The following is a 144,179-nucleotide window of genomic DNA, read 5'->3' on the forward strand; positions in this document are numbered from 1 at the left end:
TTCCTTTTTTTCCAAAGAAGATAATCTAAACGACATTCTGTAGGAAAGTTCTCATGCACACTCTAATTTCTTTCAGTGAGATGATGAGGTAATCACAAACAAAAGTTTACACTATCTCCTAAGCAACATACCACACTAGGAGACTGGATGACAGTAAAAAGAATATTCCAGTGGAGTGAGGAGATCCTTGTTTTAACCTGAGGCTTGGCCATGTAGCTTTGCGTAAATCACTTTGCTTTTGGGCAAAGTGATTTCTCACTTATAGAATGGGTTCCATCATCCTTAAGGTCCCTCCCTGATAAAGTCCCTCATCTATAAAATGACTATAATAACAGTAGCCACCCCCAGGGTTGCAGTGAGGATTAGATGATATTCAGCACAGAGTTTGTTTTAAGCACATTAACAGAAGTTCAATAAATTAAATATTTCCATGCTAATTTTATTATTAATATTTATCCTAGTTATTTATTGTCAGGACTGTTATACTATTATGATATGAATATGCTACATTGGCCTATTTACTATACATAATATAAATATGTAAGCTCTTTACAGAATATTTAGATGTGTACAATAGTTGCAAAATATACTAGAAATGAAGGCCAAAATATTGGAGTTAAAATATCTTAGAAGTTTAGGTTTTGATTTTTGAAAAAACAAACTTATCATTACTGTTTTATGAATTCCAGAAAACAGCCAAACAAGTTTAACAGGTTTTGTCTGTTTCCTCTGATCTTGTTTTTCGTGTGTTTTAGTATCTGATTGGCAAGGACTTGGACCTGATGAACTGATACGGTCAGCATCACCAGGGAACTTCTCTTTATGCAGGGAGTTGATGGCCAAACCTTGGCCTCAAGCATGATTAATATGCCCAATATTCTCCTTCAACCTCCACAACTTATTCAGATCCTAAGGAAAGAGACACTTTGGGGAAACAGACTATTACTTTGTTTCCAGCTGTTTTCTTTTCCAAACTTGTTTCCAAACGTTTTGGACTGAAGTATTGCAGCATGATTCATAAAGACATTAACCTACATTAATGTTTGTAGATATGGATGTTAATCTGTGAATTCTTATTTACATGTGTAATTCATACGTTCTCCCGTGGAGCAGAAAATTCATTTCCTCATTTTTTTAATGCTAACTCATTCTCATCTCTGGTTTCAGCTAAGGAAGTACAAAAACACTCTCGCAAATTTCAGTTGATTGAATCTTTAATAGCAATTTAAAGTCTGAACTAAGGAAAAACTTGAAATGTTTACAAGGTAAGTGTTCAAAGATTAATACCACTTTCTTGCCTAGAAAGACTTTGTAACTTACTAAGACAAGACATATCATATACGACTACAAGGACATGAAGCTGATTAGCAAAACAATTAGATAATTATACTATTATATTAATAATCAGCCTTTATAATAATTATTATTATATCAAAATAGAAATTGCGTTCCAAAGTAGTTACCTCATCAGACTATATGCTTATTCTAACGACTCTGCCATAGCTCAAAGCATTTTGAGATCTCCTCCTCCCCTGTAATTGTATTCATTATCAATTTCAGTAAGAAATTTAAATAATATAGAGGTTTACCTGAAGAGTAAGTTTCCAGTCTTGATTATTCACGTTCATTATAGGAATACCTACTAATAAATTTGTGCTTTTTCCAAAAATCAAATGCATCCTCAAAAAGTAAATATTGGCCATTTTTTAAGGATTTTGGAATAACAAATAAAATGGAATCATAGGTCCTTTGTATAATATACAGTAATGAAACATTTTTTAATTACCAAAAAACATTACCAAAACTAATACAAAAACGATGCCAAACAAGAGGTTATGATTATACACATAGGGAGTCCAATGTGGGCAGAGGTAGGAAAGAAAGCTTCAGGAAGCAGGTGAAATTTAAGTGAGGTCTTGAGTGATAGATAGAGGTGGATAAGTATGTAACACTACAAAGTAATATGTCACAGATGATATGTTTTAGATCTAGAAGAAACTCCCTAATTTTATTGTTAAGGAAACAGAGAACCAAAGAGATGTGATGACTTTCTCATGGAAATCCAGCTAGTTAGAGAGCAGGAATTGGTTTTACTGAGGGTTGGCTTCGGGCTCTTCATGATAATAGGAATACCATCTCTGTGTTCAATCAAATCCATGAGTGGTTTGGAGTATGGAATAGGATTTTTTATTTACTGCATTAGAAAACCTAACAGATTGTTTTAATGTTAAATTCAAATCTAGCAGTGTATTCTGTTAACATTTTAAAATGTTGTTTTCAAGTTTAAAATATGTTACATGCCTTTCAAGCTAAAAGAGACCCTTTTATATTTTATTAATTTCTAGATAATTACGAGTATGCTCATGAAAATTGGTAGAATGACAAATGTAATATAAGATCTCCACGATGGGAAATGTTCAGCATGTATAGATAAGGCGTTGTCTGGAGATATAGCTTGATTACCTTTAAAAAGAGGGGAACAAAAAGGTTAGAGGAAGCTAAATTTCTCTATGTGGAAAATATTTTTCTTATAGCTATCAGCACACTTACAAAATTCACATCTTACTGCAAAGATAGAGTTGAAACTCTGAAAGCTGCTGTGATTACTATAAAGTAATCACAGTCCCGGTGTTGAACTAGAGGGAGCATTTCACAGGAAAAATGCTTTCCTCTGCCCGTGTTATGAAGGGGTTAATTATGAGACCTGAGATAAGGTGTTGGAACATCTAGGTACTTCATCAAGCCATGGAGTCAGGAAACAAGGGAGAACAGATGAAGGTGCTGGGGATAATAATGATGGCAAGTAATGATTTCCCTAGAGGTGAACTGATCTATGGCCACAAGCAAAGAAAAAAAGGCTAGAAAGTACCATAACATTACCTTGGAGTACTTAACAGACTCGAAAGCAGTAACCCTGTGTCAAAAAAGGCCCATCAGCCTGCTCATTTTAGGTAAAAGAGTTATGCCTAAGTACAAGAGGGGAATGCAAAATTCACATATGAAATTAAACAGCTGAAAGGTATGATTTAACAATGCTCAAAACTCAATAAGCCAAAGATAAACAGCAAATTAGATGACTCAATGTCAGGAGGAAAAAACATCTTCCATCGATCCCATCGTCAAAAATTAATCTGCCTGAGAATGCCCTCTGCTCCAATCCCCGAGCTGATGAAGAGTGGAGAAATGGAGTAAAACCTATGTACGAACGCTTCACCTTCAGGCTAGACCCTGATTACAATCTCCTGTGAGACGTTTCAGCATGAAGCGCCTCTCATGTTGGGACTACAAAATTAAATTGCGATCAATACTTTACAAAAATAATTGGGGAAAAATGTTCAGAAGTCAGAACTGCACTGTGTGGCCACAAACATATGAAAGTTATTCTTTTTTCTACCTTTCTGGGGGTTATTCTTCAGGATAGATCAGTTCAAAGGTGTCTCTTGACAATAGTGTTCTTGGAACGGTTTCGCTCACCTTGTTAGGGAATTTTAAAAGCAGAGGAGCATTTACAGCTTACCAAGAATGGGAGCTTATTGCTGTATTCTGCTTTCTTTCCTTTGGAGTGCTAATCTCAGCCTGTAAATTCTTCTTGTCCCTCTCCCATTGATGTTGATTTAAATTCCTTTGCAAATTAATTTTCGTCATTAAACAGAAATGACAAAAATTGTTATATTCCAACGAAATTAAAGAAACAAACAAAACCATAAAGATTTGGTAGATTTTGAAAACTTTGCTTAAGATTGGATTCTGCATCCCTCACTACATTTAAATGTTGACCTCTGTAGTTAAATTTACGGTAAAATGTATTGAATCAAACTCTTTCCTGCCTTGAATAATGCTTAGTATTCAGCTTTTCCTTCTTGTCTCCCTCTGAACGAGTTCTTATTTTTGGCAAAGATTTACTTTTTAATCCGTAAAAAGAGGGGAAAGTGGAAAATGTAAATGTCTATGTAAAATTCTTGCTTTTTCAATAAGTGCTTATTTGGGGTTTTGTTAGACAGTGAGTTCAAAACATTGTACTTTTATAATTGCTTTTTTGGAATCTACATAGGCTTTTCTGGGTTTTTATTTGTGGTGCGACCCTCTGAAAAGACAGGCTACTGATTTTCCTCGTGTGAATCACTTGTTATAACCTGAGTCACACAAACAGAGGGAAAAAAAGGAGCTGCATTAAGAATACACAGTACGAACCACACTAAAGTAGGTGGTATGTGGCTAGCTCAAGGCGAGTACCCGAAGAGTAGTCAATGGCTTGGTGTCATCCTGGACGAGAGGGAGGTATTGAGTAGTGTCTTATAGGGCTTTGGGACTGGGGGAAGGGATTGAAAGTGTGCTTATTAAGTATGAAAATGACTTCTTGGACTAGATTGCAAACACCTGAGAAGAGGTGAATACCATTTAAAGTGACCTTCACCGAAGAAATGACAGCACCCTCAAGAACAGTGGGCAAGGGCACATCTTATTGGGCACCCCCAAATGAAACAGACAACTTGTGTCTCATGAATTAACTGATAAATTTCAAAGCGGTTACCTTCCACTACTCTTCATGCTCTTGAACAACGGTTATTATTTTCACACTGTTATTCTGATCAGAAAGATTGAATGCAACATGATTTTAAGATTCACTGGAGGTGAACATAACAGAGATGAGGAAAAAACTATGCAGCAGGATCAGGAAGGAGAGGAAGGAGAGACATCAAACCTTCCCTTAGACAACCTATGGCCCAACCTACTGTGTCCTCCACACACTGCACTCCCACAAAATACACTTTCTGCTCACTCAGAAATATACCTTCTGCAACGTGCTTCACAATTGCAACTGTGTCACAATGACTCAACTCCTCAAGTCTCAGTTCAGACATCTGCTTTTCTAGAAAAATCTCCCTAAATCTCCCAACCCCATAATTAGGCATCTTGACCCTATGTATACATTTATTATGGCATTTCTCTTAATATATTAAAATTAATTTTTCTCCCTACTAGATGGTGATATTTCTATTAGACTGGTTTGTCTTTTATTCATCTTTGTACATTCAGACATTTTTCCAAAGTAAATAACCCAATTTCTTTTCAATGTTCTTTCACTGATTTAATTTTCCAACTTTTAACTTGCTGTGTGTCACATGGGACTTATCGACTTGAGGTTTGGATTCTTCATCTCTAAAGTGAAAGGGTTGGACTAAATAAAATGTCTCTAAGGTCCCTTCTGGGTCTAAAATTTCAGGCAATAAAAATGATTGAATATTTCTCTTAAAAGCTAATCACAATGCCTGCCCCAGCCATACCCAGTTCTACATGGAATGAAAGGACTCTTTAAAAAATTATTGTTCTTGTTTGTTTGTGTTCTACATGACACCACCTCACCCTTGGCTCTAGCAACGGTCCCTCACCAGAGACGTCACGTATTAAGTCATACGACATGAAACGGCTGCTACTTGCGTATTTTGGCATATGCACCTGTTAACTTTAGGTGGATCAAACTAACATCTGACTATTCAGAGAATGGTGGCATGGCTTCGTAATAAAGTTTGAGTAAGATCAATCTGAGTCCCTTCCCAGAACTGAAGAGTGAAACCAAGAACCAAGCAATTAGCAGGATGTGGAAGCTGCACATAAGACTGAAGAGGTAAGAAGCAGAGGACAGGTCAAAATGGGGAAGGCGGTGTCTGGAGATGCAGGGTCATGGTGACCTGAAATTGCAACGTCCATTTGTTAGCAGAAAGCATGAGGTGAGGAAAAGAGACACGCAATAGAAAGACGAAGTGGTGAAAGGAGAATGGAATAGCGAGCAACTGTGCCATGTAAATACTGGAGTTCCTTAGTATATACACATGAATGCCAGCTACCATAGTCCCACTGCCACCTTGGATCCACTGCCAGTTCAAATATTCCTCAACTGTGATGCAGTTTTTTACCTTTCTTCTCTCAATACCCATCTTCTTATGACCAACCATAACTTGACGTTCCTAGAAGCAACCACTATAACCTGAAGCCAGATAAATAAAACAAATATTAAAACACAATACCAGGCAAGGCTTTGAAGGCTTTATAACAATGGTGGCTACAGGCCAACATGTGTCTATCACGTGTCTGGCACTTTATGTATTATTTACATCCCTAAAGGCATCTCTGGGATGTAAACATTACTAATCTCACTTTACAGATGAGGAAACTGGAACTCAGGGAGAATGGAAGGATTTGTCCAAGGGCACACAGCAGATAGAGCTGAAGTCAAACCCAGCCCTATTGTTCCAGAGTCTGAACTCTTCCCACTATGGCACACTGCCTTCTCAACCCCTGAAATGCATAGTGATGTCAGAATTAGAAAAGTTTACTCCCAGTCTTTTTTGTATATCATATCCAAGTTATCCATCCAACTAAAAACATATGAAAGACTTCCCAGTTTAGCCTTGGTTCTGGCATTATCAGCAGAGCTATTTTGATTCATGTATTTCCTAATAAATCAAATGTGTGCAATGGCCTCAGGCCTCCAGGTAGGAAATACACCTTCTGTAGTGCTCAACGTCTACTGGCTGTGGATTAATGCTCTGGAGAGAAGCACAACCTAAACAAATTGATTTTGTCCTAAAAATCAGGACTATTTTTGAATCCCATGGGAATGTCACCATCTGACTGAGATAAACCAGTGAGTTTGAGATGGGATACTTATGCTAATTAGATAATGGCCAGAGTATACCTGTACAAGTATACTTCTGTTATCTTCATTAAAATTAGTGTTACATATGTATAGGATACAGTAACAAGCGTGACAGAAAAGATCCTGCTCTCGTGGAATATATATTTTATGAGGGAAATAGACTTTAAAAAAGGAAGAAGAAATAAATGTAATCATTCTGGATAGTATTAGCTTTCATAAATAAAATGTTTCATAAACAAATGAGCTGGAGTAGAGAGAAGGGGCTATATCAGATAGGGGTGTCACAGAAACCTTCTCATTATATTTGAGTTAAGGCCTGAATAATGAGCAGAAGCAAGCCACAAAAAGGTTAGAGAAAAAAATTCTAGGCAAAGAGAATAGTAAGTTTAAAGGCTCCCAGGCAGAGGCAACCTTGACGTGTTATCAGAACAGAAAGAAGAGCTGTGTGGCTTGAGTGATACAAGTGAAGGGAAGAGTCAGAGAAGACGAGATTGCAGGCAGATGAGGTAGAAATTCGTAGGGCACGTAAGGAGTTTGGATTTTACTCTAAGTAAAAATGTGGAAATGCTGAAAAATTTTAAGTATGAGAATGACCTGAGGGCACATAAATGCTAGATAATCACCATAGGAAGACTATCGGAATTTACTTACATTCTTCTATGTTGAAGACCTCAGTGTAGTATCCATCACTTTGGTCAATGTATCACCACCCAGTGTCTGGTCCTTAGGCTTCTAGGACAAAACTTGATTTTTTTTCTATCACATCAAATGAAAATATATCTCTTAGGGTTAAATGCACCCTAATTAAGGACTTAAGGATCTAGATACAAAGCCAGAATGGCCATATACCAATCTCTAATAAATTAGTGGAGAGTCCAAAAAACTCAAAGTCCTTTTGCTTCAACCCCCGGCATTTCTCTCCACTTTGCTAATGAATCTGGAATAGTGCGAGTCCACTGACTAAAACTCTCTCTCCTCAGCGTACTGCTCAGATGAGCACAAGAGCCAGAGTTGCCTATGACACTCACCCATGGCCATGTGCTCGTGATTAGCAACCTGCCTTCAAAGGGAAGTAGTCTTTCTTTGGATCTGATATATTCAGTCAGATGATCATGGAGTTTGCTGGCCTGGGAGCCATTCTGCCTCTTTCCCATGACTTTGCATGTCTATTCTCAGGTTACATATTGATCTTTCAGTGTCATTCCAATTTCATTCACATCTAGATTCTTGGGGGTTCATCCCACCATAGACACCAAAAAGTGGAACAAGGGGAATGTAAAGATAAATCAAATAATCAATTAAAGGAGTGTAGACATTCCTGACTCCCAAAGAGTAGGTATGCTCGCTAACAGAAGTTATGGCATCTTTGGAAGTGGTTGACAGCTTGACTTTCAGTCCCTTAGGAATCTGTTCCTTCAGACTTTGACTCTCTCAGCCCTGCCTCAACTATTTTATTGTGTTGATTACAGTCAACAGGCTTGGCCTCGACCCAACCCAGGCCTGCAAGCACACATCAGCTCAAGGAAGCCATTCATGATACGCCTTCTTCCTCACTGGGATCTCTTCACATGAAACCTCCTGGGAGGGCTACTGCCTTCATCATGTTGCATATTTATTCTGACCTCAAACCTCACGATGGGAACTCCTAGAATTTCAGGTTGGGGACCACCTTGTGAATTGTGTAGCCCTTCCCCCAGATTTGCAGATGCAGAACCAAGTCCTTGAAAGGTTAAACAACTTGCCCAACTGGAGATTCAGTTCATGGCAGAGACAGAACTAACACTCAGGTCTCCTGATACCTAGTTGAATACCTTTTCCATAAAATCTTAACAATGTTCCAATGTTACCTGTTTTCTCAGGGCCTTGCCAGGTGCCTGTATCATCGATTTATTTGAGTTGGGGGTTTATGGCTGATAATAACTTGATATGTTATTTCTCTTAGATAACACTTTTGCCTAATGGAAAGACTAATTCAGGGAACATGGTGGGTTAAAAGGACAATAGTTTGAGACAAGATGATCTAGATATTTCAGACTCTTTTATGTGAAATGCTCCAGCCCACAGCCCGGGCTGAAGAGCCAGTGCAATGCAGACCCCATAAGCCAGAACTGATTGAGTCAGTGCTGGCCATGTGGGTTAGGAACTAATGATAAGGACTGACATTTTAAAAAATGAGCAATTAAAATTCTTTTTTTTTTTTTTGACTTGTTGGTCTTTGTTGCTGCGCACGGGCTTTCTCTAGTTGCAGAGCATGGGCTCTAGGCAAGCAGGCTTCAGTAGTTGCAGCACGCGGGCTCAGTAGTTGTGGCTCACAGGCTTAGTTGCTCCACGGCATGTGGGATCTTCCTGGACCAGAGATCGAACCATTGTCCCCAGCATTGGCAGGCAGATTCTTAACCACTGTGCCACCAGGGAAGTCCCTAAAATTCTTCTTCTTTTTTTTTTTTTTTTTTTTGTGGTACGCAGGCCTTTCACTGTGTGGCCTCTCCCGTTGCAGAGCACAGGCTCCGGACATGCAGGCTCAGTGGCCATGGCTCATGGGCCCAGCTGCTCCACGGCATGTGGGATCCTCCCAGACCAGGGCACAAACCCATGTCCCCTGCATCGGCAGGCGGACTCTCAACCACTGCGCCACCAGGGAAGCCCTAAAATTCTTCTTTTTAGGATTTGTAATAGGAAGTACAGAGAGAACCAAACTGAGCAGTGAGGGCTAAAACTAAAAATAAGTAATGAGAGAGTTCCTAGAGTTCATGAAAAGCTGAAGTTATGAGGGAGATGAGTATGGTGAATAACTATGAGTAAGATGCAGAAGTAGATACTATCAGTAGGCAGAGGACTTAAGTACATATATTTATATATATATACACGAAAGAATGACCTATTTGATAATGACACAGAGAGAAGCAAATATGCAGACTCCTAATCATTGCTCCCTGGGAGGAAGAGTAGATGAGTCACAAACACTTGCTCTGGGGATGCTGGAGATGGTCATGGATACATCTGGTTACTAAACTCTGTTTCTCTCTGGGTCCTGGCTGTCAGGTCATATAACTGAATGGCTATGCCTGGATTCTCATGAAATTACTCTTTCCTTATTTCCAACTATATCATTTTAATGTGGCAATACATAAATAACTCAGATGAATTTCTATTCTTTCCATGAAAAGAGCCTAGCTAAAATGTAAGAGAGGGAGTCCATCTCCGTGCTGTATGCACATTGCCCTCACTGGAAATGGTTAGTTTATTTATGTAATAGATTAGCTTTTTGAGGAAGTCCAGTGGTGCTGGACATGGCTTCTGTCTACCTCTGTCCATATCAAAGGATCAGACTTGAGTGGACTTTGTGTTTTGCCTTGTGATGTCATACAAAGATTTCATATTTTCAGGCGTCAATGAAAATATATAAACAAGTATTTATTTTCAGAGATGAAAAGGAATCATTGTAAAAGATTGGAAAATAATTTGAAATAATCAACATTTTGCAGTTTAAAGGTGCTTTGACATTGTTTCACTGCTCAGAGGTATTACAGTGAATCAAATATTCAATGGAAAAAAAAAATTCAATGGGAAAAACACCATTAGTACTAAATGACAACATTGCTGTCTTTTCCAACTCAGCAGCACGTTGGGATCTAAAATGTTAAAAATTCAATTGATGGATATTTTTACTAAATAGACCTATTGTTCTCCAGAAATGATATTATCCTCTGAAAACAATGCTTATTGGAATTTCTTATTGCTACCAAGTACAGATTTATTGCAAACCCCCCCATCACCCACGTCCACATCCTTCACCATGTATGTTCTTGGTGTGCACGTCCATGCAAACTTTGCAGATGCAGAGGATCAAAGTAGTCAGAGAAAAAAGGAGAACTAGCAATTTATAGATACAGTCATTATTTTTTTAAATTATTATTATTTTTTTTTTAGATGTTGGGGGTAGGAGTTTATTAATTTATTTATTTATTTTTGCAGTGTTGGGTCTTAGTTTCTGTGCGAGGGCTTTCTCTAGTTGTGGCAAGCAGGGGCCACTCTTCATTGTGGTGCACGGGCCTCTCACTATCGCGGCCTCTCTTGTTGTGGAGCACAGGCTCCAGACACGCAGGCTCAGTGGTTGTGCAGTAGTTGTTCTGCAGCATGTGGGATCCTCCCAGACCAGGGCTCGAACCCGTGTCCCCTGCATTAGCAGGCAGATTCTCAACCACTGCGCCGCCAGGGAAGCCCCGCAGTCATTATTTTAACAGTATGCTGATAAAGTAGATTATTCTTTTACTAAAAATAAACTTTGACCTGAAACCAAGACAATTCTTGAAATCCAAGTAGCTTTAATTGTTTCTAAATAAAAATTCAGAATGACATAAATACTGAATGGCTCCTGGGCAATGTGTCACTACAGATTAAATATGTTTTGCCCCGGAGACTGCAGTTCATAGGGTGTAGATAACAAGAGGAATGAAATTGGTGATCCCAGCTAATCCAGAGTGGATATTAACATATATCACATAACTGTCTCCAAATGTGACCCTATTTTCACTATTAGTGTGTCAGTCCCCAGGAAACTGTTGCTAGTGAGAGAAAAGGAGGACAGAGGAGAAATGTGAGGGTTCTGTAGTGGTGGGAAGGGCACATTAACAAGACTGAAAAACTGGAAGCTTCTCCTGATCTATTCTTTTCATTCTCTCTTTTTTAAGAACAAGGAAGAAGAAATAGCATCTCATTTCTTAGCCTAAAGGGAGCATAAATAACCACATCCTCTAGGAATGCTAGGACATTTCCTTTTTTTCTCTCAAGTATTTCTGATGCTTTGTTACTAGAGAGGGGAAAAAATTGCCTATATGATTTTTTTAAAGTTTATCAAATCAGCACTTACCAATTACTGCCAAGTTTTGTTCCTTGAAAACTGAGAGAAAAGAAAAGAATCAGAATAGGTATCTAAAAGAAGACTAGATAGAGAATGCTCAAACCCTTTAGGAGCCAAACAAAATCTATGTTTCTGTACTATTAAGTATAGTACAAAAAGGCAAAGTCATGGGCATTAGCCCCATAGGGGCCAGTTAGCTGGACTCAAATTCAAGGCCACAGAATAATCTAACTTTGCTGCTGGCGGTTAATTGTATCAATGACCAACAGGAGGAATAGAAAAGTGTCTTCTCATTGCCTATTTTAACTTGCCACAACTAGAGAAAGCCCTCGCACAGAAATGAAGACCCAACACAGCCATAAATAAATAAATAAATAAAGCAAACTGTCAACAAGCAAAAATAAATAAACACTATTATATTAAAATAAAATTGGAAGTAATTCTAATATCATATCAATGTTAAATGTAGACATATTTATGAGCTGCTATACAGACATGACATTTGTAAAATACAACCAGGTGTCTCTTTTGTAGATGGGATTTTAGTATTTTATTTGTCCAAAGCTAAGACCAAATAGTCTCCTTTAGCCTCATAGTACATACTATGGTTTTTCTCATTGTAGCTTTCTCCAGCCCCCCAAAAAAGCTTATGAATATCATAGTAAACCATCATGAGAGTTTTAAAAAGTCCCAACAATTGTTTTTGCTTCTCCTTTCTAAATTATATCATGGGTAAATATACATACTTAACTTTTCTTGACTAAAGACTTCATTTTTAGAACCAGGAAGAAATACCTAAGTCTTAGTTTTATCTTCTGCTTTGGTATAATTTTCATAGGTTTCACATAATAAGATAGTAAATGATTTTACAGTGTTATGGAAAAACTAGAGTTTCAGGGTTAAGCAAAAGTATTATTAAAATATCGATATTATACGAAAAATTCTATGCTATATGTAGGGAAATGTTTAATATATGTTTTTAAAGTACATATTGGAAATGGAAAACTAAGCTTTGCATGTTGATAAGGTGATGGGCAGCAATACCAACCGTTGAACCAACTGAGTAAAGATAAACATGACACAATATTGCAATGTGTTAAATCATACTTTCTGTTTCATCTGTAACTATTTTTGCAAAAATCTAAAAACAGTTTGCTAATCACTATTTGGTGAAACTTTCTTGACAATAGCCTGTTAAAGGTTGTGAGGAAAAAGTATCTCCCTCCCTTCCTCCCTCCCTCCCTCCCTTCCTTCCTTCCTTCCTTCTTTCCTTCCTTCTTCCCTTCTTTCTTCCCTTCCTTCTTCTCTCTCCCGTTGGTTTTTTTTTTCTTTCTTTCCCTCCTTCCTCCCTTCAATATTTAAATATGATCAAATCCCTTGTCATACCTGCAGACTAAAGCAGAAAATTCTGGAAGACTGAGAGAAGCCCACTGCAAGTTGGCAGAGGGTGCTGACTGCTCTGGAAGTCTGCAAGAACCAGCAGTCCCCAAGTTTCCTTGAGGTTCATGTGAGAAAATAATAACTAACATTTATTGAGGACATATTATGTGCCCACACTCTTCTAAGCTCTTTACATAGAGTATCCCATTTAATCTTCATAGAACTTTACTTCCTACAATTGAAGAAATTGTCTCGAGAGAAGTATTTTAACTTGTTCAGAAGTTTAGACAGATAACAGGTATTATGGAGTCAAGATTCATTTCTTTATACTGTCTCCTTTGTGATCAGGTTAGAACACAAAGCTATGAATCATCCCTACCTAAGTGTTTCCAAGTTGAGAACTCTGGAGAGAAGATATACAACCTAGAGCAGTGACTTTCATCTTTGCTCCTGTAAAGTTTACTTCAGGCATGAGAGACACAGTCAACAAAATTGACTGGAGAAGATAAAGCGGTACTGAAAACAGATTGTGTAATGGGAGCACACTCGGGCATGGATGGATGTATATTTAAGAATCAGTACGTAAGGTCCACTGTCTGTCTGGTTTACTCGCTCTGGATGTACAGATCTTGACAATGGTTGTCAATTAGGGTCCAGCCAGTTTATACATCTAAATCAAACAATACCTAATGGGGTTCTCTAGCCAGTCAATTGTGAATGACTAAAGCTCCGCTATGAGACAAACTTTCTTGCGGCTGAATGTCTAAGACTATGCCCTGCTTTATTTTTAATGTTCAGAAGCATAAAATCCAAGATTGATGGTGACATGATAAGAATGGTCATAGGAGGAGGGATGTGTAAATGAGAGAAGAAAGAAAATAGAGCAAGGTAAAAATATATATATATGGTAACCACGTAAGAATTCCATTGCTTGTATATTCATAGCACTTCTTTATTCCCCATGGAAGTGAGAAGAAGGGCCATAATAATTAATCTATATGTCATTATTAACTCTGTCTTAAGGCAATTTAAAAAACTGGAAATATTGTGTTATTTTATACAATCATCCTAAAGGGTTAATTGACATTTCCTGTGAAAGGAGCAATGATGTTTAGCCAAATGGTTTTCAAAAAGCAGACAACAAAAAATAGCTTCAATAATTCATATTAATTCAAGTCCTATGGTTAATGGGGCAAATGGAGTGCTCTGAGAGGGGATAAAAGCACAGAGCAGCAGCAACAAGACTCTTCAAACCACTGCTGGCAAAAGATACTGTAAGTCCAAAATACCCCTAACCACCTACCGTTCATACTTCATACTCGGGAAAAACTTACTATCACTCTAATTTTGCGGATGCGAGCTAAGACGGTGCCTATACAATTATAACACAAACAAGCAACTGCTTTCATTCTTTGTTGTTACGGTTCTTAGCCTTCATGACGCCATCCAATTTGTCTGAAATGTACACTGTGTTAAACTCGTACTCATTTGATCAGGAACAGAAATAGTGGGGCTCTGATGAGCTCTATACAGCCCAACAGTTAGACTGTTGTCAGGCTAAAGATATATCAAAGTTGAAAGCCAAATCAGGGATCGGATTACCAAATAGAATGATGAATAGTCAGTCCGAATTGTTTAGAAAGATGATGGATTCATCAGAGATCAATCCTTTAAAGTCTACATACATGTTCATTTTATGAACATTAATTAGGCAATGGCTATGTAGTATGCGTTAGGCACTGTGTCAGGCACTAAGGATAGGAAAAAGCATAGAACTTCCCTTGTGAGTTCTAAAATTCTCCATCACTATTCCCTCGGATTTAATGTAATAATGCAACCTACTCTAGCAGTACTATACTCTGATGAAAGTAGCAAGAGATAAAGGGGAATTTAGCTTCATAAGGAGAAGTTCCTTTTTGAGCTGAGTTTTTATGAATGAGGAGGAAAGAAGGTAAAATTGCATCCATTCACTCATTCACCAAGTATGTACTGAGCAACCATTGAATACTAAGAACTTTGTGGTACTTTAAGAATATAATGATGATCAAGGTAAGATGTCTGCCTTTAGGTTGCTTATCGTCCTGTGGAGACTCCAAGTATGTAAGGAGCTCCCTCTCCCCCAAACACACAGACACACACACACACACACACAGACACACACACACACACACACACACGCACAAAAGCAAGTTGAAATCAAGGAAAGGTAAATAATTTGATGTGGCTGGAGCACAGGGTGCATGGGGAAATGTAAACATCTAATCCTGTCCCCTCTTCTCCTTTCCTACTGCTCACTCCTCCCCCTGCTGCTTTATTCTGGTGCTGGTTATTTTCTGTCTGAGCCAATGCCACAGTATCCTAACTGGACTTTCTACCTGCAATTTCACTAACCTCAAACAACGCCATATAATTCTACTTCAAAGGCTCTCATGGTTTCCGGAAAAGCTCCTCCACAAGGCAGTCAAAGCCTTTCACAGACTGGCCCCACTCACTTACCCAAACCCTTCCTCCCTAACCCCCGCTGCTTTTCCTTGCACCTGACATTTTCTCTCTACCAAGCACATCGGCCCAGTGGTATCGTCTTTTTCAAATCTCCAAGCTTTTGTACATTCTGCTTCCTGTATCTGGACTGCCCTTACTTCTTTCTGCATCTAGGGAAGCCTCCTTATCTTTGAGGACTCTCTCCTTTAGGAAGTTTCTCTGACTCTCCTGGCCCGTATCAGTGCCCCTCCTATGGACTCCCATAAATCCACGTGGTTACAGCTGCCATAGGGAAGTCCATGTTATATCATTTTCACTATGCTGTTGACTGTGTCCTTCATTAGGTCTGGAGTCTCTACAAAATAAGGGCCACGTTTTTGGTTTCAGGGGCATCAACATCTTATACCATGTCTGATAATAGTAACTCTACAAAATATATTTGTTTAGTGAATGAATGAATGAATTGTTGATTCAAGTGTTTGATTAAAGCAGTTTAGATCACATGCTAATATTTTATCCTCTATACTATTGGACAATAATAAAAAAGTAGTCTTTTTTCTTAAAGGGTCAGAGAGTAAATATTTCAAGATTGGTCTCTGTTACAACTGTTCAGCTTGGCCTTGATCGCACAAAAACAGCCATAGGCAACAAGTAAATGAATGGATACGGCTGTGTTCCAATACAATTTTATTTACAAAAATAAATGACCAGCCTGCAGGCTGTCATTTGATGACCTTGGCTCTATACCATAGGTCACAGACACAAATCCCACAGATCAGATCTGCTGCAAAAACACATCTTTGTTGTTGTTGTTGACAGATAATTCTTCATGGGTCTCTCACGTCTCTGCACATCACACAAGCAGAAGCACTGATGGCCTTTGTTGTTCCATACTATCTTTGCAAGGATGTTCGTATAGTGAACAGAGGTGGAAGCTAGAGGTAGTGTCCTCTTCTAGAGTAGAGGGCAGACAAGTGTACTGCCCATTATAAAATGCTCAGGTTCCAAAGCCCAGGGTTTCTCTCCTGTAACACAACCCACTACGTATGCAGGTTCTCATGACCCTCTTCATGTAACCTTTTGGGAACTGGACTTCAGGAACCAGGAGACATGCTGACACTGGCTGTTGCTATGACCTTAAGTAATAATGTCTTTTATGCCTCTTGTGTTCCACCAGCAGGCTAAAATGTAGGAGGATAAGGCATTAGACCCCTCATGGTGCTTGATGGTTTTTCCTAAATCACACTTTAAATACTTAGAGCCAATTATGTTCAAATGGCAAGAACTAAGTGGCATCTGTCTCCACAGGCACGATGCCTCTCAGCTATTTTCTGACCCGATTGCTTCACCGATTTATATTCCTTGTCTGACTCCTATGGGCCTTTGATTCTGTGACCCCTGCTCAAGACAATAAGGTGCCATCAAAAGCATGGAATTAGATCCGCGTTTTAGAAAGACGACTCTGCTGACAATGTGTAGATGAATTATGGTGAAGGAAATCTAGAACGAAATGTTGGAGGACAAGGTAATATTCCAGAATACGAAGGATGAAATGACAAATATAGTAGATACAAAGGAAATGTTTCCAAGGAATTATCAGGACTTGGTGCCTTATTGGTGTATCTTGGGAGGGAAAGAAGGACGTTGTGAATCCTGCTTGTGATCCATTGGATAGCAGTGATGCCCTTAATCGAAAGTGAAATTGGGAGGAACTTGATATAGCTTTGATGAAGAAAGGAGTCCAAGGAAACACTGATTACCTGAAGGACCAAACTTATGGAACCTAAAGAAGATGTAGCTATAGATGTTAATAAGCAGTTGAGTCTATCACTCCGGAGCAGATTGGCAGACTGTCTATGGGTGAATTTCAGGGAGTTTGTAAAGCCTGAGAAAACAAATATAAAATGTAATATACTTGTTGCCTAGTTGTCTTTTTTCTTCTTCTTCCTGGTGCTGATGTCTTTCATTAGACTCTAAGGGGCCTCTGGTAACTCTCTAGCAAAGGTTGGCTGGAGTTAAAGATTTGGAACTCATCCAGAAAATGGTTGAAATTTTACTCTGGAATGTGTGTATGGTAAGAAGAGAAGCGAAGAGGGCTAAGAAGAAGTAATTGGAGAAATAAACACAAAATATTTTGGGGAGACAGAAACAGGAAAGTTTCAGAAAAGAATGCTAAACCTTCAGAGGAGTCAAGTAGATTAAGGCCTGAAACAAGGCCATTAAATTTGGTGACTGGTAATCTAAGCAGGTCTGGAAGCTAGGCTTCAGTGGGATTTAAAAAAAAAAAAAAAAAAGGAAGATTAGAAAGTGAGGGCAGCATGAGTGAGCTATTTTTATAGGTTGTCTGAGTCTGAGGATTAGGGTGAAAGATTGGATTTTAAGGAAATTTGGGGGAATTATTCAGGATGATAAGAGACTTGAATATGTTGGAAATTGAAAAGGAGATACCAGAGGAATAAGGTAATTAAAGATGTTATAATAAGGGCAAAAGTTATGAATGTGTGAGTATTCAGAGCATCTTTAAATTCCTTACTTCTCCCGACCCCAGGCCCCATGCCCTCATCTCCACCCTAGCCTTATCAGCCACATTGCGGGAATTGTTGGAGAGGAGAACCAGATAAGAGATTGAAGGGTAGGGAAAAAGAAAGAGAAAGGATAGAAATTTACTGGAGAGAGCATAGGATAAATTTGAAGGAAAAAAAAAAGTAGAAAAAGAAAAAGGCTGTCACCATAGGCAATTTATGATGGGAATTGAAAGTCTGGAGGTAGAGAGAAAGAGGTACCAAAGCAGCAAGTGAGAAAGTGGTAGAACAAGAGGAACAGTGGAAAGTGGATTTAAAGAGTGGAACTGTGTATTTTATTTATTTATTTGGCCATGCCATGCATCATGCGGGATCTTAGTTCTCGGACCAGGGATGGAACCCGTGTCCCCTGCAATGGAAGCACGGAGTCTTAACCACTGGACCACCAGGGAAGTCCCTCGATTTTTAAACAAGACTTCCTTTCACGATGTTTGAGAACTGAAAGTAAAGATCTGGATTCCTTTTCACTCCCATCGTTTGCTAGAGTGTGTTTCTTTGAGTATCGTGCAATATTTAGACTGGACTTCTTGGGGCTGCAATATTTATTTGGGTTACACAAAAAGTGAGGAGGTTACTTAACAGTACAGCTCTGAGTAGGACCAGAATTTTCTCTTCCAGAAGGTACTTTGTACATTCAAGGCCCCAAATCCCAGCACAGTATAGCAGTAGTGTTTAGGCTGACAGGATGGACAATTATGAAGCCATTGGTAGAAAGGAGATACAAGTGTTGAAAAGAAATTTTACATGTTCTTTACTTCTCATTCTAAAAGCCAGGAGAGTTGAAGGAAAAGAAAGATGGCGGAATGATTGTCTTCTATGGATTACTACTTCAGACCCCTTCCACCCTAAGCTTGGGGAAAGAGAACAAAGATTGGAAATAGGGAGGTGGGCTGGGAGATGGGAACAGAACATCTATGAAGCAAAGCTAAGAATGAGGAGAAAAGTAGGAAAAATACCATTTGGCCAACTGTTCTTTCCTCTTTTCCTTCCCTGGAAACCAATCACATTGACATTCCTGTCCAACCCAAACTATTTTAGAGAGCGATAAGGAAAGAAGAAAAGAAAAGGGAAAAGAGAAGATAAAACCTAAAGGGTAAAAACACTTATTTAACTTCTCCTTCCATTTTCTTCTTCATTTTTACTTGGCACCATCCATGCCAACCTCAACCTGGAGCCTCCATCCACCAAGATTCTATTTGACTTGTGCCTATGTCTGCTCATTAATGCCGTACTGCTGTACTTCAAGATCCTAGAGCTAGCACCAGTGGCTTAAGAAATTCCATCTTCCTCTGGCTGTCCCATAGGAAGTGTTCTATAATCTAGGACTAAGATTGCAACAGGCAAGACATGCTCCTGATACCTGGAACTTAAAGTACAGAATTCCTGTTCCCTTATTCACATTGTTTCTGCCCTAGATTCTTTCTGATTCAGACAGTACCTAGTATAATATATGTGGGAGAGGGATAATCAAGAGAAGAGGGTGTTATTTATATTTCAAAGGCCTCAGTTAGTTTTCTAACCATTTAGTAAAACACTTTGTTTGACCTCATTGTTTTTTTATATTTACTTAAAATTCAGCATTAGCGAAGTACCACTGTGAATTGTTTTATTTTTCCCTTTGTAATTTATCAACGACTGTTTTTAGTTGTATGAGGCTTTAGGGGCTACATGCAAGTACCTATTTTTCATTACATTTTAATTTATACAAACACTACAGAAAATAGGAAGATATTATCTCAATAAATGGTAGCTATAAAAATTTGCGGGTTAAAACTCCACCATAGAAAAACATCTTTGAGGTTACTTTAAGCAAAAGGTATAATCCCACACAATTGTGCGTATTCACTAAGTTTTTGGACAGATAATTTCAAAATTTTCAACTGAATTAAAACTTGTAGATTCATAGTTTGGTCTCAAGTCACCCTAAATACCTGAAAAGCTTACTAGCTTAATGGAATGAGTCTACATAAAAAAAAAAGTAGATCATAATTTTTTTGTCCTGGCATAAAATCTTTTTATAACCTACCAGAAAAGTTAAAAAGCCATATTCATAAAATATTTGCTATCATTTGCCTGTGTGTTTCTAATTATTTCCATATCTTGGAAGCAGTTTGTCTCCTGCAATCACATAAAATAAACAGCAAAACATGGTTTTTATTTGTTCAGATTGGAGCTGTAGACATTGCTTCTCGGTAATATTAAATAAGTTATTTAATTCGTTTCTGTTTAAATATTGATAAAGTTTATTATTTGTACTCCAGATTCTTCCACAACCTAGAATAATTTAGATAATTAATAGAATTTTTGATACATTTTAGAATAATTTAAATTAATATTTAATTCAAAGTTCTGTTTGATATCATAAAAAGTAATGATAAATATGAGTATTTTGGCAACCCGTAATTCTTTAATAGCATTCTCTTATGGAGATAAAATGTTTAAATATTAATTAATTTAGTACTATCAGAACTGCATAGTTATTAGGCATTTCCAAATTTGGAAGAATTTTCATTACACAGGAACTGGGTAATGAAAAAAGAAAACTAAAAGTCCTCCTCTAGTCCTTATAGGGGACAGATCAAATGAAATTTTCTAATAATCTGGAGATGTTTCATAATTGAACACTTAGTAGTCATTTCCAAAATAACAAATATAAGGCTTCATTATGGCCTAGGATTTTCAAGTATATCCACGTCTGTCTCTATACCAAATATGTTTTCATTACTCAAGTAGCATATGGTAGTAAATGAACCAAAAAGGAACATGTTGCATTATTTTTCTGCATTAAGTGCCGACATTATCTTTTTCACACTGTGTGTGTGGTTTTATGTAATGAGAATCCTTTTAGAGACAGTTTGGAGGCACACACTCTACTCTAGCTGATACCTTTTTGAAGGAGCCCATTTTCAAAATAACATACAGTGTGTGAATTATGCCCAATCTAATTATCATGCAGTACTTTGGGAATTTACTCCTAAATGGCTGCTATTAACATAAACAAGTCAATTTACATGTCACAGTGAGGTTCAGGTTAAAAGAAAATATATAATGGATTTCTGTATATTTGTGATCTATTTTAACTATGCTTTTATTTAAAAGAAAAAAAAAGAAGATAAATAGATATGCTGATTTTTCTCCATATAAACTTTGTTCTTATAATAGCCATATGAATAGTTAGTGGTAGTTTTCACCGTCACATATACTTTTTGAGTGCCTACTATGTGTAAGCATTGTTCTGGACAAAGGCCTTCAAAGCAGATAGGTCTCTGCTCTGGCAACAACTACTCTGAACTAATTTTGCCTCAAATCTCTGCAATAACAACTTTAGAAATCTAGAGGAAAAAACACTACCGTCAAAGGGCAGGGATGACTGGCATACAAAGAGGGTGTTTTTCCGTTTTGAAATGAGACCTTGTAATATGGAAGAAACCTTAAGTGTAAGGCAAGTTAAATTTTTTTAATAAATTCAAATTTAAAACATTGAAATTGGTTGAAATGTGTCGTTAAACTGATGAAGTCAGCAAGAAGTTAGGCACTATGGAGTTAAAGGAGAAAAAATTTACAACATGGATATAGAATCATTAACCCAAATTTTCCTCAATCTTTTAAAATTAGGATGATTTACCAAGCTCAGGGAGGAAGGCCAGAAGGAGTTATAAGCATACTTTTCAGAGTGGTAAATAAGTATCATGAAAAAAAGTTAGATTAATCTTGATGAGTGAGTCAATTTGAGCATTAAAGATATATGGTTATTCAGCTGTAATGTCTTTTTCCTGGCATTGCACCAGAGCATAGGCTATATTTTCAGGGAATTTAAGTTCTATGGAAGGAGGACATTTGACAAAGAAACATTTCCAAATAAGACAGTCGCAGGATCTCCTTTTCTGGAGGTATGTAAGGAAAAGCATTTTGGTTTTGGCTGTTTCTACAAAGCAGCCACATAAACTGAAAAATAAAACCTCATTCAAGCAAAAATTAGGGGTTCCTCATCTAATTCCAAATAACTGCTGTGGCTATTCTCTCTAGTTTTATCATTATTACATAGACATGTCTCTTGTTCTATCAAAAAGCCCAAGAATGGTTTTGGTCGGTGGCTTTCAAAATCAGAGAACCTTTATATGCACAAAAGCTGAAGCTGATTATGACATCAACTTTTAATTATAATCTAAGGGAAAAAATAAAAGAGAATGTATATTGGTTGGAAGACCATGAGCTGTTATCAGGGGGTATGACATCTAATTGATTCATCCATTCAATCATTCATTCTTTCAACAAATACTCATCGTGCGTTTACTAAGGTAGGTGGGCAACAAACAAACTTCTTCAAGAAGTCTAACTTACATTCTAGGGCAACAAAATGGAGAGCAAAATAAAGATATTCTCTGCTTCAGGGACTCCGGGTTTGATCATTACAATAATAGCAAGAGGGGGAGAAAGAGGAAGATGAGGCAGAGAAGGAAAAAAGGAAGGAAAAATTAATCTTCGCATATACAGTAAGGCTGAGAACAGCGCTTGTTACCATGAAAAACCTCTTCTTTTCTAGTTTATTGTTGCCTCTGAGTCATCTCAACCAAATATTTTATATTTTCCAACTATAGTGGTTACGTTTTGCTTAATTTTCAGCACATTATTTTAATGGCACAACTTTGAATTTTGTTTTGAAACAAAAGCACTGCTACAGGATTAAGCTGCAAGTGTAGTTTTAAGACAGAAGGAGAGTGAACTCGATTTGGAAACAACTTTTCCAGCAACGGTATTTTTTTTAAATTATGAATTATTTAAGAATAAAGTCCAAACTCACTTCTGAAATTATCCCCTAGAATTCTAGCCTCCTTGAGATTTTCAGGATCTCCTTTGTAAAGATCCAAAATGACGATCAAACCCTTTTTACATCTATTCATACCTTTATTATTAAACAAAAAAAAAACTTTTAAACTTGACTGATTTATTTCAAACACTCGTACAACTGAACTAAGAGGGCGGGGAAGGGGGGGAGGGAGTGTTTCTCCAGTAGCCTTAAAAAGAATGTAGCGCTATTGTGTTCATAGTTTAATCTGCTGGGATTCCATAACCGAGGAAAGATGGGTGTCAGATCTCCACGCATAATCTTCAGTACATCCGGACCTGAGAAACGGAGGTGGAGAAAACGAAAACAAGATAAAACTGAAGCAAGCTTGCCTTTAACTTTGTAAGAATGTGAATCAAATAGTGTAGGGGGGAAAAAAAAAAGCCGTCATCAGTTTCAGGATTGGGGCTGAGACACCGACTCTAACGGGGTTCCCTGTTTCTGCTCTGTGCAGATACAGCTAATGCACCACTGAAATGGGAGGCAGGTGGACGGCAAAGCCAGAGAAACTTTTTTTTTTCTCCTGCATCAGATTGAAGTGAGAACAGGAGCCATACTTCGACAAAAAAAATAGAGAAACAAATGGGGACAGAACACCCACAAGTGCAATGGAAGCCCTTCACCCAGTCCTGGTAGAATGTTCTGGATCTGATTCCCTCATTGTTATCTCCAGAGCAAGATAAGTGTCGCCTTCAAGATTAAATATTCTTTTATAGGGAAAAGATATGGCAACCAATACCCCTCACTTCATCCTGCTTGATTAAATGGAGACTAAAGATTCAAAGTAAATCATTCTTAGGTATTTAGACGCCAAGTTAAATAAGTAAGTTTTTCATTAGCATAATAAAAACACATGAAAATGCTGTTGTTACTGTACCGAATTTGAAGAAAACACTTAAATGGGAGAGACAATATATCAAAAACTGAAAGTTCCAAAAAAATCCCATTAAGAAGTAACTGAATTACTTTTTGCAAAGTATCATACCCAAAGGCTCTCACTAACTATAAATTTTAAGAGAATATTTTAAAATATTTTTAGATGTATTTTCACTGCAACTCTGAACTTTTTTTCTGATGACCCTTTAGATCTTAATACAATCCACGTCCTTATTTTCATCACCTGAGTCTCCTTTTTAAGTCAAACATTGGTTTCAGATTCTAAAAGTGCTGCTTTAATGTTCATAAACAGTGTAACACACTATCTGAAATAGAGATGGGCAGTTCGGTTTCTAGACTGTAGAGATTTTGGCTTGTTTCTTTTTCTGTTTGTGTATGAGCTACCTGGCTTACCAGTTACTGGATAAAACTGGCTTTTCAATTACTTGTATTAATACATTTCAATTTATTTTAATCTCATTTCATGTTTTATTTCATCATCCAATCAAACATTTTCTAACTACTTTCTGAATTTGTTACCAACCTTTGATACCAAACATCATTTCCAAACTTTGCTTTTCCTTTTCACTTTACCATATATACAGTGTGAAGGTGCTGTGGTCTTAATTCCATCCTTCTCTCTTGATTTCAGACCATACCTTTAAAGTGTCCTTATTACTTGCTTTTTGTTTCTTTTCCACTTGTTGCTGTTGCTTTCCTGGGTTTGGTCTTAGTTTTTGTTTTTTGATGCTTGTTAACACTGCCTCACTTTGCTGGTTCAAAAAGAACTATTATTTGCTCTATGAGTTTTCTGTTTCTCTTGGTGACTATCAGCTTCTGTTTCCTATTTTGGGGCAGAAAGGAAAAAGCCTGTGAATGATGGGCTCTGATTTCAAGACTAGCCCTTTAGAGCAACTTTCTAAAGTGCCAACCATTTAATTCAGAATCACTCAGAAATCTTTCAAGGAATGCAGATTCCTTGGATCTCACCTTTTCCTTCCTGGCATAAGATGGATTTTTTTTTCTTCTAAGAAAACAAAGGTTATTCTTAGATAACAGCTCCCAGGTTAGTTCCTTTCTATAATCTATTTCTTTCTTTTTTAGCAGTCACTAAACTTTAGAAATCTCTGAGGATATTTATTGGGGGGGTTACATAAATGAATCCATTTATTACAGGCTAGCAGTGTTTCCCATGGTGGAGCTTCTGATCTTTCCATTCCTTCTGTCTTCTGATGATGGACTTTTCTGTGACTGCAGAAGTGGTATTGTAGGGTCAGTACCACCGGCTACCATTTTCATGCAGGAACCACAGTGCCAAACACCCACAGCTAGCTCTCCCTCTTGGTTTTGTGACAGAAGGAGCAAGCGTACTTGGTGTGCTGGCTCATTTCAATTTTCTTCACCATTTTCCTGAGGGAGACACCATAACAGGTCCTATATTTACGGACAATTGCAACCTTCTTGGTGCATTTAGCCTTGTAGCCATAAATTAGGTCCAAGATCAGAGATCTCTGAGGTTTTATCAGTGTTGTTGTTGATGTTGTTATTTTAACGAATAAAAACTATATGATCATCTCAATAGATACAGAAAAAGTGCTTTTGACAAAATTCAACATCATTTATGATAAAAACTCTCCAGAAAGTGGGCATAGAGGGAACATACCTCAACATAATAAAGGTCATATATGACAAACCCACAGCTAACATCATACTTAACAGTGAAAAGCTGAAAGCATTTCCTCTAAGATCGGGGACAAGACAAGGATGATGACTCTCACTACTTTTATTCAACATAGTTTTTGTTTTGTTTTGTTTTGTTTGCTGTACGCTGGCCTCTCACTGTTGGCGGCCTCTCCCGCTGTGGAGCACAGGCTCTGGACGTGCAGGCTCAGTGGCCATGGCTCATGGGCCCAGCTGCTCCGTGGCATGTGGGATCTTCCCGGACCGGGGCACGAACCTGTGTCCCCTCTGTCGGCAGGCGGACTCCCAACCACTGCGCCACCAGGGAAGCCCTTTTTGATGATAGCCATTCTGACAAATATGAAGTCACCTGGCAACCAACCAGACCAGGGGCCAATCAGCCTACCAGACTGCCCACATAGTTAGCCTGCCACAACAGAAGGACTCACGCAGCCCTCCTAGGGGAAATCTCTGGAATGTATAGCTTGGGTGATGAGAGGGAAGTGCACTGCAGGGACACAGAGGGCACTTCTCCAAGTTCGAGACATGTAACTAACCTACTACATACATAAAAATACCAGTAGCGAAGAATGAACTAATGCTATTTGCAGCAACATGGACGGACCTAGAGATTGTCATACTGAGTGAAGTAAGTCAGACAGAGAGACAAATATCACTTATACATGGACTCTAAAAAAATGGTACAAATGAACTTATTTACAAAACAGAAATAGAGTCACAGATGTAGAAAACAAACTTATGGTTACTGAGGGGGAAGGGAGGGACATAAATTGGGACATTGGGATTGACATATTCACACTTCTATAGATAACTAATAAGGACCTACTGTATAGTACAGGGAACTGTTCTCAATACTCTGTAATGACCTATATGGGAAAAGAATCTAAAAAAGAGTGGATATATGTATATGTATAACTGATTCACTTTGCTTTGCAGACGAAATTAACACAACATTGTAAATCAACAATATTCCAATAAAAATTAAAAAAAATAAAATCCATGTTGTAAAAACAAATAAATAAAACTTTTAAATTCTTCTTGTTTAAAAAAAAAATACCAGTAGCAACTTAGACAAAATGAGGCAGCAGAGGAATGTGTTCCAGATGAAGGAACAAGGTAAAACCCTAGAAGAAGAACTGAGCAAAGCAGAGATAAGCAATCTACCTGAGAAAGAGTGGTCATCATTTTTTACATTAAGGAAACAAAGCCTTAGAAAAGTATATTTCCCAACACCATACAGCTAGTAAGTATTTGGTACAACCAGAATTTTAACAAATGTTTGTTTTATCTCAAAGTTAATGCTTGTTTGTTGTTGTTTTGTTTCCCTGGTCAAAAAGGTCATATAAATATAGAAAAAGTAAGAATTGTTATGACTTGCCTATGGAACAAATGAATTCTATTTTAGTGAATTAGAAGCCAGTAAATAAGGACCAAAGGCAATCTGGCTTCTGTTTGACGATAATTTTCAACTACACTGTAAATTCCAGACACAGGTTTCTTTAAAATATTGACATGTGCCAATGGAATTTTAGAACATACTTGGATGTCTAGAAAAGGAGACTCTATGTAATATACTAGTAAATGCTTCTAACGGGAAACTGGCTTATATTAATAGCCATCAAAGCCACCTCCCCGTAAGGTCTCTGAGTGGTAGAGATGATAGATCCATAACCTGTAAAGGTGATATCATATAATATAACCTCTAATTACAATTAAACATTAATTAAATATTTTTGCAATTTTGTCCATTTCCTTGCAAAGAATGTTATAGATTAGCCTCTTTCTGTTTTCATAGTCCAGCTCTTAAAATTAGTAAGTAATTGCTGTTATCTTGTTTAAACTTGTTTAAATACAAAGTGCACAGTGAGATATTATTTTTGTAGATATTATGCTTCAAATCAGATATCCTCTCAAAAGAAGGTATCATGAAAATTGAATCTGCCAGACCATCAACATGCATTGTAGAGACATCTAATATTAAAAAATAACAATAAAGGAAATCCTGTGCTTTCCACATGACATATTCTGCATTCATAAGCATGTAAAGGACAAGCTTCTTTTTTGGTGAGTAATACAATATTTCTTAAAAGCATGCATTTTTATATTCTTTATTGTTAATCAGAGAGCATACTGCTATGATACCATTAACTCACAAGAGATTTCTGACTATATTTTTATATTGATGACACAGTATCCAGCACTAAGCCAGTTGAAAACAACAGGCACCCTCTTATGTTAAAGTGAATTGGAATGATTTGGATCAAAGGCAGAGATATTTAGATCGAGGAACTAAATCCCCCCTTGAGACAATCTATAAAGGTTCCCTTCTAAACCTAGATATTGAAGCTAAAATTAAGCAGTTCTTTTAGCTTAAATAGAATGTGCTCAAGCTGACATAAAGTTTCAGAGACGACTCCTGTCTGCATCCCCCAGAGTTTGAAAATTCTCATGATCTGAAGTTCGAGATGGAACAGATTCTTCAATGTTTGTCTTCAAATGGCCTGTGACTATTTGAGGCTAAGTGGGTACAAAGCTAACCTGAGACAAGAGGTTCTAGGAATTTCCTGACAATATCCCTATTCAAAACTTTGGTCTCTGCCATGGCCAAGTGAGAAGAGTTTTTAAACCAAAATTCTCCTAATCCGTTTCATAAAATTTCTTATTTGTCATTGCTATATCAGGACTTCACCAACTGAAGATGGCCAGAAGCTAAATTCAAAATAATTTAAACCAACACAATATTGTAAGTCAACTATGCTTCAATTTAAAAAAAAATGAAGTTAAAAACACATTTTAAACCAGTTTCCCAACCTTTACTCTATCAGAGTTACCTGGAGGGCCTGTTAACCTTTGGGCCTACCCCCCAATGTTCTGATTCAGAAATGAGCATTTCTAACAAGTTCTCAGATGAAGTTAATGCTGCTGCTCCAGGGATCACTGACTTGAACAAGTAAATAAAAAACAAAAAAAGCTCATGTGATTTTTAAGTCCAGTGGTCCAGGAGTCCTACTGCTGCTTCAGGTCTGGGTGGCCCAAAGGGAGGAACTTAAATACTGTAATGAGAGCTCTAACTCTCCAATTATTAGTCAGATTCACTCTGTGTAAGCATTGAGGGGTCTCTGGCACACCCATAATCATGGTATACAAGATGAGCAAATTCATCGCAAAGAGACAGTCTTACCCAATTCTCTGTAAGGAAAGTTCTGGGGAAGGCTCTGTTTGGTCTTACCTTATTCACAGGCCTATTTCTGGGGGGGAAAAATGACTGAGCCTAGGGTGAGTTGTGATTGTGCAGGTCTAGGCCATGTGCGTGGCCATGTGTCCAGAAGAAGTTCCTTCAATAGGCTTGGTCATTTCAATCCTATTTATTTATTTATTTATTTTTATTTATTTTTAACATCTTTATTGGATGCTTTACAATGGTGTGTTTACAATGGTGTGTTAGTTTCTGCTTTATAACAAAGTGAATCAGCTATACATATACATATATCCCTATATCTCTTCCCTCTTGCGTCTCCCTCCCTCCCACCCTCCCTATCCCACCCCTCTAGGTGGTGACAAACCACCTAGCTGATCTCCCTGTGCTATGCGGCTGCTTCCCACTAGCTATCTATTTTATGTTTGGTAGTGTATTTATGTCCGTGCCCCTCTCTCACTTTGTCACAGCTTACCCTTCCCCCTCCCCATATCCTCAAGTCCATTCTCTAGTAGGTCTGTGTCTTTATTCCCGTCTTAACCCTAGGTTCTTCATGACCTTTTTTTTTTTTTTCCCTTAGATTCCATATATATGTGTTAGCATACGGTACTTGTTTTTCTCTTTCTGACTTACTTCACTCTGTATGACAGACTCTAGGTCCGTCCACCTCACTACACAAATCACTCTAAAAGAAAGAGGATAGCATAGAATCCTCTTTCTTTTAGAGGGATTTGTGTCCATAAAATGCCTCAGCCCTTCGTGTGAGTATGCTTTGGCACGGCAGCTCCTTGGCAGGATGTCTGCAAACGTCCATATCTAGTTTGGAAAGACAGTCTTGACCCTAGCCCTGGGACCTACATGTAAATATAGAGTTTAAATTACCTTAATGGCAATTTTTTAATCTTTAGTAATGTTCTAATTATGACAGTAGCAAATTTTAAACAGTCTCTGACGGTGTTATTACCGGTCCAGAGAAGAAAGAATTCAAACAATATGAAAATTGGCGATGCAGATGGACACAGACTTGTAGCTCAACAGTTCGACTGATTTCTCTCCTAAGCATAAGGTAAATTCGTTCGCATTCAGAGGCTCTTTAAATGACATGATTTAATGTGACTAAAAGATGTACAGATGGCACTACACTGCCTCTACTGGGAGGAGAGGTCAGACAGCAATTGGCTCTAACACAACCCATACTAATGTATAGCTACAAGCTGCCACATCAGGGTCCACCCTTCCAAGAGCCTGTTAGGTGAAATAATCAAGCACTGTGACAGTACTCCCCAGATGCAGGAAAACATGGTGACATTAATGCTACCCTAAGTAATGTCAGACACTCACAGAATGACTACTCAGGAGCAAGTTTTTAAAAATTGATTACCTATTTATTTGCCTAATAAGAAACCAAATATTATAGAATATAAAAAAGAATATATATAGGTATATACATAAAACAGAATCACTTTGCTGTACAGCAGAAATTAACACATTGTAAATCAACTATACTTCAATTAAAAATAAATAATTTTTTAATTTAAAAAAGAAAGCAAATACTATAAATATTAGGTGAGAAATCTAATATGAATCCAGCATCCTACCGATCGTTGAATTTTTTCATAGGAGCACTGAAGGATGACATTTAAAATCACAGCAACATTGGTATTTATACTTTTAATACATATTATCAAATGTAATTTGTATACTACATACTTTAAATAATAAGAATGAGAGAATTAGACCAATCAAACAACACAAAATTCCATTGATATAGATAAAGGATAGGTGGTACTACCTTGATATTCTAAACTCAAACTTGGCCTCATAAACTAATGAGTGCCTTATGGAAAATGACTATTGAAACACTGTGGCTTTCAAAATATTAAAGACCAGAAAAAGGTCATTGTCAAGAAGAAAAAGTTACTGATCATTTATCTCATGAAAGAATCTGTACAAAATACAGGTGTGCAAGGACCAAAGGGACACATTCATTAGGCAGAATATGACTACATATAATTCCATCTACAAGAAATGTTTAATTTGGTGATATGATTTGTGATGGAAGTAGCCCAACCTACAGTTGCATCTGAAAAGCAAACTGTAAAATACTTAAATTTTCCAGTTTAGAAGCAATGCCTCTTCCAACTAACAGGAGATAAGGGGCATGTTCTCCTACCTCCTCATTACTGAAGAGAGAAAAATGGACAATGAAAGGCAAAACGAGACCTGGAAAGGACAAGTGACTACTGAGAATCGCCAAAGAAACTAGCAGTAGAATTAGAACAAGAATACAGGTCTTGTCTACCAGATCTGTTCTCATTCTACCATAACGTCCTTCTATGTCTCAGCCATCTGCTTGTGGGCTAACTTAAAACAATTAATTACAGTACTTAGGATTATTAAGTACTGTGATCATTTACTTCCAGCTCCCAGTCAACAAGCTGTGATGTATTTTCAGTTCCATTTTGCACATAAGGTAATTGGGATCAGGTGATATGTCAAATACTAAACATCTGGTTGGTTTTGAAAGAAAGACCGTAAGTCAGATCTCCTTTTTCTGCTGCAGTATGTTGTCTTTCAAAATAACTATGCCCCTAACTGGGCTTGAACCACCAACATAGCAATTAAAAGCAAAACATATAAATAATTGTAAAAAGATTTTGGTTAAAGCTCACATTACAGGAGATGTTCAACTTCATACTCTCTTAGAGCCACTCCCCTCATTCTTTTAAATTCTGTTGGTTACTGTGGTATTGTTAAATACATTGTTCGATTTCTCATTTCTTAATTCATTCATTAAATATATTTTCAACTTCCTGGTACTGAAGGTGGGAATGTAAGTCACATTCTTTCATTTCTCTTTAGCCCATTCTCCAGGCAATTTAAAAATTATTAGTTAAATGCTTCCATCATTCCCATTGTAACTGTAAATAATATATTTAAACCTCTAGTACTTGTTCCAGCAATTATAGATGGTATGACTCCAGTGGTGTCTCGGCTATATTAAGATGATGTTAATACACTTACTCTTTTCTTCCTGTCTCCTCTTTAGCCCCTTCATCATATCTATAATTACCCGTTGCATCTCTGTGCTTCAGCGAGATAGGCCATCATTGACTGTATTGTTTTTATCTAGTTTTGATATCAAAATATGCTAATCTGATAAAAGTTAATTGGAAAGTCTCTCCTCCTTTTCTCTGGAAGAGTATATGAAAGACTGAAATTATTTGTTCCTTGAATATTTGGTAGAATTCAACTATAAAATTATCTGGGTTTATTGCTTTTTTGTAAAAAAAAAAATCTGATTTCTTTTATTGAAAAACCTGTTCTGGTTTACATGCTCAACTGAAGGTGAATATCCAGACCTCACACACTGGTCTCCTGGAACAGCTTTTCCTGGGGAGACTTCACAGTAGCTAACCTGAGTTTCCACCATTGTTCTATGTAATCTGGAGCAGTATACAGGATCTTGCAAGGCTATACATCAAATTTCCATACGAGAAACCCCGGTCCCTAGGCTTCAAAGTTTTTAAGTTGCATGATTAGGGGAGAACCAGCCTCCTTGGTGAAAGCACAGAAGAGTCTATAACAGCAAAAAGATATGGTAGCTTCTTCAACATTCATGGTCTGGAAGAGATGTGATCAAGAGCTGGCATTCAAGCCCTGAAATTACAGCAGTGTGATCAAGCGGAACCTTTGTGCCCTGTACTTTATGACCACCTTAGCTTTTAAAGATTGGGGAGCACCAACTTTTTCCCTGGTCGGAATCCCAAAACTTGTGATTCAGCTACATGATATGATGAACCAGCATCCCGATCTACTCTGTCAGCATTCTTCCAGAACTGATTATATTAAGCACAAGGCTCTGACCAGTTTTCATGGAATTTTCCTTGGGACCAGACTCCTTTTCTGGGAAAGCCAGGCCGTAGGAAATGAGTCTTGAACAAGTTGACCCTTACCTCTTAGGTTTTCTGTTTTTTCTTAAATCACTTTTTCTAAATAGCTTTTTTTAAAGGAATTTATTTCATTGAGTTTACCAAATTTCTTAGGACAAAATTTTCATACTATTCACATTACTTTTTTTTTTTCTTTGGTACGCGGGCCTCTCAATGCTGTGGCCTCTCCCACTGCGGAGCACAGGCTCCAGACGCGCAGGCTCAGCGGCCATGGTCCACGGGCCCAGCCGCTCCGCGGCATGTGGGATCCTCCCGGACCGGGGCACGAACCCACGTCCCCTGCATCGGCAGGCGGACTCTCAACCACTGCGCCACCAGGGAGGCCCTCCACATTACTTTTTAAATTTCTTCTTTTAAGAAAATTAATTTGCCAATTATTTATTTTATGTTTTTCAAAGAAGCAGATTTTTAACTTTGTTTTTCTATTACTGTAGCTTGTTTTTACATTCACTGATTTCATTTACCTAACAAATGTTGACTGAGTTCCAACTATTGGCTAAGCATTCTTCTAGGTACTGGGAAAAAGTAGGTTAAAAATCCCTCATGTAGGGGCTTCCCTGGTGGCGCAGTGGTTGAGAATCTGCCTGCTAATGCAAGGGACACGGGTTCGAGCCCTGGTCTGGGAGGATCCCACATGCCGCGGAGCAACTAGGCCTGTGAGCCACAACTACTGAGCCTGCGCGTCTGGAGCCTGTGCTCGGCAACAAGAGAGGCCGCGACAGTGAGAGGCCTGCACACCGCGATGAAGAGTGGCCCCCACTCGCCACAACTAGAGAAAGCCCTCGCACAGAAGCGAAGACCCAGCACAGCCAAAAATAAATTAATTAATTAATAAACTCCTACCCCCAACATCTTCTTAAAAAAAAGACAAAGAAAAAAAAGCCCTCATGTGATCAAATATGCCATTCTAATGTAAATGACACAAACATGTAAGGTATATTCTGTGTTAAATGGGATATATTCAATGGAGAAAAATATATCAGAGTAGAGGAGTTAAGAAGAATGAGAATAGAGGTGTAATTTTGTAAAAGGGAGTCGAGAAAGGCCTCATAGAGAAGATCACATTGGGGAAAGACCTGAATAAGAGCAGGAAATGAACCATGTTTCTCTCAGAAAAGCATTGTATGTGGAAGTGTCAGCATGCTCCTGGTGTGAGAGCAACGTCTGGTGTTTTTGAGGTTCAGCAGAATCCTTGTGTGACTGGTGTGGAGGAAGCAAAAGAGAAAGAAGGGAATGAGAGGGAGATGTTTGCTCTTACTTCATTATTCCTTTTCTTCTACTTTCTTTGGATTTAGTTTGATGATACTTTTTCTAATTTCTTTTTTGGGCCTCTCACTGTTGTGGCCTCTCCCGTTGCGGAACACAAGCTCCGGACGCACAGGCTCAGCGGCCATGGCTCACGGGCTCAGCCACTCCGCGGCATGTGGGATCCTCCCGGACCGGGGCACGAACTTGCGTCCGCTGCATCGGCAGGCAGACTCTCAACCACTGCGCCACCAGGGAAGCCCTAGTTTTTCTAATTTCTTGAGTTGAAAACTTTGCACAATAATTTTAGGTTTTCGTCTTTACTAATATAAGTATTTGGGACTACACATTTTCCTCAAAATACATGACTTTTGCTACATTAGTTGCATTTTATATTTTATGCTTATTATTTTGTTACAATAATAGTCCAATGTCATTCTGACAGGTGTGAGGTGATATCTCATTGTGGTTTTGATTTGAATTTCTCTGATGATTAGCAATGTTGAGCATCTTTTCATGAGCCTGTTGGCCATCTATATGTCTTCTTTTGCAAGATTTTTATTCAGGTCTTCTGCCTGTTTTTAAATCAAATTGTTTGTTTTTTGAAACTGAGTTGTATGAGCTGTTTATGTATTTGGGGTATTAACCCCTTTTTGGACATACCATTTGCAAATATTTTCTCCCATTCAGAAGGCTGCCTTTTCATTTTGTCAATGGTCTCTTTTAATGTGCAAATGTTTTCAAGTTTAATTAGGGCCCATTTGATTATTTTTGCTTTTGTTTTCTTTGCCTGAGGAGACAGATCCAAAAAAATATTGCTAAGACTTAAGTCAGAGAGTGTTCTGGCTATGTTTTCTTTTGAGAGTTTTATAGTTTTTGGTCTTTGATTTAGGTCTTTAATCCATTTTTAGTCTCTTTTTATATATAAAGTGAGAAAATGTTCTAATTTCATTCTTTTACATATAGCTGTCCAGTTTTCCCAGCACTGCTTATTGAGGACACTGTCTTTTCCCCATTTTATATTTTGCCTCTTCTGTCATAGCTTAATGGACCATATGTGCATGGGTTTATTTCTGGGCTCTCTATTCTGTTCCATTGATCTCTGCATCTGTTTTTGTGCCAGTACCATACTGGTTTTCTTTTTTTAACTTTTTGTTTTATATTGGAGTATAGTTGATTAACAATGTTATATTAGTTTCAGTTGTACAGCAAAGTGATTCAGTTATACATATACCTGTAACTATTCTTTTTCAAATTCTTTCCCCATTTAGGTTGTTACATAATATTGAGCAGAGTTTCCTGTGCTGTACATTAGGTCCTTGTTAGTTAACCATTTTAAATATAGCAGTGTGTACATGTCAATCCCAAAGTACCATACTGTTTTGATTACTGTAGCTTTGTAGTATAGTCTGAAGTCAGGGCGGCTGATTGGCTCTTATTTTTGAAATTAAGCTTCCATGAATTTAAACTTGCTTCCATTACATGATTGCTATTTCAATCTCTATGGCTGACTGGGAGTTCATGGAGCCTAGAGCATCATCTTAATCACCTTGTTTCCAGAGTAAAATAAGATACCAAATGTATAGTAGATCCTCAAAATAGATATTTGTTGGATGAGTAGAGTTTATTATTGTCACCATTGTTCTATTTATTGATTTTCTAGATTGCATTCTCTTTTTTTCTCTTGGTTATTTGTTTTTCTATTGTTGGTTTATTATTTGCTTCCCTGTCAGGAAAAACAAAACAACCTTATAAAAAGGTTTTGTGACTACTTAGAAATCAGATTTTTAGGTGTTTCTTTGTAAGTTTCTTCTATTTGTAGTATCTAACTGGACTGGGAATTCAGTTCTGCTTTATAAAAATGAGAAGATTTGTTTTAATTTTTTTTAATTTTGCGGGTTTTTTTGTTTTTGTTTTTGTTTTTTGCATTACGTGGGCCTCTCACTGTTGTGGCCTCTCGCGCTGCGGAGCACAGGCTCTGGATGCGCAGGCTCAGCGGCCATGGCTCACGGGCCCAGCCGCTCCGCGGCATGTGGGATCTTCCCAGATCAGGGCACGAACCCATGTCCCCTGCATCGGCAGGCGGACTCTCAACCACTGCGCCACCAGGGAAGCCCTAATGTTGCGTTTTTAAGAGAATAAGAGGAGAAGTAAACCCCAAAAACACAGAAGGCTAAAGACTGATTTTCAGAAAACCCTTACAAATGAACATTTTTTAAAGAACTGGGATATTTAATATGAAATTTATATGTTTACAATGCTGCGTTGCTGATCCTGTCCATTTCCCCAAGTACCATTAAACTTGGCTAACACCAAAAAGTCTTTTGTGAGAAGTTTATCTATGACAGCAGGTAAGCAAAATGAGTTCCATCTCTAGGACAATATGATGGAAGAGGGGCAGCTTGAACAGGGTACCAAAATGACTCATAAGCTGACCTACTTTGAAAGAGGCAAAAATCTCAAATAGGACATTCCTTCTTGCACTGGACTTTCCACTAAACATTAAATAAAGATTGAATCCAATCTTCCTTAGATTTTAAGAGGCAGTTGACAGTTGAGCATTAGTTAGCTGTAGAAAAGAATGAAGAAGTGTCTATGATTGTTCAAATGCAGTTGAGTAGTAGAGAAGTAAGTTAGTAGGTTTGCAACAAAACAAAACAAGACAACTAAAATATATACTTGGAAGACACTTGTTTGTATTAACCTTTTGGAAAGCTGCTAAAATTAACATTAAGAATGATTCAGTTTATACTACACAGAAAGGAAAAAACAAATTTGGAACTAAAAATGGTTTCATGCATTTAACTTATCTTTAAATTTAAAAGTTTACATGTTATTTTTTAGGTTATATATGAATAAGACAGATGCTGCTTGTGAGCTCTGGGTGTTCAAAGAAAATAGCTGGTAATCTACTTAGCTGAGGACAATAAGTTTTACCTTATGCTCAGAAAAAAATCAGGAAGATATTTTTACTGATTTTACCAAAACAGCAGGATAAACTTCAAACTAATCTTTCTCTTTTAGCAAAACCACATATAGAAGTGAATGAATATAAAATCTTAATATAATTCCCTAGATTTGAAGAGCATCTTTCTTCCAAGAGCTTAAAGCAATTTGCTTTATGTTCTTATTCAGTCTAGAAACCCTTCTGTGACGAAGATATGCATTAGACAAATATATGCATAGACAAATATGTGTTTTTGCCCTCATTCTATGAATAGGAGAATTAATACTTGCTAGACTAAGACTGATTGGCTCAAGATTACAAAACTAAATCTAGATCTCCTGGTTTCAGCGGCCAGATCTCTTTCCAAAGACCTTATTTACACATTAAGCAATGCAGAAATCCCCTTTTCTCCCACTTGATTTCAGTGAATGACCTTGACTGCTTGTCAGGCAGATGCCATGCTGTCTTCTAAAAACTAGATTCTTTCTCCCTTCCATATTTCCATCCACGTGGAATGCCCTTTCTCCCTTTGATGTATTCAAATCCTTCCCTCAGGTCCCGCCTCATCTAAAACTTATCCTCTGACTAAAGAGGCTCAACTTCTGTTGGTTCAACCAAAAAAATGATTACATTCAACCAATGTGTTTAACCAACCATAACCATGATTCTGGTATGGTAACAATATCAGCATATTTCAGAAGAAAGTGCACCATTAGGTTGTCTTCTTTGAGGACAGGGACCATGTCTTAGTCATTTCTGTTTATTCAGTCCCTACATAGGGCCAGAAATACAGTAGACAATGAGTGTAAATGCTTGCTGAGAGAAGGTTGTTGTATAGACAGTGTTGATGTATTGTCCTTTCTGAATATCTATGGAATAGTTGAAATATAGAACAGCTATTATTATACACTTATGTTAATATGTTTAAATCACAGAGCACAATATCAATTCAGTTGATGGTAAATAAAGCTAGCAACTACCTCACAACCGCTGCTGGCTCCCTGCCCATCCTGCAATGTCTGTCAACTAGGTTGTGATGGTTAAAGACGTGAGGAGTCTTTTTAGTTGTGCCCTCACCACATCACACCACTACTTAGTCTCTAGCTCCATTCCCTGGGGTTATCCCCCTTTCCACTCTTTTGGTTATTCTCCACCAGCGGCTTGTATATTACCAAGTCCTCACTGGATTTGGAGCAGGGATACAAGAGTGGAGGCATGTGGTAGTAGATTGTAAGATGGCAGTTGAGGTATCTGCTTCGTCTTTCTGGCCATGATCATTTTTTCCTCCCTTTTCCAACATCTTCAACTCTTCTGAACTGTCAGACAGGAATTAGAGTTTTCCAGGTGGCTATGGGTTTTCTGTTTTACTGTACCATTTGATCTGTGGCTCTCTATGTACCTAAAAAGGAATCAGACACATAGTAGATGCTTGGTAAATACTAATTAATTCATCAGCCCCCAGGAAAGGGAGTTCAACAGAGGTACCTCTGAAATACCAGAAGGAAGAGCCAAGGTGACTGATGTTAATAAGAATTACTATTCATCCCCCAAATCAGCAATAGAATTGCTATTTCCAAAATCAATTCTTAACCAACATAAACCCAATCTAGCAAGCCATATTTCTATTTAGTTCAATTGCTGTCTATTCTACTCCTCTTAGAAGCATAAAAAATGCTTTTTAGTAGGAATCACAGAACCATAAACTTCCTACTTTTCCAGCTTCTTGGCTAACTGGAATAGGAAAACAGAAATGGTATTGCCATTAAAACTGAAGTTATGTAAGAGATACTGAGATCATCAAAAGCACTGGGATTCATTTATCTATGAATAATTAAGAATCAAGTTTAAAAAGTGTGTTTTAAAAGATGGCAGATCCCCAATAGCTTAGAAACTTCAGCACTTGCATTTTTAAAATTATGTTCATCAGCTTTAATACAAAAGGCAAAGCTTTCAAACTGAGAACTCACTGATTCTCTTACTCTTCCTTTTCACTGTTCATTTAAAAAAAAATAGGTGTGGGAGTCTCTCACCCATTTTTATGAACATTCTTTAACATTCATTGAACAATTCATGTATATGCTAAGCCTTGTTAGGGAGATAGCATTGGTTTTGCGTTTTCCACGGTCTTGCAAAGGCACCTTCTGAGACATTTGCTACTGTAATCCATAAATGGATCATGATTGTACCCTTTGTTTCACCTTAAGCCCAAAGCAGCTCAAGTTAAATGCCAAGCTTCCCTGAGTTACAAATTTAGAATCTCTCCCAGGTGCTTGCTCGCAGGGTGCATTAGCCCACTGCCCGGGTTGATTAGCACGCTCTCTCCAAGTGGTATATTGACTACCATGTGCACTTATCGTTTATCATACTTTGTTCATTTTATTCTTATCCCAATAACGACAGCTTTCATGTAAAATGAAAGGAGAAAATGCAATTAATATCTTCTCAGTACACCTTTCACATCACGCACAAGCACACGGGCTTCTGAATCAAACACGTGTCTTCTCTGAATTTGGATTTTAGTCTCATTATTATTATTGCTCTCATTCAAAAATAATCTGAAGATAACCATTTGTTGTGTCTTCAGAAATGGTCAAGCAATAAAGCTGGCAGTGGGGTAGGGACAGCAAGGAAAGGGGACAGAGGTTTCTGATTTGTCAGTGAGGGGAAAAGCAATGGCAATGGAAAATTAAGCCAGTCATCTGGCCTAAGACAATGCTTGTTTTCAAGCTTAATCATTGGAGAATATATCAGAGGTATGTATTCAGCTTTGGGGTCAAGTAATTTTGAAAGTCCATTTTGGTGTGGACAGCCAAGAGCCTTAACAAGTTTGAATGAAATCCAACAAGGGCAAACTCTTTTAAGTATGTATTCTATTGGTTCAGAAATAACAGGGTGGATGGCAGGTGGTAAAGCAACTCCCCTCTCAGGAAATCTAAAATTAGAAATCTTCCTTACAGTTCTTCACCTGGAGCTGCAAAGACACTTTTGCATGTCCTGTCAATTTAATGACATTTTTCCTTCTTGCTATTGGGCATACAACGGTTAAACAGAAAACAATTTTTGAGCAGCTGCTGCAAGTAGGGTGGGAAGGATGAGAAGATGTTTACTGGTGTTACTCAAGGAATGTCATGGTGTTTATAGTTAACAGTCCGCGAAGGATGCCTTTCCAACTGGAACTTGTTCAGGAGGGATCCTTTCTGTGGAAGGTTGTGGAACAAATCTCTCAGTCTGGTCCGGGATGGCACAGAATGCTCAGGTTAGACACAGAGCTGCTGAGCACCTTATTTCCCTATAGAAATAAGATGACAAAGATTGCTACTTAAAATTAACTTGAGGCCACTGCATTCTTCATGATTTGCAAATAGCAAATAGCAGCACAAACCATGAAGCAAGGACGTGACCAGTCAAAACACACAGAACACAGTCAAGAATGATGTAGGAGGAATGTCAGCGATGCCGGAAAACTGAGAAGCTAGCTAGAAATCCACAAAATGGCTCTCATCAGTTCTTAGAGAGGAATATGAAAAATTAGTACGAGAAGCCCAAAGTATTACTTTTATAATTGCATATATTTATGCTTAATTTAATTCACAGTATAGTGAATAGAATTCTCCTTCCAGAGTGTGTGGTCAGACATGCCAAAACTTTCTTTGGTTGTGTTCCTAATGCCCTCCATTTAGAGCAGGGTTTCTTAACCATAGCATGATGGATATTTTGGACCAGAAAATTCTTTTTGTGGGTGGAATGCCCTGTACGTTGTAGGACGTTTAGCAGCATCCTAGGCCTCTACCCACTTTATGTCAGCACTAACCCCATGGGAGCGACAATAAAAACATCTCTAGACATTGCCAAATGTCCTGGGGAGGGAGGGATGCAGAGACTAGATTGCTCCCTTTGAGAACCACTGATTTAGAGGGATATATAAGCCTTATCTTATACTAAAGTCAAGATTCTAGCCGACAGATTTGAAAATTGTCTAGTAGAAATATGGATGGAATCTTGGCAAGGTTTATTTCTGACTATACATGCTTCATGTAAAAGGCAGGGATTGATTTCAGCTAGAAGAAACATTTGTGCTAAGGAAGTTCTTTTTGCCTTCATGGAAAAACTAACATACAAAATGTAAGGAGTTAAGGAACTGACTCAAGGATTTCCAGATGTCATCGGAGCTTGGCTCAAAGTAAACATTCCATCACTTATTTTAGGAAGGGATGAGGTTTTTTTTAGTTTGTTTTTGGCTTTTTTTTTTTTTTTTTTTTTTTTTGGCCTCTCCATTTGCTGCCAGTTCAGTACAAAACCAATTGAAATAAACCATTTTCAACTGCTTACCTACTTAAAGAGCATTTTTAAAACTCATTAACCCTCTAAGCATCTCCATTTGGTTATTTTTAGTTATCCATGGCCATGTAGGATTTCACTATTCCCCAATAAGGATAAAAACAAATTTAAAAAAAAATATCTCCAAAGACCCTAGCCACTTCAGGAAGAGTTTATTAAATTAGCAGTTGAAGGGGTTCCCTGGTGGCGCAGTGGTTGAGAGTCCGCCTGCCGATGCAGGGGATACGGGTTCGTGCCCCGGTCCGGGAGGGTCCCACATGCCGCGGAGCGGCTGGGCCCGTGAGCCATGGCCACTGAGCCTGCGCGTCCGGAGCCTGTGCTCCGCAGCGGGAGAGGCCACAGCAATGAGAGGCCCGCGTACCGCAAAAAAAAAAAAAAAAAAAAAAAAAAATTAGCAGTTAACACATCAGCACCTTGGAGGGTGGAAATGTCATGTGATAGATACCATCTCCAGCCTCTAAGACTCACCGTTTTTCAGCTCAGGTAAGTAATCAGTTGTGCAGGTATTTGCCCAAATTATTTAAAACTCTTGATTTCTAAATATTGAGAAGATCTGGTTCAAAACAGGTGGTCACATTGTTAGTGGTATTCATAGTTTGGGCAGTATTGCTAATTAACAGGTTCACTTTGACCCTCAGTTTTTTTCTTGGTTGTCAAGGAGGTAAGAGAAAAGCTGTTTTATAAGTACCTTTTATGGGCCAGGTGAGAAGTTGGCTGACAGAGTATACAGATTTTATGCACTTAGAATTACTCGAGGGATTAAAGTAGTCTTAGAGAAGAATGTGCATCATTTATATAATCTCAGAGGAAAGTCTTATATTCACTTAGGGAGAGGCAAGGAACGGATGAACAGAGGTGATGGGCTTAGGGAACACCAGGAATTTGATATGACTGGAGCATTAGAGAGGTATGTGTGTGTGTGTGTGTGTGTGTGTGTGTGTGTGCATGTGTGTGTGTGAGTGTGTGTTCATTTGAGCTCTACACTTAGTAAGTATTCTGTTCATTGCATCTACCTATAACTTCAGAGATGTATCAAGGATGAATTTGTCTCTGTAATAGTTTTTCCACAACAATGGTGAGTTGTCAGGGAAGGTACAAATTTGTAAGCCTATATTCTGGTCCACCCATTAGTCACTCAGTACAGGATTACTCTGCTACCATCAATGGTAAATTTAGTATCAAATTAGATAGTGTTAGATTGTCTTCTGGACCTGTAAACTGAACTTTTGTAGTAAATACATTTTTATCTAGACTTTGAACTACAAGCCAAAATTAAAGGTTTGGATTTTTTTGTTTGGTTTGGTTTTCTGTTTTTTGCTGTACAGCCCAAATTTCTCCCTATTTTCCTCATATGTAAAAATCACAGCATTAAAAAACTGAGTGTTAGTTGCATAAGAAAATTTTGTATACAGAAATACCATAGATAATTATCATTCACTAAAATAATTTTAACAAAACTGATTAGCTTATTGATTGATAAAAATATTAATAAAATAAACAGGTAAGGGTGATTCAATTTTAATATCCCGTAGTGTAAGATTACCAACTGAGAAAATAATTCTTCCCCTAAATAATGGTTTGTGTTCATGTTGTATATTTCTGCTGTTCTCCAATGTCCTCAATATCGGTCACTGCCAGAGGCAAGTGTTAGACAAGACAGACAAATGGTCTGATCTAGAATGGCAAATTCTATGTTTCCTTAATACAGTCTCCTGGAATGACAGCAGTTATGTATTTTTAAGTCGGCTCTTCCATTATGGCGATAAATGGTTATTTAAATACAGTCAGGTTCAAATTACACTAGTGGAAAATGCAGCAGGAAAAAGTATCAAAGACAAAGAACTTTTAAATAAATCTCATTTCTCCTCCCGCCATATGAGGTAATTTCCATGCCAGATGGCAGATGTTTTTGCTGGTACTTAAAAGAAGTAAAAATTAAATGGATCTCAAAACTTAATTGTTTTTAGTTTAAAAATGCTCTCCAAAAAATGGGAAGTTTAGAATGATCTCAAAAACTCAGGATCTTAATATATAATTTTAATTTGGGAAAAAATAGTCAACTCGTAAGTCATTCAATTTTTCTAGAGTCCATTATTGAATTTTGATGTTATTTTTCAATTTAAAAGATGCCATTTTTTCTAGAAGGGATGGCCAAAAATCTTCAAAGGACTATATTTTAATGTGTAATGATTCAATCAGCTCTTTAAAACTGAGCAACAGATGAGGTGTTTAGACACTGTTAATCATTGTCTATATCAGTACAAATCAGAAAAGTTACCTATACAAGGCTGTTGTTGGTTTTTTTTGCGGTACGCGGGCCTCTCACTGCTGTGGCCTCTCCCGTTGCGGAGCACAGGCTCCGGACGCGCAGGCTTCAGCGGCCAAGGCTCACAGGCCCAGCCGCTCCGCGGCATGCGGGATCCTCCCTGACAGGGGCACGAACCCATGTCCCCTGCATCGGCAGGCGGACTCTCAACCACTGCGCCACCAGGGAAGCCCCAAGGCTGTTTTTTTATGATGAGGATCAACACAAGGCAAAAAACAGAGAATCTTCCCGAAACAAACAATTGCTACATGAGCAACTCCTGTTTACCCAGACGAAACCAATCAACTTACCAATGAGAAACCTCTTCTTGCCTTGAAAGCTTAGTATGATGGAGAAAAATTTTATTAATATAACATGTAAATTAATTGCTCAAAAAAGCAAACTTGATCTTGTTGTTATACAGAGACTTTTCTGTAAATACATTAACACTGATCAGAAATAAATCCTGTTTTCTTGATCTAAAATGCAGGATAAACATTTTAGCAAATATTTCTGGAAATCCCAGCTGAAGGACAGCTCTAAGCCCAAATAACTCTAGCAGTCCTTTAAAACTTTTGTATTTGGAAAAATCCCCCAAACATTTCTTTTTGCACTATAAACAGTATAGAACAATGCCCAATTATGGGAAAATAATATTTAGATTAGTAAATTATAGTGAAACATTCTAATTATTAGTCATAGGAACTAGAAAATCTGTAATATTCTTGAACTTCTGAATTCTGAACAATTAAGTCAACAAACTTCAACTGAGCCCCAGTGATGAGTTTCCTGTTTTACTATGTATAGAAATATAATTTCTGTGTAAGCAGAAACATGAAACAATCTCTATCCTCAATTTGTTTACAGTTTTTTTGGTGAAGACCTGGAGGCTTTTAGAAAAAGAAGATATTTTAATTAACCAAGGCTAGTTTCAGCTTCAGTTTTTGTTCTTTTACAAAGCCTAAAATACATTCCTGTTGAATTTATTTGAGGCAGAGTTACAAATTGCACAAGCAACAAAGGGTAGCTTACTCTGATTATCTGTGAGATGCTGACTTCTGAGGGCACAGCGCCACTCTACAAAGAAGACTTAAGCCTTGACAAGTTTTGCCCATAATTTACTCAAGAGCAGGCAACCTTAACACATCCTTGATGTTCTCCACTCTTCAGTAGGCCACAGACGCTCTCACAAGTCAAGCCAGGCTGCTTTCTTAGATTATCACAGTCCTAGTGGAGGATATAATAAGTGGGTCCATGGATTCTAGAATGGCAGCTATGGAAAAGAGCATTTTGCATTTTTGTGAGTTAGAGTGCTAGCGAAGCTGCAGTAACGAAGCGACCACAAAATACAATCACTCAAATAAAATAGGACTCTAGCTTTCTCACATTTAACAGTGCAGAGATGGGGGAACTTACACACAGCTTTCCCCATCTAGATTCCTTCTGCTTTGTTTTCTACCATTTCTAAGTGTTGCTCATCTCGCATGGGTGAAGCAGGCTCACCACTACCCATGAAAATGTGAGAGAAGTAAAAGACAAGCAGTTTGATTGTTAAAGAAATGACCTAGACATTGAACATATTATCTAGCTGCTAGCAAGATTGAGAAATGTAGTCCCTAGCTGGACAGCCATGTGCCCTGCTAAAACTGGAGTTGGGAGCTAGGGAGGATTCTGTTCTTACAAAAAAGAAGGGGTGAATAGACACTGGGAGGGGGCGGGGCAACTAGCAGTCTGTACCTTTAGCATTTAATAAATGGTTTATAAAATAATGCTTTTGATTAATCTAACTTCCAACAAATATTTCCTGAGTGCCTACTCTGTATACAGCACTGCACTAGGCTCCACAAAGAATTTTAACTATATACAGATTTTTACTCAAAAGAAACTCTTGATATTTGTAGAGACATAAGTTTTATACACTGAATACCACCAATAATATTATCGTATTATAACGATACATATAATAACGTAATATCGTAGGCGCTCAATCAGTGGTGCAGAAAATGTGTGATATTAGTATTCAGTATTCCTTTCCTGAAAGGAAAACTAAAGGAAAAGGCAGCAGCCAGCTCATGGATGTCCATTCTTCTTTTGCACTTTTCACCTAATAATAACAAGGACCCAATACAAATAAGGCCATTTCAGTCTTCAAATAGTAAAATTATCTTTAAAAAATTATATATATATGAAGTTGTATATTTATGTATATATAGGTATATAAACTGACCGAGGGCATGCTTATTTTTATTAATTTTGGCATAGAGATTACGCCTATACTACTCACCTTTTAGTTAAACAGCATCCATTCTTATTGTTAGTGAGGATGAATCAATCAACTGCATTCCTAATGATGGAAGCAGATGGAAATAGAATGAGCTTCTGAATCTTCCTCAAGGGCATTGTAGAGAATGCTGCACCCTTAGCTGAAAATTGCTCAATTTCGCAATGGGGTTGGCCGATGTAGACATAGTCTTATATTTTCACTAATTTTGAATTAATACTCTAGAAACCAGCAGCTGACAATGAGCCTGAACAGTTGGTTTAACACCTGAGGCCTCTTTTAAGAGACCATTCTCATCACAGTCAAACAACAGGAGGATATATTAGAGGGGAAATGAGTGCATTTTCTCTAAGACCACTTAAGTAAGAGTTTCTCTTGAACTAATTAAGATTCAATTCTATTTCAGAAACTAATGTCTGAAGCAGACATTCTGTTTGGGAATAATTAATAAACGAAAGCAGAAGGTTCCAGATCACTCGAAATGGTACTTTTTTGCCTGGTGGATGTTCAATAAAAATGCTTGTTGAAAACAATTAAATAGAGAATAATATTTTAGACATAATAGCAAACGTTCGAGGTGAATGATTATGGTATATAAAATTATTAATAAGATCTAAGAACTTTTTTAAAGTGGAATAACGGACACCCTTGACCATTAAAAACATCCCTGATCCCTTCAACGTTAAGATTTCAGCTCTTACAGTTCTTAGGTATCTGAGGGGAACAAAAGACTGCAAGCTGACTGGTTTTATTTTTTCAGAATAGATTGTGTATAATATGAATTATCATTCCATTTCGAAAGGAAAAATATTTAAATATAAAACTTACACTTTGGATGTGATGGTTCATGCACCCCAATTCAAAAAGATGAGCTGGTCTAAACCAGAAAAATGCTAATGCAGCATGGAGGGAGATATTTTTGCCTGGCAATTTCAATAAGCACTCAAAAGTTGTCTGAGTTGTACTTTGCAGTTCATATAATAAATTTCTACACATGTAAGCAGTAGGCCAGGAAGCACTGTCTTGCCTTTCACGTGATGCATCTTTCACAGAATCTTGAAGGGGGATGTTACATTTCTCTTCTAGTGATAATCGTACCACGTGAGATTAGTGACTGCCAAAAGCCCTTAGATTTGTATTTTATATCATATGACAGCCCCAAGTTTTTTTCAAATAAAGAACCCTCTCTGTGATGCTCCCTGTCATTTTATTTTAATAGCAGAAAGAGTCGTTCACCAAAGTCATCTGCCACCCACTATGACGTCTCAGTGTCACTCTGCCTTCTACAAGTTGCATAGAACTGGGATTATTGGGGGAGAAGTGGTAGTTATCAGTGCTACAAAATTGTGGGAAATGTGAAATCTTCAGGAAAGAAAGGGGAAACATCAAAATGTTCAATATTCAAGAGTTCAGGGTAAGCAGGTTTTTAATACCTGACACAAAAGAGAAGGTGTGTCAAGAGAAAGAAACAGAGTTAACTGTTTAACTCCTCCTTTATCTCTGTTACCAGTTTCCATCCAGAGGAAACATATACCTAATCGGGATTCTTACCGCTTTGGGCAGTGGTTCATTCTGTCCCACGCTGATGTAAACAATATCCTCTGCTTTAACTGTCCTAGGAGACTCACTCTTCTTCTGTTCAAGTAGCTCACGTCTAATGACCTCAAAATAGCAATCTTTTCTTCTTCAGTGTAGTATCAAAACCTATCTTAAATCAAGGTTTATGAATTTAAGGTTCGATGACAAAAGTAAGCTATATTAGTCAAGTTTTAATAACGACATTCTCAAAAGTGTCAAAGTCCAATTACAAGTCAAGTCATTATGCTGTATACTTCACCTTATACGTACTGTATGTCAATGATATCTCAATAAAACTGGGGAAAAAATTTTAAGTTCAATTACATACAGTCAAATCCTTCACTTTTCATCACACTCATTATGATTAGCTTAGATAGCTATTTAAAGATGTCGGGTTTCTGTGAGAGGGATTGGGGGCAAAGATCCTGTACCATTCATAAATCTCTTTTTTCTTTTTCCAGGGCACAAAATTACACTACAGTTGCCAGCCTCCTTTGAGGTTCAGTATGGCCTTGTAAATTCTGGTCAACACGTGTGAGCAGAAATCAGAAATGGTGCATGTCTTTTAAAAAATGTAATAACTAGGGCTTCCCTGCTGGCGCAGTGGTTGAGAGTCCGCCTGCTGATGCAGGGGACATGGGTTCGTGCCCCGGTCCGGGAAGATCCCACATGCCGCTGAGCCTGCGCGTCCGGAGCCTGTGCTCCGCAACGGGAGAGACCACAGCGGTGAGAGGCCCGCGTACCAAAAAAAAAAAAAAGTAATAACTAGTAATCAGTTTATTATAATCATTCTTTTTTCTTTTTCTTTTAAATTTTATTGAAGTATAGTTGATTTACAATATTGTGTTAGTTTCAAGTGTACAGCAAAGTGATTCATTTACACGCACATATGTATGTACTCTTTTTCAGATTCTTTTCTATTACACGTTATTACAAGATATTGAATATAGTTCCCTGTGCTATAAAGTAAAAGCCTTTTGTTTGTCTATTTTATATATAGTAGTGTGTATCTGTTAACCCCCTTTTCCTAACTTATCGTTCTTAAACATAGAAGCAATTGTCTTTAAGTATACACAAATATCTCCATTAAAATGAATTTTCAATTACCGGGGGGGAGGGGGGGAGGGATAAACTGGGAGATTGGGATGGACATATACACACTACTATGTATAAAATAGATAACTAATAAGAGCCTACTGTACAGCACAGGGAACTCTACTCAATACTCTGTAATGGCCTATATGGGAAAATAATCTAAGAAAGAGCGGATCTATCTATATGTATAACAGATTCACTTTGCTGTACAGCAGAAACTAACACAACATTGTAAATCAACTATAGTCCAATAAAACTTTTTTTAAAAATGAATTTTCATCCTTATATCCAGAGAGACCCAAATAGTTTAAAAACTGAGAACACTTACAAACCAAAAGATACGAAAGAGAAAGGCTGAAAGGACTAAGGTTGAAGGGGTGAGGAGATGTAAAATTGGGAGCAAAGCCCATCACACTTTATGGTGTAAGAGCTCCAATTCATTTCAATATTAACCAGTTAAATTTAGATCTTAAAATACAAGATGTGGATAGAGTTGAATCTGGTTGATCATGCTTTCCCATCAACTGCAGTTCCTTCAGAGTAAAATGAATAGAGAAACAGCTCCATATATTCACCTTGCCTCTTATAAATTTTGAGTTCAAAGGATTCCGCTTAAAAACAATCTCCTACTGGGTCAGTGGAGCTTTTCTTCCTTGTCTAAGCACACACCTTGTCACCACGCTCCACTTTGCCATTATCCAAATTAAAGTCCAATAAGGAAAGCTTCTAGTCGCGCATCTAGGATACATCTGGAGCCCAGGTTGGTCACACATACACTGCTCTGCTAAGAGGTAATGTTGATGCAGGAGTACAGTATTTCGAGTTTGTTTTTCCAAGTGTGTAGAACACACAGCACTGCTGTATCAGGTAAACATGTGCACGGGAGAAAACGAGGCATGGGCTCAGAGAAAGCAGTCCAAGGGAAATCAAAAGGACTTTTTGAGAATTCCCCTGTCTTCGTTTGTAAGGTATCCAATAATTTAATTACATCACATATATAGCAGAGGACTGCTAAGATCTGGGCCGTGGAGGGGCCCCAAGATGGAAGGATCCTTGGTGTCAGTGTCAGCACATAAAGCCTCATACCAGTCAGGAACGTTGAACTGTCATTTGAGCAGAAAACACGTAACGATCATGTTCAGAGGCTGAGATGTTGAGGTTATTTGTCACAGTAATACCAATGAGTACCTCTGTATAGGAATTCAGGGAAGCCGGCCTGGTTCTTGAAGGCCTGCCTTCCCGTACTCTACGATGGAATTACAACAATTGATAGCTTGCTGATTGGGCGTTACACTTGCCCTTTAGCAAAACACACACAGCCCTTGCTTAATTATTTCACAGGAATCTTAGAGTTACATTTTTAATCATATAATTTTCTGAAACCATATCACCATAAAGGTGAAAGAAATCACTCTTTCACCAGAAAAACTACCGATTTTTCCAAAGGAAGAAAAACAACAGAAAAACTTTTCTCTAGTTGCTACCAGCCTAGGAGAAGAAGGAAGATAAATCGTGGAAGCTTTTTCTATCTATGTCATTAGATATATTAAAGTGGGGAAAATAAAACCATAATAGGAGAAATGTTCATTTGTGTTTCGACTGCATTGTGTTCCATGATAGTTACTATTAAGCATTCACTATATGCCAGACAGTATAGGAAGTGCTTTTACATAGATTCTTTTTTTTTTTTTTTTTTTTTTTTTTTTTGCGGTACGCAGGCCTCTCACTGTTGTGGCCTCTCCCGTTGCGAAGCACAGGCTCCGGACGCGCAGGCTCAGCGGCCATGGCTCACGGGCCCAGCCGCTCCGCGGCATGTGGGATCTTCCCGGACCGGGGCATGAACCCGTGTCCCCTGCATCGGCAGGCGGACTCTCAACCACTGCGCCACCAGGGAAGCCCTATATAGATTCTTTTACATAAATCTCATGACCTATAAAGTTAGTAGTATTTTTATACCAACTTTACAGATGAAGCTTATAATAGTTAAGTAACTTGCTCACAATCCCAGTCAGTGATGAAACTGGCATTCGAACTTAAGCTAATTCATTGAAATAACTTATTATCCTCTTAGTTTCAGTTGTCCCCAAAGCAAACCCCACTTTATTTTGTTTTTTTCTCCCTATTACTTGATCACTTCTATTTTGTTTCACTATTGCTTAATTATTCAATAGCCACTTGACCCATTTATCCTACATCATCTTCCTCTGAATATTCTCTTAAATCTCTTCTACTGTGCAAGTAGGTCAAATAATCTCCAACGCCATATGATTGAAGAGACACCAAGAAAGCTTCTTGCTTTATACTATCTCCATTAACAGCCTGACATAGAGCCTCAAAGTTACCTTTTCAGAGTGGTTTATTACGGTTAAGGGACTGCATCTATTAAAACACAAATGCCCCCATGAGTGTTCATTCATTTAATTATCCACTCAATAAAGACTTGTTTTTTAAAAAGCCATTGCAATTTAATCTGAAATTAGATATGAGATTATTTACCAACGACGAAGCTCAGAGAATAGTGATTAGAATTGATTAAGCTGGAGGTGATTAACAACAAAAACCACAACACCCAGAACATGACGCACTGCTCCAAAAATCTGACCTGAATTAGACACCATCATGGGAAGCACTAAGCAGTCTCAAGCAGCCTGGGACTGACACACTCAAGATGAGATGAGAGTGCCTGGGAGGAAAAGAGATCACTGGAAGAGAGGACAGAGATCTTAAAAGGAAAGTAGGGGTATGTGAGAGAAAATGTTTAGCAACTTTCCTTTGGCTCTAGACCCATCTGTGTTCTGGGTACCCCCGCTCAGCTCGCCCTCCATGAACTCTGACCCTCCAACCAAACACATGGCCTCTGGAGTTCCCTCAATTTCTGATTTCTTCAGCAGAAAATTGCCACGCCAGACTTTTCACTCACCATTTCATTGAACGATAAGAATAGCTCAAGTGGACGTTCAGTTTTTCATCCAGACCACTGCAAGGGGACACTATAAGAAACTGAGGCTATCCCAGGCAACCCAGATATATGTTGTCCTACTAACAACTAACTTTTATTGAGAGCTCCTTCTGTACCAGGCACTATGTTAAATTCCTTACGTGGACTATTTCATTTAATCCCCACATCAACCTTACATATGAAGCGTCTTCCACTACTATCCTTATACCACTGAGGAAACTGAGATCTAGAGAGATTTAGTAACATTTCCAATCCATCTAGCCTTTTATTTCTATAACACAAGTGGTTAAAAACTGTAGCATTCAAATTCATAAACTATGCCTCTTCCATAGCCCCATGTGAATCATTATTCCTGTTTTAGATTGTTTAAGCAAAGCTCCCTTGTAGAATTTCCCCATAGAAAAGACATGACCCAAGGCCATATTCAAAGTAAAATTTCCTGCTGGGCTTTATGTATCTCATCAAGGTCCCTGAGGGCTAAAGGCGTAGTTGAGAAGCTGAGTTCCAGAACTCTTTGAGATATTCTAGCAAAAACCTGCACCCCATTCTAAATCAGGTAAGATTCTCCACCTTACTCCATGGCTCTTGATCTGACATTCTCTTCCCATTTCTCCACCATTTCAGAGCTCAGTCTAATTAGAGGTTACTCAGTAAGGAAAATCCAAAAATAAAACTTGGCTCTGTGTACTATGGTTAAATTAATGTTAAATAATAAAAATCAGAAAGCTTTTAATTCCACTTTCTTCCTCCCTCTACCGCATTGTGCCAAGTTAGAGGGTCCCGGGCAGCTGGTAATCCAAACACCCCAAGACTCACGGGATTAGCAGAAAGTTTCTTAGATGATGGTATTATTATCCTCACACTTCTTGAGGTGTAAAATTTCCAGGAGGTTGGGAATCCTCAAGAGTTTACTATTCATCATTTGATTAGGAAATGAATGGAAGAGACAAATAAGAACTGATTTCTTGAAGAATTGTCATAAAGTTTTAACAGATACACTTTTAAGCATTTTATAATTTGATAATAATAGGTAGGCCAGAGTTGTTACCACAACTCAGTAGTGCTCTGGGTATAAAATACTGTCCCAAATGGCTTGGAACTGTTTAGATTTCTGTTTGAATTCCCAACTTTCTCTCTCTGGCCCAGCAGGATGGGTCATATAGCTTCCTTTAACAAGCCACTACTTACTACTGAACGTGGAGACTTCAAGATGTACTTAACCTTGATGGAGGGAAACACTGTATCTAATAAAAAGGAGTCAAAATTCCGAATTACTGCAAAGCACTGCAGCAGGCAAGCTGCAATCCCAGTCATATGAAACCTCTGTTTACAGTAAAAAGATGATATGAATCACGACTCTCACAGAAGGACTCAACTGCCTACCTAGTCACATTCCATATATTTATAATATATAATTTCATTTCCATACCAGCTTATTACACATATTAAAGCAATACTTTTCCTTGTACAGCCAAGATTCATTGATAAAACAATGAAGTGAACTAACACCCTTCCTAAATAAAGTCTCACCAATAGCGCTGTATGTTAATGGACCTATTTCATTGTTAATGTGACTGACTGCTTATTGATTCTTGCAGGAATCCAGCAAGGGCTTCAGAGTACAATTTAGTTTGGAGAGCTCTGGGTCCAACATCTATGCTCAATTACAACTTTCAGAAGGGGAGATCAATAACATTTAAATTGCTTATGGTAATCACAACTTCAAATCATTGAGATCAGCATACGCAATCTGCTGACCCCAGCCAAGCTCCTAAATTGAAACTTGTAATGAGTGGTCATTTAGTTTGGGTCCATTCATATTATTTTGGAGGCAGGTGATGAACAATTAAGGATCAGCCAGCACCTTCTCTGCACAACCTTCCCCTCTTTATTCCCAGAGTATTAATATGCAGTAACCCTCGGGTTCATGTTTTGCACTTCTTTAATGGGTATTCTGTATGAATAAGCAATTATATTTTCTATTAAACAATTTCAGTGTAATTGAATTAGCAGTTATAATATTGCTAGGGCAAGCAAAAGCTTTCCTAGGGAAAAATTAAGTGATATTGGGTAGTGCAAATTAATTTACAGAACTGAAAAATGTAACCAATTAAATAGAATTGCCTTTGCTTCCCCCCCCTCCTCCAAAATACAATTAAGCAGCACATTGTTTCAAAGAATATGTTTCAGAGCAATTTGTTTTCAATCATAATAGCTGTTTTTCATTCATTATGAAAAGCTGTCTATTATAATGAAAATTTCATAGGCAGTTTTCCTTGACAAAGCAGGTTGCAAGTTTAAACAAAGATAACCTGCAGATTACTTCCTTGATAAGGAGTCACCTTAGAATTACATTTTAATAAATCATGGAAAATAAATCTTCTGCATTACAGCATGAAGGTTTAAAGAAAGAAAAAGCAAGTAGAGAGAAACTAGTCAATGGAAATCTCCTGCTGCCAATATAATAATAGATGGACCAATGATAATATATAAAGCGTATTACACTCACACACACAGCCAAAAAGAAAAATGTGAGATAAATATCACGGAAGTCACAACTGTCACAAATGAGACTTGAGTAATAATCCCATCTTTACCATTCATCATTCCTACTGAGCCTCCTCCAAACATTTTGCTGAATTATAAACTAGGGTATTTAGGCCACATTTTTTGCAACCTAATGAGATGGCCATCTTTAGATTACTACTAAGATTTAAAGCATCCTACCAAGTTTTTCCAAACGAAGTAAAATATAAATATATACATATATATGTAATGTGTATATATAGATAACACACATATAATATATGATAGGTATGTATATATTTAGAAAGGAAATTAAAACTATTGTTGGAACAATTGTAAATATTTAATAAATCTACATTAGTAAGAAAATTGTAGTAAAAATATTTAGTAATACCAATGTCATTTCTTTTATGAATGCCTGGATCTGAAAAGGCCATGGGTGTCTCCACGTGAATTCCATAAAAAGGATGGTTTAGATTCGTTAGCATTGGATAGCCCTTAAAAGGCTTTTATGCAGGCAATGACGAGTCAGGTTCTAACTTGGGTGCCTCGAGGACTGACTGGAAGGCCAGAATGGGCCGGAGCGAGGGAGGGTGGATAGTGACTCCTGCACTCGTCCAGGTAGGAGGTGGGCATTTGAATTAAGGAAGAAGTGGAGAAGGAAATGAAGTCATCAGTTTTCAGAAGCTGAATCGACAGAACTTCACCTTTGATTGGCTATGGAGAAGGAGAGGACTCGAGAATAGCTTGAAGGTTTCCGTTTTGGAAAAACTGGAAGGCTGATATCACTATTTATGAGTTAGAGAATGTAGATTAAGGAGTATGCAGGGGAGGTGACTAAGTTCATGTGTTCATTGAGAGTATTTCCAGAAGACTGGATTAGATTAATGTTACTCCTGGACCCTCTGCCTCTACTGAGACAGTAGTGATTGAAAAAGGCATTTACTACAGAAACAACTACTCATGTTCCTTTGGTAAGTTTATCTTCACAGAATCCCATCTACCTATTAAATCAGTGTGAGTTAGGTCCATTGTCTGAGAGGGTATGGCTTCTGTACTTGGACAAAATTTTTGGCAATCTACTAAAATAGCATCTTTGGATTGGTACTAAGGTTTAAAGGCATACTATTGATTTTCTCTAAAAAGATGGAGAATATATATTTCATTCAGCCTCTAAGTTTTAATGATAAACATAGTGAATAATGGTTTGAGCCTGTAAGAAATTTCATCTAACATTCAGAAAATATTTGGCAAAGATTTATATTCATTTAAAAGAAGTGGATATCAAAATTCTTCAATTGGGAGAAAATAGTGAAGCTAAGTGTTTCTAAGGTTTATAAAGTTTAACAAACTGTAACTAGAATGTTTTTTATTTTTTTTTAATTTTAAAAATAGGAAGACATCATGGAGCCTGGCACAATATCTGGCACATAATAGAAACTCAATAAATGTGAAATAAATGTGTTTATATTTGAAATGTAAAGTGAACAGCTGCCCATACATTTTAACTTGTCCATATATTAAGGCAGTTGTTTTTGTATTTTACTATCAAACAAATGAAAATGTTTTGGCATTTAATAATTCAATATAACTCTCCACACACACACTATAGTAATTCACCCATCACCTACTCTGTTTTAATAACTTACTGCTGACATTTTTATGGTTATACAATATTAACAATATAGTTCATATTTGAACTTTTGGAAATAGACAATTGTGAAATATATAAACTTCATGGATAAGAAAAATGTACATGAGTTTCGTGATCATTATAAACTTAACTTTCTTACACATATTCCTGGAATTTAAGATCTGATGAGACATAGCAATAGATGATGAAGGATTTCTCTTTTTACACAGTTACCTTATTTATCCATATGCTCATTCATAGACTATTTTTTCACTTGATGAGTCTACTTGATTCTGCTGTTTCTTTCCATTCTGTAACGTCATCTGCTTTATCCCCTGAGGACTCTCCTATGCTATTCAGCATTTCCACGCACCCAATCCGTAATAAAACTTAAAACTTCCGTTCACTTTATCCAACATTTATTAAATACCTACCATGTGCTGCAATAGGTGAAAAAAGAGCTAAATTAAATTCCTTCTTATATCATTTCTTCCCCCTTGATGATATCAGTGGCTATCATATGATCCAGCTATTCCACTTCTGGGTATTTATCTGAAGTTAATTTGAAAAGATTACATGCACCCCTGTGTTCACTGCATTATTCACAATAGCCAAGATATGAAAACAACCTAAGTGCCCATTTATGGATAAATGGATATAGAAGATGTGGTATATATGCAATGGAATACTACTCAGTCATGAAAAGGATGAAATTTTTGCCATTTGCAGCAACATAGATGGACCTTGAGGGTATTATGCTAAGTGAAATAAGTCAGGCATAGAATGACAAATAATGTATTTCATTCATATGTGGAATATAAAAGAATAATAATAATAAATGAACAAATACAATGAAAACAAACACATAGATACAGAGAATAGTGGAGTAGTGGAATGGGAGTGGGAGAGGGAAAAATGGGTCAAGTGTGTGGTGACCGATAGAAATGAAAGTTAATGGTAAGCACACTGTAGTGAACACAGAAGTCAAAATATGTTACAAACACGAAACTTATATAATACTACAAACCAACGTTACCTTGAAAAAAAGAAGAGTGACATTGCTCTGTATAATCCAGTGGACCCTTTACTGTATGACTTCTAAACCTCACTTTCCTCATTTATAAAATGGAGATCAAAAATAGTACACACTTGAAAAAGAATAGGTATATGTATATGTATTAACTGAATCACTTTGCTGTACACCTGAAACTAACACAACATTGTTAATCAATAACAATACTCCAATATAAAATAAAAATTAAAAAATAGCACACACATTATAAATTTGTTGAGGGAAAAAAATGCAATGTTGTCTATAAACTCTTTAAAACAGCCCCTGAAACATAGAAGGTGTTCAGTTAATGTTGGCTTTTATTCTCCTTTGCATGGATCCATTTTTCAAACCAGTACGATAGATTATTATGGGACTATGTATGTTTACTTACATCTAATTATAGTCCTCAAAATTCTATGAAAATTGCCTTCTTGTAGCCACTATCAAAGTTTTCATTCCATCATATTTATACCTACTTATTAATCATTTGCTGCAGATTAAGGACTGGTGGTACGAATACGAGTAATCTTTCTTTCCATATAGACTTTTAGTTCAATAAACTCTCTGCCTTCACATTTTCCTAATGTGAGACATCGACACCATCTTTTCCTGGTTCTCAAATCTCCCCACTCTTTCCTCTTTGTCTATTTAAATTCATTGACCATTTTTTTATATTAACTACAAGTTTTATCAATGAATCAACTTTGGTTCCCTGAATTTCTTCTTTACACACTCTTACCTAAGGTACCTTTTTATTCACATGGGGCCATTTTTTTCCAATAGGAAAATTACATGTAAAATGATTTATCCCTCATCTCTTCTTCGCTACATCTTTACAGGTTATTTTATGATATCAACAATCAAAACATGAGACAGCTTAGTCATAGTTGAAAAAGAAAGCACTTTAGGATCAAGTAGACCTGTCTGATTCCTAGCTGTGTAACTTATCTGCATGACTTCGGTCAACTTATTTGACTTCTTTCTCCTTTTCTCATCTTTACAATGAGAATAATTGCACCTAGCTTTTGGGGTTACAATGAAGATACATTGAGAGAGTGAAGTAGAGAGTTTTGTACAATGCCCTTGTTATCTAAGTGTCATTGGAAATAGATGAATTGGAGAGAGATTAAATTATTGCTATTTAATTATTTAATACATTGTTCTTTTAAGCTTCCAGAATTTTCTACTTAAAGTATGTGAACTATGGAGTCCCAACTTTAAAAATGTTATCTAGCAATGTAATTTGCCTATTAGAAAAAAGTCAGTTTCTAAATGAAATAATTTATACCAGTGCACTATTACCAGTAAGCTGCCGCCTGGGTGGGAGGGAGTGCATTGGCTCTGCCACTGGCTATGTGACTGGTGGGTGGAGAAATCACTTCATTTCTGAGCTCAGGTAATCTCATGTCGAAGATTAATACGGGTTTCTAAAGTTCCTTCCAATGCTAATATTTTATGATACTAAACATTCCTTTTTTTTTTTCAAAGTTAAACTTGTGGTCTGGGTTGAACAATGTCTCTTCCAAATGCCTGTGTTGAAATCTTAATTTCCAATTTCTCAGCGTGACCTTATCTGAAAACAGCATCATTGCAGATGTACTGTTATTGCAGGAGGCTGGGCCCCTCATCCATGTGACTGACGTCCCTATAAAAGTGGAAAATTTGGAGATAGGCACACAGGGAGAATGTCATGTGAAGATGAAAGCAGAGATTGAGCTGAGATACTTCTAAAAGCCAAGGAACATCAACGAGAGCTAGCAAACTACCAGAAGTGAGAAGAGAGGAACAAAAGAGATTTTTTTCTCACAGGACTCAGAAGGGACCAGTCTAGTTGACATCTTCTTTTTTTATTTTATTGAAGTATAGTTGATTTACAACGTTGTGTTAATTTCTTCTGTACAGCAAAGTGACTCAGTTATACATATATATTCTTTTTCATATGCGTTTCCTTTATGGTTTGTCACAGGATATTGAATACAGTTCCCTGCGCTATACAGTAGGACCTTGTTGTTTATCATTTCTATTCAATATATAAAATAGTTTGCATCTGCTAATCCCAAACTCCCATTCCTTCCATCAGACTTGTAGCCTTTATTCTGTGAGACTGTACATTTCTGTTGTTTAAGCCATCCATCTTGTACTTTGTTACGGCAGCCCTAGGAAACTGATTCTTCTTATTCCATAATTAACTAGAAAATGCTTAGCTTTAATTATAATACAAATACATTTATATGTATTTGTAGGTATGAAGAATATACACTACCAGAAAACTTATTTGATTGATTGATTGTTTGAAGTAGACTGTTGATTGAAATATTGAGCAATTAACCATGGAATTCAATGACTGAACATTAGCGTCTCCAATTGAGAAGAGTAAGGAAAACAAAGCTTCAAAATTATAATGGCTTTTTAACATCAGAAAGGTCCCTAAATATATTTCCTTCTGTTTGAAGTCTAAGAGGATGTTGCTATCTCTAGATTGCCCCTCTCAGTTTTGAACTCCCTAAATGTGTTTCCTTAGCCCATGAGAAGTGCAGAAGAAACTTTCCCCATCAGCATTCTTGGTTCATATCACACTGGCTAGTTGCCTCTGTGGAATTTTGATTTTCTTATGAGACTGCTTTTCCCATTTGCCTTGCATTTCGTTTCCCTTTCTGTGAACACTGTGAGGGTAAGGTTTAGAACAGTTTTGTTAAATTTAAGAAATATCTAGTTGACCAATGCCTACAAAATAGCGTAGTATGTATACTTTTGTCCTACAGAAAGACCATGATTGATCATTTAGGCACATCTTATCATAAATCCTTCCCCCCTAAAACTACTAGGGGACCATTTCTGGCTGAAAAGATCTAAGTTCAGGACCAGAACATTTTAATGCCCCGTCATTCACTGGAATGTAGTCGTAGCTGCTTCTGTTAGGAAAATATCTTAGGGATATTTTCTAAAAGATTTTTTAGTTTATATAAATATGCCATAGTGATGAAGAACACCAGCTACAGAGTTAAACTAGACAGGGTTCAAATCCCAATTCCACGGCTTTAATAGCTGGTGGTTCTGGGATTATTATGTAACCTCCATAAACAGAATCCTCATCTCTTCTAATAAAAATACAACCTTGCAAGGTTGTGGGGAGGATTAATGAGATAAGGTGTGTAAAGTACTTACCACAGCATCTGGAGGATAGTGTTGAGTATGAAGTGCTCAATAAAGGCATACTGTATTCTTCTTAGCAAGGTAGTAATAGTAATAGCATTTCCAGCTTTCAGAGTCATTATCAACAATGGAAAACTTCAGCTTGGCAGATTGAGTGCCTCCTAAGTGATCACAAGGCAACTAAACAGGCTTAATGTTATTTGGCCACCTCGTATCGACACAATCTAAGTTGGGCCTCTGAATATTAGGACGTGGAATTTGAGATCATTCACTAGTGTATGATGTGGCACTCTTGCTATCCATATAAACATAGGGTTCACTCAGGGAAAGCCCAACGTATGACACAGAGCTATAATACAAAATAAAGATATAAACTGTAAATAACTACTTCTAATTGAGTAGTTCATCGTAAGACAAAGTAAAAACTTTTTGACTCTCTACAGTTTTCAGGATTTTGTACACTGCCCACGTTTAGTTCCTCTGTCAGACCTGCCATTTTATGTGTAATATAATACTGCTTAAGGTTATCAATCTTTAAAAAAGTGTACCATTGCTTATAGCCACTCTTGCTTTGCAATACAAATGACATAATTACTTGTTCTGGCCGGAGGGGGTCCAGCTCCTCTAGTTCATTTTTTAAATGCAAATCTTATTAAGTATTTTATCCTAAAATGGCTAATGCAAAAAGGGCAGTGCTAGACTAAGATGGACAACACGCCTAAAAAATAAATACTAGGCAAATAATGAAAGCTGAATCAAATCAGCACACTGGAAACCAAATTGATTACTTATTGAAATATGTTAACGTGGTGTAATGGGTAAGAGCCAAAGTCAGATATAGAATAATATTACATGAATCATTGTCAGATAATCACAAAGGATTATAAGAGCAATAAGAAATTTTAAAACCTTTGCCACCAAAATCTAGATGCTCATAAAAATATTATAGGTAGTAATCTGTATATTATATAGTTCAGGGTAAGGACTCTTTTCTTTTTTACAGGTCCTCTTTTTTGTATTTCTCCAAAATTCATAGGTCTGTTGTCAAACAGAATAATGGGCAATTCTTCTACAAAATCTTGTAAGAAACTTTTATGGATGCTAAATGCATCATCTCTGCTCAATTCACTTTAAGATTTCAGCTATGGAACAAAGTCTCTTTGAAAATTCCTTTTTATTTGGAAATGTATAATACATATAAAAAGTGTATTTTGTATACCTTTACGTGTGTGCAATTTAAAGAATAGAAAAATAAACACCCCTGTACTGTACACATCACTGTCCTAGCCTAAAAGACTGTCATTTCTGTCTTCGGAGCTACCTGGGCGGAACAATGCCTTTTAAGAGACTGCTTTAATCTTGAAACTATACTGAAAATAATTAATTGTTCGGTTGCTTTAAATATATCCACTGGTTTCTAGAATGTATCCATTACCACTTAAAGTCAAAAAATAAATAAAAAAACAATTGTTTCGAAGTCCAGTTCAAATAATTTGCAATGTAATTTTGAAAACTGAAATGTTAATACCTCATATGTTTGTTCAGTGTTTAACAGTTACAGAGCTCTTCACAGCTATTGTTCCTTTCCAAATTATTTGTAAACTTAAAAGATAGAATTCCTGAACAGCATTTATTTATTTCACAGCAGTTAAATAGCAGTAGGGAAAAGCTGGGACAGCACATCAATGCAAACTCTAATAATTAGACTACTTTGAACTTTAGACTGGTCCTTTATGGCTCAGTTTCCCCATAGATATATTTGAAAAACATACTAACCACCCCTCGGGATTGACAAGATATTTGAGTATTTTGTAAGCCTGATCAAAGAGAGCTCAACAAAGAGGGAAAAGACCATTGACTCCTGCTGGGAAGAAAGTGACTTCATTAGCACATCCTAGGGGTGCCCTTTTGAAAGTGTGTTAAATTGTGTTAACAGTTTGGTTAAGAGGTGGGAGTGTGACTATTTTAAACTTGTCTTATTAAAATACTAGTGTGATTCGGAGTTGTGTTTTGCAAGACCGTTACAGTATTTTCTCACTCCTCTCCCTATAATTCCTTACACTTTCTACCTCTCAGCGGCTGACTGTTATCAAGGCTCCGTTCTTGAGTGATTTCTAGCCCTAGGACTCTTTCTTTGTTTCAGTCATCAAGAACTATTAGCAGCTCATTTTCCCAAGGAAGGGCCATTTCAATGTATTATTCTGTTGTTTCAGCAGCCCTTTGTCTTCCCCTTGAAGAAGAAATGAACCACCCTGCTTTGCAGAAAGGCCAGCACTGAGGGAAGCATATTGCTTTTTGTGATGAGAGACGTAGAAGGAGGCCCAAGTGACTGGACACACACACCCTAAGGGTTATCCATGCAACCAGTAATTAAGTTTTTCGAGGCTGATTACTTTCTGTTGCTTAGATGCAAAGCAAACAGAAGTGTCGTACACAGGATAAAAGCCAAAGAGCTGAGTATGGGTAAACCTCTTCTGGAAGATTTATTACATGTCACAACGTGGCTATAACTTATTCTCATCTGTCCCTCTTGGCACTTACCAACAGTGATGAAAATGGAGAGTCTTTACTCAGGGAACTCTTGACTGCATTACTATTAAATTATTTGCATATTGGTAGCACAGAGGGATCCTAGGATGGCATTTTTCCAAGTTTCATTACCCTACCCCTCACCACTCAGTAAGAGTTCCCACAATTCCAATGAGGTGGAGAGAAAACCGTAGAGCTATTTGCCTTCCTAGTATTTTCACTGTTAACTAATGAAGAATGCAGGTGAATGACACTAAATGAAAGAACGGAAGGACAGAAGAAGAGATGGATGGATAGAAGAACTCAGTTGTTAATTAACAGAGAAAACTGTATGGGTCATGGGGACAGGGGAATTTAAATGAATGAGTGTAGTTCTATTGCAATACCAACAGAGCCCCCTATTGGTAATACAATATAGTTTCTCTTGCTTATTGCCATTCTATTTTGATGAACACTTCCATCATTGGAGCACTTGTTATACCATAGACAGACAGATGGCCATGGGTCTTTCTCTGTCCAACTATGTGCCTTTCACTACCTACAAAGTGTATCCACCTGGATATGCACTACAATATACTCACCTTAACAATCAGACTTAACACATTAATGCATTTTATTAGCAGAATCAGGATAGCTTGGGATGAAGTTGGAGAGAACTAATGGTCTTCCAAATCCTTAGTAGCCTCCCAAAGTCATCTCAAGTTAAATAATTACTTAAATAATAAGAGAATCAGCAAATGTGTGTTTGAAATTTTCAACTTAATATTATGTTCACTGATCTACGTTATAGACTTAAAATGCAACCTCAAGGCAAGTCCCCTGAATCTGTTTTCAGCTACAGATTTGTCCCAAATCTCTATCAACACAAAATTTCGGGAGCCATTGCTCCTTTTCTTCCACCCTGATATTTTTCAGGTTGATTTCCTCGTGTGCATCCCAGCAGCAAAGCCTTAATCCTGCTCAGCTGATGGTTGAATTAACCCTATTCTCCACATCTATCCCATTTCATAATGATTTAATCCAATTAGTCTTCAACTCAAAACTCTTACTCTTCTTAGAAATTCTTCCTCATTGAACCCTAATCCTTGATTCACCCACAAATCCATGCAATCCTTCTTTTGTTAGTCATACAAATTATTTTTAAAAATTCAATAAGTACTTAATTAATTTAAAGTGCAACAGAGTGTCTAAATAAATATTTATGTTTCTGTCCCACTTTCAGCCTTTTCTGGATTCTCTTAATCTGGTATCCTTTAAATATTGTTGTTCCTTGATTTTGTTTTTAAAATTTTTTCTTTCTTTGGCCCTTGTATAATCTTCCTTGAAAATATCAACACCCTTATAGCTTCTTTTAACTACTACCAATATACAGATGACTCCCAATGCCTATTCAACATTTTTATCAGGATATACCAGAATTCCTTCCAACTCAACAAATCTATTTATTCAACAATCATTTACTAAGAGACTTCCAGTTCAGGCCATGATAGAGTACCTAGTCTTTTAATTAAATTCCTACCATAAACAAATAGAAAACCTAGAAAAAAATTTATAAGGGAAAATAATGTATACGGGAACTGCTTGTAAGTATTCGACAGTAACGGAGGCAAGGCTACAACCCATGAAAGAGAGGCCTGTGAGTGAGCACCACAATCACCTATCAGGACCTTGGATAACTCCTGGACCAACCATGCACTGAGGGAGCTTCCAGGATGCCTAGCTGAGAGCAACTGCTGGAAAGGAGTGTAGAGTGCTCAACTAAGTCAGTTCTGTTATGCCAATATTAGGACACTTGCTGGGGATGCCTGAGACCCTTAAACCAAAAATTTGATAGTCATGGAGTTGTTCCTCTCTGATCTCCCTTCAAGGAGGACTTGCCATTCAGTTGTGTTGAGTATAGTTAGCTGACAGCTTTAAGGACGCTTTAAGGAAGCAACTCAGCTTTTGAGCCAAGGCCATGTTCTTTCCAGGCAGCACCAAACAAATGACTAAGCAAAGGAAAAAGGCACTTCAAAAAGGCACTTCAATGGAAAAAAAGAATGTCTTTCCAACATATGGTGCTGTAACAGCTGGATGTTCACATGCAAAAAGAAAAAAAAAGACAGGAAGAAAGAAAGAAAGAGAGAATCTAGATACAGATCTTATACCCTTCATAAAAATTAACTCAAAATGAATCATAGACTTAAGTGTAAAAATCCTGAAATATAACATAAGAGAAAATCTAAATGACCTTGGGTATGGTCATTTCAATAAGATTCTAAGAACTGACAAAACCAAATTTATCTAATTAATATATATAGAATATTATATGCAACAACCACAAAATGCATATTCTTTTCTAGTGCATATAACACATTTACCAAAATAGACCATAATCTGTCCTTAAAATAAGCCTTGAAAAATTCCTAAGGATTTAAATCATAGTCTAATCATTTAAGTATTAAATTAGAACTGAATAACAGATAGATGACTAGAAAACCCTAAATATTTAGAAATTAAGCAACACACTTCTACATAAGCCTTGATTCAAAGAATAAATCACGAGATAAATTAGAAAATATTTTGAGCTAAATGATAATAAAAATACAACATGTCAAAATTTATGGGATACAGCTAAAGCAGGCTTACCAAGAATTATATGCATGTATCAGAAAAGAATTGTCTAAAATCAATAATTTAAGCTTCTACCTCAAAAATTTAGAAAAAGAACAGTAAACTAAATTGTAGTAGAAAGTAGAAGGAAGAAAATAATTAACAGCAGACAATAGAGGCATACAATGGAGACAATCAACAAAGCCAAAAGTTGGTACTCCGAAAAGATTAATGCAATTCATTAACTACTAGTAAGATGGACAAAAAAAGGGAGTGAGAGTAAAAAACATAAATTATCACTGTCTAAAGTGAAAAAAGGAAGAAACTATACATTGCAAAGACATTAAAATGGGATAAAGTAACTTTTAAAGAAACTTCCATTCATGATTTTTTTTTTAAGTCAATGAAATGGAAACAAACCCTTGAAAAACACAAATTATCAAAACTGACACAAGAAGAAATAGAAAATCTAAATAGTTCTATATATTCTCAAGTATTTTTATCCAAATTAAAATCTATTGATTCAATATTATTCCAATGAAACTTAGAACTTTGTTGGGGAGGTGGGAATTGAAAACTTGATTCTAAAATTTACATGAAAAACTAGGGACCTAGAATATTCAAGATAATCTTAATAAAGTTCAAAGTTAGAAGACTTGCTCTACCAGATTTTAAAATACAGTAATTAAGACAAACTTACTGATGGTTTGGAATAGACAATCCAAAAGTAAACCAACACATATATGGTTGCCCAATTTACTACAAAGTTACCAATACAAGCTAGTGGGAGTAAAGATGATCTTTTCAATAAACGGTTCTGCAGCAATTGCATATCTCTATGGGATATAAACAAACCTTGAACCTTTCCACACACCTTACAGAAAAATTAATTTGAGGTGGATATTAGACCTCAATTTGAAAATTAAACAATCAAGTTTCTGTAAGAAGACAAAACAATATCTTCATGAACTTGGATGAGATAGAGTTTTCTTAAAAGACATGAAAAGGACCAATAGATAAAGGAAAAATAATAAATTTGATTCAGTTAAGAACTTCTGTTCATCAAAAGAAAGGCAAACAGGGCTTCTCTGGTGGTGCAGTGGTTGAGAGTCCGCCTGCCGATGCAGGGGATACGGGTTCGTGCCCTGGTCTGGGAAGATCCCACATGCTGCAGACCGGCTGGGCCCGTGAGCCATGGCCGCTGAGCCTGCGCATCCGGGGCCTGTGCTCCACAACAGGAGAGGCCACAGTGGTGAGAGGCCCGCATACCGCAAAAAAAAAAAAAAAAAAGAAAGGCAAACCACATCTGAGAAAATATATTTGCCATACTTCTGATAAAGGAATTGCATCCAGATATACAGAGAACTCTAAAAAATCAATAGAAAAAAGACAAACAGCCCAACTAAAAATGTGCAAAAGAATTGAAGAGGCAGTTTACAAAAGATGATATTCAAATGGCCAATAAGTATATAAAAACTTGCTCATCATCATTGGTCATTAAGGACATAAATGTAAACTCTATCTACAAGGAGACACCACTATATTACCACCAGAATGGCTAAAATCAATGACTAACAATATTAACTGTTGGATATGGAGCAACTGGGACTCTTATATTTAACTTTGGAGTGTATAAATTGACCCAGCCACTTTTAGGAAGTAATAATATATTATAAAGCTAATCCTGTACCTATCAAATGACCCACCAATCTAATGCCTAGGTATATACTAAAAAAAAAAGTGTAAATTTCCACATGAAATAATAGGTACAAAAATATTAATAGTAACTTTGTTCATAAGAATGAAAAACTATAAATAGTTCATATGTTCATGAAGAAGAGAGTGAAAAAATTCATGACATATTTATGCAATGGAATTCTACACCACAATACAAAACAATGAACATGTAACAGCATGGTTGAGTCTCAAGAACATGTCTAATGAAAGAAGTCAGACTCCAAAAAAGTAAACACTAAGTGATTCAATTTATAGAGTCCATATGTAGCTGTAGATCAGCAAAATTAATTTACTGCATAAGTTAGAATAGAACTGGTTGTGCAGAGAAGGTGTTGACTAGGAAGGGGCAGGAGGGAATCTTTTGGGACGTTGGAAATGTTCTGTGCCTTCATCTGAGTAGTACTTACATGGAGGTATATAATATAAAAATTATTGACCTCTGCACTTAAGCTTTGTATATGTTACCATATCTATATACACAGATAAATAATTTATCAATAAATAAATGAAAAGTACACACATGTACAAGTAATCATTTATTCATCACCTGTAATGTAGCTGCCACTGTATTTAAAGTTAGGGCTTAAAAGATGAATAAATATCCTGGCCCACAATCTGGTGGTAGAGTTGGGAAGACAGCTATTTTAACAGACACATTAGAATAGAATAATTCATTTTAAGAGTCATTATCATGTTGCTGTGGAAATATCTAGGACAGGAACAACTAAGTCTTTGGGGGACCGATGGAGAAGTCTTCACTCAAGGACCAATTTCGAGCTTGGAATTTCAAAGGAAACAGAAATGTGCTGGGGAGAGAGAAAATAGGGTAGGAGTTTGATATTCCCAAGAGAGAATATATATATAAGGTGAGATTCTAAAAATATGGAGTTCATAATTGCTGATGTAATTAATGAAATGCATTATAGCCAGATTACAAAGGGTTCAATAATTTAACACTAATGACTCCTAGGCATGAGTTAGAAAATTGTGGGCATGTCAAAACCATCTTGGAAGTTTCTTTATAATGCACAGTTTACTCCAGAGATTCCCATGCACCTCCTGCACTTTCCACCCCTCTACCTGAGAAACACTCTCATAGGAGGCCACCGTAACCAGCAACAGTATATTAGGTACCATCAGTATTTGAGAAAGAAAGATTGAGAATCTGCTTTAGGGCAAGGCTGTGGTGAGCCAAGAAAGGAAAGATGAGGGTCTCATCAAAGGCAAAGGCAGAATTTCAAGCTATTTCTGAATTAAACATAATTGGACTTATAGTCTGATTGGAGGGGCAAGATAAATTCACTCTTCCAATTGTGGAGAATATTATCCTTGGATATTTCTGGGTTTCTACCTTGCCACGACATTGGAATAGTTCTTACTAAACATACCTAGTTCTTGCTAAAACAATATTACATTAATTATAAATGTAATGAGAATCTTTCTCAAAGTGTATATTTTTAATGTTCACCATGTCCCTCTTTGCACCAGACAAATGCAACTCTGAAATAGCCCTCTGGTTTTGTGGCAGGATTTCATGCAGTCATAAGGGAATATAGATAGTTTTCTATCTGGCTTTTTTATGTCTTACTTTTTTCCACACAATTTATGTTACACTGAGAAGGTGGAGATTCCTCACCTTTCATCTATAAAAATATTCTGTGTTGTCAGACTCTCTGAGCAGTACATTTGACAAGCTTTCATGTTCCATCTTTCCCATTAAAAATCTGCACCATGAATAAACACTGCCCCCAGTACTTAGTTAAAATAGTTTCCCACCACCTTTCACCCCTTTTGCTCACAGAGTAATCTAAACCTAGCACATTAAGGGAGAGATCAAAGTGATGTTGCTGTTTTATGTACAGTAGGTGCAGCTGGCTCATTTGTGAGTTACCACTCTCTAAGGCAGAGATAAGGCATGCAAACCGTTAGTTGTGGCCTTTCACCCGCAAAATTGAGTTCATAGTGAAATATATGTGATGCACAAAAGAGATAAATAGGAGGGGATGTAGAAATCAACATTAAGAGGGAAGGGAGGCAGAAACTAGACACAATTTGAACATTTCCTCCATACTGAAATGTCACAGAATTTAGAATGAATAATTATGACAGAATTTAAATTTCTTTGTATGTGCTACTATGGGGAACAGGCCTTATTATCTCTGTCCAACAAACACAGGACAGACAGACCAGGAACCATGTAACCTCCATTCATATGTTAACCCCTAAAAGTACCCTGCTAAGCAATTTCTGAAAATTCTTTTCTAAATTTGAAACTGATTTATCTCCCAAGTTACAAGCTTCATCACCAGTCTAGTTCAAATATCAAACATTGTTCTTTGAAGGAAGAAAGTTACTCCCCCATCGTCAATGTAATTTTATGCCAGGGGCTAAGGATCCACATTTTGCTTTTTCTTTTGTCCTCCTCTCCTTTTATAGAAAAATCACTTTAATCCCAGCCAGTATGTGGAAGGCTGATGTCCAGCCACTTCAGGAAAATTCCGTAAGGAAAATGGCAGTTTTGACTAACGCAGACAATGTACGTCTCTTGCCGTATTTCTTCTGAGGATGTCTTAAAGTTTGTGCTATGTAGCAGATTTTATGAGCTGAGAAGCATTGTACTATATTTAGCATAGTATTGTCTTCCAAGAGCAGGCAAAAGCTTTTTTTAAAAAAAATTTTACTGTACCACATAAGTAAGCCCAGGCATGCCAAATAGTTTTAAAACAATGTGAATGCTGGGAAGGCAACTGGGTCCTTCCGGAAAGGCAATCAGGGATACTTTAAGATATTTAATCTGGGTTTTTCACTTTCTCTGTGATAAACTACCAACAAGTAACCCTCTGATAAAACTCATGAATAAATACATCTGTGAGGGGCTAATGTCTATTCTTTTTTTTTCTAATTTAATTTTATTTATTTTTTTAAAAAGCAGGTTCTTACTAGTCATCCATTTTATACACATCAGTGTATACATGTCAATACCAATCGCCCGTTCATCCCACCACCACCACCACCACACCGCCGCTTCCCCCCCTTAGTGTCCATATGTTTGTTCTCTACACCTGTGTCTCAATTTCTGCCCTGCAAACCAGTTCATCTGTACTATTTTCTAGGTTCCACATAGATGCGTTAATATACGATATTAGTTTTTCTCTTTCTGACTTACTTCACTCCGTATGACAGTCTCTAGATCCATCCATGTCTCAACAAATGACCCAATTTCGATCCTTTTTATGGCTCAGTAATATTCCGCTGTATATATGTACTACATCTTCTTCATCCATTCGTCTGTTGATGGGCATTTAGGTTGCTTCCATGACCTGGCTATTGTAAATAGTGCTGCAATGAACACTGGGGTGCAGGTGTCTTTTTGAATTGTGGTTTTCTCAGGGTATATGCCCAGGAGTGGGATTGCTGGGTCATATGGTAATTCTATTTTTAGTTCTTTAAGGAACCTCCATACTGTTCTCCATAGTGGCTGTATCAATTTACATTCCCACCAACAGTGCAAGAGGGTTCCCTTTTCTCCACACCCTCTCCAGCATTTGTTGCTTATAGATTTTCTGATGATGCCCACTCTAACTGGTGTGAGGTGATATCTCATTGTAGTTTTGATTTGCATTTCTCTAATAATTAGTGATGTTGAGCAGCTTTTCATGTGCTTCTTGGCCATCTGTATGTCTTCTTTGGAGAAATGTCTATTTAGGTCTTCTGCCCATTTTTGGATTGGACATTTAGCTATGAATTGAAGAAAATCAAATTTAGAATACAATAAAATTCAGGGTGGAAGTTACTCTTAATTTGTACATTTAATTGGGACAAAGAAATAAAATCAGAACGAAATTAATGAATAACAAGACTATGCTGTGAAAATTTGTGATGTCAGCTGTATCCCCTGGTCCTAGAATAGTGCCTGGCACATTGGCATATGCTAGGTGCTCAATAAATATGAGCTGAACTTTTAAAAAAGTGAACTTCTTAGTTAAGAGATGGACAGCCTTCTGTTAGATTTATTTAAAAGAGGATCTCAGATGAATTTAAAAATAAACAATACAAGAGTTATATAAATCTGCAGGGTTAAGCTAACTAAAAATATCACTTATATTCTAACTTTCATTGCTTATGTTCTGTCAATTTCATAAAAAAATTGTTTTCTAAACAAACTAATATCAAATGTGATCTTTGCTGTTGAGGAAACCACATAGTGAAGCTACCAAAGTGGGGTTAAATTTACCTTCTGTCAAATCGTTTTACTATAAGAGTTCGTGGAAGTCAAGCATACTGGCTAATTCCCCAAGGAGAACTGAATGCTCCAAAAATAATTCAGAACTCCCACTCTTACCTACTAAAAGAAAAAAGAAGAATAGATGGAAAATATAGGAGGTGGGAGAAAAAAGAAAAAGTAAAAAAGAAGAATGGCTGTTCAATTAAGGTGACAATGAATCTTTGTATTACCTAGGGACTGAACAAGCCATGGAATAATTCTCTAAGAGTCTTTCCTAGTATCCAGCATATAGACACAAGCCAAATTTAGTTGAAGCATGTTAAAAATTGAACAGAAACACACACACACACACACACACACACACACGGACTGAAATAAAATAAATGGGACTAACTTGGAACTATAATAAGACATAACAAGTGATCACAAGAACCAGCGATTTCCATTGTCTAATCCTGTGTTTTAAAACTAGAAAGTATTTTATAATTCTTCACAGCTCAACTATATGACTTTCTACCACCATTCATAATATGCATTTCTTTCTCATTTGCATAACGTTTCATGATTTTTACATTAAAGATTTGTACTTGATGATAATTTCATTCATCCATTCATTATCCATTCATTTATCTGTTCATTCAATGAACATTTTGGGTGTGCCTATATGAGAAATATTCTTATTGGTCTAGATAGAGTAGAAATAAATACATGCTTATATATATATATATATATGCATGCATACATACAAAGTACAGCTCCCTAATGGGTTGGTGAAATGGACAATATAATGGTAACTGGGGAAAGAGATGGAAACAGTAGAAGTTAGTTTTGAAAAAGAGAAGCAATTTTCTCTGATAAAGGGAAAAAAGTACTGGTGATAATATAAATAATTTAGGAATTGTGAATAGGAGATTCCTGACAATATGGAAAATTAGCATGCGCTACTGGCTTCCTCTACCAAAGTTATCCCTGCAGATTTCAGAAAAGAAAGAAGAATAGACATAAGAAATCAATATAAAAACTAACAGAAAGCCTTGGGGACATTGAAGCCTGCCTTAAATTGGGCGGGGGAGGTGTTTGATGGTTAATTTTGTGTGTCAGCTTGACTGAGTCACAGGGTGCACAGTTACTTGGTCAAACTTTATTCTGGATGTTTCTGTGAAGGTTTGTTTTCCTTTTTTTTTTTTTTTTTGCGGTACGCAGACCTCTCACTGTTGCAGGCTCTCCCGTTGTGGAGCACAGGCTCCGGACGCACAGGTTCAGTGGCCACGGCTCACCAGCCCAGCCGCTCCGCGGCATGTGGGATCTTCCCGGACCGGGGCATGAACCCGTGTCCCCTGAATCGGCAGGTGGACTCTCAACCACTGCACCACCAGGGAAGCTCTGTGAAGGTATTTTTTAAAATAAGATTAACATTTAAATCTGTCCCAAGGACACAAGGATTCTTCAATATACACAAATCAATCAGTGTGATACACCATATTAACAAATTGAAGAATAAAAACCATATGACCATCTCAATAGATGCAGAAAAGGCTTTTGACAAAATTCCACACCAATTTATGATAAAAACTCTTCAGAAAGTGAGCATAGAAGGAAGCTACCTCAATATAATAAAGGCCATATACAACAAACCCACAGCAGACATCATTCTCGATGGTGAAAAACTGAAAACATTTCCTCAAAGATCAGGAACAAGACAAGGATGCCCATTCTCGCCATTATTATTCAACATAGTTATGGAAGTCCTAGCCATGGCAATCAGAGAAGAAAAAGAAATAAAAGGAATACAAATTGGAAAAGAAGAATTAAAACTGTCACTGTTTGCAGGTGACATGATACTAAACATAGAGAATCCTAAAGATGCCACCAGAAAACTACTAGAGCTAATCAATGAACTTGAAAACGTTTCAGGATACAAAATTAGTGCACAGAAATCTCTTGCATTCCTACACACTAACAACAAAAGATCAGAAAGAGAAATTAAAGAAACAATCCCATTCACCATTGCAACAAAAAGAATAAAATACCTAGGAATAAACCTACCTAAGGAGGCAAAAGATCTGTACTCAGAAAAAGTATAAGACACTGATGAAAGAAATCAAAGATGACACAAACAAATGGAGAGATATACCATGTTCTTGGGTTGGAAGAATCAATATTGTGAAAATGACTATATTATCCAAAGCAATCTACAGATCCAATGCAATCCCTATCAAATTACCAGTGGCAGGGCTTCCCTGGTGGCGCAGTGGTTGAGAGTCCACCTGCCGATGCAGGGGACACGGGTTCGTGCCCTGGTCCGGGAAGATCCCACATGCCGCAGAGCGGCTGGGCCTGTGAGCCATGGCTGCTGAGCCTGCGCATCAGGAGAGGCCATAGCAGTGAGAGGCCAGTGTACCGCAAAAAGAAAAAAAAAAGGGCAGAAGACCTAAATAGACATTTCTCCAAAGAAGACATACAGATGGCCAAGAGGCACGTGAAAAGCTGCTCAACATCACTAATTATTAGAGAAATGCAAATCAAAACTACAATGAGGTATCATCTCACACCAGTTAGAGTGGGCATCATCAGAAAATCTACAAGCAACAAATGCTGGAGAGGATGTGGAGAAAAGGGAACCCTTTTGCACTGTTGGTAGGAATGTAAATTGATACAGCCCCTATGGAGAACAGTATGGAAGTTCCTTAAAAAACTAAAAATACAATTACCATATGACACAGCAATCCCACTACTGGGCATATACCCAGAGAAAACAATAATTCAAAAAGACACCTGCACCCCAATGTTCATTGCAGCACTATTTACAATAGCCAGGACATGGAAGCAACCTAAATGTCCATCAACAGATGAATGAATAAAGAAGTTGGAGTACATATACACAGTGGAATATTACTCAGCCATAAAGGGGAACGAAACTGAGTTCTTTGTAGAGATGTGGATGGACCTAGAGACTGTCATATAGAGTGAAGTAAGTCAGAAAGAGAAAAACAAATATCGTATATTAACGCATATATGTGGAATCTAGAAAAATGGTACAGATGAACTGGTTTGTAAGGCAGAAATAGAGACACAGATGTAGAGAGCAAACATATAGACACCAAGTGGGGAGAATGGGGGGGAGTGGCAGTGGTGGTGGTGGTTGGATGAATTGGGAGTTTGGGATTGACATATATATACTAATATGTATAAAATAGATAACTAATGAGAACCAGCTGTATAAAAAAATAAAATGAAATTCAAAAAAAAATCTGTAGACTAATTAAAGAAGATTTCCCTGCCTAATGTGGGTGGGCTTCATCCAATCATTTAAAGGACTGAATAGAACAGAAAGACTGATCCTTCCCTGTGTGAGAGAGAATTCATCCTACCTGACTGCCTTCAGACTCAGACATCAGCTTTTTCCTTCCTTTGGGCTCGAACTGAAACATCAGCTTTTCCTGGATTTCAGGACTGCTGGTTCTCAAACTAGGGCTAGACCAACCATTCTCTTGGTTCTCAGATTAAGGCTGGAACTACACCATCAACTCTTCTGGGTCTTCAGCTCACCAATTCTCCCTTCAGACCTTGGGTCTAGTCAGCCTCCATAATCATGAGAGCCAATTCCTTATTCCTCTGTCTCTCTCTCTCATTCTGTTTCTCTGGAGAACCCTGATTATTATAGTGTGTGTGTGTGTGTGTGTGTGTGTGTGTGTGTGTGTGTGTGTGAGAGAGAGAGAAATTTAGGGGTGAAGTTATAGTATAGGGGTGACAATATAAAGTGTGGGGCAACAAAAGCAAAAGTGGAAGTTAAGATGCTGAATCATTTTTAGGCTCTATTTTTGGTTTTCCCCCTTTTGTCCTTGAGAGAATCATTATTTGCTCCATCACAACCAGGAAGCAGAAATCAATAGGAAAAAACTCAACCACGTCATGTTGACTAGGTATTATGCAGGCTATCCTAGGCATTTACTCATTGACTACCACTACTCCACGTCCTAACTGAGCTAAGGGACGTGGGGGAGGGAAGAAGAGTGCCATTTAAGAATGTTATAGGAAGAAAAAGATTTGTAACTACATGTGGTGATGGATGTTAACTAAATTTATTGTGGTGATCATTTCATGATATTTACAAATATTGAATCATTATGTTGTACACCTGAAACTAATATATCTCGATTTTTAAAAAAGAATATCAAAAGAAAAATTATAAGAACAAAACCAACTAAAAAGCAATGAGTTTCAAACTTTCAACTGCAACACTAGAGTAATTATAAGAGAAATAGAAAATAGCTAAAAAAAATCCAATATACATGTCTCTGAAGAAGAACAAAACAATAAGTTAAAAACAATAAGTTTTGTAAATGTGAAATTAAAATACCAGTTGAAACTAGATATACAAAGAGCATAAAATGCTTAGGTAGGAAAAAATGAACTCTGAAGAGCCAATACCAAGCCATATTCTTTGAAACACTACTCTTCTAATTTGGTTCTTCTGATTTCCTCTGGGCTAGGAAATCAAATCACAGAGATTATTAGAAGTTGTAAATTGAGTCAATATGGCCTGAGTGCAGGACTGGGTTTTCTTGCCTCTACTTCTACGTCTCTGCAAAATTCTCTGATTTTATATTTGTTGCTATTGTTAAGCTCACCTTCAATGTTTCTTCTTCTCCAGGTTCTTGGACATTTTCTCATTTAATTATATACCAGTGATTTTTAACTTTTGACACATTTGAGAACCTGATTTCTTAAACTGTGCTAAATACACCCCCCAAATATAAATACACACAACACTTTTCCTAGAATTTCAGGAAGTTCCTAAATCCTTGAACTCTTAGAAGAGTTCATAGAATTTGATATATGAACTATATATAAGATATATGGACTCTTAGGTTAAGAAATATATAAACTGTTAGGGTAAGGAATATACAGAGCAAGGTCACAGCTCTGGTGTGAGACTAAAAACCGCTATTTAAACCTTTAGTTTAAAATCTTCAATATTTGGGGATGGGGATACTTGTGTTGAAGGAACCTAAGGCTCATATTTGTGATGAAGAAAGTTATATCTTGCAGGTGATTTGCACTTCTTTGAAGAAAGATATTCCAACCCGCTGAATGCAATCTTCTTTTTCAACACAGCTGGAAAAAGCATTCTCCCTAGCATAGAGAAGAATGGAATAGTCTAAAGGGCCATTTTCCATATTCATTTCCTTTTAACCTAGGAACTATAGTATCATGAAAACTCCTTACATTTGTGTTTTACTTCATTTTACCAGTAGGTAGTATAGGATTTGTTATTCAAACGAAGAGTGGTTGGGTAAATTGCTCAAAACCATGCAATAAGACAGTGGTACCACCACTCCAAGACCTTCTAATTCTCTATCTAATAGTCTTTCAGTTATACCATATGACTGCCTGTATTCATTAATTCATTTCCTCACTCATCTAAGGAACATTTACTGATCAGTCTATATATGACTTCTTGACAATAAATCCAATTGCATTACATGACATGCATTTGTCAAATGCTAAATCTATCAAATGCATAAAGCTTGGTCCTGTTGTAGTTATAAAAGTGAACAAAACAGAGTTAGTTTCATTCACTGAAAATATATTTATTGAATTATTTTTATATGCCAAACATTAGGCTGATTACAGGGAATACTGCAGTGAAGTAGGTAACTTACAGTCTGACAATGAAGACTTTAAACAATTAATCATGCATTGTATGCTATTAAGGAAAAGTTCATGTTACCATAAATGTTTTTTGGAAGATCAACATTTTCTAGGGACTCAGGGGAGACTCTGAATTATGGAGAGATACTTATACTGAGACCCAGGAGATGAGCAGGAGTTATCTAGTTAAACAGGGGATTAAGGGCTGAGGGAGAGATAAAATAACCTGTATCTGGCCTGGCAAAGTTTATATGAATATAATAGAAGAAACATCGATAGGCATTTACATAATTATTAAACTTATTTGATGTAAGAGGGGGAAAAACAGTGAAAAGAACATAGAAGGAAGAATTGTCTAAGTTCACCTGGGAGAATTTTTAAAAGAATGGTCATTGGAATTTTTCCAAGAAGAATAAATAGAATTTTTGACACAAAAGAGTAGAATGAATGAACACTCCAATCAAAATGAACAAGTGATACAAAGCCATGGAGACAGGGAATCATGGTGCATATTTAGGAAAGAACTCGTATAGCCAAAGCATAAAGTTAGCAGTACCTATAGGGAGTAGTAAGAGATAAAGGGGATATCAAGCAAATATATTATAGAATCTTGATAGCAGAAGGAAAATAATATTAAATGCTGTTCAACACTTATTTGATGATGGTTTTCAGATCAGAGCAAAGAACATCACGCTATTAAATTTAAATTGTGTCATAATGGCAATGAGGCATCAAGGTTTTTGGGATCAGAGAAGAAAGTGAACAGATATCCCTTTAAAAATACAAGTCTCTTGGCAACATGGAGGGTTACTGGTCAAGAGAAGAGACTGGAATCAAGGAGTCCATGAGGAGTCTACTGAAATCATCAAGGCAAGAGATATGAAATCAGAATGTATTAGTGGCAGTAACAATGGAATGGAGGGAAAAATGAATGAAAGTATGTTTTTCAGAAATAAAATGGATGTAAATTAACTTACTGGGTTGAAAGAAAAGGATTTGAAAATAAGTGCACATTTTCACACTTGAGTGACTAGAAAATAGGGAATCAAGACTGGGTTTATGGAAAATGAGGACTTAAGTATATACAGAAGGAACTGCCCAGTGAGCAGTTAGACACAAGGGCTTGAAGCACAGGGAGATTCTGAAGGATTGCAGTGCATTCTTGAGTGACTGACTTTCCTCTAGACAGTGCTTTATAGCTAGTTGTCATCAGGTAACTAGAAACATCTTTACTGGTATGATGTCCTGTAGTTTAAGAATTACTGATGACTTTTAAAAAATTTTTATTTTATATTGGAGTATAGTTGATTAACAATGTTGTGATAGTCTCAGGTGTACAGCAAAGTGATTCAGTTATACATATACATGTATCTATTCTTTTTCAAATTCTTTTCCCATTTAGGTTGTTACATAATATTGAGCAGAATTCCCTGTGTTATACAGTAGGTCCTTAGATCAAAAGAATATTCCACTTAATAATCAAGAGTTCTGATAGAAAAATAAATGTTTATAAAAAATGAAACCAAAAAGTTAACTCATGTATATATATAAAGTAATAAACCACGCAGTGTGAAACAAACAAACAAAATGAAGATACAATGAGGTATCACCTCACACTGGTCAGAATGGCCATATCAAAAAATCTACAAACAATAAATGCTGGAGAGGGTATGGAAAAAGGGAACTCTCCTATACTGTTGGTGGGAATGTAAATTGGTACAACCACTATGGAGAACAGTATGGAGATTCCTTAAAAAACTAGATATAGAACTACCGTATGATCCAGCAATACCACTCCTGGGCATATATCTGGAGAAAACCATAATTTGAAAAGAACATGCACCGCAATATTCATTGCAGCACTATTTACAATAGCCAAGACATGGAAGCAACCTAAATGTCCATTGACAGAGGAATGGATGAAGAAGATGTGGTACATATATACAATGGAATATTACTCAGCCATAAAAAGAACAAGATAATGTCATTTGCAGCAACATGAATAGACCTAGAGATTATCATAAGTGAAATAAATCAGACAGAGAAAGACAAATATCATACAATATCACTTATAAAATTTTTTTAAATGAAGAAAAAAGAAATCTAGGTTTCAAAAATATATTGTGTCCCTTCTTAGTACTTTTTTTTACCTGTAGGATCTTGTGACTATCTTATTACCTTTAGAAGAATCCAACCATCTTTTTATGCTTAAGTGGATAAAATACAAAACAAATCGAAACTAAACTAAACTAGTCCATAATGGCCATAGATAAAAAAAAAAAAAAATTCATTCTGATCCTGTGTCCTTCCTACCTGAATCAAATCAATTCAGGGTTACAGCTAGAGATGTTAGGTTCCCAGAAATACCAATGAGAGATGGCTGTGTGAATCAGATTTTATTCCTTCCTGTAGATTAACTCTACTGATTAGTTCCAAACATGTCTGATTTTGTTTCTTTTGTCAGCATATATATAGGTGAAGAGAGTTAAAGGAAAATACGCGGGCCTCTCACTGTTGTGGCCTCTCCCATTGCGGAGCACAGGTTCCGGACGCGCAGGTGCAGCAGCCACGGCTCACGGGCCCAGCCGCTCCGCGGCACGTGCGATCTTCCTGGACCGGGGCACGAACCCGCGTCCCCTGCATTGGCAGGCGGACTCTCAACCACTGCGCCACCAGGGAAGTCCAAGAAAAAATTTACTTTGGGGAACTATGACTCGTAGACTTGATCTGTGAGAGTAGAGTAATAAAATAGAGGATATATCCCACTTTCTAAGTCTGGGGGCTGATGGTATTTTTAATGATGATGGGAAAAATGACAAGGTGACAGTTTAAAAGGTGAAAAGTACAATTTGTGCCAGATTTAGCTGGGATGGGTGGCAGTATACGTATATGCCCATGTCACTCAGGCAAGAGTAGGTGTAAAACTGGAGCAGAGCTGAGAAATTACGTGCTGAGATAAAGATTTGGAAAACATCTTCATACATATGGTGGGGATAAGTAAAGAAATAAGTAACAGAGCACAGTTTTCAATCCTGGACCTCAGAGGAAGAAACAGTTAACTGGAAGAAAATATAAAAATAGCAGATCAATGCCCAGGCATGAAAAGGTGTCCATGAGAAAGGAGAGTTAGATATTATTCATGGCAATTTATAGATTTGGGAGGTCATAGACTAGATTTTGCAAAAATGGCTCGAGATTTTTGCAGTTGTACGCAAAGGACTTTACTCCATTCCTGTATACTTTCGGATAGGAAATGCACGTTTCCTATCCAAAAGTTCTCTCAGCAAGATAGGTCAAGGTGAGGTTGATTCTATGACTTCTGTTGGACTTAAAGACTGTGACATATTCATGTATGTAAATAATATATCCTTCACAAGTAAGATGCTAAAAACATTTGATAATTGATTAAATTTAATGCACCATTTGTTTAGCATCTGCATCTCTTCTTGGTCCTCTAGAAGACAAGAAGATGAATAAATCATGGGTCTTGCTCTCCACTGTCTTACAATCTAGTTGCAGAGAGAAATGTACATAACCATAATACAAAGCTGGATAGGTCATTTATTGAATGTAAATAGAACTGTCCTCTGGATATGTTATGGAAAAGGAAATAAGTTGGATGGATTGGGGAGACTCTCAGAATTGATGGAAGACTGGAGAACCGAACTAAAGCACTGAGAGCCACCAAGACCAGACGGGAGGCTAAGATGCAGGACCACCGTAGAGGAATGATAGCAGGAAGGATCTGGTGAGGCTGTCCCTGCCCAGGTGGAATGACCATTTTCTGAGAACAGAATGGGAGCACGGGATTGGCCGCCCATGAATCAGGTGACCTTGGATAGAGGAATGAAATGGAGAAGCTATCATCCCAATAATAAAATTCAGAGGACTTTTAGGAAGGGACAATTGATATTGGGCAGCAAAATAACAAGTACCCGGGTAATTAGAGTCCAAATAAATGTACAAATGAAATACTTTCAGAGGGCACATGACGAGTAACCTAATTCTAGGGATAAATAATAAACATACATACAACATGGATTTTCTGTGCATAGGCTATAGACATAACGGACAAACAAAATATCTCAGAACTGGTTTTTTGTTTCACATTGAAATCAAAATGTTTGCTGTGACATATCCTTATGCCCAATCGCATATACTGGGAAAAGGGAATACCCAGATGATTACAGGATTATTGAATACCAGGTCTGAGCTGGCCTTAATACACAAGGACACAGGCCAGATTTATGCTTCCACATGAAACAACTAAATAAATGGAAGAAATACAGGAAACAATAGTTTTCAACATACTAGACATTAGGCAGTGGAAGACAGGGATCCCTGAGGGGATGGAAAAGCGAGCTGAACTCTGTGATTGCTCCAGGTTACTGTCCCGAGAGCTTACAAGCTCAAAGAGGGGAAACTGAAGCAGAGCTCAGCAGACTTGTTTAGTTGAGGAAACAAGAGAGTCTGGGGAAAACAAGGCAGCTAGAGTTTGCAGGGCAGAGTACTATAGATCAGAGAGTGGGTACCGAGAGGATGCAGAGGCTCCCTTAGACCATTCAGCTGAGTACTGATCAGCACGTGATGTGAGAAAAATCACCCAAGACTCAGGAAAGAATCACCCAAAAGGACTAGAGGAAACAATATCTGGGGCTCAGACATAGGAAAGGGGCCTTGTTCCCTGCAGCCAGACTGGAAAACCTTGTAATTCACGAGGCATGGAGTAGGGTACTCAGAAGAGTTTTGTCTCAGTAATTAGCTCTAGGTTGAACTCTTTTCCTGCACTCACTAACAAATCTTTAAAGCAAGAACCAAAAGGATAAGGCCATTTCTAAGTAACTTAACAAGAATATCAAGTGATTGTGTGCCCAGAAATCTAAGGGAAGTGGTACATTTGGGATCAGACACATGCAAGTTCAGAGGCGATAGCACAAGACCATTACAGGCAGGTAGCCCATGTCAGCTACCACTGTTGCACCTCGGCTCACTCCTATGGTTTCATCTGGGTTCCCTTATGATGTGAGAATGCTGAAGGAAAAAACTGGTCTTGGTATATATGGCTCAGGCTGAAAATGGGTCATCTTGGTGTGTGTGGAACCAGCTGAAACTGAGTCCTTACTTAGAAGTGGCCCTGAAAGACAGCTGTGAGAGGAAATCCTCACATAGAGCAGAGATGTGGTTGGGATACCCGATGATCCACATTGTGTAAAAAGAGAGGTGTTTCAAGATATATATATATATATATATATATATAAATCTATATACAGTTAGTGGAAAATGGATTGGCCAGTTGGTCAGAGGCTTGGAAGACAGCACTTGTCCCCCAGAAGAAGAACTCAATAAATATTAAGACAGAATGACTCAATCAGTTGAGGTTAGCCAGTTTTGGCCAATGGCCGTTCCACTGTCAACACAATGGGTGCAATAGTGGAGTAGTTAAGATGGTGAAATGAAGACTATGCATGGGCTTAGCATGGACACTCACTCATCAAGGTTGATCTAGTCACTGCTCCTGCTGCCAAATGTTCAACCAGCCAACCACAGAGATTTAAAGTGATGGTAAGAGACGAATGCTGGGTCCAGATATGGTATCATTTCTCAGGGAGATCAAAACAGCCACTTAGTGTCAACTTAAATACATTTAACCCTTCTGCTCTGGAAGGGGCAGTTATCCATCTTGACCATAATGGGCACAGATTTCAAGCATGAGTTTGCCTTACTTCCTATGCTAAGGCTTAGAGAGCGTCTGACCCATCGGCATAAAATTCCATCTAACATTACTCCAGACTAAGAAACTCACTTTACAGAAAAGGAGGGATGGCAGTGGGTATATGACCATAGACCTACCACGTACGCACATACCATACCATCCAGAAACAATTGGTTTGATGGAGTGAAGGAAGAGGTTTTTGAAGGCACAAGTGAGACAAAAATTAGAAGATGATTCCATACGTGAATAGGACAATATCCTTTACAAGCAGCATATATCCTAGGAAAGCAACCTTCAAATTGAGCTGTGCCCTCAATAAATAGAATACATGGATCTAGAAATAATGAACTACAGTAGAAGTGGGCCACTTGGGGAATTCATGCTACTCACTCTTGAAACTCTGGACTTCATAAGTTTAGTGGTCTAGTTCCCAGAAGGGAAATATTTTCACCAGGAAACCAAACAAGACTCTCATGAGACCTCACATCAGACTCCTTATTCCAAGAAACCAGTAGAGAAGGAAAAGAGTAGCCATATTGCTAGAAGCAACGCACCCTGATCAATCGGAAGTGATAAGCCTACCCTTAAACAATGAAGGCATAATGTGTAGTACTCAGGTGATCCACTGGAATGTCTTGTGTTTTTCCCTTGCCAATTTTATTGATAAATGGTTATGTGCAATAGCCATGGATATAGTGACCAGGGATTTAGACTACTCAGGATTGAAGTCTGGATTACCAGGTCAAGTAATCTAAACCAAGAGAGATGGTAGCCAAGAGTGGGAGAAATGGGTAGCAAAGGATAGTAGAGGAAGGAAAGAAGAGTATCTATTGCAGCCTTGAGATCAATTGCAGAGATGGGATGGTAATTCATCCCACTAACCTTTCTCAGGCAAGTGTTCCCCCAAAAAGGGACCAATCAGAATTCCAGAGAAATTGTTCCCAGAATTTATCCTGCGAAACAAATGGATCTCGGCGTTGGTTGAAAATCACCTGCGGCTTTGGCCGTGGCCGCAGGTGAGACTCGGCGCCCAGAGCCACCGGGGTCTCAGCTCACCGCCTGCTCCTCCGTGTGGGGAGGTGAAACCCAGGCCCCGACACGTGCCGCCGCTCCGGGCCCGGTTGCAGCCGCTCTCATGTTCCGGACTCTGGTACCTGATCCCTGATCTCGTCTTCTACCCTTAGGATGTCTGGATGCTCAGAGCCTGAGGCCGATACCGCCATGACCGGGGGGGGGGGGGGGGGGGGGGGGGGGCGGGAAGGGGGGGGGCTCTGCTTTCGTTTTTCAATAAAGCTGTTGATCTGAAAAACAAAAAAGGATCTGAAAAACTCAGCGGGTAGACTGTAATGGATGCTAGGAGCCTCAGCTAATGTTTGAAGGTCCTCAGTTGAGTCCTTCACTGGCATTCGCCCACACCAGGAGAGGAGTCTCACTCAAGGTCACCTCCCCTTCTCATGGGCAGCCCAAATCCACTCATTGTTTGATGAAGAAGAATAAAGGTCCAACTCTGAAGATTAATCCCAGTTTCAGAACTCCCTTTAGGATCCAATGAGGCTTTGTTGTGATTGCATCACAATTCAACCCTTCCCTCTGCCATTCTCCACCTTTCTCTCCATCACAGGTGTTGATCCCAAGAGCACTCCTCAGTTAACATCCTGCATGGAAACTTCTGGCTCAAATTTTATTTCCCAGGAAACCCAACTTAAGATAGTTTTCTAGTTACTTTTAAAAACATGTAAAAAAAAAGATATATTCTGGAAAAGTTCATTATGAGAGTAAGTTCAGTGTCTTCACATAACAAGTGATAGAGATTTTCCTTAGATTAGGAATGTGCTCAAGTTTGTAGAATCAAGATGCAATTGGTTTCCCGAACCAAAAGACATGAATCTGCAGTTAGGACATTTTCCTCCCAGATCGTGGTGGGCATCCTGATGAGGGGGTCTGAGATATCCAAATGTTCCTGAGTGTGATTATTTTAACGAATTAATATTTTTAAACCACTGATGAAAGAGATGAGAAAAATCATTATCTTGCATGATTCTTAAAGCTAATACATAAAGACAAACTTGAAAGAAAATTAAAATAGAAATGAATCGTTAGCATAAACATTTCCTTCTAAATCACCCTTAATCCTTACACTGGAATCAAACTGCTTTCAGCATTAATATACTTTGGGTTTTCACCAAAATCCCTCTAGAAAGCCTTCATCAGCTGCCAATATGTCTTCATCACAGACCCAAGTAGTCTGTTCATTCTGATTAGACTGTTGGAGCTAATTTAAAGTATGGCCTTTGTTGTGTCTACAGAAACCCAATCAGCTAGGGAGATTCTCTGTCACCCTGGCATCCAATCCATCTCCACTTCCTGAAGCAGGAAGATAAGGATTATGGCCATCAAAGTATATTTTCAGGCAGAGATGTGACTCTCCAAACTAGTGCTTAGTTAAAATTGTCATGTTTTAAAATCACTTCAAGGATATTCAGATTTTTGATAGAAGGAAGGTCAGAAGTGTCTCAGTTGTTTTATCTTGACTAGGTCTCACTTCCTAACTACAGGGTAAGTTCCTTGCATTTCCTACAGTATCTTACAGATACACTGGTTTTATATATATAAAATGGTGTATGTATATATATATATATATATATATATATATATATGTGTGTATATATATGTATTTAACAAGGTAATTTATTGAGAAAGTTTCTTGTTACTTTGAGCTTTTTTCTGATGCCATCTCACCGGAAAATAATAAAGTTTCTCCTCTTCCGTCAGTAAGGATAAACCAGAATTGTGTTTCTAAAGTTCTGGGTTCTGCCTTACCACTACCTCCTGGTGAAGAAAGAAAGCCTTTCCTCCAGAGCCAGAGAAGAGAATATGCCAGGCAAGTTTTGGCTCTTTGAAGGTGATAACTACAGAGGCTTGTGTGTTAAGGAGATGTAGGCTCAGGTATCTGAGAAGAGGTAGGAACAGAAGATATTGAAGAGGGAATGACTCAGACCCAAAATGCCTGGTTAGACCCCAAAGACTGGGAAAGAAGACCTTTGGATTTGGGTTTATGGGATTGGTGGTGATCTGGCCACAATCAAATGAGTGATAGAACCTTGGATAGAAATGACAACAAGTGCTTGGTGAAGAGGCCTGATTTGGGTAGTAGAGCCACCATCTCTGAATAGGGCACATAAGCCTGGACATCAACAATGATCTTCCTCCAATGAGACTCATAAACTCTAAACAGATATGCTCCGAAGGGTAGGAGTGAGATCTCCAAATTAATCAGGGGACTTTTTACTAATCCTTGAAATGGACCAAACTTTGTTTACAATATAAAGAGATGTGTCATTTCTTGCCTCTTGAGTATAGAGAAGCAATTTATACCTATCATGCTTGTTTTGTTTTAAAATAGTAATAGGAAAATCAACATTTTTTGAACACTCACTTTGGACTAGACACCATATTAGATTCGCTTTACGTATCATCTTATTTACTCCCCATGAGTTTAGGAGTGAGGCTTTATTATTATTATCCCCATTGAGACAACTCAAACACAAGAAAGTTAAAAAATCTGTCTACGTATATCTAGTTGGTGGCAAATGTGGTATTTAAACACAGGTTCTCTGCCTCCAGAGCACAGGATTTTATCTTTCTACTTCTTGATGAAGGCAGAATCTTTCAGAAATTCTCAATGAGTATGAAAGTTTGCTCCTGGGTACAGGACAAGTAAGGGAGGGACCTGAGCTTGGTTTCTGGCACCACCTGTTGAAAAGTGATGTTTGATTAGAGAATAACAAACATTATAAGCCCAGCCCTTCTGCTGGTATATCTGTTAATCCAAAAAATATCTAAATGTTAGCCCTTCCTTATTTATAATCTTCCCTACTTCATCTTCAGGGTTTTTTTTCTCTCCTTTAAATTTTGTTCTTATCCCTGAAGGTGGCATGGTATGCTGCAAAGAACATGAACCTTGGAACTAAACCAGCTTAGTTTCATTTCTTTTTACCTTTTTTTTTTCGGCCATGCCACACAGCATGCAGGATCTTAGTTCCCTGACCAGGGCTCCTGCCCCCTGCAATGGAAGCAGCAGAGTCTTAACCACTGGACTGCCGGGGAAGTCCCATCATTTCTGAGTCTACCATTTACAAACTGTGTCCTTGGGCATAGTATTTAAAATATTTGAATTTAGGAAATTCCCTGGCGGTCCAATGGTTAGGACTGCACTTTCACTGCTGAGAGCCCGGGTTCAATCCCTGGTTGGGGAACTAAGATCCTACAAACCATGCAGCATGCAGCACGGTCAAAAAAAAAAAATTGAATTCAGTTTTCAGTAAAATGAAGACAAAAATCCCTACCACATAAGACTGTTTTGTTGATTAAATGACACAACACACATAAAACTCAGGGCATCTCAATGACACTCAAAAATTGTGAGTCCCCTTTGCCCTGCTTTGAGTGCTTTATTTTCCTGATGAAGAGGTACAAGTGCAATCAGCCACCAAGTCTTAAAAGTCTCTCTCTACAGCAAGGAGTAAGGAAGAGCTGCTCAAGCTGGAAATTGAAGATATCCCATCTCCCACGTGTATAATCGCTTTAACTGAGTCATTAAGAAAGGACCTCAATTACGTTTAAATACTTGTCTTGATACTTTAAATACTTGCTTTCGTGCTTTTATATTTTAAAACCAATACCTTTGATGTTTTAGTACTTGTCTTTGGGGATGTTTCTTAGGTTTAGAATTTGATCCCTATTGTAGGGACTTTAGGGCCCCTCACCTCAGATTCCATAGGTTACTTTTAATAGTTCGAGAATACCGAGGCCCTTAGTAACCTACCGTAAATTAGAGGTACTGATTTGTTTACATCACTGTGAAGCATTTTCTGCTTTTGGTATTGGTCAGACTTTTAAACTTCAGAAACAATGTGGCCTTATAGCAAAAGCACTAAGCCAGAAATCATGACACCTGGATTCTCACCTTGACTCTGCTACTCTCTATCAGTAAGACCTGGAATAAAAAGCTCTCTGAGCTCCTCCAGGAGGGCAAAATTTCTCCTTCTTTCTTATACTCAGAGTCCAGAAGAGCACCTAGAACAAAGTAAAAACTACAAATAAATGTTTGTTGAATCAAGAAATACTTTAGTCAATTAGACAATCCATCAATACAGGAATTGTAGACTAAAGAACTTGGTGCATTGTCAGCTGGTTACCCTGTGGTCATGCTTTGGGTCTGGATAGACTATGACAGGTGAGATGAGGAATGAAAATGTAAAAAGCAGATTTTGTAAGGCTATAGCTGCCATAGGTAGTGATTCCGCTGATGGATCTGGGTAAAGTAAATTGAAAACCTTTTGGAAAGGATTCCCTATTCTAGATGCCATTAAGAACATTCATGATTCATGGGGAAAGGTCAAAATATCAACATTTACAGGAGTTTGGAAGAAGTCACGGATGACTTTGAGGGGTTCAAGACTTCAGTGGAAGAAGTAATGGCAGATGTGATAGAAATAGCCAGAGAACTAGAATTAGAAGTGGAGCCTGATGTGGTCAATTAATCTTTGACAAGGGTCCCAAGAGTACACAACGGGGAAAGGATAGTCTCTTCAATAAATGGCATTGGGAAAACTGGACCACTATCTCATATCATACACAAAAACTAACACAAAATGAATTAAAGTCTTAAATGTAAGACCTGAAACCATGCAACTCCTAGAAAAAAACATAGAGAAAAATTTCTTGACATTGGGTTTGGCAATAAATTTTCCAATATGACACCCAAAGCACAGGCAACAAAAGCAAAATAAACAAGCAAGACTACATCAAACTGAAAAGCTTCTACACAGCAAAAGAAACAATTAGTAGAGTGAAGAGGCAACCTATGGAATGGGAGAAAATATTTACAAATCAGATATCTGGTAAGGGCTTAATTTCCAAAATATATAAGGAACTCATACAACTTAATTACAAAAACAAAAAAACCCCAAATAATCCAACGTAAAAATGGTCAAAGGACTTGAATAGACATTTTTCCAAAGACATATAAATGGACAACAGGTACACAAAAAGGTGTTCAACATCACTAATCATCAGGGAAATGCAAATCAAAACCACAGTGACATATCATTTCACATCTGTTAGGATGGCTATGATAATAATTTAAAAAAGATTAAAAAGGTAGGCAAAGATGAGGAGAAAAAGGGACCACTGTTTGGTGGGAATTTAAATTGGTGCTGCCACTGTGGAAAGCATTATGGTGTTTCTTTAAAAAATTAAAAACAGGGCTTCCCTGGTGGTGCAGTGGTTGAGAGTCCACCTGCTGATGCAGGGGACACGGGTTCGTGCCCCGGTCCAGGAAGATCCCACATGCCGCGGAGCGGCTGGGCCCGTGAGCCATGGCCGCTGAGCCTGCGCATCCGGAGCCTGTGCTCCGCAACGGGAGAGGCCACAACAGTGAGAGGTCCGCGTACCGCAAAAAATAAATAAATAAATAAATAAAAATAAAAACAGAACTGCCATATTATCCAGAAGTCTCATGTCTGGGTATATGTCTGAAGGAAACAAAATCAGTATCCTGAGGAGATATCTTCACCCCATGTTCATTGTAGCATTATTCACAACAGCCATGACATGGTAACAATCTAATTGTCCACTGATGAACGAACAGGTAAAGAAAATGTGATATCTATATCTATGTCTGTATATCTATGTCCATATCTTTTGCTTTGATATGGCATACAATAAACACATGTCACTTTAAAGCTTATTTTTTTCTGTCTTTCAAATGAAAATGTAAGGGTTATATTCCATTTGATTATTTGTACTGTCTCCTGCTCTGCCTGGTCCTTACTTTCTAACCCTGCAATGTTAAATAAAAAGAGATTCTTGTCTCAGAAAAAAAAAAAAAAAAAAAAAAAAGTAGAGCCGGAAGATGGACTGGATCGCTGCAATCTCATGATGAAACTTGAACTGATGAGGGATTGCTTCTTATGGATGAACAAAGAAGGTGGTTTATTGAGATGGAATCTACTCTTGGTGAAGATGTTGTGAAGATTGTTAAATGCAACAAAGGATCTAGAATATGACATAAACTTAGTTGATAAAGCAGAAGCAGGGTTTGAGAGATTGACTCTACTTATGAAAGAAGTTCTAGTGTGGGTAAAATGCTATCAAACAGCATTGCATGCCACCAAGAAACTGTTCATGAAAGGAAGAGTCAATCGATGCAGCAAACTTCACTGATGTCTTATTTTAAGAAGTTGCCACAGGGCTTCCCTGGTGGCGCAGTGGTTGAGAGTCCGCCTGCCGATGCGGGGGACACGGGTTCGTGCCCCGGTCCGGGAGGATCCCACATGCCGCGGAGCAGCTGGGCCCGTGAGCCATGGCCGCTGAGCCTGCGCGTCCGGAGTCTGTGCTCCGCAACGGGAGAGGCCACAACAGTGAGAGGCCTGCATACCACACACACACACACACAAAAAAGAAAAAGAAGTTGCCACAATTGTCCTACCCTTCAGTAACTGCCACCCTGATCAGTCAGCAGCTGCCAACATGGAGGCAAGACCCTCCACCAGCAAAATGATTACGACTGACTGAAAGCTCAGGTAATGGTTAACATTTTTTAGCAATAAAGTATTTTTGAATTAAGGGATGGACATTTTTAGACGTAATGCTATGGCACACTTAATAGACTACGGTACAGCGTAGATGTAATTTCTGTATGCACTGGGAAACCAAAATCCATTTGACTCACTTTATGGCAATATACTCTTTATTGCAGTGGTCTGGAACCAAACCCACAGTATCTCTGAGGTATGCCTGTATTTGCTAGCTTTTTAAAATGAATATTTAAAAAATTTATTTTCTTATGTAAATAAATATTTATATTCATACCTAATTTTACATTTTTAAGTTTGCTTTTTGTTCCTAAAGTATCCACAAATTGCATAAGCTTCAGGCTCCATGAAACTTGGATCTGTCCCACCTCTATTACATTTCCCACAGTAGACACTAAAGATGCAGAGTCATCTTTCCAGAAGGACATATTTAGGGCCTCTCCTTCAAGGCTTCTGCCCCATAAATGTGAACATATGAAAATGAGCCTTCAACTGTGGAATTTCAAACCCCAGCTGACAGAGCCACATATATTGCCCTTCAACTCTTGTCATGTGAGTATGTCTTTCTTCTTCCTTTTTCATTCATGCGGCTTCATCCCAGTCTTCCACTGGGTGACTCTTGATCCAGTACTTCTAGCTCTCACCCCATGATTTTTCCTTCTCTAAGAGATCCCATGCCTCACTCCCAGCCACCCCTGGAAGCTTTTACCACAAAGGTCCCTGCTCATCAAACACTGCTCATCAAACATGGTTTTATACTCCAAAGCTTAAAGACACAGCTAATGGAACCCTTCCTCGGGAATCCTGCTTCCTTGCTGGTTACCGCTGCAAGGGACCAGAGTCATCTTGTTGTCCTTTCCAGAACAAGGAAGTCCAGACAAATCCTGTTTCTCCATGAGGCACCCTGAGAAAGAGAGGGGAAACCCCTTCTATCAAAGTTTGGAACTTGGATCTCAAGAGCTTATAACAGAGAAAGCAATGTTCTTGCCTGCTTGACTTGACCTGACCCATGGAATCATAAAAAAGAGAAAAATAGTGTTTAAGTCAGTTACTGCCTGGCTTAAATGGTTTTCTGTGAGTAAACAGGAAAATTAACCACCATTCTCAACATTGTTTTGAAGGCAAACTGTGCTCTTACATTACAAATGACTGTCTTAATAAATGATTGTTGGGGACACAAACTGTTGGTACATTGAGTAAACTGTTTCTTTTCAGTTTGTGAAGCTGAAACTCTTTCCCGCTCTTCCTGTAATTGGAGCTGGTTGTGCCATAAGACATCACACGATTGATCACCCAGGTGTCACTATGGCTAATTATTAAGACGAATACAAGTACAAGGTATTTACCATCCTTCACCACCTTTATTTCTCTTCTAAAGTACAGAGTGGACCTTGACAAGGTCCACTTAAGTTCTGCAAGAAGGTTCGTAATGGGGAAGAAACTTTGCATTCTATTACAAGTTAATCACTAAAGGGATGTCACCTATAAGCTCAAATTATACACAGTGGCCCACCTCTGGGAGCCCTGCCTCCCAGGTAATGATCATTAAGCTAAAATACCTTTTGCTCACAGGAAACATCCTGACCAGGCCCACGTGTGAATGACTGCAGGAAGGAGGAAATTAGCACATCCCCTCAGAGGCTGACTGGAACCAGGAAATGTTGGACTTTATTCCCTCCCTTTTAATTATAAAAGAAGGCTGAATTCTAACTCAGGCAAGATGCTTCTTTGGGACATGAGTCCACTGTCTTCTCGGTTTGCTGGCTTTCTGAATAAAGTCGCTATTCCTTACCCTAACAACTGGTCTCTCGATTTATTGGCCTGTCATACGGCAAGCAGTACGAGCTTGGACTCGGTAACAGGTTCCAAAGCTGCGAGAACTCTCATTCCCTCTCCACTGCTGTGGCCTCTGGGGATCACCCACTGTTTTCTGTTTAATGTTGCCTTAATCTGAGATTCAGTACAGTAGGTCAGTGGAAGGTCGAGGTCTGACCTGGGGTAGAAGGACAGAGACCACGGCTCTCTGCACATTGCAAGAGTCTCCGTTCAAGTCTTCTAAAGCTGCCTTGAGCCACTCCAGTTCCCCATGGCCCATTAGTTTTAATTCAAGGATGTAGAACTAAGCCTTATGATGACGCCTAGGCCAGTGCCACCCAAAGCATGATCCTCAGACCGGTGCTGGTCCACAAGCTGTTGCCAGTCAAAGACAAAGGAAATACAGAAATTGAGAGAATGCTTTAAAAAAACCTTTTGTAGTCAGCTGACATTGCTGTGTAACGTCACATCTAGGTACAGATACCATCATTTTGTTAGGGGAGCAGTTTGGTTGTTATCAGACTCCCAGAGTGAGTAACCTGTGATGTCCTGCACAGTAAGATCATGTGTTGGTCTGCAAGAAAGCAGAAGTGCGAAAAAAAATTTTTTTTTAACTAGTTCTCCATGATAGTTTTTAAAGCTTTGGTCTAGGCTACCGAGAGGCAGCTGGGAGGCAGGGGAAATTGAATGAATGCAAATTGGAAAGAAGCTGGGACCTCTGTAGAGATAGTCCTGATTTCTGCACAGTCTCAGAGTCCTCTCCAGCTCTGCCATGCCCTTGGACTTGAAATTAGTGTACTAGGGCTACGCTGTGTTGGGTCCCAGCTTGGCTGTTATTCCACTGTAAACGGCCTCTTCAGAGACTGTGATGCACTTTCCTTCCATCCAGGAGAGCAGAAATAACTTGCAGCTTGTACAGCACTGGTGTCCAAAAGAAAAGCCACACAGGGACATCTAGTGGTAATAGGAAATTGCCAACCTGCTCCAAAGGAGTCCAAGAATTTCCAAACTACAAGCTGCTTGGGGACTTTAGATTCATTTACTGAATTTTACCTCACACTCTAGCAAATTAGTCACTGCACTTGAAGGTACTAATCAGTGTGATGTGCGGCCCCGGAAATGAAGCTGGACACCCTGGCCACCTGTTAGGACACCTCTAACAAGTCTCTGTACACCCAGAATGAAGCAAAGAGTGAAGGCAGTAGACAGATTCTTCAGGCGAGGGTGCTGGGGAGAGAATACAGATAGGAGACCCTCATTTTGTGGACAATTACTTCAGCAGTGTCTTTCTAGCTGGCTGTAAAACAGACCTGACCCCAGAGAAGTAGAAAAGAGGCAAAGCTCCAAAATAAACTGAATACATTAAGAACGGTCCTCCAAACTTGCTGATCTATAAATAAGCATCAGCAGAACTCTTCATGAGAGTTATTGGGAGCTCCCCAGCAAGACGACAACGCCAAATCAAAGCTGGCCACCCAGACTGATAAAAACAAAGCCCTTAGAAGAAGCAGGTTTCTCCTGGCCTTTGATGGAAAGACTGAAGATAAAATAGATACAGTTGCATCAGATTTTTGTTGTCAAGCTGACTCTTTCACAGGCTGACAGATGTGCAAATAAATTAAATTAGGTCTAAATTAGCTGGTAAAAATCATAGTAGATTTTACCATGAAAAACATATCCAGGGCTTCCCTGGTGGCACAGTGGTTGAAAGTCCACCTGCTGATGCAGGGGACACGGGTTCGTGTCCCGGTCTGGGAAGATCCCACATGCCACGGAGCGGCTGGGCCCGTGAGCCATGGCCGCTGAGCCTGCACTTCCGGAGCCTGTGCTCCGCAACGGGAGAGGCCGCAACAGTGAGAGGCCCGCGTACTGCAAAAAAAAAAAAAAAAAAAAAAAAAATATATATATATCTAAAGTCTATAACTGCTGATTTTTGCCTCTTCTATGTGTAGCAAGGTCAAATTTTACATACTACAACTCATGCATCCTATCCTAATGTATAGCTTTAGAAAAGTACCTAATTGATGTAATAACAAAATCCTTCTTTCGACCCACTTATCCCCGCCCATCTAATGACAAGAAAACTCTTGAACTTGTCCATTCATGCTCACTAGCCCCCTTCTTGATTACAATCACCCATTGCAGTTGACCTTGTATTGCAGTTCAAACTATTTATTCTAACAACTCAAGCTTCTCTCCCTTTCCCAAGTGAAATTTGGGCACAAGAAGATTAAACTGGGGAGGTGGTCTCTAGTCCCTGTGCTGTGTTTCTCTCCTGGCTCCTGCGTCTCTGAGTTGTAACTGGTTTCTCCAGCTCTCTGTTCTCAGACTGTCCTATCTAAATCCATGCTAAGTCCACGCTGGGGAAATCCATGGTCTGTTCTGTCAGCTCCTTATGTGCCTGGTATTATCTCACTCTTCCCAACCAACCTCTTCTTAGGTCCCCACCTCTTCTATCTACCTCTCCCTGCAGTCCCTGCTGCAACCCTCAATGGAGTCATCCCTCACCACAGGGATCTCTTGATGGGTCCACCGGTTTCTCAGCGATGCCACCAAGAGCATGTCAGAACTCCAGGAAACAGTCTGGGAAAGTGAGTCAATAGAGACCTGGAGCTCTCCCAGACCGCTCCCATGACACTGATACTACTACTCTTTCAGCCTCTCTTGTCACTTCGGAGGACCCTGTGAGATGCGCTCCTCCCACAGTTCCCTATGAGAAGCAGGGTGTGTTTGTTTCCTAGGGCTGCAATAGCAATTATCACGAATTCAGTGGCTTAAAGCAACAGAACATTGACTCTCTTCCAATTCTGGAGGCCAGAGTCTGAAATCAAGTGGTCAGCAGGGTGGGTTCTCCCTGGAGGCTCTGAGGGAGAATCCGGTCTATGCCTCTCTCCTAGCTTCTGCCGGCTTCCGGCGACTCTTGTCATTCCTTGGCATGGGGCTGCATAACTCTGGTCACTGCCTCTTTCTTCTCATTATCTTCTTCCCTCTCTATCTGTGTCTGTTTTCCCTTCTCATCTCTTATAAGGATTTGCCATTGGATTCAAAGCCCATCCTAGTCCAGAATAATCTCATCTCGAGATCATTAACTTAATTATATCTGCAAAAACCCTTTATTCCATAAGGTCACATTTATGGGTTCCAGGGTTTAGGACCTATACACATCTTTTTTCTTCAGGTCGGGGGGTGCACTATTTAAACAAGGTAGGGGCCTCTACCTTCTCACAAAGGCCAGAGGTATGTACATCCCTCCAGGGGATCCCAGTAGCATCCCAATCCCAGATCCATTCTCTCTGAACCCCTTCCTTTTTGCACCAGAATTGTTTCTGCTTCCTGTCCCTTTCCTATGAGGAATTCACCTGTCACATCTGCCCTCTTCCTACCTCTGGGTCTCTTTTTTCTAGAAGGTACCTACCTTCCTCTTCCCTGGGGTGATAAAGACTCAAGGCATGCACTAGTGGCAAAAAAAAGTGAGAGGGAGATTAAGAGAGAGATTATATTATTTGTGAACATATTTCAAAAACATTATCTCCAGTATATATATACAGACATACACAGAGTCTGTTATATTAAGACATTGGCCCCACATGACAACATCTTAACCAAAACTTTAAAGGAGAAATCCAGACTTGGAAAATAATCTAAAGATTTACTATGTATAAAAAAGATGACCACAAGCATCCACTAATACAACTCAGCTTATATATAATCTTCCTCTCTAGAGGACAAGATATTGTTAGTGTTCGCTCAATGGGCAACTGTAATTGATAAGCTATAGGTTTTGATAAGCTGTAGTTCTAGCTTAAGTTTTGATAAGCTATAGTTCTAGGTCTTGGAAGAATTTGCTCACCTCTACCCTCTGTTTTAATATTTTATTTTAGAACATCTCAAATATACATAAAAGTAGAGCAAACAGTATAACAATTCTCCACGTACCTATCACTCAGCTTCAACAGTTCATAAACCATGACCAACTTTGCTCCCTTATACTTGATACCTTCATGTCTCTCTTTATCCCATCCCTGAATTTTGAGGTTATCTTAGACATCACGTCATCTGTAAATATCTCATAGATTTTTCTAAAAGATAGAGACCCTTTTTTGCATATTCAATAACATGATCATACCTGAAAATGTTAAAATATTCTTTAATATCAAATATTCAATCATGCTCACATTTCCCCAGTTGTTTTTTTTTTTTTTTCCGGTATGTGGGCCTCTCACTGTTGTGGCCTCTCCTGTTGCGGAGCACAGGCTCCGGACGCGCAGGCTCAGCGGCCATGGCTCACAGGCCCAGCCACTCCGCGGCATGTGGGATCTTCCTGGACCGGGGCACGAACCCTTGTCCCCTGCATCGGCAGGCGAACTCTCAACCACTGCGCCACCACGGAAGCCCATTTCCCCAGTTTTTTATTTTATCATTTTCACTTTCTTTTTAGCTTGTTTTTTGAATTAGAATCCAAATGACATCTATACATTGAGAGATGATAAATGTCTCAAATTTCTTTCAGTCTTTAGGCTCTCTGTCTGTCTGTGCCTGTCTCCCTCTTTTTCTCTTCTCTCTTGAAGTTTTTGTTTGTTTGTTTTTTTCTCTTGAAGTTTTTGTTGAAGAAATGGGTGGTTTGTCCTATGAAGTTTTCTGTCTGAATTTTTCTGACTTTATCCTCTTGGTGATTTTTGTCCTTTGCATTTTCTGTAAATTTGTATTCAAAATAAGAGACGGGTGGAGATTTATGAGGGATTTTTTTGTCCAGACATCTTCATAGGTGGTGTTGTATAATACCCTCAGGGATGAATAATAATCCCTGGTTGTCTTCTTTTTGTGATGCTAGCAGACATTGATAGTCATTGCTTAGATCCAATAATTCTTAAGGTGTTAAAATGATAAATTATTTTAAAATTCTTAGCTGCTAAGTTTCTAAGAGATATTTCCCCCTCAAGAGCAATTGTTTATGCTGAGGTACAGTTTGCATAGGAGAAGCAAGATGAATGCTTGGTTCTTTTTTTATATATGTGTGGTCTTCTATATATATAATATTATATATTATATATATGTATATACATACATGTATGTGTGCGTATATGCATGTATTTTATTAACACATGGATTTAAACATCTTTTTTTTTTTTTGCGGTACGCGGGCCTCTCACTGTTGTGGGCTCTCCCGTTGTGGAGCACAGGCTCCGGATGCACAGGCTTAGTGGCCATGGCTCACGGGCCCAGTCGCTCCGCAGCATGTGGGATCTTCCCGGACCAGGGCACGAACCCGTGTCCCCTGCATCGGCAGGCGGACTCTCAACCACTGCGCCACCAGGGAAGCCCTAAACATCTTTGATGCCTTACAACATATTGCAATTATTATACTTAGTGATACTCAAGTCATCCTCCCTTTGACAAGGGAGTCTCTTCACTTAGACTTCTGAGTCCTTTTGGGATGACACTAGTAGTCTTGAATAGAATCCTTATTTTCTGATGTGACAAGATTCATCTTGCATTTCCTACAACTGGCTGCGAGGTCTTTTCAGTGGCTATAGATAGAAAATATTGTTATCTTTGTTTTGTTTTAGATAAAACACATCATAAGTTGAAATTAATACTTCCAATTCAAATTCAGGAATACAAGGTTTTTACTTAACCTAGCTGATTTCATATCTGTTTCTCTCTTCTGCCATGCCCCAAACCCTGATTTCAATGACACCAATATAATTATTTATTTGCTTTATCAATACTACATACACGATGGTCTCAGAATAATATAAACACTACCGCCAACTATATCATTACTGTAAACAGGGTTTTTTCTTTTTCAATTTATTTTGTCCCACTGGGGATGCACACTCCAACCGTTACGCCTTCAAGTCACTTGGGAGAATTTCTCTGTGGGAGGATCAACAGGATACACTTTGAGGTTTCTTCTTTTTTTCACTTTCGATATTTAGGAGTTGCACTTTGTGTTTAATTTTATTTTTTTATTATGTAAAATATTTACATTTCCAAAGTTGCATCTTCAAAACAAAGTATCTCAAGAAAAAAAAAATAGTTTCTATCCCCCTTCCTTCCGTCTCTTCCCTCCTTCTCCCATAGTTAGCTATTTTTTTAAACTTCATGGTTTGTCTTTTCACTGAGTTTTAAATTATAATCACACACACACACACACACACACACACACTCACACACAAACACACATTCTTATATCCTGGAGATTATTCCATAGTAACGTAGAGATTTTTCTGATTCTTTTTTTACACCTGCATAATAATCCATTGTGTGAATACATCATAGTTTATTCAACCATTTCTTATTGGTGGTATTTGAATTACTTGCAGTATTTTGCTATTTTAAATGGTGCTTCAGTGAATAGCCTTGTTCACAAGTACTTTTATATTTTTGACCCATGTATCTTTGGAATAGATTCCTAAAAATGGAAATCTATGTAATTTTTCTAGTTCATATCTTGAAATATAATTGAAAATACTAACTCCGAATTCTAAACATAATAGTTATTGGTTTTTTGTTTTGGTAAAGGGCTTGGGGTAATTTCTGAATTAGTAAATTTAAAGTTTGTTTCTGTGGCAGAGCAGTCACGATTTTCCTAGTGGAACAGTGTACTATCTCTCCATAAAAGAGTAACAAATCCATCAAAGAAACTAGGGCAATTCTAAAAGCAATAACTGTGACTATGTTATATGTATGCAATATAAAATCACCATCACGAGCATAAACGTCCCAGGAAAAAAACAAAGATGTTAAGTTAGACCTCATCAGCCGTTTCTGAGTTTTCCCGTTCAGTCTCATTTGGCCATAGCTTATTCTGCTCTCTATTAGCGTAAACTACTTGGCACTGGGTATGAAGTGATTAAACATGAATGGTTTTAACTATCATTTCTGAGAAGTGAGTGATGTGATAATAGAGTTACGCTGGAAGTGTCATGATTTCTATATATCTACTCCAAGCAAAAGGAGATTTTTCCAGCCAAGGGGGCTTTAAAATTTCAATATCCATCACAGTAGCATCAGGAGCACTGATCTCAGAAGACAAATACCATATGATATCACTTACATGTGGATTCTAAAATACAACGGAAACGAACCTCTCTACAAAACAAAAACAGACTTACAGACATAAACAGACATGTGGTTGCCAAGGGGGAAGGGGGTGAGGGAGGGAAGGATTGGGAGTTTGGGATTAAGAGATGCAAACTAGTATATATAAGATGGATAAACAACAAGGTCCTACTGTATAGCACAGGGAACTATATTCAATATCCTGTGTTAAACCATAATGGAAAAGAATATGAAAAAGAATATATACATATATGTATATATACATATTTATAAAACGGAGTCACTTTGCTGTACAGCAGAATTAAGCACAACATTGAAAATCAACTACACTTCAATAATTTTTTTTTACAAAGAGCACTGATCTTAGAGAGAAAATTCAGCTACCGGGGAGAGAGCACATACAGACTCAAAGCATGCTGGTAGGAAGCTGTGTTTTCATAGAGGTCAATTAACAATATCTCAATCCTTTAACAATTGAGAAAATGCTTGTAAGATTACAAATATTCCAGCATATAACATACCATATAGGACATAATAATTTAGAACAAAAATAGATAATAATTTAAATATAAAAGGATCAATGTTGAAATAAAGTTTTCTTAGTCATTTTGATTAAATTCAGTTATTTAATGAAAAAGAACTAGAAAATTTTTCTGTATCCATTCATATTCTTTATATTCAATTGTATAGATCAGGCATTGACAAACTTTTTCTGTAAAAGGCCAGACAGCAAATATTAGACTTAGTGAGCCAAGGGGCAAAATCAAGTGTGTTATGTAGGAACTTATATAACAAATGAGAAAACAAATTTCCACATTTTTTGTTGTTGAAATTCAAAAAATAATAATGATGGAGCACAAGTTTTTGTAATTCAGATCTACTAGTGAAAAGAATGGAATTTTATTCAAAGGATAATATTTTGCTTAAGTGGGTTTCAAGGTTAGCGTTCTCAATCATAAAATTTATTGCAAATGTTCATTAGGAAAAAAAAACACTTTTAGCTTGTCGGTCAAACAAAAACAAGTGGAAGGCCAGATTTGGTCCACAGGGCCTAGTGGACTGACTGCTGGCATAGAAAATTCTCATGATAGTATGGGTTCAATCAGTTCAACAGATCCTTTTGCTTTCTTTACAATCCCTAAATTAAAGAATCACCACTAGAAGGCAAACTCTCCATGTGTCTATTCATTGATGTATACCAAACACCTAGAACAGCGCCTGGCACATAGGAGGCCCATAGTAAATATTGCTTTCATGAAACAATAGGTAACATACATAAAATATTTATTTTATATATAGTTATTTGGACTAAGTGGAACCTAGCCAACTCATAGAGTCAAGATTCTGGGAGCCCAGGATGAAAAAAAACAAGAAACCCTACTTCACTTATTTCTGGGCATTCTATTTGTTTGTCCCACAATCACTGCTACTAGCGACTGATCTACTCAAGTGGCAGCACGTTCAGTGTCGAAGAAAATTTAATAGAAGGAAGTCAAAGTGGGGGTGACTCCGTGCAGTTGTTTATTTATTTCTGAAAATTAACAAATGATAATTTGGCTTTGGTGGCAGCATGCTGGTGATTCAGAGAAAAATTAATTTAAAGATTATTATCCTAAGGCACTAAACCACAAAATGCTATTTAACACACAAGTTTAGCTTTGACCTCATTAATAGAGGCTACAAGCTTCCTACTATAATTATTCCCACATGTTGCTTTTCATATTTTATCACTGGAAAAAGAGGAGACCAACACCTGCCTCCAGAACAAATAGAATTTTTGGAGTCAGAGAATATTTCAAATATTTTTCTAATTTAACCTCTTGATTTTAAATATGAAGACATGGAGAGAGAAAGAGTATGTGATTGGCCTGTGTCTCATGTAAGTTAGTGGAAAGCTATCATTAGAACCAATTCTTGGTTCTCAACTCTGTCTTGTCATGAAAGATGAGTTATAAAGAAAGAGTAAATTACATTCCTTTAGCTATCAAGTTATAGATGTCGTAGCTCAGACAAGGATTTAGCACAGCCCTTATTTTCATGATTAATTCAACCCACGAGAAGATAAAATACAATTACTTCAGCAAATACTAACACAAAAATTTTACATTTGGGCCAGTAATATTGTCTGTGCTACACTCAATACACCAGTAATCGGAACTTGATTAATTTTGATGGAACACTTGGTTGGGAGCAGGGTGCAGATGATAATTTCAAGAGAACAGACTGGGCACAGTTTGGGAACCAACTTGATTAAAGAAGCAATAAGGTTATCCAAATATTTGTTCCTTGTCCCATCTGTCTCTCTAAGGCAGCGCACTGCAAATGAGAACGAGAAGGTCAAGTTCACATACCACGTATTTAGTTATAACTATTCTTATCATACTGAGGATATAACAGATTACCACTAATCTGATAAAATTCTGACACGTTAGAATGAATGCTGTTTTAATTGCACCCTGTGGTAGAGTTTATAAGATGTTTTACATGTGTCTGACTTGAACCTCATAACAGTATCATGAAGTGGGCAGGTGCAGTAAATTGGTTGCAAAAATAGCCTAAATTCTTCATCTCTTCAGGTATCCAGGCCCCTGGCTCACATGACTTTGCAATTCTTCTCACTAATAAGGTTGTCTGTGTCCCAGAGCTTTAATTCTGCAGTCATACATACGACTTTCTTTGGCCAGTAGCACGTTAGCAGATGTGATACGTGCAGAATCTTGGAAAGGTGCTAACGCCTTTCCGTTTCCTCTCTTGCTCTTTGCCGTGGCCATGTTAACATATCCAGGCTAGCCTACGAAAGCAAGAGTCAGCATACTGTTTCTGTAAAAGATCGGATAGTAAATCTTTTTGGTTTTGTGGACCATGTGGTCTCTACTGCTACTATTCAACTACTCGACGTTGTGACATGAAAGGAGCCATAGCAAATAGGAAAATGAATGAGCAAAATTGTGTTCTGATAAAACGTTATTTATAGAAACAATACATGGGCTGGATTTGGCCAAGGAGCCATAGTTTGCTGACCCCCATACTAGAGGATGAGACACATGGAATAGAGTTGAGTTGCCCCAGTAATCCTAGTTTAGATCATTTGGAATCACCCAAGTTCCAGCCAATTCCTAGATATGCGAGACAGCGAGACACACGTCCACGAGAATCACTTAGCCAACCTGTAGCTCACAGCAGACACATGTACGAACCCAGCCAACACCAGCCCAACCCCGCAGAATCATTTGCCAAGCCCCTGAGTCACGGACGATTTGTTACATAGAAGTATTGTGGCAAAAGAATATTAATACCGTAGGTAAAGTCTTAATCTTGCCATTTTAGAATTAAAGATGGGGCTTAAGGAAGTTAAATATCTTGGTCATTGTCTCGGGCAGCCAGAAAGTGTCAGAGCCAAGATTCAAATTTAAGTGCTTTCAAATTTATTGTTCTATTCCACTATGTAAAACTGCTTCAATCCTTTACTTTTCTCTTTATTTTAGATGGGTTTATTTATATAGCAATATAGATATAGATATGTATAATGTAGGGTGAAAGATGAAGAATTTTAGGCAGCTCTGACTCTCCACTGATTCCCCTCTTAGCTTTAAGCTATGGAAAATCATGTCACCCAGCCTTAAAATTTAGATGATTTTCTTTAAGTTGCTAATGCAGATCTCTTTGTGGTGTAGCACAGTCTATATCATCCTGGTTCTTATTTTCCGAAACTCCAGTAAGAGGAAATAACTTAAATGGCCTCCTCTTGCATGCAGCTCCTATCTCTCCATTTTACCGCTCCCATTTCATGCAGGGCTGTCAGGGCTTTCTGAATTAAATGTGACTTAGGTCCTGCCCTTGCTGCCTGAGGAGGCTCGCAGGTCCTATAGCGCATCCCCAATCTTGTACTTGAGCTGTCAAGTGTGAGAGATTGGTGCCACATTCAACCCAACATAGCCCCTTCCCAGTAGTCTGCCTTTGACAACCCCTCCTTGTCAAATCCAACAGTTTACATAGGATATATAGTGAATAAAGTACTCTGAAAGATACGAATGTAGAGGTGCTGCTTCCGTTGATAGCAGGAACACCTATCAGCTTCCCACAGGGCTGACATTTCAGGCTGGCAGCGGGGAGATGACCATAGGATTCTTGGGCCGCTGTTTCTAAATGGATTGTAGAGACTTTCAAGGCAAATTGCCTCACTTCTCACCATCTGTCTCCAAAAATAGTCAGTGTGAAGCAACTGTGCAACTCAAAAAAAAATATTTTTTTGGTATTTATAAAGTAGAACCCTCAGGTGAATGGTTGCTAGAACTTACACAGGATTCCTAGGCTTGAGCTATGAGTATTTTTAGTCCCATTCATGACATCACCTCTATCTTGAAACGGATACATCAGATTACCTTAGTCTTATGCCATTGAACATTTGACTCATCCAACTCTCTTCGGTGTGAACCCATGCTCTCCAAGCCACAAAAGCCTTTTTTTTTTTTTTTTTTTGCCACACAAGCCTTCCTATAGTGTGCAGAGCACTGAGTCATGGAGTAACTTTGGTACCTTTGGCAGTGCTTCCCCAGAGAAAATCAAGAGAGGATTTCTGATCACAATTTAACTTCCAAGGCAGCTTGACCACAGGGCCAGAATGGAGTGATCCCTGGGATTCAAAACCACTAGACCATGGGACAGTTATAGGACTGAGTTTCAGTGAATTCCTTGCTATTATGGTTTACGCTCAAGTCTCATTTATGAGTCTACCTCTCAGGGCCTAGTCACATCAATACCCTGAAAGAGTAAGTGTTTGAGTTTTCAAAGCAGAGGGTCCCACCCATTTGGCACTGATTAGATAAGGTTTTCTCAGTCTTTTAAAACCATAGAGCCCTTTAATATATGTCAAATTCTGATGTCCCACCACCATCTTTCAACATGTCCAAGCCAAATAAGTACATCTTAGAGACAGATGTCCCCACCTGCTAAGAAGATTCTACTCTACGTAGTACTACGTGAAGTAACCATAGGGCTTATGTCCTAAATAATATTGATTCAGTATATTGTGTGTATGTGTAGATGCTAGCTGTAGAGATTTTGATAAAATCTGCCCCACCCTCCAGCCCCATTTGAGAGTCACTGCACCCTCTCACTAAAACTCCCATCACCAACCTAGACGATGCTTCTATAAGAATTACAGATAAATACCTTCTGATTTCTGCAGAAGAAACTTGACTTACTTATGGTAGAGTTAGTTTAGGGTTGGTGAGAGACCAAGGCTTGAGTGAAGGGAGTGGTGAAATTTGAAGAAGTAACTTGTTACCTAATTATTAAGTGCATGCATAATGGTTAGTACTGGTGATGGTGGTGGTACTAACTCCCGTGTGTATGTGTGTGTGTGTGTGTGTGTGTGTGTGTGTGTGTGCGGAGTCTGAGAATGGGGTGTGTGAATGCAGATGTGCATTCACACATTCATGTTTGTGTACATGAATGAGAATGTATATATAAAGACAAAGAAAACACAATCCTTGCGTTCAAAGAGTTCTAATTAAGTGGTAGAAACATGAACATATCCATCAGGTCCCTCCCAGGTAACAGTGTTAATACAAACTGTGCAATCTCTTCTCCACCTCTGTCCCATCACAAGTCAAAGCCACTTATAGCACAGACGTCCCTCCAGAGTCCAGTGTGTCATGTGGTCAGGTGGGGATTCCTTGGTACAGGAGACACTGGACCAGTAAATATTTTTTCCTTCATCCATCCTCCTCCATTACAACAGTTTCACTAATAAATTCCCCAACATCTACAGCTTCTCTTCTGAGTGAAAACACAGTTAGAAACCATTTTAAATTGTCTTTACAACTATTATTCAAACTTGGAAATTGAAGTAGGTGATCTCTAGACATTTTCATTTTTTCTTAAACATGTTCTGCACACATCGTTTTTATACCTCTAAGAACATATAATTTAAATGTCCTTTCTTTTTCCTGATAGTTGTTAAGTAATGGATATCAAATATTAGTAGCTGAGTGGGTAACCAATAACCACAGTACATTCTGCTACTACTCTGAGAAGCATTACCAGGGAAGTAGAAAATTTATGAGAAGAATTACAGAAGTGACAATGGTTAAACAAGTATCTTACACAAAACTCAGCTAACTGAATCTTTGTGCTCGATAGATTACTCAAATAATTTCCATATGGAGGACACCTTATTGTTTAGAATATCTTTTTTTCACATACATAGATCATTTGACCTTCAAAAAACATAACAGAAGTTTAAGGAAACTACAGATTGGACAGAGTAAATAGGTTACCCAAATCCAGAGGGTAGGGTGTCTGTGTGTGTGTGTGTGTGTGTGTGTGTGTGTGTGCGTGTGTGTGTGCGTGTTTATGCAGGCAGATCTAATCCTTAAATTTTGAACTTTTCACTTCTGAGCTCACGATCTTTTCCATTAATTATACCACAAAGCTTTCCTGATATGCAAAGCTGCTTTTAACATTAGGAAAAGAAGTGAAAAGGAACTTGTACAGAATTCTCCACAGTCAATTGTCCAATATGTTTACGGACTTAAGAGCTGCTCAAATTATGAAACTTAAAATATAAACACAGTGACCTTTCATTTGTGTGGTAAACCTAAATGAACCATTATGAGAACCACTAAAAGCACTACTTAAGAAATATGTATTAAAATTAAGAGTAATCAAGAGAGAGAAAAACTAATAATATAAATGGTGAGTATAAGAAAAATATCAATATTTTAAAAGTTCATCCTTTATTATAAAGGTTTAAGTACACATAATTCAAGACAAAAAATATAAATATGTATGGATGTATATAGTGTTTATATGTTTGTAAACATATGCTTTATGAATTTTTATGTTTATATTTTTATATAGAAACAAAACTGAGCAGTATTTGATGCTAAATCCATTGGGTGAAAGTTTGTAGGAGGACAGGATTTGCACAGTCTCAATTTATCACCCTAAATACGATTACAAAAAGATAGCTTTACAGTGAATAAATCTGGTCGATACTACCTTACTGAACTGATCACCACTAATGGGACAAACTGACATCAAATGTGCTGTAATCTGAAGAACACAACGTTAACAAAAATGTTTAATTTGAATCTAAGAATGAGAAAATAATATACAAAACCAAATCAGATTAAGGATCATTCTACAAAACCACCAGCCTAAACTTCTCAAAAAATGCCAGCCATAAAAGATGAAAAAAAATGAAAGAACTCATCCATTTTATTGAAAACTAAATAGAAATGATAACAAAAGGCAGTGTGACGTCCTTGTTTGATTCCTGGATCAAAAATAAAGCAGTTATAAAAGACATTATTGGAAAAATTGGGGAATTTAAATATGATCTGTGTATGTTAATAAATATTGTATTAGAGTTAAATTTCTTTGGTGTGAGAATGGTATGGTTATTTGGAGACTGCTTTGTACACAGGAGATAAATGCTGAAGTATTTAGGATTGAAGTATCTTAAATGCATGATATAGTATATGCAGCTTACTTTCAAATTGTTCAGAAAAAACACTGAGTGATAAGAGCTAAAGCAAATATGTGGAAATGTTAACAACTGGTAAATTTAGGTGAAAGACGTATAGAAGTTCATTGTACTACTTTTCTACTTTTCTGTAGGACTGAAAATTTTTTTTTTTTTTTTTTTGCGGTACACGGGCCTCTCACTGTTGTGGCCTCTCCCGTTGCGGAGCACAGGCTCTGGACGCGCAGGCTCAGCGGCCATGGCTCACGGGCCTAGCCGCTCTGAGCCATGTGGGATCTTCCCGGACCAGGGCACGAACCCGTGTCCCCTGCATCGGCAGGCGGACTCTCAACCACTGCGCCACCAGGGAAGCCCTGAAACTTTTGAAAATATGTTGGGGAAAATAAAATCAAATGAAATCGTTCTTCAAATTCTTTATTTCATACGCCAATTTCAGCAATACTGAAATACAAGTTTAACATACATGCACTTACTCTTTCTAAAGATTTAAAATATGAAATGTTGAATAATGTTACAAATTACAATCAAAATTTAAAACAAAGTACTTTAAGAATAAGACAAAAGAGCTAAAAATTATGTTAAATTTCTAGTGCAAATATTAAAAAAGAATAAAGGATATTGGTGACATTAATATTCAGACTAGGTTTTCCCTATCTTAATTTCTCTGCTCCCTTCCCACTTAAAATCTTAAAAAGTATTTGTTATAAATTGGAAGTACAGAATTGTTAGAAAATCACTGGATGACGAGTTGTATGATTCTCTTTACAGGTACAACCTACTTCTCAGCAATCTGTAAGCCATTGACAGCGTAACTCCATATCCAAGGAAAAAAGCCAAAGCGCGATTTGGCTGGGGAAGGGGTATCAAATATGCAATTGTGTGGTAGATTCGTGCTCCAACAAAGAGCCTGAAGTGCAGGATGGCAGTAGAGAGATCTGGACCACTCAAGGAATACAGAAGGCCAATACCAAGAAATGGCACAATATTTTCGAGGTCATTCAAGTGGGCTCTGTGGAAAAAGATGCCTTGTAAAACACAAATTTCAAAATCAGCAGAAATATATTCATTTTTTCCTCTCTTCTGAAACTAAATAGAAGTGTTAACGGATCTTAAACATGCAAAGTAAGATTCATTTTATTTCTCTCAAATTCCCTTGCTTCCTTACCCACTTGACTCTTATTTAGAATGTCTCGTTATCTTGTTTCTTTTATTTGCAGTGTATCTCAACATACAACAGAGAAGGCTTTTTGCACTTTCAAGACTATCAAAACTGCATCTACATAATAAAACTCACTCCATTTTTATACATATAAAATATTTTTTCTTCTAAGGTCCATACAACAGCAATTCAAGATTCTTCTTATAAAAACTCTTCTTCCGAAAAGAACAAAATCGTTTTGGTTATGATCTTTCTTAAGACTCCTCCCTCACTTGTGCTAGCTAGTCTGCAAAATGGCTCCTGAGACCACCCTTGCCCATTCACCCAATCCACTAGGTTGCCAAGAATCAATTTGCCAATTTAATATCAAGAAATTCATGCTCTCCACATCCATATAACAGAATACATAACTAGTCTTTCAAACATGGGAAAAAATTTAGCCAACCTATCCTCAAATTGCAAAAGGAATTAGTTAGTAGTGATGGAGCAAAGTGCAAAGTATACACAAAATTGATAGACAATAAAGAGAAAGACATATTTCCTTGATTGGGATTTCATACCACAGCTATAAGAAAACAGAAAGCATGGTTTAGACACAAGTTTTCCTCCAATTCATGGCACCTTGAATACAAGGCACATGTATTATTGGCTTGACATTTTTTAAGCTGCTTCATCTTCAAAAATCTGGTACTCCTGTTCAAGTCTCCAGAGTTAAACACTGCTTAAGAATCTAGACTAGAAATTGAGATTTTGACAGAGCTTATCAGCTATCGATACATATTTCAAAATGAACAATATTGGTTTTACGTTACCCTCTTTTCTTTTAGCAAAAAACGTAACTATTACATATTGCCTGCTCAATGATCACCATTCTCCTCCCCTCCTTTCCTTTCTCCTGTTTCCTGTAGATTATCCTTTCTCATCACCTTTTTGACAAAGATGATGACAACATAAAGGTATGAAGAATGCGACAGTAACCTGGGTAAGTAACAGTCTTAAAAAGATTTAAATGAACAACTGCCTGTTCCTGAATAAAAGCCAAGACAGAAAGGCATGGGAGTTCTTATCCCTTCTCTTTCATGGAACAACCCAAGGGTTACTGAGAGTGAGGTGGGCAAGAAAGGACAGGGATACTATTTTCTACTAAAGAAGAGCCCGCTTCACCAATTACACCAAGGGTATTTGTTTGGGTCCTTTGAACTCTCCTGCTGGACCACAGCTATATCTTCACCTCCCATCTTGGCCAGGTTACTTTTCTCCTTCACAACATTCTAAAAGGACAGACGTTTTCAAGTTGGGAAAGAACCTACAATGGTGAGACTCTGTGGAAATGTGTTTACTTCTAAGCCTGTGTTAAGCAAGTGGCAAAGAGAAGAGAAGAAAGTCAAAGACAATAAGGGGTAGAGAGCTCCAGTGGAGGGAGAGGGAAGGAAGTTCAAAGGCAGGGCTTCCTTGGACCTTACTGGCCCCTCCATTTTTTTCTGGCTTCCCTCTCTCTCTTTATCTTATTCTCTTTTCAATTCTCTTTCCCTGTCCTTGGCCCTCAAAATGGTCTCAGAGATAGCATTCCTTATTGTCCTAGTAAGGTCTGTTTTCAATGGAGCCTGATACTCTGTGTTAATTTACGCTATTTTATATGCTCTTCTTTTTTAGACCCTGAGCCAGGCACGTGCTTACCCAACTCTCCCAGTCAGCTCCTACTGTAGTCCAGTATCACCCTTCCACCATAACCCTTTCTCCGCTCAAACAACAGAAGTCATCCTAGAGGGGCAGCTCCCTTCGTTTTCACGTCATTCCTAGACAGCTACCAAAATCTAATACCTGGTGGACATCCATCTTTATGTGTGACCACCTTCTACCGGGGTCTGTTTCCCCCCCCTCCATCATCCTGTGTTCCCGTTTCCTTTCTCCTTCAGGCAGATGCTCCTTGGGGCAAGCTTGCTCGGGGCTGACCTTCCCATCAGCCCTGCTCTGTGCTTATGATGCACCAGTCACACCTTCCTAGTCAGATCAGAACCACTCGGATCTCAGCATCACCCTGACCTTGACCAGAGTTGCTAGACATCTTTGAGAATTATCAGGGGATGGCCAACTACAAAAGGAGCTTCACACCAGACTTGCTGACTCCCTTCTCTTACCCAAAGTTCTTCATGCTCAGCATACAGCAGCAGTATGTCCAAATTCCCACAAAGAAAACTTCCCAAATTGACGTGATCTCTCCTCTCCTTCTCCTAACATTCTCCAGCTTCTTCCTTTATGAAATATTCTTAAATACCCTAGGAACTAATACCCTGTACCTCACGACTTAACATCTAAAGGGAGACTGCTTTATATCATTCTCTAACTACATGAATGTTGGTCTTATTTTTAGAGGAAAAGTTATAAACCCCCTCAAGGTCAGGAACCCAGTCTTAAAGCTATTTTACAGCACTCCAATAAAAGAAGTGACCGTGAGACACACACGGTAATCTCTCAATAAATGCTTCCTTCATGCATTGGGGCCAGAAGAGAAGTCACCTGGCTCAAATCCTAGCCCATGTTCCAGTTCCTTGAAGAATCCCCAGCGAGTATCACCTGGACTCCACTGAACAGTTTCAGGGAAGGGGTATTCTCTACCTTTGAACATAGCCTATTCTAAACATCTCTCCTCTTCCTAAGTACCACCCCCCTTTTCCTCTTTTGAATGCTACCCTGTATTTCTCCAGCTGCCCTGATTACCGTACAACTTTCTTTTTACCTTGTTGTAGGGAACACATGTGGTCTTGAATTCTTTCTAGAACGAGATGGGATAGGATTAAATAAATGCGTAATGTAAAAGGTTTTCTAATCATCACTGATTTCTGTCTGCCCAGAATATAACTAACTAACTTTAGGCTACTTATCTTGACATTTCAACACATATTACTTTATATTTTTAATTAAGTGTTCCATATGTGTAGAATGTATTAATTTTCTCACTATTGCATACCTGAAAGCATAATTTTCACTTCCTTTGTAGCCAAGTTCTGTCCCTGTCACTGAAATATGCTAATAGAAATAACGTGATAATTACATGTGGAAGTAATGAAAAAGAAAAATTCTAGGCTAAAAATGCAAAGTGGAGATTCTGGAAACTCTTTCTCTGAAAAGTATCTCCAAAAGAGATTTGTCAGTAGGAAATTTTTTGATGGGACTGATCCGATCTCAAAAAAATACACCTGGAAACTGGATGCCTTGCCTTTCCTGGACACTCTCTTTCTTGCCACACTGAAAAGCCAGTGTCTGATCGCCAGGAGGCGCGGGACACACAGTGGCTGCACCTCCTCAAGGACACTGACTCCTTTCACAGCTGAGGTCAATCATTCTCACTAAATTTTATTTGTTGCCCACAACCTGATGAGAAGATCAGCTCAGATAATGGCTTTCTCCTTTAGAAATACAATCCCATGGGCAAGGAGAGATAGACGTAGGGGCTGGGAAGGGAGAGTGGGGAGGAATCTAAAAATCCCCCAATAAAATACCTGTTGCTAAGTTTTCATAGGTGAGACTTACTTTGATCTCCCTTTCAAACTTACTAATGCTACTAAAGGTCTAATTGTTGTCACTTTCAAGTTCTGGGCAATTTTATGAGCATAGGGTCATGACTAGCATCATGTATTTGATTACCTTCCCTAAAAGGGATGCACAAAAAGGATGAGACAAAGCTGTAAACTGCTTACTTTCTCTTTAGTGGTTTTGATAACTCCACAAAGCTTTATTCACCTTTTCTAATTTTTATTCTTTTTCATCATAACACATATAATTTTCCTCTGATACTGTTTGAAATTTTCACATTGATTCTTTGAGAGATTCCTCAGACTATTTTAGATCCATATTCTTGACACAATCCATTTTAAAACTGGCCACTTTGGGGCTTCCCTGGTGGCGCAGTGGTTGAGAGTCCACCTGCCGATGCAGGGGACACGGGTTCGTGTCCCGGTCCGGGAAGATCCCATATGCTGCGGAGCGGCTGGGCCCGTGAGCCATGGCCGCTGAGCCTGCGCGTCCGGAGCCTGTGCTCCTTAACGGGAGAGGCCACAGCAGTGAGAGGCCCGCGTACCGCAAAAAAAAAAAAAAAAACCTGGCCACTTTAATCAGTAGGACTGCTGAATTAACAAATATATAACTAAGTGAAGCAAAAGTTAAAATTTTATTCTAACTATCTAGCATAGACTTCCTCTTAGAAAAAGCCATTCTTGCTTGATAAATAATTTGAGATTAAACTTTTGCATAAATAAAAAAATTAAATTTCGGTACTGGAGGAGCAGAGAAGTACATGGGGTAAAAGAACAGCCTGCAAAATGGTGTAATGCTGACCATTTTGTGAGGTGACAAGGGCACAATGCAACTTTCCCAGGGAGAGGATGCTGAAGGACAGAGCACTGTTAACATACAACTTGAAATGTTTGTGTTGCCATACTGTAAACTCTGCACCTTGATTTAGTCAGGTCTATTTTTATCACATTTTTAACTTGATTTGTTGACAGAGTTGAGGAAAGAACCAAGTTTACACCAGCCTAACAAAATGCAGAATACGGAAACATGCACAAATGCAGGATTGCAGACTGGGTTAATCTTGAGACTATATACCATAAGGGAATCTGCAGAGATCTTGGTAGGGGCTTCAGACTTTCCAGGAAATCAAAAGTGATGATGCAAATATGATCTAGATTCCAAAGGGATTTGATGCTGCAGCAGATACATGAATTACAGAAGTAAATTTTTTTCTTTCAGTCCCCATTTCATTATCTATTTATACTCAACAAATTGAAGAAGTGTAGTCAAATCTATTCATGATGTTTCATATCTTAACTATTCATCACGAAACTAAATACCTAAATGTTTAAGTATGGCTATGAAAACTCTTCACTGCTTCTTTAATTTCATATAATTTTGCTTATCCTGTGAAATGTGTCTAGAATTGTACTCCAGTTTAGATGAGCATTAGAAAATACTAAATGAAGACGGTACATAACTTGAATGTTTCACATGTTAGAAAAAGGTAACTAATGGATTGGCAATGGAATCTCAATATAAAAAATTTTGCGGTGGGGAGAAGGCTGGCCAAGATGGTGACAGACGGGGCTCCTGAACTCCCCTCGTTCCACAGATACACCAAATGGACAGTTACACATGGAGCAATTACCTCTGAAAGAAATCCAGAAACTAGCTGAGCAACTTCTACTCATTGAGAGAATGAGAAAATACGCACATCAAAATGGATAAGGAAAGGCTGAGAAAATCTTGCTATAAACCGCACCCCCAGAACAGCACCATACAGTCGGAAGGGAATTCTCAACTCCCAGCTTCTCCCTGAGGAGAAAAGGGTTTAGACCTCATATTTAGTGCCCCAACCTTTAAGACTTTCACCCAAAAACAGGCCCCCACCAAAACAGCTAACTCTGTAAGTCAGTGAGGATTGCATTTTGGAGACCCAAAGGACGATAGCAAACAAAAGCAAAGTTGTTAACAGGTGCATGAGACTTGTTCTAGCTATTCCCCCAGGACTCAGTACAGAGGGAACAGGCAAAAATGCCGATCTCCCAGTCTTTCCCAGATAGAGATCCACCTGCATACTTTAAAAACTGCTACCTAAAGGTCAAGCTCCCAGTTAGCCTGCATCTAGGCTCTGGCTTCAATCCTTCCTAGGAAAGCCAGTAGACACCTGCTCCATTTTCTCCTTCTAGCCCAAAACAAGTCGCCAGTATCTCCCCGGAAGGAGCTTACACACATCTGCACCTCAGCTTTTATGGCTGCAGCCCAAGTGATGGGTCTCTGGATCACCTGGCTCTGACAGCCCATAGTGCTACCATTCACAAGTCCCACAGGAATACAGCAAACAAAGAAGCAGTTCTCAACAAGCACAATCACTTGCCGCAGCTACCCCCACCCCCAGGGCTCAGTGAAGAGGGAGCAGGCAAAAATGTCCATCTTCCAGTCTTTCCCTAAAAGGCGTTCATCTGTATACTTTAAAGCTGCTGCTGAGGGTCAGGCTTCTAATTCAGTATGCATCTAGAGGCTGGCTATAATCCTCCTCAGAGACTGGAGAAGCCAGAAGACACATCCCTCACCTTCTCCCTCTAGCCCACTCCAAGTTGCCCGTATCTCCTTGGAAGGAGCTTGTACGCACTTCCGGCACTCCAACTTTTGCAGCTACTACTGAAGGGACAGGCTCCTGGATTGCCTGGCTCTGAGAGCCCATGGGGCTTGCATTCATGACTTCCACAGGACTACAGCAAACAAGGAAGCAGTTTCTTAATAGGTACAAGAGCTCTCCCCACAGCTATACACCTGAGCCCAGGAAAAATGCCCAAATCCCAGTTTCTCTCTGGAAGGGGCTTAACTACCTACTTTCCCAGCTGTTGTTTGAGAGGCCAGCTTCCAGTCTGCTTGCAGCTAGCTGCTGACTGTGATCCTCCCCTTTGGAACACTTGAAAAGTCTTGGCACACACTCAAAATCTGGGAGCCAGTAGAAACAAAGAAGGCAGCCTGGACAATCACAAAGGCTTGAGAGGCAACCAGGAGCTCAAGCTAATTGACAAGGTTCATCTCCCACAGGAGACCACTCTTTCAAGACTGGGAGTGGTGGTTGTTTTATCTAATGCACAGAAACCAACACAGAGAATAAAGAAAAATAAAGAAACAGAGAAATATGTTCCAAACAAAAGAACAAGATAAATCTACAGAAACAGACCTTACTGAAACAGAGATAAGTGATTTACCTGATGGAAATATTGGTCATAAGATGCTCATCAAGGTCAGGAGAACAATGCATGAGCAACGTGAGAATTTCAACAGAAATAGGAAATATTTTTAAAGTAACAAACAGGAATCACAGAGCTGAAGAGTGTGACTGAATTAAAAAATTCAATAAAGGAGGTCACAACAGATTAGATGAAGCAGAAGAAAGGTTCAGCAAACTTGAAGACAGTACAGCAGAATTCATCCATCAGAGAAACAAAAAGAAAAAATAATGAGCAAGAGTGACAACAGCTTAAGGAACTTATTGGAAAAACCCTCAGAAAGACCAATATATGCATTATAGAGGTACCAGAAGTATGAGACTGAAAAGCGGGCAGAAACTTACCCAAAGAAGTAATGACTGAAAATGTTCCTAATCTGAAGAAAGAAATAGACATTCAACTACAAAAACCTCAGAAAGTACCAAAACAGAAGAATCCAAAGAGACCCACACTGAGACACGTTATAATTAACTCATCAAAAGTTAAAGACAAGGAGAGAAGCTTAAAAGCAGCAAGAGAAAAGCAACTTGTTTCATACAAGGGAACCCACATAAGATTATCAGCAGAATTTTTTATCAGAAATTTTGCAAGCCAGAGAGAGTGGGATGATATATTCAAAGTTCTGTAAGAAAAAAACTACCAACTAAGAATACATTACCCAACCGATCCTTCTCAAACTTTTCCAAAAAAAGAAAAGAGGGAACATTTACAAACTCATTTTACAAATCCAGTATTACCCTGATATCCAAGTCAGATAAGGACACTACAAGAAAAGAAAATTACAGGCCAATATCCCTGATGAACACGAGGCAAAAATCCCCAACAAAATATCAGCAAAACAAATTAAACAGTTTAATTGAAAGGATCAAAAGCATCATACTCCATTATCAAGTGAGATTTATTCCAGGGATGCAAGGATAGTTCAACATCTGCAAATCAATCTGTGTGATACTCTACATTAACAAAATGAAAGATAAAAATCTTCTCAGGGGCTTCCCTGGTGGCACAGTGCTTGAGAATCTGCCTGCCAATGCAGGGGACACAGGTTTGAGCCCTGGTATGGGAAGATCCCACATGCCGCGGAGCAACTGGGCCCATGAGCCACAACTACTGAGCCTGCGCTTCTAGAGCCTGTGCTCCGCAACAAGAGAGGCCGCGACAGTGAGAGGCCCGCGCACCGTGATGAAAAGTGGCCCCTGCTCGCCGCAACTAGAGAAAGCCCTCACACAGAAACGAAGACCCAACACAGCCAAAAATAAATAAATTAATTAATTTTTTAAAAATCTTCTCAATAGAAGCAGAAAAAGCATTTGACAACCCAAAACCCTTTCATGATAAAAACTCAGAACAAGCTGGTTATAGATGGAATGTACTTCAATGTAATAAAGGCTATATATGACAAGTCCACAGGTAACATGGTTCTCAATGGTGAAAAGCCAAAAATTTTTCCTCTAAGATCAGGAACAAGACAAGGATGCCCATTCTCATCACTTTTATTCAACATAGTACTGGAAATCCTAGTCAGAGCAATTAATCAAGAAAAAGAAATAGTCATCCAAAACAGAAAGAAAGAAGTAAAACTGTCTCTATTTGTAGATGATGTATTATTTTAAAAACACTCACCTAATTCCACCAAAAACTGTTAGAAGTAATAAATGAATTCAGTATAGTCTCAGGATATGAAATCAATATACAAACATATTTTGTTGGAGAATATCAAAGCCAAATTCTTGCTCAAATTTCAATAAAACTACAATGAAAAAAAAATCAGTTGCATTTCTATACACTAACAATGAACTATCAGAAAGAGAAACGTAAAAAACAATCCATTTAAAATAGCAGCAAAAAGAATAAAATACTTAGAAATAATTAATTTCTAATAATTAATTAATTAAAGAGGTGAAAGATCTATACACTGAAAACTATAAGACACTGATGACAGAAATAAAAGACAAATAACTGAAAAGATATTCTCTTCTCATAGATTGGAAGAATTAATATTAATATTGCTAAAATGTCCATACTACCCAAAGCAAACTACTCCCTCTCAAAATCCCAGTGGCATTTTTTTTTTTTTGCGGTACGCGGGCCTCTCACTGTTGTGGCCTCTCCCGCTGCGGAGCACAGGCTCCGGACGCGCAGGCTCAGCGGCCGTGGCTCACGGGCCCAGCCGCTCCGCAGCATGTGGGATCTTCCCGGACCAGGGCACGAACCTGTGTCCCCTGCATCGGCAGGCGGACTCTCAACCGCTGCGCCACCAGGGAAGCCCCCCAGTGGCATTTTTAAAGAACTTTTTTAAAATCCCAAAATTTGTGTGAAACCACAAATGACCCTGAATATCCAAAGCAATCTTGAGAAATAAAAACAAAGCTGGAGGCATCATACTTCCTGATTTCAAACTACATTAAAAAACTATAGTAATCCAGGCAGTATTGTATTGGCATAAAAGCAGACACATCGATCAAAGGAACAGAATAGAGAGTCCAGAAATAAACCCATACATAGTCAATTAATTTTTTACAAAGGAGCCAAGAATACACAATAGGGAAGGACAGCCTCTGCAATAAATTGTGTCAGGAAAACTACATTTCCACAAGCAAAATAATGAAACTGGACCCTATCTTACACCATACACAAAAATCAACTCAAAATGGATTAAAAACTTGAACATAAGACCTGAAACCATAAAACTTCTAGAAGGAAAAGACAGTCAGTAAGCTCTTTGACATTGGCCTTAGCAATGATTTTTTAGATTTGACACCAAAAGCAAAGACAACAAAAGCAAAAACAAACAAATGAGACTACATCAAATCAAAAAGCTTCTGCTCAGCAAAAGAAACCATCGACAAAATTGAAAGGCAACTTATGGAATGGGAGGAAATATTTGCAAACCACATATCGGATAAGGGCTTATATTCAAAGTATATAAGGAACTCATACAATTCCATAGCCCAAAACAAATAAACAAGTAAAAATAACTCAATTAAAAAAGGAGACCTCATTAGCCATTTTTCCAAAGAAGACATCCAACTGGCCAAGAGGTACATAAAAGGTGCTCAACATCACCAATCATCCTAAATCAAAATGAGTTATCACATTATATCTGTTAGGATGGATACTATGAAAAGGACAAGAGATAGAAAATGCTTGCCAGGTTGTGGAGAAAAGGGAACTCTTCCACACTGTTGCTGGAAATGTAAACTGGTACAACCACTATGGAAAACAGTATGGAAGGTCCTCAAACAATTAAAAAGAGAACTACCATTATCCCAAAGAGATGTCTGCACTCCCATATTCATTGCAGCATTATTCACAACAGCCAAGACATGGAAACAACCTAACCATACACACACACACACACACACACACAATGGAATATTATTTAGTCTTAAAAAAAAAAAAAAGGAAATCCTGTCATTTGGATGAAACTGGAGGGCATTAGGCAAAACGAAATAATTAAGACAGAGAAAGACAAATATTATATGGTATTACTTATACACGGAATCTACCAAAAGGAAAAAAATCAAATTCATAGAAACAGAAAGTAGTGGTAGCCAGGGCACTAGAGGTTGGGGGAAATATGGAGAGGTTGATAAAAAGGCACGAATCGTCCGTCATAAGATGAACAAGGTCTGAGGATCTAAAGTATAACATGCTGACTATAGTTTATAACACTGTATTGTGTTACTGTATAACTGAAAGTTGCTATAGGAGTAGAAATTAAATGTTCTCACCAAAAAAGAGAGGAGGGGAGATGAAATATGTGAGGTGATGGATGTGTTAATTAACTCAATAGAGGGAATTCTTTCACAACATATACATATATCAAATGACATTGTACACTTCAACCATCTTACAATTTTATTTGTCAATAATACCTCTGTAAAGATGAAAAAAAGTTTGCAATTTACATGACTTTATGCCAAGGATTAAGAAATATACTCCAGAACTAGAATTCAATGTGCTTTTAAAATAAGTATATTCCTGGTATTATTAGGAAACTGTGTAGATGGTATCCTGGCTTACTGCTTTTCATTGTTCATTGCATTCTCAGTATATTAAACATAATATCTACAAAGAAGAGAGAGAGAGAGAGATTGGAAAGGGAGAGATTTCCCAAGTTCATATTTTGAATCTTATGCGAAAATACCTAGTTCTTCAACCTTTTACACAAGCTAACAGTTTTACCTCTGGAGAAAGATGACAAAAACTGCAAGAATCTACCATCCTCATTTCACCTCCTACCTGTCATTACTTTTGATAAATCCCTACACAGAACAAAGTCATTAACCCCAACAAAGTGCACAGAAAAGCTAAATTGGAAATATGTGTAATCACAGTGATAGTTGGAGACATCTAGATCGCTAATTTTCTATAATTATATGGACTAGGTAAAATGACCGACTTTTCTTCCTTCTTTCTTCAAGACCCCAACATCCTCACTTAACTCTGGTACCAAAATTCTTTGATCAAGTAAATCATTTCAGGAGACAGTGGGTTCACCTTCGTACACGTTCCACTCTGTCATCTGTCCGAAGATACTTCTTGGCATTCTCTCCTTTGCCAAAGCTTGCGCAGTCTTCTGGGTTGGCAAAAACCTATTCCAAATAACGAGAAAGAAACCTATTTCAAATGCCAAGTAACATGGGGGTAACTGTATCTGATAAGTTATTTACATTTTAACGGAAGGAAATACAGGCATCCAAGTTGGCCATTATGAAAAAAAAAAATGGGAGCAATAGATCAAACCCAGGGGTAGCAGAAAGCATCTCTTCTTAAAATCTGAATTTTTATTAACAGTGTAAAAACAAATTTTAAGAGAAGCATAAATAACGTAAATAAAAACCAATGTATAAAAATAGCGAAAAGGAAGCAAAAATGGACAAACAGAGCATAATTCTAAGTCCTCATTGACTATTACGGTGAACTGGCATTTTTTTACAGTAATGTTGATGCACTTGCCCTCAAGAGTATTAATATTTCTAACTGGTTGGCTCATATGAAAGTCATAAGTTTACTTGCCAAGGATATCAGAGAACAGGCACGCAGCATAAAAGAGTGAGGGGCAGGAAAAGTACTTTGTACTTCGTTAGGATACGTGTGCCTCTTTTCTTTTTCTGAATTAACTAGAAGTTTGTGTTGAACAATACAGTGAAATATAAGAAGTTGAATCGCATTCCTATAAACACCAAGGACATGTTCTAGGGCGTATTTCATGTACTCCTTCCTGCCATTATGATGACGTTTGAAATGATTTCCCCATTCCCTGAAACTTGAAACATGCATTTAAAAATATTTAAGTATGTCCCAGTATTTAATAATATATAATAAAGAAAAACATGAACTCTAAAATTAGCCTTAATTTAAGCTGAGGAATGTCATAAATACTATAATATTTTTCTTAATATGACATGAGCATTTATTTCAGGTAAAGATGTTGAGGAGAACTGATGGGCAGCAGTGTGATACAGTGTCAGCTCTTGAGGTCAGATCTGTCTGTCTTGTCCTTAAATAATTGCCTGGCACACAGTGGATGTTCAATAAATACATTTCGAATAAGTAAATAAAGGTATTACAACGTAAAGTGCATGAGATTTTCATTTAAACCAATCTGAATTTGAATCTCAGCCTCACTCTTTATTGGTGTGCAACCTTGGGAAAGCTACTTAATCTCTCTGACTTGTATTTTGTCATCTATAAAATGGGAACAGTAATGCACATCTCACATGATAATGCTAAAAATTATGTAAAATGCTTCCATGATCTGACACACACAAAGAGTGTCATGGCTCCTAACATATATCACTGGCACTCCACAAACTGGAATTCCCTTCTCCTTTTAAGACAAGCAACATTTCTGCTATCCTTGGTGCCATGACATTTCTAGAGGACAGTGTGGATCTGGTGGTAGCAGGCACTTTATAGCCTGCTGCTCTAACACCTTGCCCCATTAGAGAGTTAAACATGTGGGTATGTGCCCCCATTAAAATGCAGATATCCCTGGGAAGAAATGACACCTCAAGACAGTAATGAGGAAATACCTTAGGAAGGACTGTGACTTCTAGATAAAAGCAAGGCTCTGGAGGACAAAAACTCAGGAAAGGGACTAAAAGAGAAATGATGGTTTCCAGAAAGAAGCTGCTGAATAGGCACAGGGACCACACCAATGAAGAGCATTTAACTTTGTCAATGTAGCTTTGCTTTACCCCCATCACTGTTGTCATAAACCCTGCCTGAATATAGGTTATGTGTTTCAAAAACTTTCTACCACCCTCCCCAAGCCTCCAGTTTTAAAAAAATCATTCTTATCACGATGGGTAGAAATATGATCCACTTAAGAATTCATAACCACACAAAATTCAAATGCCTTATCCCAATCACGAGAGGTTCTGCTGATAATAAGAACTTTAATTCCATCCCCAAAGGCATATCCTTGACCTGTAACAGAGCTGAAAACACCAGTTCACTGTCTAGAAAATGACTATCTTCTAAACTCTAGTAGGCAAAATTAACTCCAAAATCGCAAAAAGTTTCCTTGAAAACTTTGATACTCCAGAAATCTCATATGCTAAGTGGCAAGACAAAAGGTAAAAGCTACAATGAAAAAACGATTTCCTAGTTTCTAGGAAAAGGCACCCATTCCATAAATATAACAGAACCACCTGTACCAAAGGACTGCATATTTCATCTGCAGTATTAGACAATATGCCACTGGGCTTTACAAAAAATAATTTAAGAAAATTGCTTTCCAGAATCTCAACTCTTAAAAGAAAATATTGCCTCCCATGTCTTACCTTTCTTGTCAATCTACAGAATGCAGTTGCAGTACTCATAAACATCATTTTTGAAAGAACAATCGTTGTGTAGGAGGCAAAGGCCATGAATACTTCATTCTCCATTAGCTGCGTGAGGTCGACCATTGTTTCAGTTTTGGTCTGGAATCTTAAAAAAATTTTAGACAAGATAGGAAAAAGCAGACAGAAACACCCCAAATAACTTGACGGTCACCTGATGTGCTTATACTGCAGCATTAACCACACTGTTCTTAAAGATATCTTGGGTAGGGCTTCCCTGGTGGCGCAGTGGTTGAATGTCCACCTGCCGATGCAGGGGACACGGGTTTGTGTCCCAGTCTGGGAAGACCCCACATGCCGCGGAGCGGCTGGGCCCGTGAACCATGGCCGCTGAGCCTGCGCGTCTGGAGCCTGTGCTCCACAACGGGAGAGGCCACAACAGTGAGAGGCCCGCGTACCGCAAAAAAAAAAAAAAAGATATCTTGGGTTATTTGAAGAAGAAATAATGTTAGGTTTAATGCCAAAATGAATACTATTATGTTTTTTTCTAGTTCTATATCATTAAGCTTGAAGACATCAAACAAGTACTGAGTGAAAATGAAAATGCAGGGGGTATTACAAGCAAAAATAAACAGGTGAACTGCTCTAAAGATAGAAATAAAATCATATGTTTGCATCAAGACGAGCCACAAGTTGGACACACACAAAAACAGAATCCATGGATCTCTTCAGAAACATCAAACTATGTACATAGTATTTAGTATCATTAATGTTTGATTAGAAATGCTTAAGTTCTAACATATGTCCTCCTTTACAAACCCAACTTAACAGCCTTTTGTCCTTTCAGTCGTATTCAAGATCTCAGACTCCAGGATTCTAATTCCAGTCACACCATTTTGCTATTAACCTTGGTTGAGAGACTTAGCCTCTGTGAAACTGAATTCCTTCATTTATAAGATAGCAATAGTAATACCTCCTAACTTAGTGGGTTGTTGTCAGGATTTAATTGAGATAACGTGTGGAACATACCTAGCACAGTGCCTGGCCCATGAAAACCCTCAATAAAGTTTATGATCTCCTGATCACAATCATCGCTGCCATCAAGACCATGGTCATCATTCACATCAACACACATGAAGAGGGTGAAGCAGGATAATGGAAACATAAAATAACAGGCTTGCAAATGCAAGGTGGAAAATTGGCATTTATGATGCTTTTGTAGAAGGCACAAGGGGAGGAGGATTAACTTTACGTAGGTCTTCAGGTCACTTCACATTCCATATTTACTTCCACCTAAAAGCAGTCAGGAGTAAACTGAAGGTAATGCCCTGAGTCTGGTGTCGGAAGTATAACCGGGAAAGTGCTCAGGAAGGAGACAGAGGCACGGGTGATGCTGAAGTCCAAGTGGGTAGGAACTTAGGGTAAAGCTGAAATTCTGCACTATCTGAGAGTCATTCTTTTTAACCTCCTCTGTTCTATTATCAGCCCCACTACCTACATCTTCTATGTCTTCTACATAAACAAATATCTCTTCTCATACCCAAGCTTAAACGCTATTTTTCAGGCTTAGCACGGAGTGTTGTCTCTTGTAGACCGTATCTGTTCCTGCCTTTAAAACTCAACCCCTGCACGCAACCTAGAGTGATCATTCTGATCAATCTATCTACCAATAATCTGTAAACCTACATATCTTTCTATACTCTGCTACCGGTCATGCAGTTGTCTGTATGTTACTGTTGAATGGGACATAAGTCACATATATAATACATGTATATTTAATTTTATAAGACTTGGCTACACATCCAATTATACCACGTACTTTATGTGCATTGCCTTACATAATTTTCATAACCATAAAATTATAATTCTCATAAGTATATCTATTCTACAGATGAATGAAATGGAAATTTGAGATATTTAGCGGCCATGCTGGGACACAAACCCAGGTCTCTGACCTCACGTCTTGTATACCAACCACACCGCACTGTCTCCTTCAAGAGACTGCAAACTGCTTAATTCTGATTCAACTAACACTGACTGAGTGCCTACCCTGCAGCTGGCAGCGCTGGCACCCCTTCCATCTGTTATCTTCCTTCCTTTTCCAATTATGCTACAAGTTAAGTATTACTCCCATTTTGCAAATAAAAAACCCAAAGCTTCCTAAGCAACCCCTATTTTAAAAGGTAGACTAAAAATATACTCCTTGGATTCAGACAAATAGAAATGTACAGTTGACCCCTGAATAACACGGGTTTGTACTGTGTGGATCCACTTATGTTTGGATTTTTTCAATACTAAATACCAGCATGCTAAACAATTAGCAGCTGGTTGAATCTGCAGATGCAGAACCATGGATATAGAGGAACCGAGTATAAGACGGGGGCGACTGTAAGTCATACGTGGATTTTTGACTGCGTGGAAGGCTGGCCCCCCAACCCCCCGCATTGTTCAAGGGTCAACCGTATTTAGTTTAAATACACACACACACACACACACACACACACACACACAGTAGCAAATTAACCCACCTCCACCAGTCAGTAGTCTTGAAAGCAAGTATGTTAGATAGATTCTGCCAACTAAAAAGAGCACTCACCATCTGATTCTACAAGCAGGAAGTCACTAGCCAATGCTGTCGCTGACCTTTAACACACCCTGAAAGGAGTGCAGGGCAGGTCAGGAATGAGGCACTGTGTGCTCTGGGGAAAAGTGGCAGAAGACGCCTTCAGAGAGTTAGATATTTTCAGGAGAAATTTTTATGAGCCCAATTTTTTGTATCTTCTCATACCTAGAAAAGCACTAACGTCATTAGTGGAGACACCTGTTCCTCATAACCAGCAGCAAACTTCTACTAAGATGTGTGTTTGATTGTACACACCCCCTTCAGCAAAATCATATATATACTGATACCCGCACCTCCTCAAGAGCTACAGTCCTCAGGAAGCCCCAACTAAAGCTGAACTCCCAGCTCTCACGTTATGTGTTTTTTTCAGTTGACATTTCTCAGTGCAAAATAATACTTTTAGCAACATTTAATGTATCTGCTCTTGTTCTAGTATGGCGGGGGGGGGGGGGCAGGGGGAGGGAGTCATGAATAAACTGAACTCTCCTTCAGCACGCAGGTAGAGTAATTAGCCTAATAAGGAAGCCCTAAGTCCTATGCCTCTGGACAGAGATAATGAAGAAACACAGCAGAAGTGTTAATTTTTTTTTAATTTAAGAAAAGTTTATCAAGTAGGAAATGCTGCTATTCAACCATGATTTTAAAAGTCAAACAGTTTCTGTACCTCCCCACCAATGTTCTCAGAATGTAGTGTATTTAGCAACCAGAGGATGGTTTTCTCTCAGTGAAAACGGGTATAGAAAGGATAGAGAAAAAGCAGAAGACTTCCAGACCTGTTGGTGGGAAAACAACACAAAGACATGAGCAGTTGGAGGCAAAGGTCAATGGGAGGCTTTTTCTCTAAATGTGAACAACACACAAAGTGTCCTTTACACAGAGAGTTTCTCAATCACCAAAATGTGCCTTAGCTCAAGTCTGCGGCTTTTGGGAGCTTCTGGTATCACACACTATGGGTCCACAAATCGCCTCTCAGGATCAACACGGTCTACTCCCAGCACATCTGAGGGTGGGGTGAGGAGAGTTAAAGATAAGGCATTAAGAAATAGGGGTCATTTACAGCACAAAATTAGGTGGTGCTGATCTAGACTTTCTTTTTTGAAGCTAATTTGTCAGTAAGTTGCCTTGAACCTGCATCATGCCTGGGGCACTGCACTCTAAAAATAGTGGAAACTTTGTACATGAAAGGTCACCAGGAGGGAGGAGAGCAGTATAGTAGTAATAATACTTCAGACGGTAAAGTGTTCAGTGATTTGAGTAGTCTAGGAGCGCAGTAGAAATAATCTAAGAAAAGTAAGCAGAGCAAAACATGAAACTTGGTGATGAGTTATAGAAAATAAATGATTCCAACGATGTATTCTATTTGGACAGTATATTGTTCCTTTTATTGTCCAGCATTAGTTAGCACAGTGGAGAATATCTCTACCTATATCGCCGGGGGGGGCGGGGGGGGCTCAGTCCCCTAATGTGGAGGTGATGCCTTTACAAAGGACAAAGAGCTATGTGTCGAGCTCACACAGACTGTGCAACTAGACTGTGGTCCAGGTGGATGCAACTCTGCCACTTACCCACTGCAATTAATTTACCGTACCTGTAAAAATGAGGTTAATAATACTTCCTACCTCACAGGACTCTTGTGAGCATTAAGTGAATAAAGTATAAAGTGCTCAGAAAGGCAGTGGGACCCAGTAAGTGCTATACAAGTATTTGGTAAATAAATAAGTGCTGTTCTGGGCACTGAGGATACAATTTTAGAGTTTTCAAAAGCCATCACATTATCTCACTTGAGAATCTGGAGAACTCTAAGGTACTCAGAGCAAATATTTGTCTTTACTTTTAACATATAAGGAAACTGAGGCCCAGAGAGCTAGAATGAGTAATTGACCCAAATTCACAGTGGAGGGCCCAAGACTGGAACCCAGTTTTCTCAAGTGTTGAACTTGTGGGCTATCTACCATCAAGGCTAAACATTCTAGACTTCTCTGGCCTTCTGGGGGCCTCCTTCTGTCAAATCCCCTTCCTGTCTTGTCCCCCGCACCCCACAGAATCCCACCCCTGCTCCCTTAGTATCTATCACAGTTGAGTGATAGATACTACCAACTGAGAAATATTCCTCTTCTCTTTATAGGCTGTTAGCCAGAAAGAGCAAGGTTCTGTTATCTATAGCAGCCTTTCTACGTCAATATTGTGCAACACACAGTATGTGAGCACGCATTCCCATGGCCATGACTCTGCAATTTTAGACTTTTTAAAGCAACAGAACAGTACCCATGAGACAAAAAAAAGAGATAATTCAGTGGTCTCATTGCTGTTTATGAGTTCTAGAATTTACTGAATAGACTGAGGTGACTGCAGACAAGGCCTCCAAGTTTCAGGGCCCACGTGTTGGGAGGAAAATGCTTCTGGTTCTGGGGGGGGAGGCCGTTACCAGGGGCCTATGCTGACCTTTTCTGGACTCAGCATTTAAGAAACTCCACTCTCAAACAAACCCTCAGAAAAACTGTCCTTGTCTGCCACAGAGAGTAATATTCAAATTTGGACCGATTTGCCATTTTTCAAGATGAACAAAGGTGGTCAACACACATAGGCCTCTTATTTTGGAAAAAGCAGAAGACAGTAAAACTCAATACCAGCCTAACTCCCAGGGGATGCAAAAGGTGTGTCTAGTTTTCATAGCAGGCTAGGGATCTGAGGACACTGGGCTAGACTGGGTTAAAGCCTGTTAGCTGGAGACCTGGAGAAGTTTCCAAGGCCATTCAACAATGTTTGATTACAGCCCAACCGGCACGTTCTTGGAGAGTAAACAGGCAGAGGAAAAAGGAGAAAATAAATGTGGTGCCCGGACTACTAAGAGGCCTTGGGACTATTTCAAAGGAAGCAGGGAGATGGAATCTGCATGCACCCTGGTCCCCACCACCCCAGTCCAGCAACAGCAGTAACAGCTGAGGCCTGAACCCCCAAAGAAGGCTTCCTTTCTCCTTTACTCCTTCCACGTGGCTTTCGCCTCCAGACCGGGGGGCTGAGAATCCTCCCAGGGTTCCAGTCAGCAGACTCTAACAATCTCCAATTCATCTAATAGGGTCTAATTCACGTCCTCCTCCACTTTGTTAATTATTATTATTTTTTAACTTTGCTAATGTTTCTCTAGCTTATCAAAGCAAACCACGAGAAGCAAGTCCTGTCTTTCAGGAGGTACAAAGGCCAGTTTGCCCTTGAACTCAGAGCCACTGCAGGATTTTACACCCTTAGGATGAACGGAATTTGCTTCAACTGCAGCCACTTTCTAGATTACTATTACTCGCACGTACTTTTTATTCCCCAGAAGTTCAAGGGGGCCCTTTCAAAGTGGATGCTACCTTGGTCTGAGAATACAAAGTGGGTCAATCATCACTTAAACGCAAAAAAACTTATTCTCTCAAGTTTTAGTCCTGGGGCTTGACAATTCACCTGCAAGGGGGACAGGAATGAAACTCCCTTTTAAAAGTGATGGACTGAAAAGCAAACATATAGCAGCTACACGGAACAAAGAAGCTTCAGGTCGGCAGAGACCCTCAAGCCTACACCTGCCACCCCGGTCCCCTTCCCGCCGCCTCCCTCTCCTTACCCGCCGCTTACACACCCCTCCCGGGCACGTACTGTGAATCCGAGCAGGAGAAAGACAGCGACCTGGTCCCAGAGGCGCGTCGCGCAGGCGCTCGGTGACTTTCATTGCGAGGGCGGGCGGGTGGGAGGCAGGCGCCACGCCCTCTCTGGTTAATTTCCTCGGAACTTGCTCTCGGGCGCCGAAAGCACGACTTGCGACCTCGCCAAGGCCCTCCCCTAAATCGCCTGATTTTTCTCCCCCTGGAGTAACCCCCGCCCACCGGTTCTCCTCTCTGAACCCTTCTTTTTGGCGCCGGCGCAAAGTCTCCTCCCGAAAGGCCATTTCCCCTCTGCAGCGCCTCGGGACGTTAGCCATTGTATTGGGACACATCAAGTTTGGGCGTGGGGAAGGAGGGAAAGGAGGCCGACTTTTATGTGGCCGCAAACAATTTTAAAAGATCTCAATGTTGAAAGCTTTAGAGAATATTCAAATCTCGGGGGCTGGGGGGACGCTGATTAGAAGTCTTTGATAAATCAATTACCTTTTGCTGAACTTCTTTCCCTGCTCTCGTGGCAAAGCTTCCTCTAAAGGCTGGCACTGACACAATGTAACATTTGGTGAAGATCACCTATAGTCTTCCAAATCCGTGATCCTAGACAATTTGCCTCCCCATTCTGTACCCTGCTGTTCAGAGTCCAAAATGGAACTGGAGGAGCTTAAGCTGGATCATTACAGTTCATTACACAATTCATTACACAATCAGTTTAGTATGGTTTTTTGCAGGGACTTTCAAGAATGTTAGGGTTAGAAGGTGTAGTTATTCTAACACCAATATCTGGATTAAGGATATTTCCAAGCTTCCTAGTACCCACAACAGTGTTTATGGATCTAACTTCCATGGCTTTATGTAAACATGTTTAAGGATTTATGCTTTCCATCTACGTTACTTCTCACTTGGTCATACTTCTCACCCATTTACCACCTGCTATGTGCGGTGTACTTCCTTTTTTTTTTTTTTTTTTTGTCCTAATTTTACCTCCTTTAGACTTTAAAGGGTGCCTCCAGGACTAGCTAAGATTTGATGGACAAATCCATATTCTACCAAAAAAGGAAGTAAGATTTACCAGTTTGCTCTAGGAAACAGCATTTAATCACAGGCCTGAGAACAGTTTCTATAGGAGCATATCAGTAGAAGTATCGGAAAATCTAGCATCAGCAGACGTTAGTCTTCGTTTTCATTGTCTGTGTCTTTTGAAAACTACATATATTTATTCTCCTATGTTGGTAATGTACACTGGAACCTGGCTGTGACACTGACTGGAATAGGGCAGAATGTGAGATAATTCTGAATTCCTGCCAAGGGATTTTAGTACTACAAGTATTTAAAAGACTCTTTTCATTTATTATGAGGTAATACAGCTCTAATCTTGTGGTTAAATTTACAGAAAAAGGTACAGTGAGCTATTATTTAAATAACTGATATACAGAATTCCAGTTGAGCGGTTCTAACAGGTTTTTGAAAAGAAAGGAGCACCAAACTCATCTGATGCTCTAATTATAAAATGACTTCAAACTATTAATCAATCAGTGAATAAATACTGGATTCCTGCTCTCCATAAACCATGTACAATTATTGCCTGTCTGTTATATACATGAAACTGTCTTTGGTACAATAATCAGCACTGGCCTATAAGGAATGAATTTAGGAGACAGTTACGTCGTGAACGCAAGGCACTTGGTTTGATGCTAAAATCCAAAACTAAGATAAATAACACCAAATAATTGTGCTCAAGGAGTTTACAATCAGGTAGACACAAAAGCCGGAAAAAAGAAGTTGCCACTAAACTTAAGGATGAAAAGATTTCAATTTAGCAATGAGAATGATAACTGGGGTATGATCTAGAGCAGTAACAGGAAAAAGGTTATGAAAAAATTTAGATTTCTGCTCATCTTTGTTGTATGCTCTTAGATGAGTAAGGAGGAGAAAGAGTTATTTTTTCAGCTTGTTTTAGTTTGGGTAAAGGTAAGGGTACAAACTTGGAACCCTCCATTTTAAGCCTATAATGAAATCTTTCAGGGAAACTCGAGCCAAAGTTCAGGACAAGTAATTCCACAGTAAATATTAAAACAGTTTAAAAGGTCACTGATTTGGGGTGGGAAGAGCAAAGGTCATTCAGCAAAATGTAGCTGCTACAACAAAGAAAATGGAGATCAAATCAGAAAGATCTGGAAGAACAAAGCATTAGAAATCTAGCCGATCTTGCCTTTTAAAAAACAGACAAACGAGAAATGTCAGAAAGGATTGCTATCACCACTAGACTAGGTTTCCGGTAAAGTGGGAAGGAATCAGGTGCCCCTCACTCCTTTTAATTTTCTTAGATCTTTGTTTTTTTCTCTAAATCCATAGAACAGATGCCCCCACAAATCTGAAACTGAGGGTACAGACCCTTCTTGGAGATTTCAGTAAACATATGTGAGAACGTGTCTTAAGATAAAGGGAAGCAAAAAGTGAAATAAAAATAAGTAACATTCTAAACATACACATATTATTTTAGAATTATATTATACTTTTTAAAGGTATGCTAGATTGTTTATCTCTCCCAAAAAACCCTATAAGGGAGTTCTTATTTTTCCTATTTTATAGATACTGAGATCCAGAGGAGTTCGGAAATTGTACTAACTTCTGAAACAAAATATGAACCTCATACCTGCTGGAGTTAAAAGAAGCCACAATGAGAGGAACAGGACTAAAAAAAAATGATAAAACTCATGAAGCTAATCAAGAGAATGTGGTAAAGGTTTAGGATAAACAAGTGGGTCAAAAGAACAGAACAGAATCCAGAAATAGAATCACGCACACTCAGTTGGTCAACTGATTTTCAGCAAAGGTTCCAAAGCAATGCAACAGAGAAAGGAAAGTTTTCAATGCATGGAGCTGGAACAAACGGAGAGCCATATGGAAAAAAAAGGAACTTCGACCCCCAGCTCACACCATACACAAAAATAATTCAAGGTGGATCATAGACCTAAAGGCTAACACTATAAACCTTCTACAACAAAACATAGGAAAATATCTTCATGACCTTGGAGCAGGCAAAGATTTCTTAGGCCAGACACAAAAAGCATTATCCGTAAGAGAAAAAAAAATGATAAATTGGACTTTATCAAAATTAATAATTCTGCTCATCAAAAGACATCATTAAGAAGATGAATAGGCAAACTACAGTCTGGGAGAAAATATTCTCAATACATTTATCTAACAAAGAACTTGTATGCAAAATATATAAAGAATACCTATAACAATAATTAGGAGACAAAATATATAATTAAAAATAGAAAAAGTATGTAAAAGATTCGAACAGACACTTCACAAAAGAACATATCTGGGAGGGAGGGAGATGCAAGAGGGAAGACACATGGGAGCATATGTGTATGTATAGCTGATTCACTTTGTTATAAAGCAGAAACTAACACACCATTGTAAAGCAATTATACCCCAATAAAGATGTTAAAAAAAAGAACATATCTGAATGGTTAAGAAGCATATGCAAAGGTGTCCAGTGGCATTAGTCTTCAGAGATATGCAGTCAGATAACAATGAGATACTCACATGGGTGTCTTTCGGGGCTCACTGTTTTATTCCTTAGCTCTATTTTTCTATCACTGAACCAATGCACTGTCTTAATTATTAATTACATAATTAGTAAGACAAGTCTTTTCAGCTAGTTTTTGAGGAGAGTCTTGGCTATCCTTAGCCCTTTCGTTGTAGTTTCATGAACAATTCCTGATCACGATTTTGATTACATTTTGAGATAAACCTAAGTTAGCCATGAAGCTTTAGTTTTTTAATATATTGCTGGGTTCACTTTGCTGTTAATTTTGGTTTGGAGTTTGCATCTTGGTTCATGGATGTAGTATACAGTAGCCTGTAGTTTTCTGGTTTTTTATACTGTCCTTGTCTAGTTTTGGTATCAAGTTATACCAGCCTCACAGAGTGTGTTGGGCAGTGTTCACCCTTCTTCTATTATTTTAAGAGTTTGTATAAAGGTTTGGATAATCTGTTTCTTGACTATTCTATAGAGTTTACCTGTAAAGCCCTCTGGACCTCATGTTTCCCTTTGGGTAGGATTTTTTTTTAACTAACAGTCCAGATTTTTAAATGGTTATTGAAGAGAATTCAGTCTTTTTCTTTGTGGGTCAGTTTTGGAAAGTTATATTTTCTAAGCAGTTTATTACTATGAGGTTATTATAATGTTTTCCTCATCTTTTTAATGTTTGCTGCATCAGTAGTTAGGGTCCCATTTTATTCATAATAGAATTTATTTGTGCTTTCTCTTCTTTCTTGATCAATTTTTGGCTTTGTGATCCTTTCTATTAAATGTTTATTTCATGTTTGATTACTTTATGCTTCCCTCTTTTACTTCCTTCCTTCCTTCAAATATCTTTGTATTATTTTATAGCTCTCTTTTTGACTTACTTTGTTCATTGATATTTTTACTTTTTGCTCCTTCCTCATAATATAATTGAATTAAAGTTATAAATATCCATCAAAAAACATCACAATGAGATATTTCTTCCCAAACATTAGGATGGCAAGAATTGAAAACACAGACAAGATCAAATACTGACAAGGGTGTGAAGCAAATGGGATTCTCACATGTTGCCTGTGAGAGTAAAAAAATGGGATACCCACACTAGGAAAACTGTCTTGTAGTTTCTTATAAAGATAAACTTAGACCTAGGCTATAATCCAACATTTCCACTCTGAGGAATAACTCAAGGGAAAAGAGGACATTTAGACACAAAAAGGATTGTTTAAGAATTTCTTTGCTGCTTTATATGCAATTGCCAAAAACTGGGAAAACCTAAACGTCCATCAGCAGAAGAATGGGAAAACAAACTGTGGTATATACACACAAAAACACTACCTACAGCACAATTTAAAAATAATAATAAACTACAGATACACACAGTAACATGACTAAGTCTCAACACTATGTTAAGTAAAAAAAAATGAGACACAAAGGAGTATATACTCTATGATTCATTAATATGAAGTTCAAAAACAGGCAAACTGATCTATGATAACAGCAATGAGAAACGTGGTTGTTTCTAGTGGGATAAGGGTGATAATTAGCTGGAAAGGAGCATAAGAAAACTTTCTGGAGTGATGAAAATGTTCAGGATATTAGTTACATGCAAGTATACATTTGTCAAAACCAATGAACTGTATACTTAAAATCTGTGCACTTCACTGTATACTAATTAAACCTCAATAACAGATTATTTTTTAAAAACTCATGAACTCTATGGAAAGTGGCCATGAGCTAAGTCTAAAATAATTACATATCCATCTCTAACAATTCTGTCTTAATACTGGATTGAAAGTGTTGAAGGTAAATATATTATGGCAGAGTCTGTGAAATTCCTGGTTTATTTTCTGTGTTTCTCCCTCTTCTAAGGAAACGATAGATATTGCTGTTTGTTATTCCCAGAAGAGGGATACTCTTAAGCACAATTGTCTGCTGGGGGTTAAGAAGGACATCATCCCTTGCATTCAAGCAGCAATACCTAATCTTGCCAAGATTCTCTGGCAAATGTTTCGGGCAACATGGAGAGATAACTCTTCGTTTGTAGGACTGATGTTCACTTTTCCTGCATGCATCACTATACTGATTCACAGGCCCTACTATGGGTCCAGGGTAGGCATCCCAACACTCCAGCCACAAAAATTCAGTCCTATACACACTTAGGTTAATTTAATCAAGCCCTTCAGTGTAGATGATATATTGGATGTAGATATTCAAACACTGAATTGACAGAAGCAAACCTGAAAATATTATTTCAAGTTTAGGAAACAAGCAGTAGGCACCATTTGCTATCTCCAAAATTGCTTTCGTGTTTTTGACGTCATGTAAGTTAACTGACAACAATCACCAGGACATACTAATAAAAGTTACCATGGTTTCTATCATGGGGGTTCTTTTAAAAATATTAGAGCCTTCCGTATGCTGAGAGAAATCACTCGGCAAATCTCGTAGAACCTATTTTTTTCTGCCAAGCCTGCTTAAAATTCTTCTTTTTCTCAGTTTTGATTTAGTAACTTTAGATCTCTGCATTATGTTGTGTTTTGCACGGAGCTATTGACTTCAGCTAAGGAACCGTGAACAATAATTATTTTGCATGACTAAGCGCTGGTACACCATCGTCAGACAGGCACTTTACAGTACCACTAGTTTCAAAATTTAGAACAGAACTGTCAAACAAGCAAATGCCTACACCAAAGACTTCTATTTTCAAGCTACAGGCATGAGTTCTATGATGTGCAATAATAGAGTGAATCCTTGTGTTCTCGTGAAAGCTCCTGATTTGACAGTCCTGGAAACGAAAGCCTGTTTCTTTCTAGAACAGATATATCAGTGGTAGCAACAGTACAAATTTTCAAGCAGGGCTGAGGTATGGCATGAGTGGTAGGAAAGGGAGACTCCAGGCACTGAGATTATTAAATGTTTTTAAGAAGGACTGGTTTTAGGGTGAGCAGAGAACAATTTGCCCTGAACTGAGAACATCTGATTTGGTTCATCTTGGGTGCACATCTTTCCAATTATTCCAGAGAACTTTTATGGAGTTATCAATTTATACCCACTAAAATTTTTTATCCTAGAAATAATATAAATCTAATTCAAATATTTCTCAACATTGTACAAAGCTCAAGAATGGAGCACGTGACAGTAAACATTCATAGACAGGGGCATACATTTTATATAAATTAAATGCCTTATACCTTTTCAGTACAACCAGGTATGGTCGATCAGGAACAAAGGGCCAAACAATTTCTGTTTATAAAGTTAACTTGTAATCCCTTTAAAATTTTATAACACCTCAGTTTTTTTCTCTCTGTCTTTTCTTCTACTGATAATTTGCTTCTTAAAAGAACACTTTAGAACAAGTATTAGCTTCCTTGCATAGACTAGGAAACCGAAGAACAGACATTAATGACCTTGAAATGGCATATGGCAATTAAAAAGTAAAAGGGAGGGACTTCCTTGGTGGCGCAGTGGTTAAGAATCCGCCTGCCATTGCAGGGCACATGGGTTCAAGCCCTCATCTGGGAAGATCCCACATGCCGCGGAGCAACTAAGCCCGTGTGCTACAACTACTGAGCCTGCACTCTGGAGCCCACAAGCCACAGCTACTGAAGCCTGTGTGTCACAACTACTGAAGCCCGCGTGCCTAGAGCCCGTGCTCCACAATAAGAGAAGCCACCGCAGTGAGAACCGTGCATTGCAACAAAGAGTAGCCCCCGCTCACCACAACTAGAGAAAGCCCACGCACAGCAACAAAGACCCTACACAGCCTAAATAAATAAATAAATGAACGAATAAATAAATTTATTAAATAAATAAATAAAATAAAGGGGAGGGTGGGAACATGGCTAAGACGCCACACAGATGCCTCTGTCTTTATTTTACATTTAAGTATTTAACTTAATATTAAAATATTTTAAATATTTCCTTTTTATTGGCCCAGACAAGTGTTCAGTCTCTCCAAAATTAATTCATACTACTAGATTTATTATTGCTGATTTATAAATCAGAATTCAATTTATTAGGTAAAGAAGGAGAGTTGTTCCTTTCCACTGATCAGATAGTCATATCTTCTTTACAAAATGCTCCCTTCCTAGGTGGAAAACCAAATGGGAAATAATAAATTGTCCAGAACAAAAGAAATACCTCATCCAGGCTATAGCAGAATTGGAGAATTATCTCAGGTTCCCTTCAGAGGATACCTTTCCAGTAACCACAGAAATAACACCAGAATCTTTAAACTGGATTCTCCAATTTTAGCCTTTCCCTACTAGTATAGCCTACCCAGCACTGCCTGTTGACACACAACTGTGATCAATCCACTCTTCTAGAAACTTGTGGTAGAACTTAAGAAACAATGATTTCCACCAACAGTGCCCTTCCTTGTCTCTTGTAACAGTCTTTATTTTGATATCTTTTTTATCTGATACTAGTATTGCTACGCCAGTTTTCTTTTGATTTCCATTTGCTTGGAATATCTTTTTCCATCCCTTCACTTTCAGTCTGTATGTGTCCCTAGGTCTGAAGTGGGTCTCTTGTAGACAGCATATATATGGGGCTTGTTTTTGTATCCATTCAGCCAGTCTGTATCTTTTGGTTGGGGCATTTAAGAAAACCATAATTCAGAAAAGAGACATGTACCACAATGTTCACTGCAGCACTATTTACAATAGCCAGGACATGGAAGCAACCTAAATGTCCATCGACAGATGAGTGGGTAAAGAAGTTATGGCACATATATACAATGGAATATTACGCAGCCATAAAAAGAAACGAAATCGAGTTATTTGTAGTGAGGTGGATGGACCTAGAGTCTGTCATACAGACTGAAGTAAGTCAGAAAGAGAAAAACAAATGCCATATGCTAACGCATATATATGGAATCTAAAAAATATGGTACTGATGAAACTAGTGGCGGGGCAGGAATAAAGATGCAGACATAGAGAATGGACTTGAGGACACGGGGGGTGGGGAAGGGTAAGCTGGGATGAAGTGAGAGAGTGGCATGGACATATATACACTACCAAATGTAAAATAGATAGCTAGTGGGAAGAAGCTGCATAGCACAGGGAGATCAGCTTGGTGCTTTGTGACGACTTAGAGGGGTGGGTTAGGGAGGGTGGGAGGGACGTTCAAGAGGGAGGGGATATGGGGATATATGTATACATATAGTTGATTCACTTTGTTGTACAACAGAAACTAACACAACATTGTAAAGCAATTATACTCCAATACAGATGTAAAAAAAAAAATCAATCAATCAATAAACAAGGAAAAAAAAAAGAAACAATGATTTCAACTGATCTGTCTTTCCAATCTCATCTGTAAGATGCATCAGATTGGATGACAGTTAAAGTACTTAGAAAATGGGATGAGTCTTCTTACCTGGTTTGGTCAACTGCTATGGCATCAAAATCTTGACAGTGACAGTGAGGTCAACTGTACGTGCACCCACTTATAACAGTACCCAAAAGAGTAAGTACATGTAACTCAAGTTTCTCTCTGTGAAAAGAGTATGAAAATCACTAAACAGACATTTTGAAACTAAACAATACATCTTAGTACACAAATAAAAATTGTGAAATTCGTATTAGGGAAAGTTTGCAATTTTACAATTTCCAGACACCCTCAGAAGAAGTTGGCAAATAAAAAAAGAGAGAGGGTTTAAATAGTTCTATGTGAGATAGAAGAGACATGAAAAGCAGTCAGGCTTACTAGAGCAGAAACCTTACAAACCAGGGCCAGAAGGTGAGCAGGAACAGTTAGGAGAAGGATGGAGAAAGAGAGGAAGTGGCTAGTGAAAAAGAGGAACTTCAGAGGGAGAAGAGACATAGCTAATGAGGATTTTCAAATGAGGATTCTAAGCATAGTATGTAATGTAACCCTCCTCTTCTCTTCCCATCAGTCTTCAGTGAAGTATCCAACCCTTTAAAGACTTAAGGAATTGGTTTTTCGTCAGGAACTCATGAGAGGTGCTAAGCTGGGCTCCAACTAACAAGCTGAGAACGTAGAAGCTTCCTGAGCATAGTTAAACAACTTGGTTAAACAACTAATATACAATGAACACACAGCAGGCTCTGATCACAGTGCCAGTTCCCCCTTGGGGAGAAACTGGCAATCGTTGAATTCAATAGCTCAATAACGCAATAACTTGCTTCAGAATGGACTTTTCCCCTACATGTTCTACTCTGTTTTTGTCCAGTAAAACCTATGCTGCATCTTGTTTTGGAAACCTTATTGTGAAGTCTCAGTCTTTACTTGGACACTTGCTCACAGTGCAGTCTGTATATATGCAAGTCTGTATATGACGTCTATGGAAAGTGCTGACTGGCTGCAGACAATGACGGTCTCCACGTCCTCCATCTCTTTGTAAGATCAATGACCTTCTATTCTGCTACTCACACAGCATAGGAAAGATAGGGGTGGGGTTTCAACCCCTATTAAGATGAAAGTGTTGCTTCCTGCCTCACATGAGATCTGAAAAGAGATTGCTCTACATTGGCGGTGACAGGACACTTTATGTCAACTCTGTGAAGTTTCCATCCCCCATCATCTGTCAGCAGTGGTTTAGGAACGCCAAACTATTTTAATAGCTTATGGGGCCAGTATACAAACTCTTTGAGGTATAGCTGATGTACAATATTATATATATTTCAGATGTACAAGGTAATGATTCACAATTTTAAAATAGTTATTATAAAATAATTAACTGTTCCCGCTGAACTACTGGCCCTGGTTTCTAAGGTTTCTGCTCTAGTAAACCTCTCTTCTTTTTACGTCTCTTCTATCTCACACAGAACTATTTAAACCCTCTCTCTTTTTTATTTGCCAACTTTTTTTGAGGGTGTCTGGGAATCATAAAATAGAAAACTTTCCCTAATACGAATTTCACAATTTTTATTCTTGAACTAAGATGTACTGTTTATTTTCAAAATGTCTGTTTAGTGATTTTCATACTCTTTTCACAGAGAGAAACTTGAGTTATACATAAGTACTCTTTTGGGTACTGTTATAGTTATTATAAAATATTAGCTATATTCCCTGTATTGTACTATATAACCCTGTAGCTTATTTATTTTACACACATTAGTTTGTACCTCTTAATCCCCTACCCCTATGTTGCCCCTCCCCTCTTCCCTCTCCACTGGTAACCACTGGTTAGTTCTCTGTATCTGTGAGTCTGTTTCTTTTTTGTTATATTTACTTTATTTTTTTAATTCCACATATAATTGATATCATACAGTATTTGTCTTTCAACTTATTTCACTTAGCATAATACCCTCCAAGTTCTCCATCCATGTAGTTGCAAATGGCAAAATTTCATTCTTTTTTATGGCCAAGTAGTATTCCATTGTGTGTGTGTGTGTGTGTGTGTGTGTGTGTGTGTATATATATATATATATATATATATATATATATACACCACTTATTCTTTATCCATTCATCTGTTGATGGACACTTAGGTTGCTTCCATACATTGGCAATTGTAAATAATGCTGCTATCTTAACTGTACAGGCATACTTTGCAGATATTCCAGGTTCAGTTCCAGACCACAACAATAAAGTGAATATCGCAGTAAAGAAAGTCATAGAAATTTTTTGGTTTCCCATGGCAAGTAAAAGTTATATTTGCACTATACATAGTCTCTTTAATGTGCAAAGCATTATGTCTAAAAAAATAATGTACATACCTTTAAAAATACTTTATTGCTAAAAAATGCTAACCATCATAAAAGTCTTTAGTGAGTTGTAATCTTTTTGCTGGTGCAGTCTTTAAAATATTGTGAGAATTATCAAAATGTGATACAGAGACACGAAATGAGCAAATGCTGGTGGAAAGATGGCGCTGATAGACTTTCTCAATGCAGGGTTGCCGCAAACCTTCAACTTGTAAAAAGCACAGTGTCTGTGAAGTACAATAAAATGAGATCTGCCCTTGTATGAAATCCCAAGCCAGGCAGAGAAAGCAGAGACTAGGGGGAGAGTCTAGATGGATTGTCTACTCTGGGGTTTGTCAATTGACACTGGTTCCCGCCATTTCCATTGCAATACCCTCTGTTGACTTATCTGAGAATATCTTCTCTCTCACATCAGTCTATCTGAAATCCACAGAGCTTCTTGTTTTGAAGCTTTTACCTAGGTAAAAGTGATTTCATTTCTGCTGAACTCTCGCAGCAGATTATATTTATCTCCTTTATAGTACGTTTACATTACATTGTAATTTAATTACTTTTGCATTTTAACACTCCTACTAGTCTACTCTTACTCACCTTTAAGTGTACGGTATATAAATGTACAGAGCCCTAAGTTTGTTGAAAAACATTGTGTCTGTGTGCACGCACACACACACGAACACAAAAAGACCAGAAGAAAATAAACTAAATGGTGATAGTTATTTTCCCTGGCTTAAAGTCATCCATATGATTTCCATTTTCTTCCTTATACTTCTCTTTATTGTTGAAAGTGTCCATCATAACATGTATTACTTTTTAACGTAAAATACAATAATAAATATATTTGATCAGAAATCCAAATATTTGATTAGTTCCTTTGGCCAAAGATACTTTAGGCCCTTTATGTCACAAGACGCTCTCAAGTGATATCAACAAAACCCCAATCACTTATCATCTAGGGTTATTTGCCAGAAGGATAAAGAATCCTATTAGTCCGTATCACGAAAACAGACTCTAGTAGCATCTGCTCAAGTGGTTTTCAAACTGTTCTTTTCAGTAGAGTTCTATTTTCAAGAGAAATCTTACATAGAACCTTAATATCTAAAATAATTGACAGCAAGGTGCAGGTTTCTCAAATGGTCTGAAGTCTTTAGTAATTGGAGCAAATATGCACTTACTTGGTTAGAAAATCCCTGAATCACCCCCTTGGAACCTTAGGGTTCATCTAGTCCAACCCTCTCATTTTACCAGAGAGGAAATTGAGGCACAGAGAGGTTATAATGCCTGTCCAAGACCAATCAGCTAGTAACTAGAACCTACATTTTCTAAGTCTAAGGTTCTGGCTCTTATATCATACGGTCCTGAATCTTGTTTGGGATTATTTTAGAGCATTACATTTATCTGACCTAACTCCAGATTGTGACGTACATCCAAGTGAGTCCTTATGAGTCTCAATGTCTAAAGTCCTGCTTTCATTTCAGACCCCAGGGAAGCTTTCCCTGTCAAGAACTTCTCTCACCAAATGGCTATTTGCTGACTTCCCAGGGCTTGTTCTCAATGCCTGGTCTGTTATCGGACCATGTGCTCATCACTACATTGCTCCTCCTTTGACAGACTGATGATGTGTCTGAACCTAAAAGTATTGACATCTTTTCTGTCTATTCCACATTTGGCCTGATTTTACAGTTGAAAGCACTCCAGTCTCCACGTGCCTATCTCTAAATTCACCATTCCAGGCTGAGCAATACATCCAGATCTTCCTCCATTCTGTTTTCTCTTTCTTGCCCAACCCATATGTCAAATCCTTGAGTACGTTCTATCTTGGTCTTACAAATTGGAGTAGTACATCTCTCTCTCTCTCTTTTTCTTTCAGGGACACGAGTCTACAGGGTAATGACATAAGACAACAAATGACTAAGTGCTCAAATGAGTAGAACAGGCAATACCAGCTTCGCTGGTTTAGAAAAGGAAAGTTCAGTCTGGGTTAAAACAGGAAAATGCTTTTGAAGAAGACAGCACTTTTTGGTACCATTGGATAGACAGTTAGGAGGGGGACAACGTGAGCCAAAGAACAGTCTGAAATACAGCGAGATTGACCAGGATTAAGAAAAAAAGAAAAATGTTGTAGAGGAGATTTGTGAAAGGTTATTTTTGCGGGAGATTAAAATGAATTCTTTTACAGAGTACATTAAAATAATTTTAGTCACCAATCCTTCAAAAAATTCTGGTTTAGATGTATGGCCACATCCTTCCCTTTATTTATTATCATTAAGTGGTCTTAAGTGAAACCATGAAGTAGGCAATAGTTCATCTGGCAGAAAAGGTCAGCCAGGCTTTTCTTTGAACCTAGAAATACATGAAAATGTCTGCATTGCTTTCCTGGATCTAATAGTCAGTGGCCACAGTCCTTTTGTGATAAATCATGGTAGCTGCCTACAACCTGAGGTTGATCTCAAAAAGTTTGGGCTCCTTCCCTGCCTAACTTCTCTGTATATATTTGTTAGAACTTTTTATGTTAGAAGTATCAGAATGCCCAACTCAAATCCAATTAAAAGGGATTTATTAACTCACAAAACTGGGTAGTCCACAGGTATATCTAGTTTCCATAAGGAAACTTGGATCAAGTTTCATAAAATAAAATTGGGATGTCTCTCTTTCACTCTGCTCTGCTTCCTTGCTGTTGGCTGAATTCCAGGCAACATTTCCCCTCATGCTTTCAAGATAGTCCTGTCTCTGGAAACACATTAAGTCACAAGGTAAACATTCTTGTCCCTAATTGGTTTTAACAGAGTCAAATATCCATCTCGGAAATTGTATAGATGAAATACACTGAATGACTTACACTGGTTATGTCAACTTGGAAGATGTTTTCGAATGCGATTAATACTTAAATTGGTGAACCTTGAATAAGCAGTTGTCCTCATAATGTAGGTGGGCCTCATCCAATCAGTTGAAGACCTGAATAGAACAAAATAATTGGCCTCTCAGAGCAAGAAAGACTCCTTCAGTTGACTGCCTTTGGTCTTCATCTTCACCATCGGTCTCCTGGGTCTCCAAGCTGCCAGCCCACACTGAAGATTTTGGGCTTCCCAGCCTCCATCATCACATGAGCCAGGCACTTATAATAACCCCATCTATCTATCCATCTATCTATCATCTATCTATCTACATCATCTATCTATCATCTATCTGTCTATCTACCTATTTGTCATCTATCTATCTATCCTACTGTGTCTCTAGAGAACTCTGACTAGTACAACCACTGAGTGGCTCCTTATAAGACAATGAACAAATATCCACTGAGACTTAGCAATTTTCTATGACCTTTGGTCTCATTTCTGAGACCAAGTGACTGGCTTTGAATCTCAGTTCAGCTTTTTGTTAGCTATACAACCAGTAAGTTACCTGACCCCTCTGTTCCTTATTTTCTCCTTTTCTGTTCCTCATTTAAAGATAATAGCGCCTACCTCACAGCGTTGTTGTGGTGATAAGAAAATAAAGAAATACATGTTAAATGATTTAAACAGGGCCAAGAACATAGAAATTATTCTATTATGGTACTAAATATTATTATTATCTTCATCATCATCATCATCACCTCATTTGATCCCTACTTCTTCCTCCCCATTTACTAGGTTTCCAGTTTTTCCATATTATATTATCCAGGACTCTCAACTGAACTTTCCTGGCCTAGTTTTTTTCAGGCTCCTTCTGGCTCTTCTATCAGAACTTACTCATGCCAAGAAGTTATTCATCAATGCATTCTTTCTATAATTTACAAAGCTGAACAGACAGCCTAGAATCACAGATTTTTAGAACTCATGGAGATCACCTAGTCCCACAGTTTGCAAAGTAGGGTGTACAGGAACCTTAATATCTTGATTCAATCCTGAGGGGAAAGTATTCAGAGTTATATTTTTAGTGTAAAATTTAAGAAAAAAACAAGCTCATTATTTAATGAATGGATTCACAATAGTATATATATGACTTACCATAAATATGTATTAGGCTGTAAATACTCCAAGATTTTTTTTAACTAATAGAATAGTATAATCAAAAAAGTTGAGAGATCAGTGATCTGACCTATTCCTCTTACTTCACAGAGGAGGCAAGTGACTCCAGAGAATGGAGCAACTTACCCAAGATCTCAACTGTGAGTAGAAAAACCTGGCTGTCCATGGGAGACAGTGTGAGATGCCCAGAGCTAAATTACTTAACCCCACTGGATCTCAGTTTCCTCATCTTTAAAGGGGAAATCATGAACCCTACCGAACAAAACTGTTACGAGTGTTAAATTGAATGAGAGCATATTTAAAGAGGGTAGTAGAGTGCTCGGTCCAATTTAAAGGCTTGATTAATGTTAGCTCTCCTCCTTCAGTGTCTGAGTAGAGGTATTTCTGTGGGAAACAATAGTGCTTTTCAAAAACTGGAATAAATAGCACTGTGGTATTTGTTGCTAATAAAGATAAATGTCACTAAGTAAAAATTTTCCAATTCAAGGTATTTTTTAAAGGATGCAAAGACTATAATAATAATAATAAACCTATCTACCACAGTAGACTCGTAGCTCAGGGATGTAGGAGTAAGGGGCTCCTTTGCTACCCTCCCTCCAAATCAACCCATATGGGTCAACACCGTTGTTGGTACCAGGATTCTCTATTGAGGAGTCTAAGAACAGTAATCTGTTTGGAAAGGGAAGCCAGGAACTTGACCTAAAGCTGGTTATATAGAAAGCACACTGTTTACTTAATGTGTGTCTATTTGGGGTCGTATTTTAAGGGGGGTTTTCTATTGCTCCACCCCCACCCCAGCCATCACTGGTTGTTGCCACTCATTGTCACACACGCCTGTATTCTTAGCCTGGCAGTCCTCCCATTCCTTCTCAAAATCCTATGCAAAAAATAGTAAATCTCCTTCATATTCCTATGTGCTCTAAATAGCTGCTATACTATGCGAACTCTCCACTTGCAACTTAATAAGTCTTCCCATCCCTAAATCAAAACTAATTAGCTTTGTTTTTCAAATTGCTGACACTGGCGGTCTTCGCTATAACAAACCTCTGTGTGATTAGTGATATAACGGCTGGTGCTGAGCTTGGGCAAATATTTATAGAGTAATCATATTGGATAGGGTTGAATAACCTCTTGGATTAACTGAGAGCTTCTGCCAGGCAGAGCTGCAAAAGTGTGCTAATTTAACGGTACAGTCCGTTGTTCCGTCCGCTGATACAACCTCTACGACAATGATACAAATATAATCAGGGATATTAGGGCGCAGTATGACTCCTTTGTTGGCACTCTTGGCAATAATGTGCCAGAAGAATCCAAATATCACTTTGCATATATAAATTATGTGGTAGGTAAATGGAAGTTCATACAGGGAGAAGATTAGACATCTACACACCTAACACCACGATGAGCCTGAGGTAAGTAGTCACTGGATAAATAATAGTACTAATATACATTATTAGTATATGAGATACCAGAGGAACAATTTTGCTTTTATTTACTTTCAGGAACAGTAAACAGGTCCTAATGAGGCAAGCCAGTTTTAATGCTGAAGGTGGATTTCTTCTATATCAAGCTGAATTGATATGAACTCCAACTTCTCACAGACACAGTGAGTAAATCTGAAAATATACAGTTAATTCTTAACATGCAGTCCTTAACCTGCAGTCTGAAAGGAGACTCGGACCTTGGGAAGCGAGAGGTGAAGGCAGTAGTTTTTAAAGGGCATGTGGTTAAGCAGTGGCCAAACAGACTAGAAATCCCATTTTACACACCCTACCCAGTGCTTTCCCAGTCTGGGCATAGAGACCTAGTATAGCAAATTACTGTAATATTGACATCCAAATGACTTTAGGAAGCTGGGTCTTTTTCTTAATTTTTAGTTTAATAAAGATTATATATTTGCTATGTATAGGTACGAAGACA

At 38.2% G+C, this 144,179-nt stretch overlaps 1 protein-coding gene, 1 non-coding gene and 1 pseudogene across 6 annotated transcripts; 1 reads left to right on the forward strand and 2 right to left on the reverse strand.

Annotated features, from left to right (window-relative positions):
• Positions 1–24,861: 24,861 nt before the first annotated feature.
• LOC136131444 (large ribosomal subunit protein eL43-like) lies at positions 24,862–83,322 on the reverse strand (annotated as a pseudogene).
• On the forward strand, positions 83,076–83,201 carry LOC136131665 (small nucleolar RNA ACA64). Its single transcript, XR_010656395.1, has one exon. It is a non-coding gene; the product is annotated as a small nucleolar RNA ACA64 (small nucleolar RNA).
• Positions 83,323–106,470: 23,148 nt separating the features above from the next.
• On the reverse strand, positions 106,471–127,128 carry MGST1 (microsomal glutathione S-transferase 1). 5 transcript variants are annotated; one of them, XM_065886839.1, is made up of 4 exons: positions 127,019–127,128; positions 120,784–120,924; positions 118,493–118,587; positions 106,471–107,078 (listed from the first exon to the last, which is right to left on the reverse strand). In XM_065886839.1, the coding sequence occupies exons 2-4, from the start codon at positions 120,907–120,909 to the stop codon at positions 106,832–106,834; spliced, it is 468 nt and encodes a 155-aa protein (XP_065742911.1). In that variant the 5' UTR covers positions 120,910–120,924; positions 127,019–127,128; the 3' UTR covers positions 106,471–106,831. The 5 variants fall into 5 exon arrangements, with proteins under 5 accessions (XP_065742911.1, XP_065742910.1, XP_065742912.1 ...); XM_065886838.1 differs by having other exon boundaries at positions 120,784–120,931; positions 127,040–127,081; XM_065886840.1 differs by lacking the exon at positions 127,019–127,128 and having other exon boundaries at positions 106,832–107,078; positions 120,877–120,909.
• Positions 127,129–144,179: the final 17,051 nt, after the last annotated feature.

This window comes from Phocoena phocoena, chromosome 11 (assembly GCF_963924675.1).
Source record: "Phocoena phocoena chromosome 11, mPhoPho1.1, whole genome shotgun sequence".
Taxonomy (NCBI): Eukaryota; Metazoa; Chordata; class Mammalia; order Artiodactyla; family Phocoenidae; genus Phocoena; species Phocoena phocoena.

Coding starts and splice junctions, on each gene's coding strand:
- MGST1 (XM_065886836.1), bottom strand. CDS start 120,909: ATGGTCGACCTCACGCAGCTAATGGAGAATGAAGTATTCATGGCCTTT. Junction 118,588..120,750: donor GGCAATATTTTCTTTTAAGA/GTTGAGATTCTG, acceptor TATTTGGAATAG/GTTTTTGCCAACCCAGAAGA. Junction 107,079..118,492: donor AGAGTGGAACGTGTACGAAG/GTGAACCCACTG, acceptor CTTTTTCCACAG/AGCCCACTTGAATGACCTCG.